Source organism: Phaethon aethereus (genome assembly GCF_964289735.1).
Source record: "Phaethon aethereus genome assembly, chromosome: 12".
NCBI lineage: Eukaryota > Metazoa > Chordata > Aves > Phaethontiformes > Phaethontidae > Phaethon > Phaethon aethereus.
Window position 1 is genome coordinate 21,785,947 of NC_138588.1, and position 121,896 is coordinate 21,907,842.

Here is a 121,896-nt window from a genome sequence, read left to right on the forward strand (position 1 = left end):
ACGGGAGTTTGAGACCCCCCTCACACAACTCTCCTTTCGCCCACCCGCTTACGGCTCTTTTGGTTGTGGGAACGCGCCGACCGGTGGGGCCAGGGGATGGAAACCAGCCGCTGTCTGGAAAGCGAGAAGCCATGTTAGTGATGGGGCAGGGCTAATAAAGCTTTGCCAGGATCTGGCCGCCAAGCTGCTGGGACCCCGGGAACCCGAGGATGAGGAGAAAGAGCTTTCCAAGAGAAGGGTTTTGCAAGACAGGTATCTGGGAAGGATTGCTGAAGGGGAAGTTGGGAGCGAAGGCAGAACTTAAGGACACTGTGAAGGAGAGGAAGCCAACCCAAAGACTTTGCAGATGCCTGCTGAACATGAGCTGCCCCAAGCAGAGAGCCTTCTCCTGGAAATAAAATCTGTGCCTTGGCCTTATACCTGCTGAAGTGGTGGGTCAGACCTCCAGATGATGGTTGTGGCGGTCAAATGAAAAACCAGGGAGAAAAACTGGAACTAGGGTAAGGGGTGGGGGGCAAAAAAAAAAGAAAATAAAAACAACTCGAGGCAAGGTTTGTCCCCATCTCTCTCCCATATCCTCCCACCCGGGACCAGGAGAGTTGCCCCACTAGCCCTGATGCTTCTAGAGAAAAGCCACCCGGAGAGCAGGGTTTACACTTGGAGAGCTGAAACGGTGTTAGACGATGCAGCAGACAAAAGGAGAGAGGTCTAGAGATAAAGAAATGCTCTGTCAGCGTTGACTTGTTGAGGGCCAGATCTCATCTCCTGTATTAACTACTTTGTCTTCACCGCTGCCTGTGCCCAGCAAGGATCTGTCCTGCTCGGTGTCTGGGGAAACCTAAACAAAGTTGCAAAAGGGCTAAGAAAGAGTGAAACGAGGAGGAAAAGAGAAAAGAGCGATCCCAGGAAGCTTTGGAGAGAGCTGATGGAGGAGGAGAACGCGGCTAATTACATCCTCAGAAACCTCACCACTTCCAAATGAATTTTTAATGAAAAAAATAACGCTCTTTTCCAGTTATTTAACATAGAAAGGAAAAGCTCTGGGGATTGCCACACCATCCCCCAACATCTACTGCCTCCAGGCACCTCAAGACTACATGGAGAGGTGAACTAGAGCCTTTTCCAGGCAGGTCCTTGGGAGGCAGGCCCAGAAATCAATCCAGACTGAGAAAACGCTCGTTAAAGTGGAGGCAGGGAGATGGGAACTCATAGGGATCAAGCGGTGATGGCACCTCCCCATTTGGAGGCCGAGGTGGAGTTTTCTATTTAACACAAGGATGTGCCTCAATTCCCAAGGGCTCCTGAAAGCCGTGAGAGATGATACCCTCAACACCTCCTGCACCGTCCGGGGGAACCCCCAGGTCGGACTTCACCTCCGAACACACGTCACCTCCTGGCACGGCATTTGGCATGACGGTACATGAATTCTACCTCCCTGCAACATGCCTTCGTGTTCTCACGTCCCTCCCTGACCTGCTCCGTCACCCAGAGGACAAGAGGGTACTGCAGCTGGGGTCTCAGCATTGCAATTCAGCTCCTTCCCAAGCCCACTGAGCAAGGTCTGCCTGGAGCCAGAGTAGGAGGTAATCCCTCATGAGCCATCTGCCATGAAAAACTCCACTCACCCCTAGAGACGAAGCAAAAATTGGGTGTAGATGTAGGGAGCAAAACCCACTGTGATTTGTTCACAACGATGGAGAGAAATTCTAAAACATCCAGCTTCAAGACGAGAGGGAATCGATCCACACGTCTCTCAACGGTCGGACCCATCACCACTGCGTCCTGCCTGGGCCGCTGCACCTCCGTGCGACGGGGCTGAATGATGGGTAGTACCAACAAGCCCTGTCTTTAGGACTTCTTTCATGTGATGTCTTCTGGTTCTCACCTTGCGAAGGAGAGTAACCGTTCTCTCCTCGCCCTTCCCCGCTGCTCAGGTTTTTATAGACCTCCGTTACCAGCCCCATCCATCATCCCTTCTCTGTGCTGATGAGGGCGCGTTATTTAAGCTTTCCTCATACACAAGCCGTTCCACCGCTCTGATTTCCCTCAACACCCCTCTTAAATCGTCACCCAGGGAGCTCCGATTCTCAGCCGTCGCAGCTCGGAGCCACAAAGACGCACGTGAGAAGGCTGCGGGCACCGTGCTACGTCCGGCTGAAACCTCTAAGAGTGAAAATTGAAAATGTGATTATTTCCACCTTTAAGCATCTCACATCCAGCCAAGACTGCTTTCAGGCAGCATTCAGACCCATGATCTGGAATCCTGGCGTCCTAAAGTTGTGTGTCTGCAATCACTGGGCAACTCTTGACGGCCGTGCCTGGCGAGTTCAGCTCAGCTGTTGTGCTCTCCTGTCTTCTGGTTCCCAGAAACCATGAAATAAAGGGGGAAAAAACCCCACATAAATATGAGTTTCTAAGGGATTTCCAAGGAGCTCTTGTCTCCTGCCTGAGTGGGTCAAAGTCGGACCCAACAGAAATGAGCAGAGAGAAGGAGGTGGGCTTTTGACACAGCTAAGATCTTGCTTAAAAGGAATTGAAGGCAGGGATACTTCGTGAGGCAGGAAAGGGTGGTGGGATGGAGCAGCCCCTTGGGCAGCAAACTCACCGTCGTCCAAATAGCTGTTTAGCTTCTCTGACAGCATCTTCCAGCGACCCATTCATCTTTTATGGATGGAGGGCTGCAAACGCTCCCTCCCTGTCCCCAGTTTTGTTCTTAAAAACTGTTCCATCAAAGAGATCTATGAAAGGCTCAGCTCCCAGCTGACAAGCTATCTATTTAAAGTTTGTAAGCCCAGGAACGTTCACAAAGACTTATTAATGGGAAAGTGCTGAAGGGAGCAAGCCCATATGCAGCCGCCACACAAACACGTCTCCGTTACCATTTAATGCTCCCCAGCTTGGTGAAACAACACATTCTTGCTCCTCAACCCATCCTCTCCCCCCTTCACTGTTCGGGACTCCCTTACTCCCCACCAGCAGGAGCAGGTAGGTCCAAGGATCTGGCAGAGAGGGACGAGGTGGTACATGGAGGTCCACCTCACCACGAGGGTGAAGCTGGATGCACAAGCCACCCCAGTGCCCTGGGTCTCAGGTTGCAATGACAAGAAGGAGCATCACCGAGGAGATGCCAGCGATGGCTGGCTCTCGTTGAGGAGCTGCGTCTCCAGCATGGACCACGGTGCTTCAGTCTGCACGGAAGGAGAGCAGCTCCCACCGCGATGAGGTGGACATGGGAATGGCGGATGTCCCTGCTCAAGGCAGGGGGGGTTGGACTAGATGACCTTAAAAGGTCCCTTCCACCCCAAAGATCCTATCATTCTATGTCGCTGCATTGCATGGCAAGAAGAAGAACTCATGACCTCCTCTCAGGGCTGCCTGCTGAGCTGAGCTAGTCACAAGGGACCACCCTCGCTCTGGCAGCTCCACAAGCCTAGAGAGGGTCCTTCCACCCTTCCCGAACACTCTCTGCCCAGGGAAAACCCCTCTCTCCAACACTGGCTTCATTCAAGCTGGAAAAATAAAGAAATTAAGGAAAAGCATCCTGCCCAACCCACATCAGCTAAGAAACGTAAGCAATTGCGTTCACGTATGCGTGCCCTGGGTGATGTTTTACTCTCGGCGCACCGAGAAGTAGAGCGTGACCTTGGATCCTTGAAATCAAAGATTTATCAGCGAACGCCCGCAAAACTCATCAAACCAGGCGAGGAGCGGAGCAGAGATGAATGGACAATGAGGGCATCGCTCTTCCCAACGCACGTGTAAACAAACGCAGCGTTTCCAGCCAGGCGATGACACACCAAATGCGGCCGATCCAAGGTAACGGCTTTTTCTGACTTAAGATTTCCAACCTTGGGGTTTGCCACGTGGAAGAAAAGCCCTGTTCTTCTGATAAATACCTCTGGCCGTGCAGCTCGTGTTTAATTTGACAAGAGGACAAACCAATAAAAGCCTTGAAACGAGAAACTGAAAGAAAGGGATGTTAAGCATGAGAAGACTTTCTTGGGATGAGGGATGGAAAAGCCTGGACTGCAAAGCCCGAGTGGCTGAGGCTGGTGGAGATAAGCCAAACAACGCGCGTTGGAGAGGGTCAGCAGGGAGCTGCCAGTCCCTCCATCCCTGACCGCGACCTTGCGCCGAGCTCCCTCCGCGGGCCAGCACCACCAATGAAAATTGCATCCTGACACCTCCATCACCCCCACTTCCCGCGGGCTCGAGGCTTCCGCATCACCCGTGCCCGTTCCCAAGGTGGCCCAAACGCCCCCGTGCCCACCTCCGAGCAGCTGGCCGATGGCGTGGAGGGATGAGGCAGCAGGGACCGGCATTTTCTGCTCTTAGTCCTCATTTGGCCTCGCACCGCTGAGCATCTCCGCCTCAGGGGATGGAGTCACACACCTCTCCCGGCAGCAGGAGCTGCTTCCACGGGCAGGCGAGAGCTCTGCTGAGGGCAGACGGTGCCCAAGGCGCTGCCTAAACCCGTTTCTAAGCCCGTAGAGGGGCTACGTACATGGACAGCGATGCCGAGCCCGGTTCTTCCCCCGCAGTCAGGTGGAAAAGGGGGTCAGGGCTAGAAAAAGGCCTTCCCCCAGCACCCACAAATCCGTCTGATGTCACGGCCTCACGTCGTGATTACCTGGTGTGGCCAAGTTAAGCAGCTGCTGGGAACTCCCACCGAGATTCGCGGAGGCCGCCTCGCGGCACGTGGGTTTTTGCGAGGACACCAAGGACGTCGTTTTTGGTGTCGTTCCATTTGTTCACGATGTTACTTCCATTTACAGGTTCAATAATTTTTTTTAAAAAGCGTTTTTATTGAGCCGTCTCCTAACGAGCAACCCCACCAAAGAGCTTCTTGAAAGAAGTCAAGGTAATATTGACACTTCAGGTCAACGGCAGTAAAAAGCAAAACGAAGTTGTTAAGTCCTCAAAGTTCTCAGGTCCTCGCCTGCGTGGAAATGCCTTGGGACGCGAAGAACAGACCCACCATAAATGCGGTGCCCCGAATCACTCAACACCGCACACCAGCACCTTCTACGGAGCTCAGGCTTGGATTTCGGTGGGAAATATAACAGCTCAGCTCAGTGTTTATTGCGAGGAGAGTTCCCCATCCATTGGGAAAGGTTTCCTTTGGCTCAGGCTCTACGGACAGGTCGGGGTGTCCCAGCCTGGAGGTCACCACAGGGAGATGGGACCAGTGCTGGGTCTCACCTCGAGGTAACCTGAAGAAGCGAGCAGCCTTGGAGGCAGAGGGCCGGGTCTCACGAGGACCGAAGGAAGCAGAATGGGGTCAGACATAGCACGCATGGATCAAAACCCAGCAGGAGAGAGCGGAAAAGGGGAGTCAGAGGTCCAGCCAGCCTTCCAAGTTCATTGCCTCACCTTGCAGCGTCGCCGACAGACAGCCCGTCTGGCTGCCCGCCCCCGGCAGCGGGGATGGGAGGAGATGCTCTGGTCCAGAAAAGCCGTCGGGAACTGAGAACGGACGAGGAGAAGTGCCCTCAGCTTGGCTCCCGGGCTCGAAAACGGCCACCCGCCGCAATTACATCATCGGCAGGTTACGCACCGACGCCGTCAGCCCAGCGTTGGGAGGCTTCGGTCCTTGGAAACCGGGTTTATTCGGGGTGAGCTGGAAAATTACGGGGGCCAAGGAGACAAATGGCGCTGAGATCACCTATCCCGTTGTTTGCTCGGCGTGGATTACACTGGTTTAAATTCAGACATGAGGTTATACCCGGGACATATTTCCTAGATAAATAAGCCACCAGCTTTTTCTCCTTGTAACCAGGCAACGTGCAGACACGTGGGTGTAGGACGCCAATGAATGTTTATATTGGGTATTATAACCTTTATTTACCGTTGGACCGGCGCTATTCGCTCATTCTGAGGAAGAAAGGAAGGTTTCTTGCCAAGCTGAGTCGATACGGACTGCTGCCTTAAAGCCAAACCCCACATGGGGGGGGGGACAGGAGGGGGGGGGGTGGGGAGAGGTATTAGACCTCCATCGTGCCCAAGCGTCAGATCGAGGGTCCCTGCCACAGCTCCTGGCGTGGGGAAGCAGCTCTTTAAACATTTAACACGCTAAAGTCAGCGGCGAGTGAGATGGAAAAATAACAATTAAACAAAAAAAAATTTCAAAATTAAAAAATAAAAATTAAAAAAATTTAAATAAAAAAGAAAAATTAAATTAATAAATAAAAAATAAAAAATAAAAAATAAAAAATAAAAAATAAAAAATAAATAAAAATAAAAAATAAAAAATAAATAAAAAATAAAAATAAAATAAAAAATAAAAAATAAAAATAAAATAAAAAATAAAAAATAAAAATAAAAAAATAAAAATAAAAAAAAAAATAAAAAATAAAAAAATAAAAATATATAAAAAAAATAAACAACCAACAATAACAAAAAAAATCCCACAAAAACCCACCACCCAGAGCAGCCTGATTCTCAGCCTTCAGGAACACAGAGCCATTAAACTTTCACGTCCACCCTTCGCCTCCTCGCTGCCCGGCTCTGATCCGATTTAGCAAACGCGCAGTCCCAAGGACCGGGACCTGCTGTAGGCGAGGTAGGGAAGATAAATAAGGCACCGTTGCCTGGGCACGGGATGCTGAAAAACAAGATTCTAAGAAAAAAAAGAGGTTTTGGGGGGTTAGTCTTTTCAGGATGACTTCCTTTCTGTCACGTATATATATAAATAAAAAAAATTATAAAAAAGACATACCGCTAAACCCATGTAAAATCTATAAATATATAAAAATAACATCTATATATTTCTATTTTAGTGACGTTCTCTCAAAAGGATCTCATGGGAACGATGAAAAAAAAACCGCCTCGGTTAGCTAGCCACTTCAACAACACAAAAGACACCAAGGAAACAACAAAAATACACCTCCAGAATGGCTGGAACGAAGGTCCTGTATTTTTTTCCCTCCCCCTCGCCTCTGCCCAGCATCCCCGTTTCGCCCGGGTTTCCAACGCGGGGCAGCGGATTTGGGTTTTCCCTCTGGGGGGGGTGAAACCGCGTGCGATGAGCCCAGAAGTTTTTTGGAGGTTTATCTCAACCAGCAACGTGACCAAGTTCATCCAGATCAAAAAATAACCCCCCAAAAGCCACGTTCTCCCTGCCCTGGTGCCACCTCTCGTACAGCAAAGCCAAGGTCATTTAAGCCCCTTAATGAGGTGGGGGGTCTCCTGCCCCCAGCACCCATGGGTGACCTGCCCCACAGCGGAGAGCCTGTGAGGTGCGGGATGGTGCCCGAGGGGCAACGCAACCTGGATGCAGACCTTCAACCTGCTGGTGTCCACCTGCGCGCTCCCCCACCGCCGATGCTGGACCCTTGTACTCCACCTGAGTTAAAAAAAGCCTCTTCTGGGATTTCTTTCTCCAATCCGGGAAGGAGCAAAAAAAAAAAAAAAAAAAAAAAAAAGCAAAACACGACCAACCCGTTCAGCAAAATGCGCTTCCAGACGCAGCGGTGGCTTTATGGGAAGCAGGGTGCCCCCAGCCCCTGGCACAGCTTCATCTCCAGGTCCCACCACCCAGAGGATGCTCCCCCGTCTCCCCCATCAGATCCCCGCCGCAGGGTTACCCCGGGGGTTACCCCCAAACTCCACGGTAGGTACCAGCACCCCCCCTTCTTGCACGGCACGGCTACAAAGCCCAGATCTTGGCCAAGCTGGGACCCATGAGGAGATACTCCTATGTTTGCCACGGTTGGAAAGCGGCACCTCCACCGCTCCTCCTGAGCCACCGAACAGGCATTAACCACCCGTCCCAAGCTGCTGACAGCCCACTATGGCATCCATACAGTAAATCCATAGGTACGGTCATATATTGAAGCGTTAGAGTGAGGTCCTTGGGCTGCCTCGCCCCAAAACGCGGGAATCCTTCCCCAGGCAGAAAACAGGCAGGAGATGGAGATGCTGGTGGCACCGGCCGTAAAGCCAGGGGAGGCTTCAGCGTCTCGCGGGCGGGGGGGGGTACGGCAGCACCTCCCCTCAAAATTCCGCTGCGATCCCTCACCTGCTGTTTAGCCGCTTGAAATAATTTTCCCTGCTCCTGCAGGGACCTTCCTGGGACACTTCCCAGCCTCCCGGCGCCGTCGGTCTGGCAAAACCAGGAGACCGAGGGAAGAGATGGACGCGTTTTGCTACAGCCCGGAAAACCCATCTTTAGCCCGCTTAAATGGGCACCCGCGCCTCCGCAGCATCCCAAGCCCAACTAATCTCGGGCTAAAAAACGGCCTCGTGTGCTTGTGTGGGAAAAAAAAAAAAAAGAGGGATTTGCTCTCGGCTCGGGATACAAAGCAGGGTGGTGATGCAGGGAGAGAACCTGCTTTTTGCTCTGACCAATTGTGGGGTTTTTTTTCCCTCTCCTCCCTGTTGTTTCTGACAGTCCAGAGATCAAACTTACTCCAATTCTTCCCAATTGCGTGAATTTTTTGGATGCCAAAAATGGGTTTGCTGGAAGAAGTTGATGTTTCCTTTCAAAGTGTTCAAGAAAGAAGGGGGAGGGAAAAAAAAAAAAAAGGTTTTTTTCTCCTTTTTTGGAAGGGGAAATACCAAAATAATGGACTTTGCTGAGCGTGAACCGCTCCGCTCCGGCTGTTTTTATCCAGGGATGCTGCTTCCCTGGTCCTGGAGTTAAACCTCTCGGGCTGGGCCGGCGGAGAGGAGCAGGAGATGTGAACCAGCAACACAAAGGGATCAATAGCACCGAAGGAGCACAAATAACGTCCTCCGGGCCACCAGCCGCAGGGGCCAGGGAGGGTCTCCCCCCTCAGCGTGTCCCTGGGGGACGCACAGCGTGAGCCAGGGAGGTGGAGCAGCTCCGTCCCCGGGGGTTAGTCAGGGGGAACTCACGGCATCGCCCCAGGACGAAGCAGCAGCTCACGGTGGAACCTCTCTTGGCCAAGAAAGCTCCCAGCAACCTGCCACCCCGGGGAGCGACCACTTCCCCCCCACCTCCATCTTATCACCTTCCCTCCTCTAGCATCCCCTCCTCTTGCCTAAACACCTCCATCTCTCCACCCCTTATTATCTACTTTATTAAAGTAATTAAGCTCAGCTTGAAGCAATTGCTTCTTTGGTGCTGGGAGGCACCCTGGGTGACAAGCCTCAGAGACAGGGAGCTTATAAAGTACGATGCGCAGAGCTAAATTGCCTTCTGTAGGGTTCAGAGTGAACGACTTGTCGGTGTCATCAAAAATATCTCTAGAAAAGGGGTACCGTATCCCAAAATCAGGCACGTGTCTCAGTTTCGTGCCGCTGGGAGGAATTTTATGTCCTGTAGGAAATTCAAAAATTTCATTTCAATAAGTAACACTGTTCCACTCGGATAACGTTTGAACAGTGTTAGCGTGACATATAATACAAAGCCTATACTTAAGCGAGACAGTAGAAAAGTCCAGATAAAATTAAAGTGAGGGTGGCTCAGTGAAACATTTTGGCTATCAAAATGAAATGAGATTGAAAAGATCCGTTGCAACACTTTTGCCATAAATTCTTTTTTTTTTGGGGGGGGGGGGTATTAATACGCTTCTAGGAATTTTTCCAGCTCAATAAAACTGCGTGTTCTGCAAGAAAACTGCTGTAGTGACATCATAACGTTCCCCTTTGGGAGATTCCCTGAATATCCCAGGGGGTTGGGGATTATTTTCTTTCCCGCGGGGAGTACTGGCACAGACGAGGGACCCACCGGCTCGTGGCCACCGTCCCCTTCCCAGCTCCAGGGCTCCTCGGCCGGGCTGGGCACGCTGGGCTTTACAGCACCGGAGAAATAAAAGTGAGAGGGGGAATTGGGGATTTTTGAGATGAGACGAGCAATTTTCCAGGAGGAAACACGGGCTGGGCTGTGCCCCTGGCTCCCTTTCTGCCCGTCTGTCTGTCCTCCCAGCCTCGTCAGGACCGTTGTACCGGTGGGGAAGCTCCCAAACGGAGCGGAAAGAAATACATCCACCCAAATGTTTCTGGCCGGTGGAGACATGGCACCAGCTCAGCAAGGTGCTCCCCAGCTGGGGATGCTCCTCCACCCACCCAGCCGTCCCCACCGCTCCAGCGTGCCTCAGTTTACCCAAACGTCAAGGGCACGGGAAGAAGGGGTTGGGGAGGGGGGAGCAGGGAAGAGTGAGAAATCCCTGCTGCATTTATTAAAGATCATTTTGGTCACAGCAGAAAATTGTTGGCGGCTCCAGCCCCATCATCTGAGCAGCTGCCATGTGGCCTCCAACCCTTCCCTGCTGGAAGCCAGCCTGGAAACGAGCTGGCCCCGGTACCACGGTCCTACCCGAAGGGTGGGAGGAGGTTTGTTCCTTGAAATCAAACCCGGTGAACACCCTGCCCCATTTTTTGTGGGGAAATGGGTGCACACAGGGTGTCCCCGGAGGGGAGCAGAGCCCTGCGGGGCCAGCCCGGGCTGGCACGGGCACCCCCAAGGGCATCAGGGTTTTTCCTCCCCAATTTCTCTTTTTTCCCCCCAATTTTTCTCTTTTTTTTTTTCCCAATTTCTCTTTCCCCCCCCCCCAATTTTTCTCTTCCCCCCCCCCCCAATTTTTTTCTTTTTTTTTTTTTTTTGAGCTTCTTCCCCTCCCGTCAACTCATTTCAGCTCCAACCTGCTGGACCGCGCCCGGCTAACGCTTGGAGAAGACAAGTCCCTGCCGGGTGCTGCGCGAATGATGGATCCCTTACGATTTGTCGTAGGAGCACGTGGGTTCAAGCTTCAGCCTCCACCCATTTGTGCAAGGAGACCGCGTCCCGAGGTCCGGCTGAGCCCCGGCGTCAAGCAGGGACATCGCCACACGCCCACCCCAAGAAGGTGCCCTGAAGCTGGAGATGAAGCGGAACGTCTCACCAGGGCCCTTCCTGCGATGTCGCAGGAGGAGCAGGTCAGATCCACCTTGCAGAGAGGATCCGACGAAGACACACGCTTGCGTGTCCCAAATCCAAAAGGAAATTTGGAGCAAGGTGCCCCTCGAGGGGGCAAGTTTGGGCTGAGGACAAGTGATTGCTTCTCAAACTGCCCTCATGCCTCCGAGCTCATCCACCAGGAAACATTTACTTGTATGTTTGTGGTCCTTTTTGAGTCCAAATCAGATGGAAACCGTGAAAAACCACCGGTCCACAATCTGACAAAACTGGTCCTCCTGCTTCTGCTGGCACAGAGGGTAACGGGTGTAGACACAGCCCGAGGAGAGGACCACCCCGAATAAACCCAGCATGGGCAGCTCGTGGCATTTCACTCAAACATTTCATCCCTTTCTGGCAGAGGGATGAAATAGTTGACAAAAGGAGAGGAAACCACCCAAAACTGGTGGGACAGGAACAAGCTTGGTTCTCCGGCTCCTCCCGGGATTACCTTCCGTGTCAGGACCAAACAGCTTGTCCCACCGTTGTCTTTCATCCCTCCAGACTGTATCAACCAACAGACAAGGTTAAACCCAGAGTATTAACTGAAAAGGGTAGGAATCAAAAAGCCAAATGAATCATATCGATTGATACGGTTTAAATAAAGCCTTTCAAATGGAGACATTATCCACGGGCAGCTCTTAATGAAGAGTTAGCAATGTTCTCAGAAGCAGAAGTATTCTCAGCACGAAGGCAGGAGATCCAGTAAAGCCGGTAAAATTAGCTGAATGGGGCTCAAAGCTGGTGATTTTTAATATACCAATCGGACATCGCAGATTTAAGCTAACGCCGTTTGGAATTAGTTCTGCTCCCGAGGTATTTCAAAGAGTAATTTAGCAGATAGGTGAGGGATTAGGAGGTGCTGAAGTTCCAGCAGATGGTATTTCAAGTTGGACTGTGGAACCTCAAGGAACATCACAAAAAGCAGAGGCGCCTTCTGCAGACAAGCGGGAGGAAGAAAGTCCGACCTGTGTATTTAAGAAGTCCAAATGCCACGGGTAGAACCGGCCTCAGGTGAACCACCTTAGCCGTGGTGTTCACCAGAATAAATGCCAACTGGTTGACGAAACAACCTCCGCAACTGTTTCGAGACTGAGACCAAGACGCTTTAAGTCAGCAGTCAGCAAGTTGGGCACCGAAGGCTTCCGGAAAGGTGCCCTTCATTTGCTGCCCAAGTAGGGTTTTGCTCTCAAGCTCTCAAACTCAAATCTCCAAGTGGAGACTCAGCTGCTGGAAACTCTCTGCCAAGGATGCTTCAGCCTGTCTTCCCTGAGATCTCCTCAATGCTGATGGACACACTGAGCCGTGATGTGATTTCTAAATCCAAATGTGTGCCTTAGAGGCATTAAGATTAAAAAATGAGTGAGAAATGAAAAGAGTCACTGGGAGCCACCTGCAATGAGACACGTGCCCGTGCTGGTGTCCCCACAGAGTGGCCTTCTAGCAGCCTCCTGAAAACACGAATGAGCTGAACGTCACCAGAGGGCTCTCAGCTGCTTTGAAAGGACTCCACGCCATCGTATGAGAGTTTCCCGTTACAAGAAGAGCTTTAAAAAGTCTAAACTTTAAAATCGCCAGGAACCATTCACCCTCCAGCGAGCCATGTCACCTACCCAAGGGCCCAGGGCTGGAAACAGCCATGGCCATCTCCAACCCATCTGGCCAGAGGGATGGAGAGGGCATCTCAGCAGGGAGGAGGGTGCGAGCCCCACAGGAAGACTGAAAAGTCCCCACTGAGCAGTGACACTAACAGCCACTGGTTTTGTTTTGCTGCTTACCAAAAAAAAAGAAGAAAAAAAAAAAAAAGTAGGGGGGAAAAAAGTATTCATCCTGTTTATAATATTGCTCTGGATCAACATATTGATTATTGATGCCACCAGAGACGAAAGCCGTCTCCAAACACCTCCCGTTGCATCAAACTCACGTGAGAGGTTTCCATCCACCTAATTCCCCGGGAGGGAACAGCCTAGGAAGAGCAAGTCCCCAGGTGGAGGAGGAAGCAAAGGGAGAGGGAAGACCACCCTGCCAGGAGAGAGGTCCCAGCATCCCCATCCACCCCAGGAGCAGCAGAGCAAGGAGTCGGTCCCCCGAGACTCACCGCTGGACGCGACTTGGGGCGAGGGGTGAAATGACCCCGCCGTGGGCGCATGCGAGTTAATTTGGGGAGGGGGCGGTGCGAAGGTGACGATATAAGTACAAGGTCCTGCCGGCTGCGGTAAGCCTGCTCTGCAGCGGACAAGCTGCCTCAGTTTCCCGTTATCGCCGGTGCTGGGGAGGTGGGTAGAGCACACAGCGGTCGGGTGCTGCCCTCCTTCCACCCGCTCCCAGGGGAGCTGGATCCCGTTATCCCACCTCTTGCAAGATCTTCACCCCGTCCTTGGTGCTTCCAGATCGAGGTAATGCAACCGCACGAGTCCAAAGCTTCCTTTGTCGGCCTGGAAACAAAACAACTAACATTTAGTAAACGCACAAAAAAATATTTGTAAAAATAGGTAGACAACTACGAGGCACCCAATCCATTTCGGTAGGCGGTTCCCAGGGTTTGAAAGAGGCATTTTTCACCGCTTGAGGTGGTGGCCAGGTTTTCTCCTTCGCCTCCATCTGCAGAACTTTGCACAAAACCTGTCCGAACTTTCCTGACGGAGGTTGGTGAAGTACTTCTAACCCTTGAGGTGACGAAGGGCCTTCTCGTGGTCATCCAAGAGGCTCCCGGAGGCTGGGGTAGGTGTGATCACCCCAGAGAGGGGTTGGCTCTGCAGCCGCACGGTGGAGGTGGTCACCGTGTGGTGGTCAACACGTGGCCAGGAGGTCTCCCTGCTTTCTCGGAGAGGAGGGGGCGTCTGCCGGTGGCTGTCAGACCGGTGGGTCCATCAGCTGTGAAGGGGTCTGCCACCACCAAACCACCAAGCGCCAGGGGAGGGAACCAGAAGCGGAGGAGGGGTTTTCAAAGGCAGCTAAGGGAAGAAAGGCACAAGGCGCCTTCCCCACAGCGGGAAGCTTTTCAGTTGAGATTTTCGTTAGAAAGGGCTCCTGCACCCCGAGGACCTCCGAGCAGAGGTCTCACGTGGGGAGGTTCTCCGTGAAATCCTCGTGCTTCCGCCCGCAAACCACTGTCCCATGCACAAGCAAAGACACACGCAGCGAGGAGCTGTGCGGCGGTGGGGGAAGCTCGCGGGGAAGGACACGTCACGAGGGGAGATGTCCTCCTGTGAGCAGCACGCCCTTGTGCATAGCAGGAGCAACCAGCTTGGCCGGCTCCTCCCAGGTTGTAGCCTTGATCATGAGGATGTCGGGACCCTCCTTTTCCTTCCAACCAACTCTGTGAAAGACGCAATGACCCCCACCCCCCCGAGAAACCCCTGAAAGACCCGAACTCACACAGACGCCCAGGTTCCCCCGAAGACCTCGGCCGGTGGCTATGGTCAAAGAGACACGGGCAGGTTTGGATAGACAGGCGCTCGGGTACAGACTATTTTTACCTACTGTTACTGAGGGTGGCTGCAGGGCATCTCCGGTGACAGAAGCAGCATTTAATCAGCCTCGTTCCACCAAAAAGCCCAGGTCCCATGTTAATTCACGGGGGACTCTCTACCTTCGGGGTTTGTACAAGCGCTGAATCTGTAATAGCTTGTCCTCACTCAACCCAACTCTTTTTTTTTTTTTTTTCTGAGTCTGGAAGCTTCCTCTCCTGCTCATCAGCAAATCAAATTTCTTAATGGCAAAGTGAAATAACCTGAGAAGTAATGGAAAAAAGGGAAGGATTAAGTTTTCCCAGGGACCTTGATCTCTTTTATCATCTCATTGTCTTCAGAGGGGTGGTTTTCTTTCAAACTAATTATCTAGTGGATATGTGTTGCCGGCTCTCTTACACATCCCAGCTTCCATCAAAACAAAAAAGAAGATAAATCCCCTGTTATTGTTTTTTGATGAGAAATTTATGCTAATAACTTACATTTGGGAAATAATTTCAGTGAGTTTACCTTGTTTTCCTGAGAGGTCTCCCACGGGAGCTCTGCAATGGAAGAAATGGCCACGAGGAAGAGACAGCTGTTGCTAAGAAGAAAGGGATAAGCATGCCCAAAATGCTTCCTGAAGGACTTGACCTTGGTGTTTAAAAACCGTAATCCAAGTGAGGCTTTCCATGGCTGGTGGCCACTTTCGGGGAGAACTTCCAGCAAGCAGAGTCCAGCCAAGCTCCTTCTGCACGTGGCCATGAAACGGAGAGGAGCCAACTGTAAAAAAGAGGGGAGGGTTGCTGAAGGCACGAGGGATGTGGTAGGAAAGAGTTGCCTGGGACCGTGGAGGAAGCAACAGTGCGAGACAAAGACCCTGTGGCAAGACACGAAGGGGGCAAGGCAGGAGGAGCTATCTGCCCTTGAGAGAGGAGGTGGAGACAGCAAGGCAGGAGATGAGCATGGGGAGAGACGGGGCAGGCCAAGAAGATGGTCCTACTGGAGAAGATGGACTCATGGTGGAAAGCAATGGGAAGGAGCTGCCACGGGGATCAGGACAGCAGGCAGCGCGTGGTGTCCTGCGCTGCCCGGGGATTTAGAGGCAGCAGCATCTGGTAGCGCCCGTAATTCCACGGCTGGGTTTCCCCCTCCAGAAACAGCTCAACACCCCTCTCTCCTCAAGCCTGGCCACATCAGGGTCACGCGTGTAAGCTAGGGATGTAGGCAGCTGTCTGTAGGAAACGAAAAGAACATTGAGTGTCTGTGTCCAAAGAAAGCATCTGGGGCTTGGAACGGGTTGTTTCACCCTCCTCAGGAGGACGGAGCACTGAGCTGGGCTAGCGGAGGAGACAACGTCCTGCTCTGGGCTGACCATGCTGGCATCAAGAAGGTTAAACGTCAGCAGGATGGTGGGGACAAGACCTCAGCACAAAATCGAGACGCGCTGAGAACGAAATTAATCAAGGACACCACGGGATACAGTGTGAAAAAATTATTTAATTGCCTGCCCACCAACCCCTCCAGCCTGGTAATGCACAAACAGCACTGAGCTGCTCAATTATGAACGAGCGTTTGACCCGGCCGGTGCTGCTGAGAGCTGGGGGGAAGCGGTACCTGCCAGGAATGCTGAGACGGCTCTGAGTCACACTGGCAGAAGCGAGAGGTGGAGGAGGGACGTGGCTTGAAAGCAACCCAACTTGATGTTTGCAACCCTAGTGAGAGCTTGGAGAGAAGGGCTTATTCCTTCCCCAAGACCGTGAAGACCCAGTGACTTCACCGGGTGAAGGAGCTGGGTGACCCTGGGTGACCCCAGGGCTTCACACGCCTCCTCGTCACCCATGTCACCTCGCAGTCCATCACAGGGATGTGCCCCAGCTCCACACCACGTCCCCAAAGGCATAACGCACATGATGGATCCAATCCCTCCCTAATGGCACATTTTCTTAAGATATTCTCTTCAAGAGGAATGGTGGTCGTGGCGAGGGGAAGTTGCAGCGTGCAACAGGTAGAGCGAGAAACAGTCCAAAAGCCAAAATTTATTCAAAGAAGATGGAGAGAAAGGGAGAGATTTTACGGTTAGATTGATGGCGATACATAAGTGCAAGAGAGATAATGCCGAAAGGAACGGGCATAGATTCATATTGAAAGACACTCGAGATAAACAGGAGACAGATGAATAGATAGAAACGGATTAGATTAGTAGGAAGGGAAAGGAAAAAGAAAAAACCAATTAATATAGAGAGCGAGCTTTATTTCCCGGATAAATCCTGATCTCCCGTTTCGGGCGTTAGTTTGCGGGCGTAAAACACGCCTCCTTCGACAGACGGGCGAGAGAAATGATAAAAAACTTCCCTACCTATTTTCTGTCCACAATTCCTGGGAAGAAGAAGGGATGGGGCTCAGCAGACCTGGGGCTGGCGTCTCTTTGCTCTCATATTCCTTCTGCCCCGTATCTTTTGCACAGGTCCCTTACAGACACAACTCCCTGAGCTTCGTTGTTGCCACACGTGCCAGCAGCGATGCCCACGATGCCGGACGTGCCAAGCGCACCCCGCACCCCAGGGCTCCGGGGGTACCCAAAACCACCTCGGCGTCTCATGACACCATTTCCATGCCTTGCCAAGGAGGGAAAATCTCACAGGAGATCCAGAAACTGCTCAAGTCCTGCGTGAAGCCGGGGGTAAGAGCTTGACGTGGGCAGGGTCGGACACAGCCCAGCATCCCTCTCGGTCCGGCAGAGCCCTGGGTGATGGGGAGAGCGGGGAAATGCTGCGGCTGCGCCGCAGGCCGGCTCAACGCATGGCTAAGGGGCAACATTATACGTCCCCAAAGGAGGAAACACCTTCTCGCTTAAGCAGATGGAGAGATCTAAAACCCGGGAAAAGGTGGACGGAGAGAGAGCGGGGGGCTGGGGACCGCGCGCCCGGTGGGAGCCATCACCCTTCCGCTAGGCGAGTTTGCAGCACGCGATCTCTTGGGATCAGCTCAAGCAAAACCACCTCGAGTCACGGTGCGTTTGCAAGAGCACACACGTGGATCTCAAGAGGCGGGGGGAAAAAAAGAGTTAAAAAATCCCTTTTTTCCTACCATGAGCCTTCGGGGAAAGAGAGCGAGGACGGGCGGCTTCACGCAGGGCACCACCAGCCCGAGGGGCTCGCCGCCGTGGGACGTCACCGGGGTCAAGGGGCCGGCAAAGAAAGGGTTGTCGGAGATACGTCCTGCGACAAACTCGATCGAGAGCGATGGAGAGACAGCCTGGGGAGGGTTCGGGCGCGCGCTGTGGGGCTTCCGAGCTGCGCATGAGATGCGAGGTTCGATGAAGGGGGAGAATCCCCGAAAGCAGAAGGACCTCGGGGGCTTCGTCGGGATGGGAGCACAGCTTCTGAAAGAGACCCCGAGGCTAAAACCATCGCAGCGAAAAATTAAACCCTCCCTCCCCCCCCCTCCCCCAAAAAAACCACCTGCGAGGGATTTAGTCTAAATGCATCTTCCCCCTCACAGCTGGGCTTTCGAGCGGTGCGTTAACGTGAGCGGTGGGACGCCGGCGGAGGCGGGCGGCGGGGGACAAAGGGGTCGGACCCCGGCGTCCCCGTGGGACCCCTCTCTGCGGGAGAGACGGGGTGGGGGGGGACCAGCGCGGGAGGCAGGAGGAGCGTGGGAGAGAGCAGGCGTGGGGTTTCGGGGCGTGGGGGGGGGTGTCGGTGCAGAGCTGGAGGTATATTTAGGTGCTCAGGGGTGGGAAAGAAGAGGGGTGTGCGGAGGGGGTGGCTGCGTGCGTGAGTCATGGCCCGAGCTGGGGTGGGGTGATGCTGGATGTCCCCAAAGAGGGACAATCCCTGGGCAGGCGGGTCAAGGGAGGTGAGGGGGGAGGCGGACGCACTGGGCGTCCCTCCAGGACAGGATTGCTCCCAGCGAGCCGGAGCCACCGCCACCCCCATGGTCATGTGCAGCCAGCGATCCCTATTTATTTCCTTGCATAGAGCATCACCAGACCATGTCTTAGGTGAGATGATGCACCCCAAAGCAGTCCCAGCTTGCCCAGCTGGCATCACACCCAGGACCTCCAGAGATAGAGTCGTAGCATCATGAAGGCTGGAAAGGACATCCTAAGATCACCAAGTCCAACCATCAACCCAACAACCCCACGCCCAATAAACCATGTCCTGAAGTGCCACGTCTACACGTTTTTTGAACACTTCCAGTGACGGTGACCCCACCACCTCCCTGGGCAGCCTGTTCCAATGCCTGACCACTCCCTCAGTAAAGAAATTTTTCCTAATATCCAATCTAAACCTCCCCCGGCACAACTTGAGGCCATTTCCTCTCATCCTATCGCTTGGGAGAAGAGGCCAACCCCCACCTCACCACAACCCCCTTTCAGGTAGTTGTAGAGAGCGATGAGGTCTCCCCTCAGCCTCCTCTTCTCCAGACTGAACACCCCCAGTTCCCTCAGCCGCTCCCCATCAGACTTGTGCTCCAGACCCCTCCCCAGCTCCGTTGCCCTTCTCTGGACACGCTCCAGCAACTCGATGTCCTTCTTGTAGTGAGGGGCCCAAGGTACAAGCTTGCCCCTGCAAAGCCTGGGGCCAATGCGGTGGCTGTCGCTGCTGTCGGGGTACCACAGCCAAGCTGCCCATCCCGAGTGCAAAATAACCTCATGCACCCTTCAAGGGCTCATGGAGATGCCCAGGGCCATCTTTGGTGCCCACCTGCCATCTACCCAGTAGAAGAAGCTGAGAGGGGCCCAGGTGTCCCCACCAGAGGGGAAGGCACTCAGCATCTGACCCCAGGGTCTGGCCAAAGAAAGGCAACCGCACACCACCCCAGCCATCCAGGAGAAAGAGCTACCTGAGCATTTTTCCGGCAGATTTGCTATTTCATATGAAATATTTTCCAGAGCAGCCCCAGAGACCTGGGCACCCCAGAGATTTGCACATGGGCAAGCGCCAGCCAGGCCTTCCTCCTAATGAGCACAAAATCTGGCGGTAAAGCCTGCCAAAACCCGGGGTGGAAAAAGACAGAAGGCAGCCAGGGGAATGTGCATCGATAAATAAGTTTTATGGAAATCCTCGGCTTTTATACCCTTGCTGAGTTTCGATGAATCGCGACAGCTACTGTGGGATGCTTGGGGCTGGGTGGGACCAACGCACCCCCCTGCATCCGTGCATCATGTTTCCGACGTGGCTGCAAAGAAACGAGGGGTTTGTGTTTTCTTTCCTTCCAAAGGACGGCAGGACACAACTGCTTCTTTGTCCAGCTTTGCTGGAGTCAAAAATCACCCTGGGTGAGATGTCAGTAGATGCACCTGCATTCGCATGGTGTTGGTGCTGCAGCATCTCATGGGGGTATCGCTCCCAGGTTCCGCTGCCGGGGGCTCACACAGCACCACTCCATCAGCTCTGATCCTGCATGGCCAGGAAGGTCAGCATCTCCTTTGCCCAAACCGATGGCCTCCTTGACTTCATCATGTGTTGACAGAGCAATACTGAGAGACCCATCAAGCCAAACCTTCACCGGGAGGATCTCCGTGCCACCACCACCGAGCACACAGCTCCTCCAGTCCAGCATCAAATTTATATCCAAAATGTGTTTTCTGAAGGATGCTCGAGCTCCGCTGCAAGGCAAACCCCTCTTGACACTTGACTCCTCCATTGCTACCTCTGACCGCGACAGACACGCAACCAAAGCTCCTACCAGGTTAATCCAGCATTGCTCCCACAGGGGAACCTGCAAAGAGCAACAGCTGGGGAGGGCTTTCCGCTCCCAAAAATAACAAGCGGTGGAGATAGCTCCATCTCTGTGGTCAATCCACCCTCCAAGTTCAACCCTCCCTTGGGGACTACCTGCCTGGAGCACCCAGAGGCTGCTTGCGACCACCGGCAGGAGGACACCCACTTCCAGCCTGCTCCTCCTTGCACCTGAGCCCTTTTCCAGGGTCCTGGGACACACCGGGAGAAATCCCTGGGATACATCAGACACCATCAGTGATGCTCAGAGCAGCTCAGAAACTTTCCCCGTACCCTGGGCTCCAACGCTGCTCGGCAAGCCTCATTTCCAGCTCTAACGCCAGCGGCTTCGAGCATCACGCAGGGTAATAACTCTCTCGGTATTCTTCAGAGGGCACCTTATAAATTTTTGAAGAGCTTCTGTTGGCGGCGATAGAGATCAAGGGCTGCGAGCAACGCCGATCCGCCGCAGACCAAACCGAGTTTGTCAGCGATTTGCAAACGTTGGTTTGATGTCGCTGCACTTGCAACGATGCCGAATGCTCCCCGGTCCCGTTGTTCCCCACGGTCCTGCCACCCTGCCTGCCTGCGGGAATCACCTGCGGGGATACGGCTGTAGCTGCATCCATAATCCATGCAGATTAAAAAGAGGATGTCCTAGGCTGCAGATGGGTATGCAGGAGGAATATGTCGGCTTGATCTAGCCCATTTTGACCCCAGCCATGCATACATCCTTCCACGAGGTGCCTATAGGTTGTGCACACGAGGGCTATTGCTTCCCCAGTTTTCTCCTGCAGGAGAATGAAAGCTCACGGAAAATTAGGGAAAGAAAAGCCTGATTTTTAGAAGCATTCTAGCATTGACAGGACTTCAACTTCCAACAGGACGGCTCCACCAAAACGTCCCCAACCTACCCCTGTCTACGTATAGCCCCGTCACCTACGCATCTTCAAAGGCATCGCAGGTGTTGGTGCGGTCCCACCACGTGCCTGGCAGCAACACCCCACGGCTCAGCCCGCCTGCGCTATAAATACTTATTTCTATCCCTCCTGGGGATAGAAATGGATTATAAAATTATATCTGGAAAGATATAATTTTATATAAAGTTCATCTAAATATATATCTCCTAGGATATGAGCATGTCCTGTGACGGGGTGTGCTCGGGAGCATGGACCGACGGCACCAGGCTCAGCACGTCCATCCCATGGGGATCACAAGCAGGACAAAGCTGGCATCTCCTTAGCGGCCCGTTTGGGGTTCAGTCCAGCGGGGTGCAAAATTCTGGGGCCACGTGCTCACAGGAGACATCGGCAGTGCTGGATGAGACCCAGGAGATGGATACCACCCTCCCTGCACCCCCTCCTTGAGCAAACGCCCCACGAGCTCAGCCACGGCACAAATCCGGAGCCCTCCTCCTCCGGCACAGCCAGCTTTGGGGTTTTCTGTTTTAACAAATTCACAGACACTTCTGGGATGACCAGAACAGCTTTCTCCCTGGAATTAGCCATTTCCCATTTCCATCTGGGAAACATCGGCTCAGAGCAATAAATGCATCTCCAGTTAAGGAAGGATGGAAAAAAAACCTGGAAACAACCCCAACACACTGGACTGAGTGGGAACTTGGCTTTTGGCTGCCCATGTGTGGTCCCGCCACGTTGGGCTTACATGAGTCAAGGAGGAGAGACCCTGGAGCCACCTCCCCATCGAATTTTAATTTAATTACTTTTCTCAATTTCTCTTCAAGGTCTAATTTTAACTCGACGTTGCTAAAGGAGGTCTTGCAGCATTTGAAACGCCCCTGCTTATTTAAAACCAGCTCTGCTCACCTACGTTGGACCATCCCTCGTCCTTACTGTGGGTTTCGGCACATCCCTACAAACCAGTGGCGATGCTGAGTGATCCCAAACAAGTCTCCCTTGGCAAAATAATGCACTAAACACATGAGACCATGGCTTGGGTAGGTGGGACTAGGTCTCGCACGCAGCTGCAGCAGCGGTGCCTTGCCACGGCATCGCATCCCCAGGTACGTTTTCCCTCTTGGCCCGTTAAATACTTCCGCTTAAAAAGAAAAATAAAGTGGAAACCGTCTTCAGTTCAATGCAAAGCTTGCAGGAGCAAGGAGAATGCCAAAGCAAGTCTGAGGCCACCATGCCCCAGCACCTGCAAGCAAATATATCACATAATCCGACCCCTAAATGGATTAAATTCCTTCTTAAAACCCGATGGCCCCTGGTTGTCCTCAAAATCCCTCCAGAAACTCTCCTGACAGCCCAAAACCTCCCGGTAATTTTTTAAGCGCCTACATCCTAGTTGGCTGCGCTACTCGTCGCTTGCGACTCTGCGTCTCGTTTCCTCGGCAGAAACAACAAATGCACGCAGTATTCGATTCCCTCCGACTTCAAAGCTGCTTTATAGCCCGTGGAGGAAGAGATTACCGCTTACATCGCACACACGCAACACAGAAGCCTCAAATTTTGTACTTTCGAACGCGCTCGCGTGCTATAAAACCCCCTTTTTTCCTCTGTTTCAAAATCGGTTAAAGTTTGCCTGTACGTATCGGCTACACTTTAGCATAATTCTAAAAATACAGAGTTTGGGATCGTACGTACTTCCACAGCAGCTTCGCTTGAGTCAACGAAGCGCGGCTGGAAACGCCGCGTGCCCAGCAAGAAATTCAGCTGCGGGTGGCAGGGGACCCATGGCTGGAAGGACGGCCGGTGGCAGCACGTCGATGCGCGTCCTCTTCCTTAACGGCACCTGCCTTTCTATTTCTACATCTGTCAGGGAAGAGCGCAATTATTAATAATTAAAATAATTAAGAGGGTAATCAGAGCAGGGCAACTGCTGGATCCTGAGCGCCTTCGTGGAAGACCCTGGGGCTGGAGCTACGTGCGTAGAGCGGGGCCCTTTCCTAAACCTCCGGTGCTTGCGCCCTATTCCCATGATAACTAAGGAGAAGCAAGCAAAAATCAAGCGGAGTTCGAGATTTGTGTGGTTTTGGGGGGTTTTATCCACACTAAAACATCTGGTCCGGGGCCACAGGGCATGGATGGGGACCCCAAACCCACCCCTGCCCATCGCTCCAACATGGGCTTCCCCTCCATCGCTTCAGGTCCTGCCAGGCCGGTCTGTACCGTGCACGATACAAAACATCCGTCAAAGGGTCTGGCGGCTGGCAGGCAGGTCAAGCAGCAGCATCCTCCTCAACACAAGCCCCCCTGGGACCATCAAGGACCTAGGACCCCTAGGACACCTCTGCTCCCCTTGGCCAGGCCATCTTCTTGACCCTGCCATTCCTCCACGATTTCTTTTTTCTTTCATTAAGTCAGTGTTTTCCAAACAGGGAAGGAAAAGCAACAAAGTGTTTCCTCCTGAGAAGTTTTTCACCATCCCACAAGCCTCTGGTAGCTCCAGTTTCTCTCCTCCAGCCCTCCAAGCCATTACCATCACTACTAAAACGCAGGACCTCCTCCATCAGCCCTCTTCGTCCTCCGCCGCGTTACCCCGTCACCCATCCGTCAAGCTGCACTTCACGTTTGCCTCAAAACCGAAGGAAAATCAGTTCATTTGATCCTCAAACTCTTGAGCTGCAATTTCCCAACAGCCGGAGACAAGGATTTATCCCTTGCCAAAAAAAAGGTACAACGCCTTGTAGCAGCACCGGCCAGCGGCAAGGGATTTTTCTGAATGGGAAGAAAATAAAAAGAAACTTGTTTCTGCAAAAAGAGGAGGGAAAAAAAAAACCTTTTCCTGCTGTTGGCATGCTGCTTTGATCTTTACTTTGTAGTTACCATAGTGACAAATAAAAAAAGGCATAGGTGGAATAAATTGCTGGAAGTTGACGATGTCCTATATATGTTCCGAACATCCCCCGGGTGCTGCGACGTACGCTCGGCTTCGGTGGACGGCTCGCAGGGCGTATTTACGCTCTGCCCCACAGCGAGCGATATTTAGGCACGTCTCAGACACCCAAAGCTCCGTCACCGGTGTTTCGTGGTCTGGAGGAAGGAGGTAGAGGGTTTGTCTTGTCTGCAAAATTAAGTGGTAATGTTGCAGCTTGGGGACAGATCATCATCATCCTCATCTGGGGATGGGGAAGGCGATAAAAGGGATATAAGTGAGTGGGGAGGCAGCCCGCAGCTGCTGGTCACTGCAAGAATATCGCCAGCATCTACTAAACCTTTTTTTCCAGCTGCTCTGAGGTCTGCACTAATACAGCACCAGGCTCAAAAAAAACCCAAAAAATGTACAAAGCCATTTTTACCGAAAAATTATGGCCCCGATTGCTTTGCTTTCCCCTGGATCACTCACCCCGAGGACTGAGTTTCAGGATGGGAAGTTACTGCCAGTTCCAAAAAAAGCCAGAAACTTCAAGGGTTTCCATTTCTCCTAGAAACCACCCAAAAAGCACTGCCCACGCCAGTTCCTACTGGTTAGACAAGATTTAAGAGCCCGGACAACCTTCATCCCCGCCACTTGCAGCTCTTAACTGGGGCGACCCAACCCGGAGGTCCCTGCTTTTCCCCCCAGCCAACATCCACCAACGCCCTAATACTTCTTTTTATACTAAGAAAGGAGCAAAACCCTGTTAGCATCAATTCCCCCGCTACGGAGAGGGTCATTGCAGGTTTGGATGGATCAAAGCATTCCCAGTAAGAAACCGGGATGTGCTCCTGGGCCGGGGCAGCCCCTCGGACTGGCCGGTCCCCGTCCCGTGGAGCAAGGGAACGGCTGGCTGCAAGAAGCAACGAGGTGCTGTCGCGGGCTCCGATCATCCTGATTTTCCCACGTACGGGGAATTGGAAATGGCTAATTCTTACGTTCCCGTTGACGGAGCAGCCCAAATACTTGCAGGGTCCTGAGCCCGAGCGGCCGCATAAAGGCGCAGGGCAGGTGGAGATGATGTCGGTCCCCGTCGCGCGCACACGCTGGAAAAAATATAATAACAAAACAGAGGAGCAGGGCCGGTATCAGCGCAGCGGAGGGGTTTTGAGGGCTGGAAAAGAGCTGGGGCAAAAGGATTTACCACCTGGAGGGCCGAGGTAAAAGCAGCACGGGTTATTGCACCCACCTGGCAGGCAGGGAGGTAGGGCCAACCCCAGAAAACCCTTTCCAAAGTCCCAGACAAAGACCATAGGAGACCCCAACCACCCCAACCACGAGCACCCATCGACTCCTTTAAACCCAAGAACCCACGAGGACGCAACGGTGCTTGAGAGATGCCACCAGCCCCGCGGCTTTGCCAACCCCTGCCTTGCTTCGGTGCTGTTGACACACAGCTCTCGAGTCAATCCGTGCACAACTAATACGCCACATCTGCTGTGTATTTTGCTCGGCATTTGTTTGCTTTAGTTCTGTTGAATCTCTTCCCGCGCTCCCTGGTAAGCTCTAATGATGTGCGGCGGCTGCTGTTGTTGCACCATTACGCCGCGATAATCTTTGGACAATTATTTGCTGGATTCACTCCGTTGCTGGATGAAACGGTGCTTTCGCCGGCTGTCAGTTATATATTTCTCCGAGCCGAAGCCAGACCACGGGGAACCATCCTGGCAGTAAATTAAGACTTGCCAATGCCAGGAACATCTTACAGAAGGACCTCCGGCTTCAGACGCTCGTTAGTGACGAAGCGTGGGTTGGGTGAGGTCGGGTCCTGGGGCCACAGGTGATGCCTACGGGCGATGGGAGAGCCTGCACCCAAGGCGGAGGTAGGGATGGGTCTGTTCCTAAAGACACCATTTCTTCTTCAAATACCGTTCCAAAGTTGATTTTCCCTTAACTCCCAGGAAAAGCGAGGCTTTTCTAAGCCAGACTCATACAAGAAGAGGCAGCAGGAGGTCACTTGTTGATTCCTCACTATAATGTCTCCTACAAAGGCCACACTTCCCTGGCCCCCCTCGTCCCTGCGCTGCCTCCCCACACTTGTGGGGCTCCCCACATAGAAGAGACAGCCCATAAATCCAAAGTAAAGAGTTGCAGCAGAGGGGAAAACCCCACGTACCCGGCGGGCAGGGGGGTCTGGGCTCCGGGTCGAGCTCAGGGGGGAAATTATCCAGCAAGCGCTCCACGCAGAGCCTTGCAGGAGAGGAAGGGATGCTCCTGTACCACGGAGGGCTGGGGAGACGGCTCAGGCCCCTGTGGTTAAAGCTTTTTAGTCTCAAAGATGGATCAAAAAAAGGCTTCTGTTTTGTTTTGTTTTGTTTTTTCCCACGGTTATTATTTTAAAACAAACCCTCAGAAGCTAATTTGACTTGGGGGATCCTCCTAGAACATCTCGGAGGGAACTCAGTTGCAGATCAAAACAGCCGGTGCTTCACATGGCGCTTTCATCTTCCCTCGCCGCCTTTGCCGTTCCTGTAATTAGAGACAAAGGTCCTTTGTCTCCAGCTAAACCTCCCCTTTCCCTTCCAGAAGATACCGACTCCATTTGATTTTTGATGACCGGCCTGGTGTTGGGTTTTTTTTTAACAAGCTTGCTCCTGCGTGCCCCGTTAGCCTGGTTTCGAGCCGTTACGGGTTTTTTCGCAGCATCTTCCTCCCCGCATCATTGATGTCGTTGCACATCAGGTCTTAAATACGCTCACCCAGCCCACCCGCTGGCGTGCTCAGGGCTTGCGGGGTTTCTAACCATCTGCTCCTGTTGAAGCGATGCCCACCCAGGCCGGCAGCGAGCCCAGGCAGCGTCACGACCTGAGCTTTTTTTTTTTTTCCTCCTCTTTTAAACGGGCTTTTACCTTTGGCTCCTCATTTGCAGGTCAGGAAGGAGAGAGGAGGCGATTCTCATGCAGCCTGGAGCTATTTTGCCCTAGGACACATATTAATGGGTTACAGAGATAACCAGCTGCTTATGCCTGTTCTCCCATTACCTTCCCATCAACGATGCGTGAACCCGTCTCCACAGGCTCAGTCCGTCCTCAAAACCCCAAATTAAGACGGGGATTAACAGCCCCACCTGGACGGGCCGTGCCCGGCCCATCAGCGAACACCAACGCCGATGCCCAAGGTGTTGGGCGAGCTGGTGACACAGGGGCAACGCCGTAAAGAAAACCTTTTTATTTCAGCTGTGCCTCTCGCAGAAGAAATTGTTCCATTGCAACTGGCAGAGCGAGAGGGGCCAGCCTGCGAAAGGAGATTTCCCCATGGCAAGAGGAGGCAGAAAGCCGCTCGCCCGCCCCGACGCCGCGTCCTCCTGTCACCGCTTCCCGTCGTCGCCTTTAATCCTTTCCATTATTACAACAGGATATGAAATTGCTGGAGGGGTGAGAGAAGAGATACCGCTGCCATTACACCGTTTTCTTTCATTACTCGTGGTTAAATACGTCATTCCAATAGCCATCTCCAAAGGGGATGGAGAGGCTGTACCGAGCACGGCTCACGATGTTCTCAAACCCTGGCAGCAAGGAGAGCCAGCAGAAAAGAAACCAAGGCGAGACGTCTTGCAGAAATATCCGTTGGGATAATAAAATGGGAGTCCTGAAGGAGAAACCCAAGTGGACAACAGCGGACACCGGTCTTCAGACGGCCCCGTAGTCTGGGGAGCTTGACCAGAGTCCCAGGACTCTGCGGTGACGGATGAGGGACATGCGTGGTACCCGAGCCCTGTCCTTGGTGTTTTCCTTGAATACCCACTTGTGGGGCTCATGGCATTTCCAGGGAGATGCTACCACCTCCATTTTGTGCCCCACGGCTGGCAGCGAACGCTCCTGCCGCCGATACCTCCCTTCCCATTAATGCTCGTTAGGTGGAGAAAGGAAATTAAATAACCCCAGGTCTGGATATCCTACGGCTGCCACCGGGACCTGGGTACCGAACCGGGTGCCCGCACACAGCAGTCGGAAAATAGGGTGCTGCCTCCAAGGGTGCCGCGGGGAGGGGAGCCCGGCACGAATCCAAAGCCCGGGGTGCCGGGGCCAGCGCAGATGGAGAGACCTAGATCCGGCCACACCGTGGATCAAAATCCCGAAGAACCCAAAAGCTCGGGAGCTGCCGGAGCGCCCTTTGCGTGCCCCGCAAGCACGAGCCGTACCCGCTCATTAGGAAAGGGCAACGGATGAATTAGCGGGGGGAAAAGCGACCGGGGAGCGGCAGAAAATATCTGATATTTTTAACAAAAAGCCAAGAAGCCTCATTGCTCTCAGAGGGGTCTGCACCCCCCCTCCTCTGGCAATACACCAAGACATCCCAAAATCTGCAGCGAGAGATTCCTGTGAACACGGGGAAGGGGAAATACATCCACCCTTGGTCCGGCGTGGCGTAGGGGCCATGCGCAAGCCGGCTGCTTTTTGGGCGTAAATATCATTGTTTCTGTACAACGGGTGTTTGCTCCTGCCCTGTCTCCAGCAGGATGAGTCAAAGCTGGTAAAAACCAGGTAGCGAAAGACCTTTTGCTGGTCGGCACGGCTGTCTCTCTAGGAAAGGAGAAAATGCAGCGGTGAGTTTCTGGAGCAGTGGGAGTTAAAATGTTTTCCTCATCTGTCAGCACCACCCAGTCTCCTGGGAAGTTCAGGCAGAAAAAGAAAGGGAAAAAAAAAAAAAGAAAAAGAAAAAAAGGAAAAAAAAAAGAAAAAAAAAGAAAAAAAGAAAAAAAGAAGAAAAAAAGAAGAAAAAAAGAAAAAAGAAAAAAGAAAAAAGAAAAAAAGAAAAAAAAAAAAAAAAAAGGCCTGACAACAGCAAATTAAAAGGGCAGCCCTCCTTTTCTCCCGTTGCTTTAAAACACGACGAGCTCACACAGCATCCGGCTTTCGGGGCGAAGCGACGCGGTGTTGTTCCCCTGCAAAAGAGAGGCTGGAGGGGCCGGCGCGGCGGGGACGTGGCCGCGGGGGTCCCCTTTGGCCAAGGCCCCTCGGCGCAACGTATCGGGCCAGCATCGCTCGTCGGCTGCCTCCGTCCGCGCTTAAATCAAGCCCAACGATGACAGGTGCAATTTTACGTCGCCGCTTGGCTTTTGTCGCCGTCGTAAACGGTCCAGCTGGCAGCAGGCTGGCGGTGGTTCGCAGCGAGAGATGAGCTGAGGCTAATAAAAGGAGGAGGGAGGTGGGTTTGGGGTTGGTTTTTTTTTTTATTTCGTGCTGTGCCTGAAATCCATCCCTGCGTGGCTCAGACCGAAAGGGAGAAGCCGAAGCCCGGCAGGGGAAGGTGCTCCCCGCTCGGTCTGAAGGTGTTTGACCTCCATCAGACGACGCCGAGGAGCTGGCGGCATCCCCCACGGCGGGGGCGGGAGAAGGGGGACGAAATAATCGGCCTAACGGGGGCTTTGCCCTTCATCCACCAAACCGAAGCGAGCGGGATGGAAAGCGGTCCCAGAGCTCGTCACCGGGAGGTGGCTTGTGCCACCCAACCCAAGCACGTAGCCAGGCGTAATGCAGAGGAATGAGCATCCTCAACGGCAACGTTTTGGGTAAATACTTCACCACCGAATCCAGAGGATAAATCCTGCCTGGGGCTGATGCTGTTTTAGCCTCTCCCGCTCCCCACCGCCTGATCTGCAGCCCCCAGGGTGACCTGACTCACCTTCTCGCTCATCACCCCAAGGTCTCGCTCATCACCCCAAGGTCTTGCTCATCGCCCCAAGGTCTCACCCATCACCCCAAAGTCTCGCTCATCACCCCAAAGTCTCACCCATCACCCCAAAGTCTCACCCATCACCCCAAGGTCTCACCCATCACCCCAAGGTCTCACCCGTCACCCCAAGGCGGAGGCAAGGGCCGGTGCCCGAGCTCCCCCACCCCCAAATTACCGTCGAGCCTTTCAAAGACATCAAATTAATTCTCATCGCGCCCGGCACGTCGCGGAGAACGACGGGGATCAGTCGAGAAGCGACCCCAAAAACCCACTTGTCCCACCAGCCTCGAGGAGGACACCTTCTCCCGGAGGAGAATCACCAGGGACGGGAACAGCAGAGTTTTAAGAGCAGATGACGAGGGCATCTGCGTTACGGGGGAGCTCGACTCCATGAGCCCCCCACAGCGGGGAGGGACCCGCACCACGGTTCAGGGATGAAAAAAAAAAATAAAAAGCAAATAAAATCGAAGGTAGCAGGAATCGCCCCGTTCACCCAAGCGATCGCACAGCTCCAAGGAAAGCCCCGGAGGAGGACGCGGTGTCTCGGCCGCCGCGGTAGAGCATCACCACGGCCGGCGTGTGGAAAGGAGGGAGAGATATACTATCCCTGGTGCTCGTGTTTCTCTTTCCCCACCCCCCCTTTTTTTGTGATAATAATCTTATTAAAAAAAAAAAGAAAATCTTCTGCACCTCCCCATGATGCTGCCGTATTTAAAGAAAAAAAAAAAAGAAAAAAAAAGTGACAATTAGTCATTTGAAGAGGCAACAAAGCAAGCCGGCGTCGGAGAGGCGCAATTTGAATTTCAATGTGCTGTGGGAGGGACGGGGAGCCCAGGCGCCGGAAGGAGAGCTGCCCATCTCCCCGCAAAACCCACGGCCACCCCTTCCCACCCCAGCTCTCTCCGCTCGGGGACCCAAACCCAGCTCACGGGCAAGCACCCTGCTCCATCTCCCCCAAAATTCACCCTGACTTGCTCCCCAGGCTCGGCTCCCAGCCGGGTTTTGGATCAGCTCCCCTGCAACGCTGCCTTGCTATTAGACGTCGCGTTGCAGAAGGGCTGGGGGGACCCCAAAATCTTACCCCAAGGTAGCTGGACCCCCAAAAAACTGGAGCCGGGGGTCCTGGGTCTGGTGTCCAGGGATGCGGGCTGGGGTGGGAAGGATGCAAGGCTCAGCCCGGGGCTCCCCTCCAATCCCTCCGGGGGGTTTTAAGGGCAAATTAAGTTGACGAGATTTAACATAAAAGCTGCGTCTCACGAAGGCGTCCACGGTCTCGCCCCGTTTCAGGCGTCCCCTGAGCCCTTGGCCCCGGTTTGCCAGGAGAAGCCCCCAAACATGACCCAAGGTCACCCTAAAGACTCAAGATGAAACCCATGAAAACAGAAGCCAAACAGAGCACAGCAAAATGAGCCCAAGGGGGTGTAAGGGGCTCGAAAGAGCCCCCCCTCAGCCAACACCCCCACCACGGGTAAGCCCCCAGACCCCATCTGCCCCACGCAGGAGGTTTGGGGGGGTCCCAGCTGCTGGCCCGTCCCTTACAGCACATTTCACGTTTCACCCGGGACACGGCTCTGAATTCAGAGGGGAAAACCGCCCGCCGGAGAGAATATAAACACAGCCCCGCAGCCCAACGAATGAACATCATCTTTATCAGCATCTGCCTTTTATTACAGGTTATAGGGATTTCTTTTTTTTTTTTTTTTCCTCCCCCCTTCATTGCTTTTCTCCTCCTTCTTCGATTCCTACGAACCGTGACATCTATGGGACCGGACGGGCAAGACGCCGTTGCCCAGCACCCCCCAGGGGACATACGAGGGCTGCCTATATGAGAATAAATACATCAGCCGCGCGCCCGTCCCGGCAGAGCCTCCCCGGCCCACCCCGACCCGCTGCCGAGACCCCCGAGGCGCGACGCGACTGGGTTTGCAAGGAGGAAGCGACCTCAGGTTTAACTCCCGTCCCTCCTCGCAGAGTCAAAAATGGATTTTTTTTATTTTTTTTTTTTTTTCAAGTTATTCTTTTTCTTCCCGTCCTGTCGGTGAGGCTTTGCATGTAAAGAGCAGATTGCGGCTTTTAATTAAAAGCTCTAAGCCTTTTCCTGCTTCGAGTGGCACTAGGAGCAATCCCTAAACAACGTTCAGCGGAGAGGAAACAGCACTGACTGATGCTCTGCTTAAAAAAAAAAAAAAAATAAAATAAATTAAAAAATAAAATAGCACAAGCCACAGAACAGGGAGTTCTTCCAGCAATCTGTTTTCTGTACCCTGGAAAATAATAGCAACCCATATGGAAAGCCCACACAGCTATTTTCCAGGTGCTTTGTGCGGCGTGAAATCCACGGAACAAATTACCTGTGTAACGGCGGCGGGGGGGAGGATGCTGGGGCTGTGTTTATTCGCTGCATCCCCTTCCCTTCGGATGCAAACACACGGCCCGCTGCAGGATTTTCCCCTCTGTGGGAAATACCACCCCAAATATCAGCGACGCGGGGCATCGCCGGGGCAGAGCCGCGTTCCCAGCCCAGCTGGGAGCGGTCGGGGGAAACGAAAACGCCTGAGAAATATGTTCCAGGAGTAGCTGATCACGGGGCGGTGAAATTCCACGGTTTTTCTCCGTGTTGCTTATTCGAGGCATTTATGGAGGTTTACGGTTTATAAGTGACATATTCCTGTTCTTGGAGACGCCAGCAAGATTTCGGCTGGGCCATGAACAAAAGCCTGAAGCCACTTGCAGGCGCACGGGTTTCTTTTTCGCACCCGCGAAAGCCACCCCTCACCCCCGGCATCCCCCCACACAGACCCCCGAGGGGACGCCAGGCACGGGGCCGCACTCCCGCAGAGGATGCTCGTCTCAGTTGGACATTTCCCAAACGCCCCGGAAAGCCGTTTTCACTCGGAAAGCACCGAAAGACACGTGCTAATTCTGTCCTCCTCCCGCCTCGGCTCTCAAACCTGGCGGGTTTATTTTGTTTTATTCTTTTTCCTGGTCCAAAAAAAAAAAACCCATCAGCTGGGGTATGTGCTCAGGCTGCCTGAACCTCCCCTCCGAGCCGGTGCGGGTCCCGGCACCAGGTCACCACCAGCTTGCGGCACCAAACGACCCCTCCGTGCCCTAAAAATTCCCTTTGAGCCCCTAAACCTGCTCCGAAAGGTTTAATCTCTTCTCCCTCCTGCTTTTAACCCAGAACGAGTAGAGCCCCGTGGCCGGAGCCTCCAAGAGAGGCTGGTTTCACCTCCTGGATGTCACCCGAGGATGGCGAGGACAGAGCCGGGCTCCCGGCATTCCCAAAATTTATTGGGGGTGCCGCTGCGGAGCCTGCTCAGGTGGGATGCGAGATGTTTAATCAAACTGGGAATTAAAGGCTTTTCAACCTGATGGGAAAGAAAACAAGCCTTGCTTTCCAGGGAGCCAGCATCTTCTCGGGTGAAGGTGGTTTGATTCTTCCCTCTCCTCGAAAGCAAAGACCAGGGCAAACGTAACGCACAGGCTCGAGCTCCCACTCCCCCTCCCCAAAACCCCACCGAGGCGTTTTTTCCCACCTCCCCACCCCTAAGCTTAGAGAGGCGTACGCAGGAACTGAAAATCCGATAAAAAAGCAAGACTCATCAGAGCCACGATCATCCCGCGCTGCCAAAACCATCGCGAGCTTTCCCGGCTGATAAATCCGAGCGGGATGGCGAGCGGGGGGGGGTCTGTCCACCTGGTCGAGCTCTTACAGCTATTTACCCAGCATCGCAGCCGGTTTAGATTAGGAGAGAGCAATTAGGAAGCTGGACCTTAAATTTTTTAATTGATGGGCTCTTTCCCTCCCTTCATGTCTGCTCCTACCTCGAAGGCATCGCCGGCTCTGCCTCTGATCCCATGTCCTCAAGCCCTGGCTTTTTTTATTTTAACCTCTCTGCCCTTTGATAATCCTCTCCTCGCCCCGTGCCGGCTCCCTTCTCACCCTCTGCTCCCTAAACCGCGGGCAGGGGCGTGGGGCAGGGGTTTCACCCCTCCCTCCCGGCCCCACGGGACGCCGCATCCCCCGCCGGGGCTGGAGGGGGGACGTGCCGCTCCAACATCTCCCTCGGGTCGTGGTTTTGGGGAGCCCTGTCTCGTTGCGAGGGCTACGGGGAATAAGCCAAGCCCCCCGAAAGCCGGCCAGCAAAGAGGAGTTCCTGCCTCAAAACGGAGGTGACGGTGGTACCCCCTTGTGGGGCTGACGGGGGGGGGGAGACCGTCCCCCAGGGGTGGGGGGGGCGTCCCCCAGGGGTCCACCCTGACCCTCCCAGCCCAGAGAGGGCGTCGCTTGGGCGGGGACCCCCACCCCACAGATCCAAATCTCGGGCTCCAGTCCCCACGCCCCAGCAAGGAGAGCCGCGCCCCGGGAGGACCGAGCAGCCTTGCAGCAGCCGCGTTTTGGGGATGCTCAGCCCCAGCCCGCTCCCGGTGGGGGGTGTTAACAGCATCAAAGGGCTCTCCAAAGCCTTCAGACACACACACACACACCCCCCCCCCCGCGAGTGAGAAAAGCAGATGATGTGGTTAACCCACAGCTGGGGGGCTGGAGGGGAGAGCAGGGTGTCCCCGTGCGTCAGGGTTTGCCCCCCCCCCCCCATTGACAAGGGACCGGTGGTGGCACGCGGGAGGGGGGTCCCCTGCCAGGACGCACACGCTCCTGGGGTCCCTATAGCTCCCCTAAAAATACAGCTGCCCCCCAGCCCACCCCAGCTGCCGTAGCAGCAGCAGCAATTAGAAAACCCCAATTAGCAGGTTCGTTTTCGGGACGCTAAAGGCACCCACACGGGTGCGGTGGCAGCGGGACACGCCCGGGGCTGCAGCCAGAGAGGCAAAGCCGAGGGATGCTGGAGCCCCTTGAACGACCCAGGGACGGGACCAGAGGATGGAGAAGCACAAATAAGTCTTTTCCTCTACTAAAAGGGACTTTTTCTGGCCCTGGCGAAGGGAAAAATGCGTGACTGCTGGGTTTTTAAACACCAGCAAGAGCCTGTAATTTTTGTTTCCCAGCCCTGAATCGATGCGGCCGGTGAGAAAAGCTCAGGCGCATCATTTTGGGCACCTCCTGACACCCCTGGTTTCCTCCTTTGGAGCCATCCTGCTCTGAAAAAGCAGCACCCAGACCCATTTCCCCCCCGAGATACCAACCTCTCTTCCCCGTTTGACTCAAATCTGGCAGTGGAATAACCTGGTGGATGGGACAGACAGATGTATGCGGAGCACCCTCCTTCTTCCAGAACTCCCCCAAAAAAGCCACCAAGCAGCCCCTGCTCCCATCACCTCCCCCGGGAGGGACTAGCACGTATCTCCAGCGTTAATATTAATCACGTTTTTGGGTGCTGGTTGCCCAAAATCGCATGGTTTGCGCCTGGGGGGACCCACCAAGCCCTCGCCCCAGAGTGGACCCCAGGGAAGATGGTCATCTCCAAGGTGCCTGTCGCGCTCAGCACCGAATATACAGAATAAAACCAGCCCAGGGTGTGAAGAATTTAATAATACAAGCTGTTGTATGACAAAGCCCCGAGAGCAATATCCATGTTACAGTTCTTATTAAATCAGGGCAGCCTCCTGTGTTTCGTCCTGCCTGCAATTTAACCGGATCCTCATCTCTATCCGGGGGCTTTCGCGGAGAAAAAAACCACGGGCTAGATCTGAGTAACCATTAAAAGTGTCTGTCGAGCGACATTGCTCTTTCTAAATCAAAAGCTAAATATGAAATATATATTTTTTTTAATATTTTCTAGGGTTTTTTTCCAAGTGCTGGTGAAGACTCTTTTGCTGGGCATCCTCAGTGCTGGGACATCTCACATGGGGAAGGGACATTTTCACCGAGACGTTTCAATCCTCACCTGAGGGAATTTCTTTCCTTCCTTTATTTTTTTTTTTCCTAATGGCTTATTCTCTCTCCCTCCTCGTTGCTCAGCCGTCGCTCCCCAGTCCAGAACTCGTTGGCTTGACGAACGCCGCAGAGCTCCTTCCTCATCAAAAACTCGAGTTTTAAAGTTTAGTAACTAAGGGGAAAAAAAAAAAAAAAAAGAAAGGAAAAAAACCCCCAACTTCACTGATTTCCCCAACTTCGAAGAACTTGTATATTCTGTATTTTCTTCTTTTGAAGAGCACCGGCAGAGTTACGGCTTCTCCCGTCAACCTGGGAAGGGGTCGGCGCGCGGAGCCGCAGGGTGATGGGGGCAGCTCCGCAAGCCCCCGCGGGAAGGGGTTTAGTCCCGCGACCGAGCCCAGGGCCCGCAGGGCCAGCATCGGCGAGGGGCTGGGTGGGTTTAGATGTACCTACTTCACCTTTTCTCACGCCGAGGACGCTGCTCCGCGCGGAGGACGCCGCGGCAAGGTGCCGGTCCAGCGCTTCGCCTTCCCCGGGGAGGGGAAAAAAAAACCCCAAAAAACACTCAAAAATTCAGTATTTCATGCAAAATAGGAAAGGAAGGCTGGAAAGAAAGGAAGACGCAGGAGGACTGCAGGGGAATGGGAAATTTTCCTTCTGGATGACTGGGGATACCTTGCTCGCCAGGCCTGACGAAGGGGTGACGGCCACCGAGCGCTAAATGCCTTAGGTGGGGAACGAAAGCCAGGCTCACCCCGGCTTCAGAACCGAAGGATGAACATCATTTGCTCCGGCGCGTGAGCTGACGTGCTGAATTAGCAAAGCCGGGCTCAGGGGCAGGGACCGCGACTGGGGCTTGGTGCAGGAGCCGGCGACAACGCCGCGGCTATTTTTAAAAAAGGCTGAACTCGGCTCTTCCACGGGCAATTTTGCAGCGGGGAAATAACTCCTCGACCTCGCCGCCAAGTTTTTGACGGGGAATATCGATCGGCGATGCAACAGCCGAGTCGGAAACAGGGGCCGGTGGCTCCGCGCCAGGGAACGCTGCCGCAGGAGGCCACAAGTGAAATGAGTTGTGTCAGGTCAACGTAATTCCTGGCGCCGGCTCGCTGGTTTCGTTTCCCTTCGGGGGAGCAGAACCCCGGGGCTGGATCGCTGTTCCCCCCCCCCGCGGCCCCGGGAGCTCTCATAGCCCACCAAATTTAAAAAAATTAAAAAAAAAAAAAAGAAAAAAAAAAAGAAAATGTTTCCTGGTAGGTGAAAATGAGTTTATGATCTTGCTTCTGGGAGGTAGGAATCACCTTTTCCTGGTAATTATAAACAAAGAGCATCAGTTACTAAATGCCTGCAAGGTGGTTAATTAGCAGAGAAGTGAGAGTCTAGCAATTAAAAGGCGTTTTTTCCACGAGTGGGAGGTGGCAGAGGAGACGGAATGCTCCGCTCCGGCGCCCGCCGCTGTGCAGCGACACAAAGGTCCAGCCTCAGGGGCAGCCCTGCCTCCACACTCCCCCAAAAAACCAAAAAGCAGAGATATTGCACGATTCTGCATCGGAGAAACCATCTCCCACCTGGCCCTTCGGCCGCGGGGCTGCCCCGTGCCTCAGTTTCCCCAGCCACAGCCCTAAGCCGGGGGCACAGGGTGGTGCCGGTCCCAACCGAAGACCGTCTGCTTTTAGATATCCCCTTCCCCGAGCCCCTCCGGCCGGGCCAACCCCTCCACCGAGGCTCTTCCCTGGGGACACAGATGCCACATCCCCTCCTTTTTTTGTCCCCCGGCTCCGCCTCGGCGTTACGACAGCAGATGGATTTCGGCAGAGCCCCAGCCCTCCGCCCCGTCGGGGCCGTCTCTATTTAACGGGTTATTTCCTTCTCCTCCCTCTATTAACGGCTTTCCTTCTCTCAGCCTCTGCGAAGACGTCCAGCCCTTTCTTGACATCATTTTTTTTTTCGGCTCGGTGACAAATTGAGGAAAGAGGAGAAGAGCAACACCGACGATCTCCTCCGTTAACCGGCTTTTAATCCATTTAACGCGGGCGGCGCAGGGCTGGCGCGGAGCTGGATTAAGTCAAACGCCGGGCGGGAGTCGAAGTGCATTAAGACAAGTTGACAAGTTGTCTTTATCAGCCGACCTTGCAATTTAATAGGAAAAAAAAAATTAAACACACACATAGTCTCGAGGGCGATTGGGGGGAGCGCGACCTCCCCGCCAGCCTCCCCACCCTCGCTGGAGCAAAACCGAGGCCGTTTCCTACCGAGGGTCCCGCGGCACCCGTCCCGAGCCGGCGGACGCCGATCTCCGGCGACGCACCAGCACCCCGAAAAAGCGACCGCCCCATATCTCCGCATCCCCCCCTCCGTCAGCCTCCGGCCACGGCTCCGCCAAGGACTATCCTCAGCTATCAACCATCCCCACTGCCAAGGCTCTCCTCCTCCGGGCTTCCCAAGCACCGAGAAAGGCAGAGCGAGGAGAAAGGGAGGGATGGGAGAAAGGGCAGGCTACAGAGGAGAAAGCAGGCTCGTCCCGTGGGATAAAGCTGGGAATGACGCCGGCTCGCGTGGGAGATTCAGGAGGGTAACGTTTCTGCTCTCTCCCCCGAGAAACCCGCCCTTCGTGGTGGTTTGAAAGCATTAAAAAGGTGAATAAATCCAGGACACGCCAGAGGAAAAGGAAGGGTAAATCCTGTCCTCCCGAAATCCCCTTCCTTGAGCTTCATCCCATAGACGCCCCGGCAGACAAGCGATGTCCCCAAAGCCCCAGGGCAGAGCAAGGAATAAATCCCTTCCTCACGTGGTGGTTTTTTTTTTTTGGCTGGTCTTGACTTTTTTTGGTTACTTTTTCATAAATTCCATGTGAGTTTTAAGCTCAGGCTGCCGGGAGCGGCGGGTGGAGGCAGGAATTAGGGGGGAAGGCACCAAAGCAGCGCTCCCTCGGATAGCACTCCCCATCCCATCGTGATAATTTGAAGCAGATAAAATTTGACGCCCGGAGGCTGATGGCAACCCTCTAAATGAGATTTCCCCCTCCCTCCCTTCTTAAATATTCCACTTTAAGGAAACGAGCGTGCGTAATGAAGTCAAAGCAGCTCAGACAGCCCGTTGATGCTGGGACGTAGCTGCGGGATTTGCTCTCATGGGCAGCTCCAGGGCTGGGCAGCACAACAGCAGACTTGCGCGTCTCGGTTTTGGGTGATCACGGCTGCTCCGGGCCGCCCTTTTCCACCTGTGAAATGGGACCAGCATCAATTTTCCACCCTGTTAGGAGGGAAAAAAGATGGCTAGACTGCTGCTTCTGACGTGCTGCACGGCTGGGTGCCTCCTCATGCTGAAGGACGCTTACTCCCTGTACCATGCAAGCAGCGCTTTGAAGACCATCAACATGCAGCCAACACCGACCTCTGGACCAGCTTTTGGTTCTTTCCTCCCTCACTGAGCAGGTTTGCCCGTTCCCAAGAGCCCACTATGACCCAGTAAGGGTCTCACGTTGGTCCCCAGTATCTGCAGAGCAACTCGATTGCTGGCAGCAAACAGGCCATTCCTTCAACCCCGGCAACCCTGGCCGAGATTCAGGATGGGTTTCCTCTTGCTTGGACCTTGCAAGAGCGTAGCATGGTGTTCTGCACCGACCTACCTCAGCAGAGCTTGAAAAAAAGCCTCCTAGGTGCTCCTACGGCTTGTGGTGGCTCTGCTGCAGATGGTGGATGGTTGGACGGAGCTTGAAGAGCAGGCGTTGAACACGCAGCATGGTGGGATGTGGAGGTCCATCCAAATCAGCCCTCCGGTCCCGACGCTTTTCAGTTGGGCTCTGCGCATGGAAGGAGAGAAGGTACCCGTGAAGGTCTACGTCTACCTCTACGTGGAGCAGGTAACAGCAGGAATAGTTAATTCAGGGAACAAACCAAAAACTTGGGGGGGAATATTTGGGTTGATCTGAAACAGAAACTTTTGCAGAAAGCTTCCACAAAATCAGAGAGAGAGGAAAAAGAAAACAGGCTGAGGACCAGAGATATTTTCTTCTTCTCAGCATGATACGTGTTTCATTGCCTCAACATGGCACATGCTATTTCATGGGCTTGTGTCCTCTCTTTAGATCCATTTATAAATTATGAAAAAGAGGAAGAAGTCAAACCGGTTGTTCTGCGCATCCTTTGTGCCAGGACGGCCGAAGCAAAACGTTTCGTTAAAAAGAAAACAGAAAGGCAAGACGGAAGATCTCAGAAGCTCTTCCTTCACTTCCCCCGAAGGCGAAGGTTGACCCAACGCTCCCCACACCCCTGAAACACCAACGCCCACATATTGTACTCACGGCAAAAAGCTGCATGGATGGCCACGGCCGGGGTTTTTTGAGCATCTGTCCCCAGGATGGGACCTGGCTGGCGGGACCACTGTGAAGATGGACACCCAAGCAGCTCCCAGATCCCACTCCTTGGTCCATACGGTCCCTCTAAATGGTGTCACCTCCATCCAGGCTCAGGTTTGCAGGGTCCTCGCAGTCAACAACGTCGAGGCCCTCTTGAAAAGGGACCCAGGACATCAAAACTGCTTGGTTTTGGGGTAAGGGTGGAGGAAGTCTCCTACCCTGAAACGGGGCACAGCTCCTCCACGCATTGGTCCTGGTAGCTGGGAGGGACTTTGTTCCTCCTGGGGACACCATCTGCATCTTGCCGTCTCCCATGTTTATCGGGGAGTTTACTCTGGGAAATCTAATCATCATTTTGGAGTTAATCCCTCTAACAAACTCTTGCAAATCCCTTCATCCAGAAGTTTATTAATATTAGCTCCTCTCAAGCAGAAGTGAATTAAGCGCCTTTACCTCCCGTTTGGTTTTTTGTTCCTCTTCTCCTCGCTGCCGTTAGCAGGAGCAATTCAATTAAGGAACAAATGACTTCCCAATAAAAAAAACCTTCCTCACCGCCTCCCTCCTCCTTTCACTCAAGGACTAATGATGTTTAATTGGGGAAATGGGGTCGGCTGGTGGTCCTGGTGGGGGCGAGGAGAAGCTCCAGTGGGTTCTGGGCATGGGGCAGAGGAGCTCAGCTCATCCCAGGGAAGGGGGATGCTTGGCTGGGGACCCCCAGAACCCCAAGATTTGCTGGGGGAAGGTCTCCCAGCCCTGAAGTAGCTGCCTCAGTGCCTGGCTGATGCCATCCTGCTTGGTTCATGGAGAGGAGAACCCTTGAAGGCGGCAGCAAAGATGGCAAGCAATCCTCTCCAGCTGCCCAGCCTCTTGCTGGTGCCCAAAAAAGCCCCCCAGATCTCTTCCATCTTGATGCAAAACCACATGAACCTCAGCGGCTGCTGCTGCAGGTCCACCGGGACACGGGTCTGAACCTGGCACCAGCTGAGCTGGCTGCGGTGGAGGTCTCAGGACCCACATCCAGCGCCACGCAACTAGGGGAAGGGGACAAAGACAGCAGCAAGGCTCGAAAACAGGAAAACAAGCACGCAGAAGTGCAACCCCCCCCAAGAGAGCTCTAAGGGGTCCCCCCACGGGGTCAAAGCCCCTCTCCACGGGGTCAAGGCTTGCCTCTGCTGACTCCGGCTCTGAGCGGCGTGCCGCCGCAGGCACGGTCCCCGCCGAACGGCACTGGAAGAGGAGGCTCAGCCCACCCGGGGAGCGGTGCCGCCCGTCAGCTCGGCTCCATCGCAAAGGCCGCGGCACTTCTCGGCTGTCAGACGGGATTTGCTCAGCGCTGCGCGCTCCCTCCTCCATCGCCTGCGGTGACAGAGCAGCTCTTCTCCTAAACCTGGCATTAGCCCGGGAAAGGAGGTTGCATCTCTCCGCCCAGTCCAGGCTCCCTCCATGCTTTTGGCTGGCACCCATCTGCATGGGTGACAGGAGAACGTGACGGACCAGCGATGCTTAACCACGAGCTGAGGTACCTCCTGCAAGGAGAAGACACATGTGAGCAGGGCCAGGGAGCAGATCCAGGACACACAAAAACACATCAGCCTGGGAGAGCCGGTTTAGGGGGACACATTAGGTACCAGCTTCCCTGATAGATGCCCATCGTCTCCTCAGACCTCCTGCTGAAGTTGGGGGGCAGCCAGACCCCATAACCTCCTCCCTTTGGGGTGCCTCTCTGAGCGGCGTCCCCCCGCGCCCATCGCCAGCCTCGCTGGTGGCCACGTTTCAGTGACAGGAGAAGCGACACAGGAATCCCTTCGGGAAGAAACGTGCTACTGCAATGTCAGTGGCCGTTATCGTTAACGGGAGAGACGGGTTTGTCGGGCAGAGGACAGTTCAGATCAGGAGATGCCTGTGGGTGTGTGACAAGGGCGTTTCAACCCAAGCAGAGCTCTGACCCCGGAGCTAGCAGCCCTTCACCCTTCCCGGGTGGACTTTGGGCTGGCAGAGGGACAGAGATCGTATTAACGGTGAGGAAAGGGCTGCGTGATGCTCCGGCAAAGGTCATGCTATCCAGACTGACCTAGCTTTAGGCGGGAGGGAAGTCGGAGCCGCACGGCTCCACCCCCCCTTGAGTCTATCGTGTTGACCAGGGACCTCCCCCAGAGCTGCTGGTAAGCCTGCAAGACAGAGCTGCTTCTAAAAGAAGATTTCCATGAAATGGAAGTGAAAAAGGTGTCATTTCTCCTCTCTGCTTCTTCTGATCACCCAGGAGACACAAGCACACTGGTCACATCACCACCAGGACCCTCACCTGGGTCTCCTCCAGAGCCACGTTCCTTCCAGACTGTTAAGCTTGGACCCTGGAGTTAACCACACACAGAGGGGTCCCATCTTCATCCCATCAGGGTGGTCACGTCCAGTCTGTGCTCCCGGTGAGTCAGGTCTCACTTGAGCATGGTCAAGGTGATGGAGCAGCAAGTGGGCTTGTCCAGGCACATCTGCACCGGGGTCATCACCTGAAGAGCAGCAAAAGCTCAAGACTAACGTCAACAAGCATCCGATGGCACCCTTGCGGGGGGACAGGACAGGGATTATCCTCCCCTCCTGAGGCTGAAGGCAGTAAAAAAAAGCTCCTGGGATGAAGCTCTCTGCATCAACGTTGTCTTCTCCCACGCAAGGGGAAGACCGCGGGCCGCTCCGCGGGGCATGTAATACAGCTAACGGCCCCTCTTTGCCCCTCCCTGGGCTTCGCTGAAGGGATGCTAATTAAGAGGAATGAACTTAATTTACAAGAGCAGAGGGAACAGCCTCTACCTGCTCCTCTTCGCGCCCGTGAGCTGCTTTGCAGGGGATTATTTGGCCACCAGACCAAGTTGAGGACCGTAAAAGCTGGACACAAGAATGTCCTACCTGGGATGAGGAAGCTCCTCTGGGACACACAGGCGCTGGTAGACCCGGATCACAGGAGTTTCAGCAGAAATCAGGCTTTTTTTTTTTTTTTTTTAATGACACAGTCACAGAAAAGCACAGTTGAAAGTCTTTCCAAACCTTGACGTGCCTGCCTTTGATTTCTTCAAAACACAATGAGGTTTCCACAAATAAATTAATTTCTTTTTAAGGAGGAGTTTCTTGTCAGGTCCTGTGACACCTGCTGACCCAAAACAGAAACTTTAAAAAAAAAATTTTTTTTCCTCCAAACAAAGATTCAGTTCACATTGACCCAAATTTGGAGCTTTTCTTATTATTAGTTTTGACTTCGGACAGTGACTGGAAGAAGCAGCTGCTCTCCCGTCACCAGGGGACACCCGAGCAAGTATTATGAGAACAGGAACATTATAAGACATCCAGGTGGGACCAGCAATTCCTGCCTCCAAAGGAGGCCAAGAGGAGAGGTGGAGGCTTGCAAGCAGCTGACCAAGAACATGGGGATGTTCTTCCCATCTTTAAAAAACTCATTTCTGGCTTTTTAGCATGTCCTGGCACAGGGATGCTGCAGGCTGGATCCAGAAGATGCTGCTTAAAAGCCCCTCAAAACCTCTTCTCCCTGTGCCGGTGGATCCCATTTTGTCCTCCAGAGCATCCTGCAGCAAGGAGTCCCACGAGTGAACATCCTATTGCAATGAAAAAAAAATTCAGGTGACTCAGGTTGTTTTATTGCTTTGAAAGACATTAAGCAAGTTATAGAGGACAAGCTTGGCCTTGGACCTGCCGGGGAGCTTGGCAAGACCTGGCTTGCAGATGCAAATGGAGGAGGAGGAGAGGGCTGAGCCACCAGCAGCTCCTTGAAGCTCTAGATTTCACCTTTAACGTATTTCAGCACATGATCCCAGCACGTTATCTGCGTGAAATGCTGCATTAGCATCAAAATGAGGGGAGTTCTGTTCGATATATTAAAGTGTCTCTGATGGGTCTGAAGGTAGCTTAGTGCGCGAGAGGCATTAAGGAAGTAAATGCCACATTTGTATTCCAAAGAGCTTTCTTTTTTTCATTTAAAGCCATTGATCTAAGAAGTGGTGCTTAAGACAGGCTTATAAAAGCGAGAGCGCATCTTTGCTACGAGGCCAAAAAAAAAAAAAAGAAAAGCTGTGTTTATGGTGAATGGTAAAGGAAAGCAAATAGCCCGATTGGAAAATATATTTCTTTGAGGGTTTTGGCACCTCAGCTGGAGGAGGGGAGAGCTGGCGGGGGCAGGACCTTCGGGTGGCATCGCCACCGAGAGCCATTTTCTTCCCCGCTATCTCCCGTGATGCCTTTTTTTGGTTCGAGCCTGGAATTAGAAATGGTTTTTCCAGGCTGGCCACCCCCACCATCCTTTTTCCTGGAAGAGAAAAAAAAAAAAAAAAAAATTATTGACCCAACTGCCTGGCAGACACCCAATCTCCCTTTTTCTGCTAAATTTCAAGCAAAACCATGGCCCGTTTAGGCTTTTTTTTTTTTTTTTTAAATTAGGACGGTTTTCTGCTTGAAAAAACAGCTACAAACTTAATTTGAACGTCAAAAGTTGAAGTCCTGTCAAAGCAAATGGCACTGACATGTCTGCTAGGACAATTCTGATGGTCTTGTTCACCAAGAATTTAAAAAAAAAAAAAATCAGAATATTCTTTATGCCATGTGAAAAAAAGAGGCTATTTTTTAGCCTGTTCTGAGAAAAGCAGTTTTTGCCCCCCCCCCCCAAAAATCAGACTTCACCCCACAGTCCTTTTTAGACCATGATAAATTTTTACCTGCTCTGTTGATGCCGGACAAGGAGCATTTTAGCTAAAAAAAACCAGGATTTCCGCTGAATTTGGGGGAATCAAAACCGGCTAGCTTCATTATCTGAAGAAAACAGAAACCACGCCGAAAGCTCAGGGCGAGCATTAACTGGCTTCATCCATCTGTGCCACCTCCGAGGGCAATTAATAATCCTTTGTCTTTCCAAATGGAGAGAGCGAGGGGTTAAATTAATTGCTTCTGACCACTTAATGAGTCAGGGAGAGACCCTAGGAAACCTGTCTTGCTGCTGCCTGCAAATCAGCTGGAGGGGAAAAAAAAAAAAAAAAAATAGATTTTTCTTGGCAGAGGTGCCTCGCTTGTGGGAATGTTTGTGCCTCGGAGCTGGCACGGGTGCTATCACCCCCAAAGGTGGGCTGTCAGAGGTCGTCACCCTGTGAAATTCAGCCACATGTGGCTTCCCCAGCCATTGGGGTTAATTAAATAAATCAGATTTTTGGGGGTTTTTTTCCCCAAGGGGAGCTGCGAGCGGCACGGTTGGGGAAAGCTGCTTTCGCACAGGCACTGAGAAATTTTGGGGTTGTGCAGCACGGAGCGCAACCGAGCCCGGATGACCCGTCAGGACCTCCGATGACCGCGCTACCGACCTGTCACCGATGTCATCCTTCCCTGGAGAGCCAGGCCAAGGGGAAAAGACACCGAGAAAAAGCTGGACATCTTGCAAACCTTAATAAATTAACAGCCCCTTCCTGCCAAATCACAGCCCAGGGGATGGTCATTTTTATCCCTCAGCCTTCCTCCCTCTCCGCGCTCTTCCTCCAGCACCCCACGGGGCAAAACTGGAGGGACATCTCGGTACTCCCTGCCTTCCCACCCAGCTCTCCCAATCCTCCCAGAGGACTCCCAGCCCCCGGAGCATCCCCAGCCCACCCGTGAGGATGGGGCTGTTGGCTAGGGGAGCATCTCCCAATTTTGGGAGGGCAGAGCCAGCTCCCACCAGGTATCTCCCTCCGCCAACTTCCTCGCCCATCACGGCTCGTTTTCTCCCTCCTCCCCGCAGCGGGTTGTCGTGTCGGAGACGGAGGGAAGGAAACAATGCGGAGGAAATTGATAAGCGCGGCTCGAAAGCCAGAGAAAGGGAACATTTGCCTGGGAGAAGCTGTGATTAGATCCCTCTGTGTGTGTGTGTGTGTCCTCTGCCAGCGCTCCTAAAAATAGAGCTTGGCTGCACAGCCTGTCACACGCATGCAGACATGCTCGTGCTAAAGCTATATTTACCAGTCTCGGAGACAGCCAGATTCCCGTACGAGCCGTACACCCCCCCCAGACGCTGGCACGTGGGGTTCACGCAGCCAGGAGGGGACCCCAGTGGCGGTGAGGGACCTCCCCAAAGCCTCCCTGGGAGCTTGGGGGGCAGAGAGAAATGGGGTGGGGAGCACAAGAGTGGGGAAATTAATTTCTGGAAGGTCCCCAAGGCCAGTTAGAATAGCAAAGATCTCGGTTTGGAGACGTGCACGTGGGACGGAGGCCACCCAGATGGCCAGCACGCTCCTGGTCCTACCCTAAGCAGCCCTACAAGAGGTACTTATCCCTCAACCCCTCCTCCCATCCCTCTCCAGAAGCAACACTCGCCGACCAGTCCTCCAAGCCTGCTATCTGGAGAGCACAAATACCCACAGCCATGGGCTGAAGAGGGTTCACAGGGAGCTCCAGAGCTTCTCCAGTTCACGAGACCTCGTCTCGGCGCCGTCGGGCGTGACGCTGCGTTCGCGGGTCTCGGCATGAGCAGGTTTGGAAGGAGGAAGGTCCCACAGCTGCTTGTCGGAGAAAGAAAAACTGGAGCACGACCTACATCGCCTGCTGGAAACCGGCTCCGCCACACTCCTCAGCCTCGTGATAAAGCGGGGAGCGCTTAAAGGGACAAAATTGAGGCGTTTTAGTCATATTCATGAGGTTTCTGAAGAGGATATTTGAAGACGGAGGTATTATTATCTACGTATGTCTTCCCAGAGGTTGCGTGCAATTAGCATTATTCAGAGACGTGCAATTAGCGTTACCCAGAGATAGGCATTTCGGGTGGGAAAATAATTGTTTTTCCTCCCAGAGAAGTTTCGTGCACAGTTGTCTCGGCTCCGAGCGTTTTGGTCCAGTTGGAGATTGGAAAATTGCCATTTGCCCCAGCTTGCCCCTGGAAACGGAGCAGCCAGCAGCAAAAGGATGGTTCTGCAACTGCGATTTTTGTTTAATCAGTGAGTTTTGGGCACCTAAGCAACCAAACTGGCCCCATGCCACCTGCAGCATCATTCCCTGGTGGCCAACGCCACGTCCCCCGGCAGCTCTGGTCCCCATCCTGCCCGGTGCAGAGCATCTGCCCAGATCCTGTTCCACCTCCAGATCAAGGACCTGGCTCACAGCTTTGGCTGCAAACGTTCCCCCTCCAATGCTTGAGGGTGATGCTTGGGTGGTCCCCGTGGGGGCAAGGGGGGGTCAGCAGCTCCAAGGGGGGTGGCACACGTGTCCCCTCGGTCCATTTTCATGCTCTCTTGGCCAAACGAAAGGATCTTCCCCCACCATGGGGAGCGGCAGACACCACCTGGGTGTTATTTTTCAACTCAAATATCCTCTGTTTAATCAGCTGGTCGCGATATCACCTTGCAAAATGTCATTAGCAGAGGGCGAGGGGTGAGCTCCAGCCCGTCATTGACACGCAGAACGCAGCGGCTTGCTCCAAGCGCGCGGGTTTGGGCGTCTGGGCACACAGAGAGCACTTGTGCTCAACAACCTCAGAGCGCAACGTTGAAAGCGGCAGCAGAAGAGACTCTCCAACGGGGAAAGATCGATTAGGTTCACTGTGCTAACAGCCACCGGTCTTGATAGCAAGCTGCAGCACCCTAAATCATGCCAATAAACGTTGAAGAAACAGCTTTGATTTAGCTTGGTGAAGATCTGAGCTGTATATGAAGAGGCATTTCGTAAATTAGGAATTTGAGGGTTACTTAGCGAGGCCGACTCTATAAATCCAGTCCCTTTTCTCCCCTCTCTAGTTTAAGTTTAAGAGCCTGGATAAGGGCAAGGTCCAGACCTACCCAGAGGCTCTCGGCACGACTTAACCACCTGCAGGAGTTATCCTCAGCATGAGGACCTCAGACAATCATTCACTCACACCCACGCTGCAGACACCCCTCGTCTCACTCCAGGTAGGTCCTTTCTCCATCGCTGGACAGTTTGGTCACCGCATCTGTAGGGTCCTTTGAACTGGATCCAGCTGGTCTCTCATTGGTGCTCTCAGGAGGGGACCCTAAGTGATGTTTCACTCAGCTCTTCAGGCAAGACGAAGGGTGTTGGGTGCCTTAAAGGTTACTTAAAACTGCTTGAAGGCACCAGATGCTTGGACACAGCCGTGTACCTTGACTTCTCAGGTGACTTCAGATGGGAACGTGGACCACAGCCCAGGAGCCCCCTCCTGTGGGAAACACTCATTCCTAAATCCTGCTCCCGTCCTCCTATGAGGCAGATTAACCCGACGACACAAGCAGAGAGAAACCACACCAGAAGAGTAGACGTGGACCGGTGGTTGAGCCAAGAGCAGACCCCAATATCCTGACTCCACTGTGGGCCCTAAGGGCAACAGGGCACCATCTAACCCAGCCTCCCAGCTCAGAGAGACCACCGGGGCCACCACACGGTCCTGCTGTTTCTCTCAGAAAGAGCCAAGCCCTGCAAAAACAACATCATTGCTGGTGGCAACCAGCAGCACTCGCTCCAGCGCGTCCCATGCCAGGTGATTCCACGCTGTGCCGGTCCCCAGCGTCACCCCCCGCTCTCCCTCGCTGCAGCCCAGGAGCTTCCCAAAAATAATATTCCCCTCCAATCTGAACTAGCTGGCCTCCTCGATGCCGCCGGGGAGGGCAGCAGATGAGAAAGGGTTGAGGAGAGGCATGGAAAACACCTGCCCATTGCCCAGAAATGCTGCCTGGATGCTCTAAAAATATCTGAAATTGGGAAATCTGACGCCGCCTCCATCAGCGCTGCAGCCAGCGCCGGCTTCCAAAACGCCGTGGCAAACGGGCGCAACCCTGAAGGAGGTTCCAAGGAACCCCAAAGACTTGCGGGAAGGGCACGAAGGCTTTCCTGGGATGAGGGACGGGCTGCAGTCGCAGCCCAGAGCCAAACACCAGGACGAGCTCGCCTCTGCTGCGAGAGGGACCGTTCGCTTGCGGTCGCCGAGACCCGAGGGTGCAAACCACGCTGGATAAGGAGCCAAGGGTGCGGAAGCCATGCTGTAAAAATAACCACATAGGGTGCAGGTCCTTGTTCCTCTACCAAAAGCCTCCAAGATGGGCTCCAGGGCAGCATCCCCAGGGCACAGTGACCACGGTTTCCTCTTCAGCATCGTCCCATTGGGGGCTTCCTAAATCTGAGGGTAAGGGTCTGATGATGCAGGTCATCCTTAAGGCTCTGTAGTCATAGACGGAGCTTCTGCAAGCCAGCACCAAGCCCAGACTCAGAGTCCAAGAGGGGAAACCTGCTGCTGAGCCCTTTGTGCTGAACCCAGGCACGACAAAGCAGGACTGGCTCAATAAGTCGTTTATAAATGAGCAATAGGAAAAGGATTATTCATGCAAATGTGTAGGGGAATAGTTTCCAAGAGCGGAGTACGCTGCTAGTAACACTCAGCATCCGCTTTTCACAACAAGTTGCAAAAAAAACCTTCTCGAAACAAGCTGTTCCACCCAGGAGCCTGGGACCAGGAGGTACAGGCAGAGACGTCTCCGCTGCTTTACTTTTCACGCCGCCTCGCTGCTGACCACCGCCACGGCCCTTCTACGTACGCATCCTCGTCTGGAGCGTCATCACCCCAGCAGAGCCAGCGTGCACCCCAGGTTGGCACCCACCGAGGTGGCTTTGGAGGCTGGGGCTAACCGAGGGGCTTCAGGGACCTGCCACCCGTGCCCGTAACGCTCCTCACCGGCCGGTTACACGCTGCAATTTCCCATCCCGGGCCAAAAAAACTCCCCCAAAACTTCCCAAAAGCTACTACTGCTCAGGAGAGGCTCACGGTGCAGCTACCCCCCAAGCAAGGTTGAAACATCACCCGCCTGACCCACAATTCGAGAAGATGAGGCTGGTTCTCGTTTGGGGGCATTTTCAGCCCAGAAGCGGACGCACCAGTGTACAAAGCGTCAGGACAATCATTAGCTGGGAGAAACGGGCGCAAGCCCCGGAAGAAAAGCAGGTCTGGAGCTGGCTGCCAGCCAGCCTCAACCATCTGCCCACCCGGGGTCGAGGAGAAGATACAGGAGCCCCAAAACCAGCCCCAGAAGCCTCATATTCCCTTTATTTTATGCCCACGTGCCATGCTCAGCTCTGCAGGCGGGAGCCAGGGCTATGAGAGGCCAAAAGCAGCTCCTCGCTCCGATTGCTGCCCCTTCCAACGAAGCGACGTTTAAGGGGAGGATCAAAGAGCATCATCAGCGTTAAGCAGAAAGCCCCCCGCTCCTCTCCACCCTGCTCTCGGCACCCCTTGCCGTGCAACCCCCCTGCTTTGGAGATTGCTCCGCAATCACAGCCGAGAGCCAGGGAGGTGCTGGGAGGACGCCGAAGGCGGCTGCAGCAGCTCTCCCGCTCCCAATGCCTCCCCGGTAGGAAGGAGCCTCAAGCCCTTCCGCTGATCCCATAACACGTGGGATCCCTCCAACCCATCCTTGCAGCATCCAGAGACTGTGCTGGGATCCTCACCCCTGGATCCAAAAAAGCCTGGAAAACACGACATGGCTGGACTCCTAGGATGCAGGACACAAGCAACCCAACATTTCAGCAAAGTCTCCCAAGACTCAAGAGGTGGGAGGAAAGCAGCTCAGCTGGGGCTTGGCAGAGCAGAGCTGCCCAGCTGCAAGAACAACCAAAGACCCCTCCAAAGGCAAACCCATCCTCTGCTCAGCCCTTTGCCCCAGGGGTTAAGGCAAGGCCAGTAGGAGAACCCAGAAAAATCCTGCAGGACTTGACTCATGGGGAAACACCTGGTGAAGAAAGCCACCAGGGAGCCCAGGCCCATATCAACCAGGTCCTGCAAAAAGTATCAGGGAACCGGCTTGCCTACCTCTGATAAAAGCCCAGGGCAGAAAAACACCCAAAGTTTTCATGGAAGAGGGAAAATTCAAAGCTGCTTTAATTTTGTGGCGGATCCTCCAACCCAACTCGTGCTTCCAAACTCATTAGCCACCATCCAATCCTTCCCCGACAGCAGGATCGCTAATTTTGTGCGTCCCAAAATAATATTTGCCAAGCAGCACTCCTCACTGTGATTAAAACAATATCGGGCACTAAAACTATACAGCTCCTGGGGGAATCCTGCCTGCTGGAGACAACGAACTAAGACGCATCAGGGAGGAGCTTCTTTCCAATTCTTCTTCCCAAGTGCGATGGGAGCTCAGGAGGGATGAAGGCAACAAGGGGAAAACAGAGGATGAGGGAGGGACAGCAAGGGATGGAAAAGGTTGTTTCAAGCGTGCGATACTTGTGATGGGAGGGCCAGGGCTGGAGGAGCAGACATCTACCGGCAGTGAAGCCCAGCACCTGGAGATGGCCCCAAATACCATCTCGGTACCCTCCTGTGCGGCTCCTGCCTGCAGGAGCACCCATTGCTGGTCAAATCCTCTTCCCCAATAGGTTACGCTAGTAGCTCCTGCCGGCTAACGGCAAAATAGCTGTGTGCAAGCGGTTTGTTATTCAACCGGCCCCCCTGGCCAGATACAATTCGTCTAGGCAAATATTTGCCTCTCTATTCCATCAACTGGCAAGTGAATTGTCAGGCAATACCCACACCCAGACCTCAGCAGCAGAAGCATCCCCACGAGCGTCTCTCCGTCGCCGTGGCTTTACGCGTTTGCCAATCCGTCCGCCCTCTGTATATTTTCTCCCCGTTTCCAACATAAATACGTCCCCCGTTTGTTCTTGTGCCAATATCGCCTTTTAGCTTAACCTCTCCCCGGTCCCTCGGTCCTCTTCCACCCCATGGCATTGCCCAACGCCTGTGGGCTGCACCACCTCCTTGGAGACAACGTTGTTTCTGGGCCAGTGCAACCCAAGAGCTGCAAAGCCCTGTGCCCTTCCCCAGCTAAATAATTAATAATCAGTTCCCTGAGCCTGTGATTAGCATGGCCAGCAGCCAAGGTCACATCACGGAGCGCTTCCTGGTGGAGATCAGCCTCTGATGGATGCCCCATCACCGTTGACAGTCTAGACGAGGGCAAGGACCTTCTCAGTAGATCCTGAGGCAGGTCTCTGCAAGAGCAGCCCCCACAGTGAGCTCTGGTTTTGAACTCAGCCTGCTCACCACTCCCTTTGATCTCCCCTTCATTAGTCTTTCTCCTTTGCTTTCAAACATAATTAATACTTCCCTGATCAAAAGCCTGAGTGCAAGAAGAGCTTTAACAACTCCTGTTTCACCACGCGTTCCCATTAACGGGGGGAGCAGGTGGAGGGGAGGAATAAGACCTCATTTGGAGCCTCAAAACTGCAGCTGTTCCCCCTCCGTCTGCCCCATCTCCAGGGCCTCGCTGCAAAGACCATGACCCAGAGCATGCCACGACCCACTTCTCCTCAGCACCCAGTAACCCAAGTGTAGGTTCTCCAGGGGACTCAGGACCTACGTAAGGGCTGCTTGGGGTCTGGCCAGGCACCCATCAGCAGCACCCAGAAGACCCGAGAAACCATATGGGCATCTTTCCCCTCAGCACCCAGGTGCTGTCACCTCACTCCCAAGCTGGTGGAGGACCATGTCCTGCATAACCTTCACTGGATTTCTGCATCCAGCCCTGACCTTCCCCAGTTCTTATCACTCGGCATCAAACTCAAGCCCAAGCTTTAGGCAATCCTGATCCCCTCCCAGAACCGTTCTAACTTAATCAACAGCTTTGCTGCTGGGCCACTTGACCCACAACCAGATGATCCAAGAGCTACACAATCCAAAACCCCCGGTTCAACCTCCTCCCTTGCCGCACCCCCCCAGCAGATATCCCATAAGGTCCTAACTGCCTTGGGGGGCTGTGGGAAGCAGCCACGATCGCCGAGACCTGGGGGAACAGCACAGGGCAGGTGGTGGTTTCTGGGATGATGGAGAGCATCGGGCACCCCCAAAGCCCAGCTTGGTCCCTCCATCCCAGCGCAGACCCTCTGCGGACCCTCCCCCAGCCTTCACCGTGCACCGAGGGTCTCCAGAGCCCCAGCTCCTCCCCGCGCGGGGCGAAACACCCTTCACCCCGGCAGGTTGGGGAAAGAGATGCTGATCTTACATTTTCACCCACCAGCGGTGGGAAAGAAAACAAAACCACCATCCAAAGCACGTTCAGCCCCGGCCAGGTACACCTTCCCCCGGGACATCTGGGTTTTGATAAAAGCACGTTGCCCGCACACAGCATCTCCTGCCGCAGCACCTCCCGCTTCCCCGGCAACTCAAAGGCAAAAGGAGACACGTTTTTTTTTGGACTAGCCAGAGCATTGCTGGCCACCGGCTTGCGCATCGGCCAGGAGAGCAGCATGTCCCACGCGGGCACCCACCGACGCCGGAGCCAAGGTCATTACACCCAGGTGACATCCCCCAGCAGGCGCTGGCTTGGCTCCCTGGCACCGTCAGCCCAGCCAGACCTTGCAAAGTCGCATAAGGCGACATTTATTCCAAAGAATTTAACTCGCCCTGATAAAAAAAAAATCCTCCTGCCTGTACATATCCCTGCCGGGAAATGCTGTTCCGGGGGGAACAGGCTGTTTTTACTGGCATGGGGTAGGGGGAAGGAAAGGGAACAAGCTCCTTCTGAGGTAGGAAGCACACGAGAAGATTATTTTTCCTTTCAAAAGGCACTTGGTTGGGCTCTTTTTTATTATTTCGCGCTGCAGCGGGCACGGTGATACACATCTGTTCAAAGGCAAAAGGGGAACACAACGCTCTGATCCGCTCGGACAGCCCCAACCGCTCCCCGCCGCTTCGGTTTTCCTCTCGCCCAAAACGTTGGCTTTTATTCCACTTGCAAAGGACAAGGAAACCGAGCAGCCGAACGCCCCGCGACACCGAGCCCCGGCAGTCCTCAGGCATTTTGGGAATGAGCCTCTTCTTCAACCCCCTCCCCCCAAAAAAAAAAGAATTTTTATTTTTTTCCCCCCCTCCTCCTTTTCATCCTTGTAGGAAGCAGGAGGAAGATGCACGTTTCAGGGTGAAGAGCGGGGAAAAGCTTGAAGCTTCTTGGGTCAGGGAAGCTACCAAAAAAAAAAAAAAATCTTATTTCAAGATGTTTTCACCACCTCCCCCTTGCCCTAGACACAAATCACAGCCTCTCACTCGGGCAGGCCAGCGACTGGAAAAGGCAGCTTAGGAGCAAAGATTTTAATTGCCTTGCCTTCGTTTTGTGCTGATAGCGTAAGCAGCATGGGAACGGGGGGGGTTCTTCCACCTTGGGGGTGTCTCCTGGGGACCTGCTTGCCCAGCCCTGGGAGCTCCTGTGGCTGGAGAAAGGGGCTCAGTGGGGCTGGTCTTTATACGGGGCACAAGGAAGGAGTAACTGAAGAGCTAAAAGGTGCAGCGTTCATGCTGAGCACGTACGGGGAAACTCACAAACGCAAAAAAAAAGAACCCCTCAAAGCGTGGAAAACAAATAGAACAGCAGAGCGGGGGGGACACTGGGTACGTGCTGCAGCCCAGGGCACCCCGGTCCCGCGCCCGCCGCTGCCCCTCCAAGCTTCATCCTCCGGCAACACAAGGGTCCGTGCCCGGGGACCACGAACCCAACCGAGCAGCCAGAACCTGCGCTCAGCCCTTTAGCGAAGCGCAGGATTAGGGCAACGGGGTTTGGGGTTGGTTTTTTTTTTTGGGGGGGGGGGGGGGTGTCTAGTTGTCTGTTCTTGCATCCTTTAAGATGCTACGCCACAGTTCAGATCCCAGCCCATACCATGCTCCAGCTGCTCCCCTCCCGCCTAAGCTCAAGCTGCCAGCAGTAAATGTCTTCTACTACTTAAAAGCCATTCTAATACCACTTAAGAATAACTCAGGGTTACCCTCAACTTCTCTACCAGTGAGGAAATGTGCCCTCTGGAAGCCCAGGATAGCCGTTCCCCACGCAGGGCAGCCTGTTCAGCATCTGTCCTGGGCAAATCAGCGCCTGCAGCAGGCTGGAAAAAATCTATCCAGCTCTGAACACCATCAGGAAGCATTAAAAAAAAGACAGATTTAATGTCTCTGGACAAGGAAAGACCCGTAAAAGTTTATATTTTATGTACCCAGCAGCAGAAGCTGGGAAATATTAAAACAAGCAGACTGAGCACAGGACATTAGGAAATGTTTTTACAGGCTCATTTTATTTAAATTCCTCCTCTTACCTCCCAGTACACTTATTTCTTGCGGTCCCACGGTGCCTTCCCAAAACAGGGAATGCGTAACCTTGGGATAAATCTCCTCTAAGGGATGTGCAGAGACAGGGATACAGGCTCAGGGAGTTACCAGAGGAGTCAGGGTTGGAGGCTCCAAGTTACAGAGGTTGTGGAGTTTGGAATTTTTTTTCCCCCCCTCTTCTCTGTTTTCTAGTGGTACGACATAACCTTCTCTAAGCTATTTTTAAGCCCTCGTGACTTGTTTCATCTCAGGACAGATGCTGATCCGGGGAGCCAGGGGTAATTCCCACACAGTAGCACTATTCCGGGAGAGATGGCACGGCCGCGGCTGGTCACCTTTTATATATGCTGAAAGAGTTTCTAAAAATACCTGGGGTTTTTTGTAACAGAAAAAAGGCAGCTGGAGAGGAGAGGTGGGGGGGAAAAAAATGTTTGGTTTTCCTGATGCATTTCCTTACCCCGAGCTCATCGGAGGACACTGCTGGGGACAGCCAGCCCCATTTCTCCTTCCCAGAGCCCATCCCAGACACTCTCATTTTGGGATACGTCACCAGCGCTGAGGGTTTTGACCATTTTTGGGTGATAGTGAAAACCAGGAGTGCCCCTTTCTTGGAGGGCCTCTTCCCAGGACACCTCTTGGAAGGGGCGGGAGCATCCCACGTCCAGAGCTACCACAGGGGGCAAGAGATGGGCAAGGACAAGGTCCAGGAGACATCTCACAGGCTTTGGTCTCCAGGGCTGCCGCACCGGCAGGAAGGGCAGCATGGCCTCTGAGGTCCTCCTCTGCCTCTGAGCTCCCATCTCTCCCAAAGAAGTAGGAGACTTCTTTGTATGAAAGAAGTTTGGGAGGTCTCAGCCTCAAAACTCACACAGTGAGGGCTGGGGAGGTTTTGTGGGACATCTCCAAGCGGCTGGATTTGCAAAGTAACTGTACGCTCATAGTCTGGGTGCACCAGGGAGCATGCAGAAGTTGCTGGATCAGCCCTGGTCCCAGCATCGGGGTCTCACGAGAGGCTGTGGTGCTCCTGCAACCTCAGCATCCCTGGAGTTTCCCACTGGGCGGATGGGATATGCCTCCAAAATAAAACCAGCCCCCCTGCCCAGTCCAAGCACCTCCTCTCCCTTCCTCCAGCTGGGCTGGGAGGGCTCAAGGCAGGGATTTCAGGTGGGAGAGCAAGGGAAGAGAACCCTGGTGAGATGGCAACCTGCAGCCAAAGCCAACCGCAAGCACCCTCAGCCTCCGGGCAGCACCCAAATCCCACGGGAGGACGGCCGTCCCCCTTCGCATCCGGGCTGCCCCTCTCCAGGAGCCGCAACGTGACGCTGTTGGGAGGGGATAGCGCACCAAGACGCGGCGCCCAGCCGTAGCCCCGGGGGTTTTACGGGGAAAACGCAACGGGAAGGTGCCCAACCACAGCTTCAAAGCCCCAGGACATCCTTGGGCCGGGGGGAAACCCTACAGCCCACCAGCAGCTCATCGTTCCCCTCAGCCAAAACTCAACCCCAGCCAAAACTCGAGGCCATCCGAGCACACGCCGCCCCCCACGAGAGCGAGCTCCAGCGACATGTCCCCACCTCACCCAAAGGCACAGCACCCTCCCACGCACCCGCAAAGCTGTTCAAACAAACCATCCTGTTTTCCACCCCCCTCCATGAGCTTTAAGGGAAGCCATATATATATATATATATATATATATTGCCGTTGCTTCTATACTTAAGCGCTCGGCTCTTACCAAGGGAGCTCACGACGGGTAACCCAAGCCTTGTAGCAAACATCTTTGAGTCGGAAAGGTTGAACCCTTGTGACTCAAGTGACGCCTCCTGAAGGTTCAGGCATGGCACACACATCTCGCCATCGTCTCTAAAGCAAAGGAGCTTCCGGGAAAATCTGGCTAATCCTTTCCAACTTACAAAGTTTAAACCTTTCGCATTTTCGTCGAGCGTATTCCGGCTCACGAGGAAGAGCAGATCCTCTCCAAGCACACCGAGGAGAGCAGAGTCAAGCACGCCCAGGGTTAGGAGCACTTTTTCATTGCGTCCTACCCACAGCCCAGCCCTTACAGGACCTTTCAACAACAACAAAAAAAATAAATCACAGAACTATTTATGTCTATTTTCCCCAAAGCTCAGAAGCAGCCAGCTGTATTTTGTTCAGCCTGTCCCAAAAGGCTGCTAAACAAAGAGGAGACCAAAGCTGGAACATGTGCCAGATGATTTGGAAAGCTGTGGATGACTGTGCCAAGGAAGCAGCTGGGAAGTCCCCAGGCAAACGCAGCCCGCTGGGATGCCCCATGCCCTGCATGGTTCCCATTTCTTCTTGGAAGGGCTCAAGATGGGAGAAGGAGAGGGAGAAGAGGCCGCACGTGGTTCTGGTGAGCTCTCAGCACCATCTCTAGATCTGCTCACCCAGGTCCTTGCCCCAGCCTCTCCTCCACAGGCAGCACTGGAGTAAGAACGGCTTGGAGACGTGATACAACCCTCACAGGGGCTGTTGAGCCCTCCCAGGTCCAGCAGAGGAATTGAATTCCTCCTTCACACCGTTCAGGCATCCTCAAGCGGTTCACCTGGCCCCGGGAACACCAGCCTTTGCTTTTAAACCAACAAACAAGGGGTAGAAATTCAGAGTAACCGCAAGGCACGCGAGGACCAAGACTCAACAGCAGACGGTAGGAAGGACCTGCTAGTGGAAGAGCCGTGAACCCAGGACAAGGAGCAGAGCGAGGGACAAGGGATGGACATCTAAAGCCCATTCTTCTCATTTCTCAGTAGAGCTGGGCGACGGGGACAGCACCTCGCTCGTCTTCGTTTCCGAAGCTCTTGAGCTAAGCCCACAAAAAATCCGCAAGTCCCAAACTTCTTTAGGCTACGAAGCCCTTTCCGCCAGGCTGATGGATGGATGGTTCCTTGCCGAGCCAAACCCAACACAACCCTACCGGCAGCTTCCCATATGTATTTCTTCCGATGGGCCCAGATCACAGAATCACTAGGTTGGAAAGGACCTTCAAGATCATCAAGTCCAACCATTAATCCAGCACCACCGTGTCCCCTAAACCATGTTCTGAAGCACCACATCCACATGTTTTTTGAACACTCCCAGTTTGTGGTGACTCCACCACCTCCCTGGGCAGCCTGTTCCAATGCTTGACCACCCTCTCGGTGAAGAAATTTTTCCTCATATTGAATCTGAACCTCCCCTGGAGCAACTTGAGGCCATTTCCTCTCATCCTAATGTTGTTCTTTGCCCCAGACCTTGCCTACGAGCATCCCACCAGGACACCAAAATGAACACTTTTTAACAGAAGGAGGAAAACCAAACATCAACCAGAGGAAGAATTGCAAAAAAGCAGCAAGATTAAAAAAAAAAAAAAAAATAGAAACCCTTCAAAGTCAGCTCCTCAAAGTTTGAAAGAACATGGCCTTAATTTCATCAACTGTGAAAATCCATTAGCATCTTGAGGTCCATTTAAAAATATTCGTCTGGAGGATGTTTTATGCCAAACTGCCGCTGTGTCTGAAGAGCTGCTGCAAAACATTAACAGCCAGACTGAAAGTCCCCTCCCGGCGGGTTTAGTGAAGGCGGCAGCGGGGACACCACCACGGGGCGACCCAAGGGAAGAGACAAGCAACGCAAGGAGCCAGCTTTGAAGGAATAAAGTCCAGAGCAAAGCCTGGCCTCGTTGATGCTGGTTTTTCCAGCCCGGTTGCATCCGTGGGGTCTGGATGCAGCCGGTCATCCATCATTCCCACGGGAAGGGGCTTTCCCAGCATCACAGCCCAAAGCCAAGAGGGGTGTCTAAGCCCCTTTCTCCTCCCCACCGGCTCATGGGAGCTTTTCTGGGGGCACTTCTTGGCTTCCCCCCGGCGGTTGTTTATTTACCAAGGCCGAGCTCCGCCGCGGCAGGGAATTAGAAGGCGAGCAGCTCTCCGCTGTGGCCTCCGATTAACAAAATATATTATTAGCATCCCAAAACGAGCTTTGCCAGCGCCTATAAATACGAGCCAGCGGTGACTCAGCAGAGCTGTAGCTATTCCCACCGCGCCCCCCACACCCCCACCCCCCCATTTCCCAGGTAGTCGCATCTTGGGGTGTGCACGCGTCGCGCGGTCCTGGCTCCCGGGATGCTGCGCGGGTCGCCATGGAAACCCAACGCTGCTGAAACCATCCCTACTCCGGAGGATCCTGCACTAAAATGTCCCCCTCCCAGCCTGGCCGGGGATGCCCCAAGCGGACGTAGGGCCAGGCTGTGGCGTAAATCGGCAGCACGAGAAAGAGGAAAACGGGGGTTTGAGCTGTTTTTAAGTTATCCCGGGCCTTTAAAGCCACCCACGCGGCAGGGAAGACTCTCTGTTGTCTTGTATGAGGCTGTGCTGGGCACCCAGCCCGCACGCTAAGCCACAGCCTTGTGCCTTGCTATATATTCTTTAACCGGTGAGGTTATCCCTGCAAGAGCAGCCAAGGGATGTGACATGAAAAAGCACATTATAACGAGGGTTTCCCACCGCCTTGGGTGACTCCGTCCACCACTAATCGATCCTGCCACGGAAGCAAGCAGCTTTAATACATCTGCCCCCCAAAATATCAATACCAGCAACATTTAGGGTTTCTAACAGCCTTTCCTACATCACATTAGCAGACTCACCCAGCCCCAAGGCACAAAACCCTTTGCTTGTTACTGAGCTTAAAGGATTTTCATTTGCAAATTCACCGTGCTAAGCAGGGCCCTGGAGCAGGGACAGGCACAGTTTTCCAGGAAAAAAAAAAACATAAAAATATTTCGGCCCATGAAAACCCACAGAACACTTGGCAAGCCCCAAATTTCCGTGCTTTTGTCCAAGTTTCAAAGAGCTGTTTGTGCCTGGAGGATGCCAACGCTGTTCCGCCGCGGTGTTTAAACCAAGCCGCTGCCACGGAAAAGGGAGATTTGCATTGGGAAACTCCCCGACGATTTTGCTTTTCCATTCCTATCGCAAAAAAAAGATGTCGTGGGAAAGTAATTTTGATAGGAATGTCTCTTTTGGCTAATCACAACCAGAGCACCACAGCATGGCTCAGACCCTCCTGGGCCAGACACCACAGGAACGGGCACTGCAGGGAGACACAGGAGCGGTAATTAATATTAATTACTCCATTAATAGTAATATTTCCAGGTAGGTACCAGCAGCTTCCGACTGGTGAAATAAGAGGGAGGCAGCGGCCAGAATGAGCAGAGTTCGGCCCCCATCCTAAGTCCTGCCCAGGAACACCCACATCCCTGCGCCCACAGCAGCCCACGCTCCACACCACCACCCTCCAGGGCCAGAGGTGTCCCCCTCAGTTAATTATTTATCATTGCACGCCATAAACCATGAAGAATTTAAAAGGGACACAAGCAAGGTCACCTTTTCCCTGCCAGGGCTCAGCTCTCCCGTTCCCGGGTTCAGCACCAGGATACCAGTCCTGCGGGAGAAGATGCTGTAATTCCATCCAGCCCTGGTGATGGTCACATACAGCAGCCAGAGATTCTGTGCTCCCCATCCCAGCGCTGCTGTGATCCAAAAAAGCAAGGAAGCGAATGAGGTCTGGGGTGAATTTATCAGGGAACAGGAAGAAATCCTTAAATCCAAGTCATCTCAGCGAGCGACGCTGTGGCCGGGCTCTGCCAGGACGGCCGGTCCCAAGGGATGCTCCACTGGCTCCTGCAGGCTTGGCCCTGCAAACCTGACTTGGCTTTTGGAGACCAACCAATCCCTGAAATTTGGGGTCTCCGGAGGCAGCGCATCCCTAAACCTGCTGATTTTATTCTTCCTTTATAGGCATCTCACCAGCCCGGCCACACCAGAGCATCGGAGCCCTCGCCAGCGCAGCTCAGTCCCCACACAGCTACAGAGGAAGGAGGGGAGCCAGAAACCCAGATAAGGTCATGGACAAGGCTTTTAAAAATGTAAAAGAAGCCCAAGGAATTGGCCTAATCCTGCAGTCAGGCGCTCTGCGACACACGAAAATGAGATTAGCACAAGGTCCCCTTGGCACAGGTCGGGTCCACCTGCTTGGTATTCTCCTTGCAGAGGGTCTCCCCGAGGACAGGGCTGAGCCCAGAGCTCTCAAGGACATCTCCTGCTCCAGCACCATCCTGCTTGGGTGTAATCCCCCTGGCAGGTGTCAAATGAGGGGGAAAAAAAAAAAGAGATGAAATTTTGGGCCAAATCGGCATTTCATTCGCAGAACATCACTGCTGATGCTGCACCCTTCGAAGGGAAAGGAAAGTGCAAGGGAAGCTGGAAAACCTGCTTCCAAAGCTTTGGGGAAAGGCTTATTTTTCCTTTCGGCATTTATTTGGGTAGGGTTTGGTGGTGTTTTTTTGTTTTGTGGTTTTTGGGTTTGGTTTTTTTTTTTTTTTTTTTGAAAAGCAGCTGGAAAAATCCGATTTACTGTCAAGCTCCAGCGCTGGCCCACAGCCCTTGCCCGCTGCTGGGGCTCCTCTAAGCCCAGCCTTACTCCATCCCTGGTACCTCCCCAGTCCTCCCAGCTGGGCAGCCCCAGAGGAGGACGGAGCCTGCCGAGCCACGCTTCAAATCAGTGCCTTCATGAAAGCTTTCCACTTAAAATGGCGCGAGCCAAACTCCAAACAAGACAGCCACGTACAAGCTGAGGAAGCCAGAAAACCCTGGTGCCGTTTACCTGCTTGCCCACCGGCCTCCCGATACCTTCCCCGCTCTCCTGGGCCACTTCCAGCTCAACCACAGCAACCAAAGGGAAACTGAGGCACGGAGCATCCATGCTCAGCGGGAAGCATCACCCAGGGTTTCCAGCCCCACGCTCCCCACCGGACCCCTCACCACACACCCCTACCTCTCCAGCGAAGCCAAAAACGTATATTTTTAAGGCTGCCCGCTGCGGGCACCCCCAGACCCCGCGCTGGCTCCCGGCTCAAGCGCCGGCACGGATGCTCGGAGGTCTCCCCTGCGCTCACTCCCAGCCCTGTTCGCACAGATAAGCCGCCCCTGAGCAGACTCGGCTCCCCTCGCCGGGGTGATTAATAGCGGTTTTGCTAGTAAAACAAAAGGCCATTAAGAGCGCTAATATTTGCTCTGCCTGCTCCCTGCCTACTTCATTTCGTACCTCGACGCGAGCCCCGCGCGCTTTCCCCGATGAGGGATTAATAAGGGCACGAAGCCCCCGGTGATTTCCCTCGCTACGGGGCATCGGACACAGCTCCCCGCACCCGGAGACACCCAGACCCACAGGCTGGGGCAGCAAGGATGCTCCCAGCTCCATCCACCCAGCTAAGGGGCAAATCCCAAACCCGGGGGGAAGCGCTGAGGATACCCCGTCTCCAGCCGGGAGCCAGTTTTTAAATATTAAGAAGAAAAAGCGGTTTTTCAGTGATGGAGGGAATCACGCACCACCCCACCCCAGCCCCACAGCAGGGGCCCTGTTAACAGAAACGTAGCAAAACTTCCTTAAAAGCAGCCCGGACCCCGCAGCCTAAAAAAAAAAAAAAAAAAAAAAAAAAAAAGCTTAGAAATCTGAAAATTAACCCCAAAGGATGAAACCCCAGGGAGAAGAGCCCCGCTTCGGGGGTCCTCGCCGCTCACCGGTGCCGGCTCCTCCACAGCTTGTTGCGGGGACAACCTCCCCTTGCCAAAAAAAAAAAACCAACTCCAAGCTGGAAGAAACTCTGTCCCGCTGAGATTTTAGGGAGGGGCTGAGGCCCCTTGAATCCTTTTATACCGATGGTCCCACCCTCCCCAGGTGGGATGTGTCTGGGCTAAAAGCCCTGGGGAGGGAGGTTGAGTGCCCTGGGGGGGTGATTTGCTCCGGTGCTTTATCCAAGAACCCGCTATAACACAGGCCTACGGGATATTTTCCACCTTTTCCACCCGGATAGACAAATTTGTTAAAATATCACATTTTTGTCAGCGTAGGAGCAGTTTCCCCTTTCGAAAGCAGACGTGAATTTTCCCGTGTCCCGTTCCCCGCAAAGCGGGTGGTTTTACAGGTCACACCCACGCGGGCGCTCCGTTTGAAGAGGCTTTTTTTTTTTTAATTTCTACCTGCTTCAAAGCAACCAGCCGACCTGAAGCCGCCCGGCCGAGCCCGCCATGGACCATCTCGCCCAAAAAAATCCCCAAATTATCACCGAGCGTGAGGATTTTGGTTACGCCCCAGCCCTTGCCCCCAGGGAGCCAAGGCTGGGGGAGCCCCTTTCTCCCCCAAACCATGTGCCGAGTGTCAGGGACCACATTTTGGGGCACCTCAGAGGTGAGTTTCCATGTCCCATGTGTCAAACGGCCCGAGGATCAAGTCGATCTGGCAGAAGACTGTTTCACCACGAGCATCCTGTGGGATTTTTCCCGGGAGAAGGCACCGTCCGCCGCCGCGGGCACGCGGCAGGATGGCACCCGTGGGTCTGTGGGCCAGGGATGGGGAAAAAAACCAGATTTTGAAGCGTTGCTCTAAACAGGCTTCTTCAGGGATTATTTTCTTTTTCCTTCTCAGTTTGGTGCCGTATTTTCTGCAGGTTTTCCCCGGGCGGCTGGGACCCGAGGCGCTCCCGGGCCCGGCGCTGCTAACGCCTATTTCTGTATTCTCACGTCTCTCCTAGCTAATCTTTAGGGACAGAGGAATTGACAAACCGGTGAAAAACTGACTGACGCTCCAATCAAAATACAAAAGAAACAGAAATAAATGGCTCTGAAAAAGAATCGCTATTTAATTAGAAATTACATCTGTGCCAGTGAGTCACGGCGGGGAAGCGATCCATCAGCGGGCTCGGCAGCCAGCAGCGTGGCAACGGGGACCAGCTCCATCCCGGGGCCGTGACGGGAGATTTCGGGGGGGACGGAGGGGATGTCCTGTCATGGGGGTCCCCTGTTAAGCCTTGCCGAGCTGAGCCATCCTGCGGGAACCAGCCTGGCACGACCCCGGCAAATAAAATGCCTGCGAGCTCGAAAGCTTTGCGGAGAAATCCCCTCCCAGCAGTTTTCCTGCCGGAATGGGAAAATCCTCGGTAAATCAGATATAGTGAAAGGCATAAATAAAGACTGCAGAATGAGGGAGGGAGGGAGACTGGGGAGGTGGGAATAAAACCACTCCTCTCCCTTGTGCTCTGGCAGTGTCCCCGCCGCGGGACAACCCTGACCCTCCATCGGTGGGGTACCCCAAAGCCGGGCAGTGTCTGGGCATCCCCCCAACTCTTCTGGGACCCCCCCGAGGAGGGTGGGGTGGGGTAGGAGAGGAGCTGGTAAGGGAGGTGGGGGGCACAGGTCAGTCAGAAGGGGCGTGGGATGCCGAGAGCGGGGTGGTCCATGGCCCCCCCAAATCTGGGCTGTGATTCACAGGTGGGAAGCAGCATCCGTGGGGAAGCTCCCGCCGAAAGCTGCGTCCTTCGCTGAGGACAGCTGCCGCTTTGCCCCTGAGGTGCTCGGGGTGCTCGGGGCCAGGGGTGCCCCTCGGCGTGGGACGAGCCAAGGGTGTCCATCCTGGGCTTCGGAGCAAAGGGAAGCGGGAGCGAAGGGTGGGCCATGCTGCAGGCTTGGCTTCTTGGGTGTCTCGTAAAGGCTGAGCACATGCCACGGCCTTTCTGTCGCAGCCCTAGGAGAAGAAGTCGCTGGCTCCCCCTCATCTCACACCCTCAAGACATCATCCAGGGGGTTTCAGAAGGTGGTAGGAAACACGGCTCCGACCTCCGACCTCTGGCTGGAGGCTTCGGACATCCCTGGAGGGACATTGCTGCTGCCTAAGGTTCTCCAAGACTTTCCAAGGTGGGTTTTTGGGCAGCACCGACACTCAGGGTCCCGCCCTCCAGCGCTGGCAATGGGTATTTTCAAGCATCTTTTATTGACCTGGCTTGGACCGAAAGTCCTCAGGCTGCTGGTACCCATCACGGAGGCGACGATCAGACGCCTACGGGAGAGGGGAAGAGCAAGACATGGATGGAGGCGCGTTTCCTCCCCAGCCCACGTCTCAGCCGCTTGTTTTATTCCCCGCCGTAGTTTATTCAGACCCTCCTCTGAATTAAATCATTCGATATCTTTTATCGCCTTCCCTGGATCCGCTGTGCGCGTTCGGAGGTGAGACCTCACCCGGTCCCGCATCACCGGTTCCGAGGCGGATTTCCTGGGAGCAGCACCTCCACCTCAGTTTTACCACCCTCTGCTCTTTCCCCAGATTATTGTCCTAATATCCCCGCTGATTTTGGGCTCTGCCTGGTTAACAGCAGAGGCAGAGCGTGAGCCGGCGTTAACCGTTAGACAAAAGCAAAGCCCGGGGGAGGAGGAGAGAGGGTCGTGGTTTGTCGGGGACGCGTCAACCCCGGCTGAGTTTTAGCTGCAAATTATTGCACGGAGGAGGTTCTTGCTGAAAACTTCCCACCGGCCACGCAGTTACGCTGGAAAACACCATCGCCACAAGGCCGTGCACTGAAGGGTTGCTCACCGACATCCGCCACGCACCCCATCGCTCCTGCCATCCCGGGGGAGCCCCGCTCGACTGTCCCGCGGGAATCGGAAGAGCCCCCCAAGAGCCCCGTCCCGCGACAAGTTGCTCGCCGAGGGGTGAGTGGGTTCGAGTCCACGCCAAAAAGCGCGTTCAGCGCTTTTGAAGATACCCGGTAGGAGGCAATAACTGACACGTACGCGCGCACGCCGCCTCGCCGCTTGCAGACCTGGGATTGCCACCTATCGTCACGGTTCACAGCTCTAGGACTGGGATCTCTCCTCCCTCCCATCGCTGCTAAACCCGATGGATTTTCCCAGGCTGGGTCCCTGCTTCGAGCTGGTTCTCTCCCCTTGTTGGTGTGTCCCTCCCCCCGCAGACCAGACCCACACACCCCCACACACAGGCCCGCGGTTGTTATTTCCCTCCAGCCCAGGCTGATGCTCCTGCATCCCGGGTGCACTGGTGGTTTTTACAAATCCTACAGAAACTGGTCCCAAATATGACCCGCAGGGCGGGTATTTCTATTCAGAAGGGACCTTATTACTCAGAGTGGGGGGAACCAGGTGGGGAAACTGAGGCACGGCGCCCTCCCCCAAGAAAGTGACACCTCCCCCCCCCGGCGCTGCCTCAGTTTCCCTCGGCGCTGCCCCCTCTCCGCACCCTGCAAAGGGGCTCCCGGTCCCTTTAAGCCCCCCCCGCCCGGCGGAGGCTCGGCCCCTTTCTCTGACACAGCAGCCGCCGGGGCGAGCCGAACCGGGAGCCGCGGGGAGGCTGCGGCGGGGGCCGGGGGCCGGGCGCCCCACCGCCGCTCCGCCCGCCCCATGGCTCTGCCCGGGGCACCGGGCACCGCCCGCCCCGTTCCACCCCCCCGGCGCCGAGGGGGCGGCCGGTCGTGAGCCGGTATCGCTGCCGCCGGTGGGTCCCGGGGGCACCGGGGGAGGGTGCGGGGGTGCGGGCAGCGGGGGCAGCGCGGAGGGAGGGGGGATGCGGGGATGGGGGGTGCGGGTACCAGAGGTGGAAGATGCGGGTGCTGGCATCCTCCATCCCCGGTGCCCTGCAGGATGCGGGTACCGGGGATGGAGGATGCGGGTACCGGGGATGCGGGTACTGGGGATGGAGGATGCGGGTACCGGGGACGGAAGATGCGAGCAGCGGGGACGGAGGATGCGGGTACCGGGAATGGAGAGCATGCCGGGACCCCCCCGCCCTCCCTGTGCGCACCCCCGAGCTGGGGGAGGACTGCGCCCCTCCACCCCACTCCCCCCCCACACACCCCGCCGTTGGGGAGGGGGGCATTTGGGGGCAAGGTGGATTTTCCCCCCTCCTCGGCCGAGGCGGGGATGGGGCTCGAACCCGGGAGAAGGTTGCTGGTGGGGTGGCCCCCGCGGAGGGAGGAAACTACCTGACACCCCCTCCCCTCGCCCCCAAGAGGAGGGGTCCCCCGGGACGTGTCCCCCCCGCCCCACGGCCGGCTGTCACCTCTGGTAACGTCTCACCCCTTCCAACAGCGACCGAGGGAAAGTGGCCCCCGGACTCCTCTTGTGCCACGCAAAAGCCCTGAGGGAGGAGGAAGAGGAGGAAGAGGAGGGGGAGGAAGTAAGAAAAGGAGAAGGAAAAAAACCCCACAAAACAAAACGAAAAAAAAAAGGACAAGGAAGAGCTTGGACTGGAGCCAAGGGGGGCCTGGATCGCGAGGGTGAGTCCCCGAGCCGCACGGCTGTCTGTCTGTCTGTCTGTCCGTCTGGCTCAGCAAGACCCCGCAGTGCCCAGTCTCGGGGTCTCAAACTCGGGGCGGGGCAGGGGGGGCAAAAAGGTGTGGGGGAGGCAGGGACAGTGCCAGGCTCCATCCTCCCCCCAGTTAGGGGGAGCCGCTGGGGGGGTGCCCGGGGGGGCTTGTCCTCATGCCGGGGCTGAGATCAAGGCAAGGCAGGAGTGGGCAGAGCCCCCCGGCAGCTTCCCAGGTCCAGAAGGGATGGCTCCCTCACGTTGTCTGTCTGTCTGTCCTTGCAGGAGGGGACCCTGGGCTCCCCAGGACGCCTGCGCCCAGCTGGGAGACCCCCACCACCACCACCCAGCGTTGGAGCTGGCGAACCCAGAGCGAGGGCCCGGCGCGGGGAGCAGCATCGCTCCCCGGGGACACCCAGCCCCACGTCCCCCTCCCTGGCATCGGGGAGCAGGCGAGGCGGGAGCCGCTGGATTTTAGCTTCCTGGGACATCCGAGGGACTCTTCCTCTTCCTCCTCCTCTTCCTCCTCCTCCGCCGCAGCAGGCAGGTGAAACCCAGCCCAGCCAGGCAGCTCTCGCCTCCTCCGCTCACCCCATGGCCACCCCACATTTCCCCACGGCCACCGGCTGAGCCCCTTCTCTGCAAGCGTTCCCGACTCCGCATGGTGCATCCCGACTCCGCTCCCCGCTCCGAACCGGAGCCCCCCGACCTCGCAGGGAGGCGAGCGTGCGGTTGGGACTTTTCTGGAGGCAGGGGAACGTTAAGATGTTGAAAGGTCCCCGGCCGAGAGGGGCTGCGCGGACGCCAGGCCACCCGGCTAGCGGGGAGCAGGATGGACAGAGCCGCTGGGGCCGGGAATCGAGGCCGGTAGGGAAGGATGGACTCCCGGACCTGCCAGGACAGGCAGCCCAGTGACCACCCCAGCAGCAGCAGCAGCAATTGTAGCAGCAGCAAGAGTAATTGCGAAAGGGAAAGGATCCGGAGTCGGATGAAAATGGTGATCGGGCAACTGGAAGGCATCTTACAGGAGCTTAAGGAGGTGGCCAAGGAGCTCCGGGAGGTAGGAAAAGCCCCGGGGTGCCATCGCATCCCTCCGCGGGTCGCGGTAGCTGCTGGCCCCAAATGTGGGTGGCCTGTCCCCGTCCCCCTGCCTGTCCCCTGCCTGCGGGGCCGGGCTGGGGGGAGCAGAGCCGGCTCAGCACCCGCAACCCCTCGGCCCCGGGGGGGACCTGGGGTGGCACAGCCCGGCTGATTCGCCATAGGATCGTCAAAAAGAGGGAGGGGGGAGAAAAACATAGACACGGTTTGCAAAATTGCTCTTGACCTTGACACGGGGGTTTTCTCGGGGCCGGGGGGCCTGGCCGAGGCACCGGCCCTGCGGGTGCTGGCGATGGGAGAAGCACCGTGGGGGAGACGCGCTGGGGCTGCAGGAGCCGGCGCGGTCGGTGCCGTGCCGCGGGCACGGAGCCGGCTCCGCTCTGCCCTGGGGGTGTTTCTCAGGCCCCTTTTGAACCAGGGATTTGGATGGAGATGGGGCAGGGGGTCCCTCTGGCACTGCAGAGAGCACCGAAAACGTGGCATCAGCCCTGGGTGCCATGAAGGGGGGGGGTCCATGGGGCAGGCAACGGGGCCAAAGCGACCGGCTGTCCCGCAGCCTGGCTGTCAGGCTCCATTGCCCCTGAAAAAAAAAAAAACAACCCAAAAAAAAACCAAACCTGTATGTACACATACAGAGTGTGGTTGGAGTTTCCTCCCCGGGCAGAGGCACGGCAGGGGCGGTTTGGTGGGGAATTTAAAATTTCTGCGGCTCAGGTGTTTGGGTCACACACCTCCGAGGTGGAGAGGAAGGGGACCTGGACGGGGCTGGTAGCTGGGGACATCTCCGCGGACGGCAAGCGCGTGGCAGCCTTCAGCACGGCGCGGCGGCTTGCTTTTGCGATGGGGCAGGCGAGCGACTACATCCTCTCCGTGGCCCGCGCCGAACACGGAGTGATATCCAGCGCCGTGCAAAACCTCGTCTCCTCCCCTCTGGTGGAGGTTTTGCCACGGGGGCCACCACGGAGCAACCCCGCGCGGGTCGGCGCCGTTTGGGTGCCACCGAGAGAGCGCTGAGGCAAGCGGACCAACGTCCTCGTCCTCGGCGCAGATGCGGCCGTGGTCAGGGAGGTGACATCTTCCAGCCTGAAGCATCCCCTGGGATGCAGCGTCCTCCTTTGGGATGGCTCCGTTAGGTCCCGGGGATTCTAGGGAGGCCGTCCTGCCGGGAAAGCCAGCGCCGGGGGGATGCCACGTCCCACCACGCCGTCTCGACGGGTCCCTGCAAGGGCTCGACCCAGCCACGGCATCCCTAGAGGTTTTCCTTCCCCCTCCTGCGGCTTTGCCGGTCCTTCCTGCAGCAGCAAGCAAACCCGGCCACCCGAAGCTAAAAGCCCCCTCTGATTCCCACAACGCCAACGAGGGAGCCCGAAACGCCTTCGATGAATCTCTGGCGGATTGAAAATTGTCAAAATCGTAAGAATCGGGAGGCAGAGCAATTTTCCATTTAGCTTCGTGCTCATCTGGGACCTCAAAGAGGCCTTTAAAGTGAGGATGACGGCAGTTCGGCCCCTTTCACTGAGCCCACGGATTTAAGGCTGGGTGGGACCACCACCCTCTGACAAGCATCCCTCCCGCCGAGGATGCGGAGGGATAAGGAGGACTGGGATGGGACAAATCCCCGGCCGTTTCACAGCTGAGGCTGGGTTGTGCTTCCCACCAAGCCTTGGATGGCTCCGTGGGCTGCCCGTCCAGCTCTTGGGGCCAGAAGGACCTTGAGCATCCCTGCAGCACCCTTGGTAGGCTGTACCGGCACGTCTGGGAGTGGAGAAGAGGAGAAGGTGGCCTGAGGACACAGGGGAGGGGTAAAGGGCTCTCGGCGTTCCCCTGGGACACCTTTTGGGAAACAGGCTCAAAGGAGGAGGAATAACGTTGGAGGGTGGAAGAGCTGAGCTGGGCACAGCAGGTGCCTGTGCTTTGAGGAGCAGAGGGTGGCCAGAGGACACCCATCCCCTGCCCCTCGCCCCGGAGAGCCCTTGTGCTAGGGAGAGGGGCCCATGCCCCATGAGATGGCTTCTCCAGAGGGTGCTGGGAAGCGCTGTGGCCTGGAGATGATTCTTCCATGGAGCTGGTACGTCCCTAGACACCGGTGACCTCCCAGGCTGCGTCCCATGGCTGCCCTGGAAGAACCCTTCACATGGTGGAGCAATGTGGCCAGGTCAACGCAGAGCTAGCCACGAGGTCCCCACCACGAGAGGTGTCCTAGACTTCAACCCTTCTCAACGACTCTACCTTGCACACCGTGATGCTCTTCCTCAGCTGGAGGTGAGGGCCAGGACATGGGGACAAGGCTGGGGACGGACAGCCCTGCAGCCCCAGGCGGGGACTGACAGCCTCAAGCTTAAGTGGGTTTATGGGTGGGGGTCCCACGAGGGGCTTGCTCAGGGTCATTAAAGCTCCTCAGTGCACTCGGGGCCCTGGCACTTGTGATTTCGGTGTGTTCTCCGACGGAGCCGCCACGGGGGCTTCGGAAATGTCCATCCCCGCAGCCATCTCCTCTGCTCGGGGCTTTGTCGGTGGGTTGGGGCGCGGGGCTGGATGTGCTCGGTGACGGCAGCGGTGGACCCGATCCTACCGCTTCAGATGCACCCATGGAGCTGGAAAGCCTTCACTGGGTGAAGCTGGAGGGCACTGGGTGATGCCGGACCTGCTCCTTCCAGGTTCTTCTTGCAAGAGGAGCTGGGTACCAGGACTTTGCAGGTCTGGAAGAAGCAGCCAGGTCATAACCACCTTGACAAAAACAAATGCCCAAAGCCATCAAAACCCCTGTGTGGGCACGAGGGCTTCCTGCCAGGGTCGATTCCTGCCCCGGCTCTGGCTCCCATAAGGTTTTCCTCCCGGGTTCTCCCCGCTTCAGCAGGGATTTTGAGTCCCAGACTCAGGCGGGATTGCGGGATGCTCCAGAGGGGGGCTTGTGTGGGAGCCCGCAGGGCAGCCCTGCTCCGCTGGGCCCCCCCCCGGGGATGCGACGCGGGACCAGACCCCGGCTCGGGCACCGTCCCCGGCTCCTGGGAGCGGATCCCAGCTGACGGCTGTCATCCCAGCTGCCCATTCGATTCGGGATGCCGTTTTACCAGCCCCTCCTCTCCCGCTCTCCCTTTTGTGTATATAATTATTCCCCAGCGCGCCAAGACAGGGCTGTATTACGTGCGGGAAAAATGATTATTAAAGTCTTTGATTGAAATGGCACACTGGAAGCAGAAATCAGGCAGGGAGGCAGGCAGGGAAGGTGCTTCCGCCGAGCGCTTAACCACGCTGCCTACCCTCCCACGCGCCTCCTGCCAGCCCCGGCCCTTTCCCAAGGGAATAAAGGTGATGCCGTGGGGAAGAAGATACGCCAGGAGGTCCCGGCCATCTCCACTGCAAGGCTGAGCTCCTTCCCAACCCTGGGGGATTATTGTCGGGGGTCGCAAACCCTCCACGGAGTAGATTCGGAGGTGGGAAACAAAAACAAGCATCCGCGCCGGCCTCCCTCTGTGCAAACCCCGCAAAATCCCGTGGGAAAGGTCCTATCGCCCCTGCACCCCCTGACACGGGAGCAGTGGGGTCCCACCACCGAGGGAAGCAGCACCGAGGGGTTCCCTCCAAGCCTTTGGCAAGCGGAAAATCCTGCCCGCAAGCCCCTCGTGGTAATAAATCCCTTAATAACGTTGCAATCCATAGGTGATTAGCTGGGCACGCTTGGGGAAGTTCACGGCGAGAAGGTGCCTTGTTATTCGGATAATAACGTGTTTGAGAGAGCTGCGTGATGATTTTGGACTATTTAGGGGCCGGCGACCGGGCAAACGATCCCGAGATCCGCGGCACGCTCCTTCGCAGGCGTCAGCGCGGCGAGGAGGGGCCCCCGTAACCCAGCTTCTCTCGGCGAGCTCCAATTAATGATTTATTCCTCATTAAATATTTAGTCACCTTGCCTGTGCCGGGAAGCGGTTCGGGAGATGCGGGAAGGTCCGAGCTCCGGGAGGATTTGGCTGGGGGGTCGCGGGGGCTCTGTCGGAGGCTTTGGGGTGGCTCTTTTGGAGGGGGGGAGTTGGCGTTCGAGGCGATGGCGTTAGACCGCGCCGCTTTGATCCCAGCGTCTCCCAGCCCCTTCCCCGGCCCCGGGAATACTGGCATTACCAATTACTGGCCACGAAGCCTTTGAAGTTCCCCTCTCATCCTCCCGCCTCATCCCTCGTCTCTCCAGCATCTTCTCAAGCTTCCCCGAGGTTTAGCTCCTGGGTGGGAAACAGCGTGGCCAAAATGTGGAAGCTGGAGCCACCGAGCCAGGAACCTCCCTGCTTGATTTGCAGCCGACAACCAAAAACCCCGCCGAGAGCCAACCGTGCTCCAGATGTTCAACATCTGCCCCGGGCTGGGGCGGCGAACGCCCCATTTGGGGCACCCAGGCTTTTTTCTGGGGTGCCGGGACTGGACGCGGGGTGAGGGGTGGGAGATGGATTTTGGGGGGGGGGGGGGTGAACTGGTTGGCACCCCCGGTTGGGGTACCACGGGGACGTGGGGCCATCCCTCTGCCTCGCTGCACTTCATCCTCCGGCTGCTCAGAGCACGTCGCTTCGGGTGCGAGCTGAGCAGCACCCAGCACCCGCTTCCAGACCCCTCGGGCGCGACAGGATGGGGCCCCTTGGTCAAGAATTATTTTCGCTCCTTATTTTCCTGCTACCGGCTACCTCAGCTAAAAATCTTTGACAACCTGCCTCAGGAAAAAAGGGGAGAAAAGACCAAATCCTACTTTACATTTAAATCCTCAGCGGGTACCAGGCGTCACATAGGTATTTAACCCCCCCCCGCCCGCCACCCATTTTAAAATAGAAAGCGCTCCTAAAAATAGCCCCCGAGTGAGCCACTGCCGCTGCGACACTAATCCCCGTGTGCCGGGGATGGGGACGAGGACCGGGATGGGGATGAGGACCGGGATGGGATGCAGCCACCCAGGTCGCCTTGATGAGGATGAGGAAGGACGGGGACCCAACTCGAAGCCCAGGGAGACGCTTGCCCTGGACCCAGTGTTGCAGCCGCCGAGCCTTCGTGAAAGCGGAGGTGATCTCGTGTTAGCTGAGGGTTTCAGCGGGATCATTTGCTGCCTTATTAAAAAATAATAATAGCCGGGTGTTTCCCAGGAACAGCTCTTTTCCTGCCCTTTTTCCTAATTCTTTCTTGTCACCGAGAAAGAAGGGGTCGCGTCGTCTTTTTTCTTGCTCTTTTTCTCAAGTTTCACCCTTTCTCCCCCAAAGAAAAGAGAAAGAAAAAGGGGGAGGAAAAAAAAAGCCCAAAGAAATCCGGTGGTGCATTGGGAACAGAAGCAAATTGCCTTTTCTAACCTCAGGACTTCCTTGTGGGTGCTCTTTGCTCGCCCTCAGCACCCTTCTGAGCCGAAGCTTGAAGGACGGATGGGTCCCTGCCCGCCCTCCCTGGAGATCTTGCGTGGGCGAGGAGGCAGGAAAATTAAGTCGGAGATCATGGGTGAGGAGCTTAGGTAAAGCCTGTTGCCTTCTGCTGCCCGGGATGAGAAGCGCTCAGCTCGCTGTCCCCAGCTCTACCCGGCTTTGGGCACCCAAAGTCCCTCCAGGAGACGGGGACGTGACGCAGGTCCGTCCCCAAGGCAGGACCAGGGATGGGCTTCAACGTACCTTCACGAGGTCCATCCAGGAGAGGAACCACCCACGGGGCTGGGGATGGGTCCCAGCACGGCGCAGCTCAGGAGGGGACTTATAGCCCTGGACTAAGCTTAGATGGGCTCCTGGGCCATGGGCAGGGTGAGGTGGGGGTCCCAGGTGGGGCTGGTCGGGGCCTAAGGTGTATTAGAGCCCATCACCATGTGCTCAGGTCTGATGGCGGGTGCGCTCCTCTCATTTCCGACCCAAACTCTTCCCGACCCAATGGCTCTCCCATTGCTCTGCTCCGTGTTTGCAGCGGGCGGCAGACGCACACGCCCAGCCCCGTCACCCTCACCCTCACCCCCCTGGGGTCGTGCTCCCGTGGAGGTGACACTATTTTGTCCTCCAGAGATGCTCCGTCGAGGTTGTCCCCAGGTTGTCACGCAGGATTTGGTGGCCCGAGAAACGGTCCTGGCCGCAGCCAGGGCTTGGAGATGTCCCACAGGGACCAGCAGCTGATATAAAAGAGGGGGTGCTGCGTGCCCACCCCCCAACAAGCTGGGGGGGCTGGGGTCCTCCATCCTTGGTGCCACCTCCCCAGGAGCTTGGCAGAGCATGGGCAGGGTTATCGAACAAGTGAAGTTCGGAGCTCAAAGATGGGAATTTTATTAAATAAATTAAATGACGTAATATTATTACGTCAGCGGAGCGTAACGGAGCCGCTTGGGCTGCCGGCAGCGTAATCGCCTCCCTGGGCTCCCGGTTTCCGATGCCCAGACGTATTAAATTACCCTTAACTCTGCCCACGCCTCCTCGTCCACCGCGAGGGCTTTGCGAGGAGCCTGCCCCGCTGAGCCACGTTTTATGGTGCGTTTCTCGTGATTTCTGGTGTCGGCCCAAAGCTCTGCGTGCCGGCATCTCGCGAAGGGGTGCAAGGGCCCGAGGGCAACTTGGCACTGTGACAGCACCTTTGGGGTGCCCACCCTCGGCCGCCCAACACGAGGATGGGATGGGGTGTCTGAGGCCAAGGACTGCGTTTCCCCCCACAACAGTGCTCGAAAAAGTGAGTTACGGGATAACAGCAGCAGAAAAAGGACGGAGAGATGTGCCGTGATTAATTATTCTTGGTGGGTGAGAAGGTCCGACCCCCATCGATGAACTGTGGGACCGGTGGAAATACGGCCAGGCTTTCCGGTGGCACGAGAAGAAGGAACCAAAACACGTCTGGCAAAATATTGCCCATTGATTTGTCTTCTCTCCCTTATTTTGGGAAATTTGTAGCAGATTTCCCCCAGGAAAGGACGTGCAGAAGGGCAGCGGGAGGAAAAAGTTGAGGGGAGAAAGGCAAGAATGAAAAATAACCAGGGGGAAAAAAAAAGAAAAAGGACATTTATGCATGGAGAAACCACCTGGAAAAAGCTAAGCACGGGGTTTTGGGGGTTTTTGCTCCCAAATGTTCTCCGGGTGTGGGGTGTGGGCTCAGGGAGCAGCAGGGACACAGCCCCGGGGCACTGCGGGGCACGGACGCCCGCGCTGGGGAGGGGGGGAGCACAAAATGCATCAAGTGGGGGCACAAACAGATACGAGGGGTATCGAGGGGTTCCCCCTCGCCCCCCCCCGCCGCTTGTCTGCCGCTGCCCACCTCCTGCTTGGCAGCACTGGGACCCGCCAGGCCCTCTGCCAGCTCCCCCGGGGAGGGGGGGGGAGGCGAGCCGGCACCCCTGCCCAAAAATACGCGCTTCAAACCGCTGCTGAAGTTGAGTTTTCGCGGCGCGCTCCGCCTCCCACGCAAAATAAAGCCGCAGAAAACGCCAGCCAAGAAACGCCCCGACGCTCCCGGGGAGAGGGCGAGGGCTCCGGCGGGGGCTTGGGGTGGGACTGGGGAGCTGCGGGCGGGATGAGCGCTGCGCTCGGCGCCGGGCAGCCCTTGAGCTGGGGAGGATTAAAGACCTGAGGGTGGGTGATGAGCTTCTTGCGTCCGAAACCTCGGCAAGGTGGTAAGGTGGAGACGACGGTCCACGGGAGCCCGAGGAGGAAGGAGGTCCTTCCTCCCTCCCTTCCCCTTCCAGCCCTGCCCGTGGCTGGAACCTCAGCTACGACATCATATCTATTATTTTTAACATTTTAAGGGCTGGTTTTAGTCATGTCCCGTGTGAGGTCCATCCCCTGCGGCATGGCGGGGGCCACGACCCCGTCCCCAAGCCGCCGCGGGTCTCGATATACTCGACCCTTCGCGGGAGACGGAGGGTTGGGGACCGAAGCCCTCAGCATCCCAGCCTGGGCGGGGGGTGACAGCGCCGTCCCCGCGCAGCCTCGGGACGTTTTCCACCCCCTGCCTCAGCTTCCCCACCCGTGGAGCTGCCTTTCCCGGGGGGAGGAGGCGGCGGTCGATGGTGGCTCCCCATGGAGAGGGGTGCAAGGGACCAAGGGACACCGGCTGTGCCGGGGTTTGGGGTAGCGTTCAGGGTGCCGGGGGACAAGGCAGACCCCAGGGCCGCCCTGGGAAGGGTCCATCCTGTCACACGGAGCACCCAGGGGCACCCAAGGCTTCACCGTCTGCTCAGGGCCCACGGGTGACGTGCCACCGGGTGGGCTTTGGTCCCTGCCGAGAGGCTCCACTTGGGCTGAGACCTCCCAGCTCATCACACCGGTGACGCCAGGAGAAATGGCAGAGATTTAGGGGCGTGGTGTTATTAGAGAGCAGAAACGGGAGGGTCCCATCCGGCAGCTCCTCTCTGCCCATCTGTCCGTCCATCTGTCCGCAGGTGGTGAGCCAGATCGACCGACTGACGTCCGACTTCGAGTTCGAGCTGGAGCCGGACGACTGGACGACGGCGACGGCCAGCAGCACCTCCAGCAGCGAGAAGGGGGGAGGCGCCTTCGAGCTGGGACCCCTCGATTTCGCCGCCTCCGACATCCTCTCCGACAGCTGGGAATTCTGCTCCTTCCTGGATGCTTCCACCCCCTCCGACCCGGGCGACGGTCCCGAGCCCCCCCGGCCGCAGCCGCAGCCCCCGCCGGCTCGCCAGCCCGATTACCGGCTGATGAACGGGGGGATCCCCATCATCAACGGCCCCCGGGGAGGCGGGACCCCGGACTCATCCAGCGAGGAAGCCTTCGGCACGACGGCCGGCCAGAAAATCCCGCATCACCGGCCGGCCGGCACGCGGGAACGGGTCCGATTCAGCGACAAGGTGCTTTACCACGCTCTGTGCTGCGACGACGACCGGGACGGTGACGGCGCGGCGTCCCCGGGGGACGACGGCCCCGAGGAACCCGGCCGTAAGGTGCTGGCGGGGCCACCCTCGAAGCATCCTTCCCCCGGCGGCGGCGGCGGACCCCCGGCGCGGCGGCTGACGAGGAACAGCAGCACGCAGACCGTGGCCGATAAAAGCACCCAGACGGTGCTGCCTTATATCCCGGCCAAGCAGAAAATTAAAAATAAAAACTGACGCCGGCTCCGCCGCACGGGTTTGGGGAGGGTGGGGGGGGGATTCCTGGGGAGGGGCAGAAAAAAAAAAAATTAAATATATATATATATAAATATATATTTAAATAAATCAATACTAATAATAAAATCGACATGAAAAGGTGACAAAGAAGACAAATGTCCCAACTACCTACCCGTCATTTTTGAGGCTCAGGGAATTTTAAACTGGTTTATTTTTGTGGACAGAAGCTTCAAGATCAATAAACCGTCCATCATGGAGAAATAATAACACTAACATATATATATTATATGTATATATGTGCCAAGAGAGGGAAGCCTAATACGGAGGGGAGAGCCAGCACATCTGAGGTCGTGGGCAGGGGACGGATGGGGAGGGGGGATACTGGGGGGGGGGAGGAATGGGGGATGTCCCTCCCTGCGACCTTTTACCCCTGTTCGGCTTAAGACAGAGCCCGTGTGATCTGTTTTGTCACGTCTGAGCGCCGAGCGGAGCGGGGATGTCGCCGGCGATGTCACCCCTCCCCGGCCGCACGCGGCCCGGGAGGGATGGAGAGGGGCTCGCAGAGAGCAAAACCGCACCGGTGCCAAGGGGTCGGGGCGGGGGACCGGTCCCCTCCCAGTTTCCATCCTCCGCAAGCGGGTCCAGGGGAAATATTAGTGGCCTGGAAGTCTTGCCCGAAGTCTGACTCCAAGCTGCCGGCTCTTCCTCCCGCAGGGCTGCGTTTGCACCGCCAGCCCTCGAGCCTCCCTGGCACGACGGTAGGTTTTTTTTCCAAGCCTGGCAGCAAAAAAAACCCACCGCCTTTGACTCATTATTTTTAATCGGGGTCAGAGACGCTCCGTTTCAAGCCTTTTCCCAGTGCCCTTCGGAATGTCGCCCCGGAGCCGGGACCCTCGCTGCCACCCAGCATCGCTGCCACGGGCGAGGGACGCTCGTGCGAAACGCTCGTCCAAGAGGAAGCGGTGGTGATCAAACCGCTCTGAATTCACCCCAAAGCATAGCAGGAGAAAAGCCTTTCACCCCAATTGCGTTGAATTATTGGGGGGTTCGGAGTTGGTTTTGTTTTTTTTTTTTAAGTTTTTAGGACCCAAGGACCTGGGGATCCGTGTACGCTCCCACCATGTGCGGAGCCCCGAGGGGTTCGGTGCCTCCGATCCAAAGAGCATCCGTCCGCGTCCCCACCGGGACATCCCACCCCCCGGACGAAGCCAGGAGAGGGAAGAGCCCGGCGGAGAAGACCATGGCGGGGAAGATGACGCTGACGATACTGATGCATCATCGTCGTGGTGGGATGCATCCGAGGGGACCCTCGGGGCCCCGAGGGGAGCTTTAACCCCTTGTTTTTCACAAATAGGGCCATCGAGGGACGGGATGAGGAGAGGGGACAGCCGGGCTCACCCAGCACCGGCACGGGGAAACCTGGGGTGGGACGACACTTCTCCGCTCCCTCCGCTACTCCACGCGTCAACAGCTGGTTACTTATTTATTTTTATGAACTTTTTACAGCCTGGCCCCGTTGTAAAAGCATGATTAATAGGTGTAGCTTTGTTCTTTAATAACTCCTCCCGGAAGGCTGCCAGGAAGAGGACGAGGCAAAAATTCCGAGCAGCCGGAGCTGCGCCGTGAGATGTTTTTCGGCTGGTCAGGATTTGGGGGCACCCACATCGCCTGCAGCCCCTGAGCCGGCTGCAGAAGCAGCCAGAGGGGAAACTGAGGCACGGCTCAGGGCAAAGCCACTCGCCTCGAGGCCAAGGATTTAAAGCTCAGCGGCTGCAGCCGGAGCTGCACGGACAAGGGTAATAGCTTCGTCCCCCACGTTTCTATTAAGAATGAATTTACAGCCGCGCAAGCTTTACTTCGCGCTCTCCAATAAATCCAAGCGACGGCGGCGATAAGCGCGGTATTAACCTTTCGAGTCCACGGATGGAAAACCATAAAACAGGGGTAAACAGTGGTGGGGGCAATTCCTCCGCTCCCGTTTGCTCGGAGTCAGGGGTAATAAAAGCCGCGGCTGATATACGGAGAACCACAGGTCACGTCCTTGCCGCTCCTCTGCGTACCCAGAGGGGTTTTGCTATTATTATTTAGCAGAAAAACCTGCTGGTTTGGGGTTTTTTTAGGGTAAAATTCAGGAGGATGGGATGATTATTAACACAAATATGCCGAAAGCGTTCAAACTAGCAAAAAAGGGCTTGTCGCACCAGTAACAAAGTTATTAATGACATTATTAATTGAATTAATGGAGTTTGCTCTCGCGGGGATGAGATCCAGCTCGCTCATGGCCGCGGGGAGCGCGATGGGGGACAGAGCCAGAGCTGGACTGGGAAAACACCTTCTCTATCTCTTGGCACTATATTTTAACATATTAACGAGCCTTCCCCCCCCCAGCATCCCAGCAATGTCCCTGTCCTCCAGCGCCCAGCCCCTCCCCGGGGACCCCAGCACTTATTTGGGAACACCCGAAAAAGCAACCAGAGAGTCACTGGAGCCAGCAGAGGAAGGGGCAAAGGGCTCGTGTTTCCTCCCAGAAGCAATGAAGAAACCATCGACAAACAAAACGAGGCCACGGGCTGGCCGGTGACCCAGAACGGCGCATACCTCTGCCGTGCATCCTGCTGATTTTTGGCCGGGAAGGATGCTCGGCGGCTGCTCCAGCCGGAGCCAGGGCTTGAGGGAGCTTAAAGCGGAATTTCAGCTTCACGTTCGAATCCTCCAGCTCCGACCCTCCCCGCAGCTCCCGTTTGAGTTGACCTGAATTACGAGAGGCTCTGCTGGGCTTTGTGTTTTGAAGAAACCCCTCTGAGCTCACCCAATCCCTCCGGGCGCGTGAAATCCAGCTGGAAAGTTTCCCCCCAGAATGAGCCATCTCGCTTCGGCAAGGGCTCAAAATAGACCCCGACCGCCTGGAGACTTCACTTCCGAGCTCGCTGACACGAAAGGCAGCCATCAAAGGGGATAACAGGATATTTGCCAGGCTAAGGAAGAGGTCTAGCTCGGGCTTTGGGAAGGGACGGGAGCCCAGGCTTCACCCGTGGGTCGCTGCGCTCACCCTGGAAGCCAAAACCCAAGTTGTCCCCATACGTAGCTGCATCTTTTTTTGCTCAAATCTACTCCGAGCCGCTCTCAGGGGACCGTGGCAACCTCTGCCCCGGCAGAGATGGGCTTTATTTCGCATAAGCCTGGCTCAGACCGGGCCACGACCAGCTGGTAAAAGCATTCCCTGGATTTTTAACTGCCCCCCCCGCGCCGCTCGGGGCCGGCTGCTCGCCGCGGCGAGCTCTGTTTTGGAAGGGAGAGGCTATGCCTCCTGCCTCTGCTAACGTACAGCTATTTGTTCCTCGCCGTTCCGCTGCCGAATTACTGCCAGCGGCGTAGCCGGCGCTGGGCGCGCCGATGCTGCAAGAGGAGCGCGCCTTCAGCCTCCCCCCTCCAGCTTTCGGGAGTGAAATCCGCCTGCGAGGGGCCACCGAGGCTCTTCCCTCCTCATCCTCAACCCCTCCGGCCAGGGTGCTCCGCGGGGAGAAAAGGAGCATCCCCCTCCTCCAAAAGCTACGGTCGCCACGGGCCAGCGCAGCTCAGCTGCACCCTCCCGGCTTGTTTTCGCTCCGGCAGTCGCATCTTCGCTGCCTCCGCTTATCTCCAGCCCCGGAGCCTGGTAACTCGGCGCCGGCGGCCTCTCTCCTCGCACGAACAGGCTGCACCAGGCAGAGCCGCATCCCCGAAACCGCGCCCGGCCCCGGCGCCAACCCAGCCCCCTCGGCCCGGGGGGCCGGCGCGGCACCCCGCATCCCTTCGCCTCCTCGCCCCCGGCCCAGGGCAGCCCCGCCGAAGGAGAAAGGGGGGGGGTTCAGGGACACCCCCAAAGGTGGATCGAGGCACTCGGTGTCTCAGTGGGGTGTGGATTCACCCCGAGGCAGTTCGGCGCTAAAAAGCCGACCAGAGCAGCTCAGGCTCCTCTCCGGGCTCTGCCAGCTGAGCCTGGGATGGAGATGTACAAGCCCAGCCCGGCCAGGCATGGGCCCAAAACGGGTGCTCGTGGCCATGGCGCGCTAATTAATCCTCGTTTGTGCCTGGCACTTGCCAGCCTGCAATTTCCCAGCTTGCTGGAGGCCTCCGTCCCCCAGGACGGGTGCCAGTTGCCCCGTGGCCGCGGCAGTTGCCCCGTGCTCACGGATGGGGCCGTGGGCTCCAACCTTCTCCAGGGCTGATAACCCAAGGACGGAGCGGTGTTGGCTGGACAACGGAAGAAAAGCTCCTGCTCTGGCAGGAGAGGGATGGGCAGCTGGGATGGATACCCAGTGGTGGGGCAGGAGCCATCATCCCACCCCAGCAAGGGCGGTTTGAGGGGGCTGCTGGTGTTCAACGGGGAGCTCAGAGCATCAGGCAAGGTGGTGAGGATGAGGCAGGTCCAAAGCAAGGTGGGAATACGTTGGGAGCTAATGGGCACGGCTGGAGAGCAGCATCCCTGCGGCACGGCGGGGACCGATAACCCCCGGCTGAGCTTAAACCGGCTCTTGGGGCTACGGGCAGGGAGTGGGTGGGGGTCCCAGATGAGGCTGCCCAGCGCTATTTGATGTCCCCAGGGTGGTGGGAGGCCAGACCGGAGGTGAGGGTCTCTGCCTGACACGCTGAGCTCAGCTGACAACCACCTCCAGCCCAGCAAACGCCGCTTCTCCCGTGGCCGCCGCTCCCGGAGCTCCGGCACCGGGATACGGCCCTTGCCGAATGGCAAACATATATTTATTTATTACCTTGCTTTGCCTCAGAAAATGCATTTTGCTGGGCGATGACGAGCTGGGTGCTCTCCCGCCGCTGGGTGGCACTGGGCACCCACGCACACGCGTGCCCCGCGCAGGGGCCGCCGCCGTCCTCGCCGCCCCTCGCATCCCCCCCCCCCCCGAAACAGAGGCAGAAGGGGGCAAATTTAAAGCCAAAACTGCTTCCTAGCTCCATCGCCTTGGAGGCGGCAGCAGTCTAGGTCTTGCCTTGACCCTGGGACAAGGGATGCTGGGCCGGACCACCCCCCTTTTGCAGTGCAGCACCCCCCAGAAGAGCCCCAGACCCCCCGGAGCTGGGGGGTCCAGCTGAGCCTGCCAAAACACAGCAGTGCCGGAGGAGCCCTGGAGGTACTTGTAAGACAAGGGATGACATGCTTGATGGGACTTCTTAATTAGATCTTGCTAAACCAAAATGTACCAGGGCTCCCCTGGCAGAACAACGTCAGACAAAACATTAATCACGCTCCAAATAAATAATTAAAACTTAGAAGGGGGGGAAAAAAAATAACCAGGAAAAAAACCCCAAAACAGGAAAAATCAAAGGCATCAGCACCAGCCCATAATAAGGAGCACAGCCGCTGGGTCTGGAGGTGCCTGGAGCAGAGCTCTGTCCCCAAGGCCACCTCAGCCAGGTGGGACCCAAGGTGTCCATCAAAATCTGTGCCCAAGGCCCAGGAGGTGTCAGGGTCACTCCTCATAGCTGGAGTGGTGGGATTACATCCCCAGCTCAGCTTTGCATTAAAATGTGCCTTTTCACAACCCCCTGGCTTCCAAGGATCGATTAAAAAAAAAAAAATTTCTTTCCCCACCGGTAGATTCATGGGACATCATCCATGGATCACCTCTGGGATGCTGGACAATGCCCAGACCTCGGGCTCCAGCAGGTGCTTGACGTAGTGTGGCAAAAACCTCTCCCCCCAGCACTTAGGAAACACTTTTGGGAGAAAACACCACCAAAAAAAAGGCTTGAAAAAAGGAAGCTCTCCCTCCCTATCCCTTCTCAGCCGGAGCAGAGATGATTTTTTGGTGTAAGCAACACGGAGCTTAAATTATGCATGGAGCCATTTGCATCAAAGAACACGATAGAGGCAGAGCCGGTCCGGTCCCTCGCGGCTCCCCGGCCACGCAGGCGGGATGGGGGAAGGCTCCTTGGGACAACACATCCCAGCATCAGCCTTTGCCAAAGCCTCCAAAGAGGAGGAAAAAAAAAAAGAAGTCTGAGGGGCTGCAGGGTGATGCTTCCCCTTGCGCGGCCATCGAAGCCACTTCGGGTACCAGTCTTCACCGGCAAAACAGCACTTGCGCTCTGCTTGCTTCTTCTTTAAGTGTATTTCTTAAAAAGCCAGCTATATTTCTTAAAAAGCCAGCTATATTTCTTAAAAAGCAAGCCAGGGCTGCGGTGGGATGGGGCTGCAAGGCAAGTTGATGATGGATTTAAGGCAACGACCGTATTTCCAGCTTCTGGTTTTCCTCGCCGTAGGGCTGTGATGCTGGGGGGAAACAGGGTTTTTTCTTCTAAGGATGGGACAAGCCCACGGCCCTTGGACGTGGCCCGCCAAGAGATGCTGCTGCTCAGCCAGAAGCTGATGGGCACCATCCCTGACCTTCCTCTTCCTCCTCCCAGCCCTTCCCCAGCACAGCACCTGGGTACAAAGCTTGCCGGGAATAAAGGACTCCACCAAAACCCGCTTTATTCCATTAATATTTGCTGGTAATGAAGCCAACTAGCACTTTGAGTTCCAATCAACTTAGGAAAGCTATAATGAACAAGAGCGGTGCATTAATTCATTAGCAGGGAATTACGCTAAATTATCTCGGCAAATACGGCAAAACGTTAATTTACCGGCGGTGTTTTCAAATGGCTTTTGCTCCTTCGCTTCCATTTACGCTGCGGCGCATTTTTCCTGGCAGCAAAAACACGAGAAGTGAATTAACTCCAGCTCCTTGGGGAAATGCTTTTGCTCTCGGAGGGGAATGAATACCCGTAAGAGACGGCAGAAATTTTCCTTTTCAGCTTCTTCTCCACGTCTGCGCAGGGAAAAAAAAAAGGGTATTATTTACAAGCAACTTAAGCGCTCGGGAAACACCTTTGCAAAGGGCACCGCTGGTAAAAGCTCCACCAGCAGCATTCCAAGAATAATGTTCTGCTTTGCTGATTGTCACAGAAAAGGAAAAAAAGAGGGGGGGGGGAAAAAAAGCGTGGGGCAGGGCATCAAAATGTGATGTCCTCCTTAACGTTCAGAGCCATGCGGATGCAGAGGGCTGAGAATGGACGCAACTCATGCCACGTCCTCAGCCTGACGTGATTCAAGGAAATAAATCCCGGGACCCTTCGTATCCAAGTCACATCTTGGGGGGGGGGGGGGGTTCCCCTTGCAAGAGCCAGCCCCACGTATGGAAAAGCCCCTCGCCCAGGCCCCCTCTCCCCACACCTCTTAGCTTTAAAAAGTAGAAGATAACTTTAAAAAAAAATAAAAAGGGGGTATTTTTCTTTTTTTTCCCTCCAGGAAGAGTAATATTTCCTTATTTTTAATGAGTTTCCCATGTGCTCACATGATTTCAGGAGCTGCTGATGCAGGGACACATGTGCAGTGGGAGAGCATGGGGGGGGATAAAGCCCCCAGAGCTGGGGCGGGGGGAATCGAAGTGCAGCCAAAAGAGCAGGACAAGGTCCAGAAGACGTTTGGGGCAGAAATAGGATCCTTGGGACGTCGGAGAGCTTATTCCCAGGGATAAAATGAGGGTGGAAAGGAGCCCCTTGCACCAGAGCGTGGGTGCCTGCAGCCTCCTATTTAAACGACCGGGTCTGCAGTGATACACATTCAGAACTTAAGGCAAAAGGATTCTTGGTAAATTAAAAAAAAAAAAATTAAATAAGGTCAGGGAGTCCTTGGGCTGCACGGACATCCCTCCCTGGGGCTGCAGGGTTCCACAAACCAGGTTTTTTTTGTGTTTAATTGCAAGGGAGGCAGCTCAGGGGTAAGAGGGGAGGCTCCTTCCTTCCAAAACTGGAAAAATAAAGCCCTGAAATGACACCCCGGCCACAGCGACGTGGAGGTTTCCACCAAATTTGGAAATTGTGGTCATTATTTTTTTTTTTTTTTTAAAGGTATCTACCTTACGGAGCAGGAATCCCGTGCTGAAAGGGCCCTTCTGCGGGAGGAGGGATGGCAGTGCCGCGAAGGGGATAGTCCCATGGGGTGAACTGAGGCACCTCAAGTCTTGTCATGTCAAATATCCTGCTTAAAAAAAACCAAACCCACAACCCCTTGAGTCAGAGGATAAGGGTGAACCATGGCCAGAAGGACCTCTGGCTACACCAACTCTTTGGGTACCACAACAAGACATTAAGGAATGGCTAAAATGAGTATTTTTCCCTTGCCCTGGTTGCTGCTGCATCTCCAAGGAGGTCACCTCCAGTTGGTCCTCAGAGGCCGTAGCGGTGCAAAAGGCTTGTTCACCCTTCGCCGGTTGGTCGAAGTGCCTGCATCCAGGTTCGTCCAGGGCTGCTGCCATCCCGCCAAGACCAACCCCACGGGGACGCGGCCAAGGCGCAGGCCACAGGACCTCCAAATCCACCCAGGCTCCCCGCAGGCTTGCAAAAGTGAGTCGCTACAAGCCCCAACTCCCATGTTGGGGAAAGTCTTCCCTTAATTATTTTACCCTGGTCTTTAATTGTTGTTGCTGTCCAAGACCAGGCGGGCCGTGCCCAGAGAGGGATGGGACGGAGCAGCTCCTGTGCAGAAGGGAGATGGACATTGACACTCACACCACGTCCACAGGACGGTGCAAGTTCACGAATGAAGGGACCAAGCAGCTCACTTTTACCCTGAAGCTCCTGTAAGCACCACTTGATTGCTCTCCTATGTGGTAAATTATTTTTCTTGTAATTAGCTGCCTTGAAGGCCACTTACAGCCTATCACCAGCATCTCCATACAACAGGGCACTTACAGCAAGCTGGAGACACACGTGAATAACGGCGATGCATCCTCGTTCACAATATTAATTCCCACAAATTGATTGTTCTGCCAGCATCTTACAGCTTTCTAATTAAGTCTTTGCTCAGATGCTCATGTGTGCGAAGGAAACAAATGCTAATAAATTCCAGAAGCAGCAGTTATGGGACTGGGGTTGATGGAGCTCACAGGTGGGGGAAGAGCAGGTCAGTTGGGCACCACCACCGTGCCACGCACTTTCTCTCTCCATCCATCAGGCAATTGCACAGGGTTGGCTTAAACCAGGCAGGAAAAATGGACCAGAAACGTCACCTTCTACAGCTCCAGCAGGAAGTCTCGCTGCCTTTGGGGACAGGAGAGCGGAACCCGGCGCTACCCAACTCTGAAGAGCATCCAGCAACAAATTCCTGTCTGGTCCCTTCATCAGATAAACCCTCCGTCATCCTCCATGAGACACCTTTGTCTCCCCAGCTCCTTAACCCACCTACAGCCATCCCAGGCTCGGGAACCTTCGCTCGGGGCCGGCTTTCTAGGAGCTGTTTCTCCACCAAGCCCTTCCTCTCAGCCCTGCTATCGAGTATTTTCCCTGGTAAATAGAGGGGAAAAAAATAAAAGATTGGCTTGGAATTAATTTATTAAACAATTAATAGTGTGTTAAATTATAATACTAAAATCCACAGACCTGCTGGCTACCACGGGGGAAGCCAACAGTGCTGTAGGCAGCAGTAGCTGATGTGCTGGGAAGGGGCTTTGGCAGGAGGAGAGGACAGCCCAGAGCACAACAGCTCCCAGCACAAGTCTTTCCTGCTGAAGATGGGCCTCAAAAGAGCATCTGAGCACAGGCGGGGGGATTAGTGCCAATAAGATTGGATCCAACAGGGCTTGGAGCCCGAAACCCAGCCAGATTTCCTCACCTGGATGCTGAAGCCCTTAGAGGGGAGAGGAGAAGTCCTGTGCTGCTGGTTACCTCCTTAGAGCCTGCACCAGAGGAGGTCACAAGCCCACAGCTTGAATTAAGAAGAACAAATAAACAAGCCAAGCTTTGTGGTTAAGCTCCTCAGGGGTCTGGAAAGGGTGCCGGTGTTGAAGGTATTCATGGGACTGGGCTTTCACAGCTGGAGGAGCTTGCAGGGGAGATGCGACACCCCGAGGAGCGCAGCAGATGAGTGAGGAGCCTCAGGACAGATGGTTGAGGGGACCACGCACGTGGGTCAGCCTGTAAAGATGACCTCCAGCTCCCACCCAGGGGACAGGGCTGGATCTCTGCGCCCTCGGGAGAGGCACCAACAGCCTTTTGGAAGCTTAGCATCAAAGCCTGGCCACACACTTGGCTCAGCCTCATAGTGCTTGTCACCCTGTCAAGGTAAAAATTAAGAAAAAAGGGGTTTTAGTCTGCTGCAGCTCCTTCAGGAAGCAGCTTGTGCATTAAACATGAAGGCTGACAGCCTGATCTGGGAAGATTTCAGCCCCAAAACCACCAACCTTACATGGCTGCTTCATTTTCCCACCTGATTATTTCAGCTCAGCTGCTTAATTCTTTGGAAACAGAAGCAGGAGGCATTTGCCCTGAGCACATCATCCCTGGGCTTTCAACCCGAGCTTGCCCAGGGAGGGGGTTCTTGCTCCACACCCCGCAGAGTCCACAGGGAACAAGTGCCAGGCTCATTTCTCAGCCTTCGGGAAAGCTCGCTTGCGCTCGGGCTGTACTGGAGCATGTCGTAAGGAGAATCAGCATCACTAGATCGCAGCCCAAGAGCATCAGGGCTGAAGTGCTGCTTCCAGCCTCCGAGCTGCCAGATTTAGGTAATGCCTTCAACAGCAGCAGCCTCTCCAGGCGCTAGCAAAGGACCAAACATCCGAGAACCGGGGCTGCTGGCATTGCCCCGAGTCAGCCTTGCTGCTCTGCCCCTTTTTACTCCCTATCCAGGGCCAAGAGCAGTTTCCTCAGCTCAAAAAAAGGCTGTCGGAAGGTCCTTGACTGTTTGCATCAAGTCTTTGCCTTCTTCCAGGGTACAGAAAGCAAGAACATGAGGCACAAGGTCATTAAGACCAGAAGGATGGCGGGGAAGAGTTCAACAGGCTTGGGGGATTCTCCCTGAAAAGCACACAAGGGTCACCAGCACCAACCAAGGTGCAGTCACGCTTCAAGGAACCTGGCCCCATTGCTGTGCTCACCCAGGAGCACAGGGTCCTGTGCTATAGGAAATAATTTGTTCACCTGATGCAACGTAGATGATCTTTATACCAGGTAGCATCTCAAAGCATGTGGCCCTCCAGCCATGGGATATGAAAATCCTGCAGCCTCCAGGTGACCACTGCTCCCAGGATGTCCTCTGGGGCACAGAGCCCAGGGTAAGCAAACCACTTTTGAGAAATATTTGCATTACTCCAACTCCTGAGAAGTACAACTGGTGTTAAACTCGCCACATCAGGAGTCGAGACACCGAGAGCTCATAGCCAGCTTGAATTCTACCACACAGAAGACCTCTCAAGCCTTCAGCAGCCTAAGCCCAGAGGTCAGGACAAGCCAGGGAGCAAGGGGAGCTATTAAAAACATAGCTTTAAGGTCTGTCTAGTGCCTATTGACACCACTTAAGTGTGATGAGGACTCCTGTGCCCTATAGCACAGCTCCTCCAGCACACCAAGGCTGCTGCAAGGGGAAATGATGACAATCTAGGTCTTATCTCCAGACCTACTGATTAAAGGTTCCCCCTACCCTATATATTTCAAAAAAGATCTGTTTAGAGGGGTTGGGCCAGTAGCTTTCCCCAAAGTCACCAGCTTCACCTCCCCATCCAGCCATTGCTCCCTGCTCTCCATACAGCCGAGGCCGTAGCACCTAGAACCAACACCCACCATTCATCCCTTGGCCACATCCAACACCAAAGTTTTCCCCAGTTCTCCCAGCAGCAGAAGCCACACTCAGCCCCAGCACCCACAAAAATCCCAGAGTTTGAGCTGCTGTTGTGTCCTTCAAGAGGACTCCTCACCCAAGCTGCATCAACCCCCACCAACAAGCCCAAGACAGAGCTGCTGTTACCACATCCTCCAGTATCATCCCTGCCAAGGGGGAGCAAACAGGACTTCTGGAGTCAGGAATCCATTCCATTCGGCATCTGTCAGAAGCCTCAATTCTTCCCTCATTTGCCTATGAAAATAGAGCCATACCTCATCTGCAAACAGTGTTTAGGAGTCCTTGCCCTCAGGCACAGCCCTGCGTACCAAGTATACAAGGGAGCCTCAGCAGCAGCGCTGGGCATTTGGAAAGTCCTCCTGCAGAGAAAGACACTTTCCATCTCCAGCTGCTGTGGTTTGGGAGATGCTTTCAGCTGGCAACGGCTCTCCATGCTTTTGATCCTACCACTGGTTCACTGGTGGTTTCCCAAGAGCTTGTGGCCACCCTAAGGTGGTACGGCAGGACAGTACATGAACACAGCCCTGACCCCCATCCCATGGGAGCAGACCAGGGCAAAAGCTGACTGCCATCCCTCCTCCCCACCGAGGACACAAGGAGAGGACAGAAGCATTTCTCTTTATTAAGGTTGCGGATTTACAGTGACACCCCAGGAGGGCAGCTACATTTTCTGCACACAAGAAACAGTCCCAGAGCAGTTAAGCTCAGCACAGTGGCTGCTGTGAGCATGGCAACTTGGACCGGCATAGGAAGTCCTCCAGCAGCACCTGGAAGAGACAAGATCCAGTTACGACACATGTAATGGCTTTCCACCATCCATCAGCAGATGAACTTGCAGGCAGCTTTGGGAAGAAGTCCCCCAGACTGTCTTTTGGTGATTACACCACAAAAATCTCCATCCAGGTGTAAAATCATGGGGGATTCATGATCAGATCAACCTGGAATCACCTTCAGTCAAGACCTGAAGGCAAAGTCATAGAAAGCACACATACCATGTAGTGTCTTCCCCACTGGTGCGAGACCTCCCGAGGAACTCCATAATCCCTGAGCTGGATCAAGGATTAATAGTGGTCCAACTGACACTTCAGCCTCTGCTGCCTTTGAAGACCCACCTAAGAGATGGACGGGAATGAGTTCAGAGGGGAGGCAATTCCTGCTTATTCTGGATTTCAGGGCTTACTGAGAAGTGGACCCTGCAAGAGCAGACACAGTTACTTGCACAAGGACCTTGGCAAAGAGCTAGGTTTGGCCTTAAGATGAGCTGCATTTGCTAAAGACTTCCAGCATCTTGGCCATCCCAACCTGGAGGGTCACCCTGCCTTGGGGGTACATTTGGGACACAGCCCTACCTTGCTTGGAAGAGATGTCTCTCTTCAAGCGCCTCCTTGGCCATCTGGCCGGAGAGTTAATTCTCCGGGAGTATCCTCCATATGATGGACAGTTGCCGGTCTCACAGCAGCTGCAGATGTCTCCAGTACCCTCCACCGGAGCCCAACTGAAACAGAATTACCTGTAAGCCTTCTTCTCCAGGCTGGTCCCCTCCCTACACACACCCTCTACTCACAGGCTGCTGGCTTTGTTGAAGGAACAAGCCTTGTTCAATGGATTTGGGGCTTCGTCAGCAGGGGAGACCTTCAGGTGGCAGGTGATGTAGATCTGGAAGGGACATTAAACCAACATCTAAGGTTAATTAAATTTGTTCATGCAGAACACCACAGCTTCTGAACACGCTGGGGGAAGAGGGGTAGGCACCACATCTCACCATGTTTCTGTCATCTCCTGCAAACTTGAATGCATCAACCATGAACTGCAGCGTTTCCTGCCTCGGCCTCGGAGAGATGAAGGCTGAAGTGGTGTCATCTGATCTCCCATCCACCAAGCACCTGGACAAGGGCCAGAAGTCAGGGACATCCCAGCCAGCTACAGCAGTACCACCAAGACAGCACCACACCCCTTACCCACTGAGGTCAATCAAGGAGTATCGGGGAGAGGAGTTCCTGTCTGGACTCAGGGTAGCAACACAGTCATCCACAAAAAGCCTTAGAGGTACATGGTCTCCTGAAGCAACGTCAGCCTGGAGGTGCAGGCTTTCCCCCAGCTGGAAGCCATTGGAGAGTCTCTCAGCACTCCAGTCATCTGGAAGGTAGATCCAAGGCTACAGGTCACTTTGGAGACAAGCACACTGTGCTTCCTTGCACATGGGACCTCTTAACTGGGCAGCAACCCCATGTGTCACTTCTGCAAGGTTTGATTTTAGCCCAAATTACAGCTCTGTTTGGGCTCTCAGCGTGCAGCCAAGAGCTGGCAGGAGCAGGGACCCAATGGAAATGGAGCTGCCAGGTCTGCACCCACCATTCATGAGGCGTAGGGAGAACATCAGCTTCTCCTCCGCCGACAGGGTGGAGTGGAAGGGAGCCCACGTGGGCCGGACAGCATTGCTGCTCACGTTGCTCTTCCTAAATGGAAGAGATGTGCGTTAACAAAGATGCCACCATCATCTCAGGTCCACAGGAGCAGAGACACAGCCCCCATTTGCTCACCTGGGATAGTGACACTCAATAGGAACCACCGCCGGGTTGGTCCTTACGATGACCATGTTACCAGAAGGAGCAGGTTTGTAGAACAAACTTGTTTTGTAGACGAAAGAGTCTGGGGTCATCTGGAAGGAAGATTTAGGAGAGCTGATAAGTCAGTAAAACACGCTAGTCAACCAGGAACTCAGCACCTTCAGCTACCCAGCACTGACACACAGCCGATGACACACAGGTCCATCAGGCTGCCGCCCACATTCCCGATCCAGTGCCTACAGGATGCCATGAAGCTTGGTATTGGCATCCCAACAAGGTGCCAGCCCCGTAGGAGGTCGGTCTCAAGGACTTCAGCATTCCAGCAAGGACCCACATCAGGTGGGCCGGGGCTGTAGGACAGCAGGTCTGCAAACCTCCTCCCCCAGGTGAAGTGGGGCACACCAGCTCCAGGCTGCCCTCCTCCTCTCCTGCCGAGGAGGTCAGCACCTTCCCAGCAAGCCCCTTTCCCCCTTCCCCAGCCACTGCGGTTTCACGCTACGCCCAGTTCTCCCATATACTCCTGCATCCAGTCGCATCTCTCCGAGTCACAAAACCACCCCAAGCCTCGCGTGCTGCTGCGTGTGCACCTCACCCGGGGCTGCAGGACGGTACCCGTGCTCCAAAAACTATCTCCGCTCTGGCCACACCACCCCTCACTGGTGAGCTGCTGCAACCAGATGAGCCCCTCCTCACCCCAAACCATCACCTCTACCAGGTCATTTCAGAGACAGAGACCTTTGCCAGGATGAGTTGGGCAGCATGACAGCACATTCCTCCTCAGCAGTTAAGCTGTCCACAGTAATTCCCATTTACCCACCCAGTGCTGGTCAAAGCCCAGCGAAGGTCCATTCCCCACGCAGCACTACCAAGGATGGAGCAGCCCCTCACCCCAGCAGCCCACCTCACCTGCAGGGTGCTGCCGCACTCGTGCAGCCCAGCCACGAAGATCACCGCGGTCTCCGCTGCGCTCCGGGCTGCGGGCAAGCAGGCGGCCGAGCCCAGGGTCAGGTCCGCAGCCTTGACCAGGCGGCCGGTGCCGAAGAGGTCCCTGCGCACCGTGACCACCACCTGCGCTTCCCGGCACTGCACGGCCACGGGGTGCAGCGGGGCCGCAGCCTGGAGCTGGGAGACATCCACCCAGGCCCACGGAGAGGGCTGGGAGAAGGAAGGCATGCGGGGCCGGCTCCAAGAGGAGTCCCCCCGGACCCTCAAGACCCCCACGTCCCTTTGAGGGAAACCCCAGGGGCTGTAAGACACTGCTTCAGCCAGCACCCAGCAGACCAGCACAGCACCCAGGCTGCCCCCAGACCACATCCTGACCCCAGCAAGAGCAGCTCATGGAGAAGATGCTGCTCGGGAGCCTTTTGTACCAGCACTCCCAGCAGCCCAGCCCAGACGGGGCACACCTGGGGGCTGCAGGCAGGCCCCCACCCAGCGAGGAGCAGCTCAGGACAACGGGACCCAGCTGGGACCATCCCTCCCTCTCGGGGCATGGAGGGTGATTTCCCTGGTCCTGCACCTGGGAATTGCCCTGGAGCGGTTTGTCCCATGTCCCTCTGTCTTGCCTGTTTGGGGTGGCATCAGCCGCTGCCACCTCGGTGGCCAACTGGCCACAAGCCCTCTGCTTTTGTCCCTGGTACCCCTGCCCGTGTCCTTCTTGCTATATGGGATGGAGGCAATTTTGGCCACTGACACGGCAAGGGCTCCGTCAGGCTCCCACAAGCATTTCTCCCCGGGTCTCCCCCACGCCATCAGCCGTTCCCCAAAACCCAGGTCCTGGAGCACCACTCGAGGCGGCACGTTCCGAAACGGAGAGGACTTTAACTGCAAAATCCACCTGGGCTCTGGCTCGCGGCTGTTGGCAATCTGTCCGTGCTCGATTTCATGGGGATCTGCGCTGGGTAATTGTATATCGAGTAATGAAGGCATCATAACCGGCTTATTTGCATAGAAAGCAGAGGTACAAAAGCTGATCTTCCCATAATAGCAGCTGATAAGTGAATGACAGGCATAATCAAGAGATTAATTGGCCCTCGTGTGTTAATTATGCTAATTGGCACAGCTGCTCGTGTGTACAGTAGGGCGACTAATGGCCCTACGTTGCCGAGCTGGATGCAGAGGTTGGGGGTCACCCAAAGCTGCTTGCGGTGGTGGCAGAGCCCCATGAGTGGGGTCTCCTTGGCATGGGGGTGATGCCCCGTGCACACCCGCTCTTGGGCGGCCTGGCTGAACGAGCTGGGAGGGCTTTTCAGCCTGAGTGGTTGTACCGGTGGCGCGTTTCTAGTGGTGCTTTAGGTGGGCGCTCAGGGAAACGGGGTTTACTGGCTTTAGCATCTTCCTCCCGGTCCGCTAGGATCTGCGGGATGGGTTTGGGGTGGGGGGACCCGCACTCTTTGCTTGTAGGGGAGACCACAGTGATGAACTGGATGAGCAAAGCTCCCACCGAGACCAAGAGGGTGCACCCAAATTCCTGGTGGGATCCCCTTCCTTTGCTGGCCCACACAAAGCCCAGGGCTCGGTTCTGGGGCTGGTATTGTTCAATATCTTTATTGATGATCTGGATGAGGGGATCGAGTGCTCCCTCAGTAAGTTTGCAGATGACACCAAGCTGGGTGGGAGTGTTGATCTGCTGGAGGGTAGGAGGGCTCTGCAGCGGGATCTGGACAGGCTGGATCGATGGGCAGAGGTCAACTGTATGAGGTTTAAAAAGGCCAAGTGCCGGGTCCTGCACTTCGGCCACAACAACCCCACGCAACGCTACAGGCTTGGGGAGGAGCAGCTGGAGAGCTGCCCGGCGGAAAGGGACCTGGGGGTGTTGCACTTCAAGACATGGTTTAGGGGACATGGTGGCGCTGGATTAATGGTTGGACTTGATGATCTTGAAGGTCCTTTCCAACCTTAGTGATTCTGTGATTCTGTGATTCTGTGATTAGGCATTGGCTGTTGTCCCCCCCAAAGCATGAGTAAAGCCACACACACGCCATTCCTTTCTGGCATGTTCTCCGTGTCCCCGCCTTGCCCCTGATATTTTTATGAGCGATGAATAAATGATACAACAAGAAAAACCTCTCCGGCATCTCAAACCCTCTTTATTAATTCAGCAAGCAGTGGGTCATCTCCAAACCCAGCTCGTCCCTCTGCTAGGTGGGTGTCTTTTACCCCAAGCAAGATTTGCTCAGGGGGGGTCCTGCAGCCGAAGGCATGCAGGAGGATGGGAGGTGATGCTCGTGCTGCCCACAGGCCCGTCACCCAGTCTGGCAGCAGGACATGACACTCAAGATCCAGGGGTTGATTCACCCAACCTCCTGCAAACCATCTCTATGGGGAACTAGGTCTACATGGATGGGTGCCTGCACCCCACGCACCTTTGCTCCTGCTCCAAAGGGGGAGATGCAAGAAACCCAAGGAGCCACGTACAGCCCGAGCCCCGTGTCTCACGCTGACACAGCCCGAAGTTTCTCTGCTCATGGGTGGCTTTCTCACACCTTGCAATAGCTCCAGCCAAAGGTTGACAGGTCGAAGCACCGGGAGCAGGGTGGTGGGAAAGAAATTCAGGCATCTGGGATGAAACGGGGATGGAAGATTCACTGGCTTTAAAAGCCTGAACCTGTTGATTGAGGAATTTTATTCTCGTTTGGGTGCAAAAGAGATCAATAGGCAGCAAAAAAACCTCCATCCACCAACGGTGGGTTCTCACGCCGCAGCGAGTGCCGCATCCATCACTGTAATCTGTATTTAATAGCTCTGAAGGAATTGTCGTTTCTGTCTGCAGAGTCCTCCGACTACAGATTTCCTCCGGGAATGAAGGAGGTTGGGGGCCATCTCCTTTTTGCCACAGTGGTCTGTCCTTCCCTGGGCTAACAGGAGCTCGGGGTCTTCACTGAGCCCCTGTTAGAAGGGGAAGGCCAACAGTTGCCTACACCCCATCCATGCTCCTTGGAAAGCTTTCGGTTGAGCAGGACAAGTCCCACGCTGGAAATTTTTGATCCGCGTTGTAGGAAGCGATATCACATCTTCCCTCTGGGACGGGTCTCTTCCTGAATTTTTCATTTTTATGCACAACTTCACCCCCTGAGATGAGCAAAACCATTTCTCTGTCGGGTATGGCAAAGAACCGCACTGTCAGCACTTTTTCTCTGGATGGCTCATCTGCAGGCATCCGTGTATTTGCCAGGGTGGGTTGTTTTTCACAGGAGTGTTAAGTACTGTATCAATAGGGGAACTGAATACTTCTCTGGCAATATTTAAGCAACATCTTCTTACCTGAGACACCACATGCTCCTCTTAAGGCTCATTAAGCAACATCAACCTCCCTTCGCCGGTCACGGAGAAAACGATGCTACCACCGAGCCTGCAGCGCAGCGGCTCAATCCCGCTTGCAAAAGCATTGCCGGGGGCACTGAGGGGGGTGTTTGTCTCACCCACGGCGAGTAACGATGGTAAAACGACATTGAAACACCACCCGATCGTAAAACGACGTTGAAAAGCCACCCCAATTCCCTCACACACCCCCCCCCCCAATGCCACGTTTCGGCTGCGCATCCCGAAGAGAAACGAGTCCCGCTCGGCTAACGTGGGAAAAGAGGGGAATTGGAGTTTGAAAATGATATTGCTCATTAATTTTCTTGGCTGGAGACGACTTCTTCATGCCAGGTAGGGATTTTTTAAGCAATATCACTGTTTTCTTTCAAATCTCTCTTAAACGACTTCTGAGTCACCGTGATAAATACTCCCTGTGCTTCCTCGCTGCTTCAGATCCCTTAAAGCAGCTGACGGATAAATCGCTCGAGTTACCCGGGATAAATCAGGCAGGATGGCCAAACCTGTAATTAAAATGTCTCTCAACCCCTCAGTTAACTCTGACTTAGTGAGACCAGATGCAGGGAATAACCTGCTTGGGATTGGGCTCCAAAAAATGGGTCCTGGGTGGAAGAAACTGGCTCTGAACGCGCCGACTCCAGGAGGTTCCCTTGGGAATACTGTGTTGCTCTCCACCCTCCAGCAAAAGGATTCGGGTACCGGGATCGACAGCACAAATTGAGAGTTTTTCAAGGCCTTTTTTTACCAAAAAGGAGCTTTTGAGCGTGCCAGCGCTTTGCATCGGCTCCAACTTGCCCATGGAAAGCAAATTCCCCGAGCAGAGCTGGCACGGAGCTGGGCGGTTTCTCCATCCCAGTTGTTGCACAGGGAGGAAACAAAAGGGCAGTAAAATAAAAACCAGTCATACACAACAAATCCCGGATTTTTAGACCAATTTAAATCTTTTTGGGATGTTACTTCGCAGGAAAAGCTATGAGCAGAGGTAGAAAGTGATTTTTTAAATGCCCTCTCCATAAGACGAGCTCCCCCTCGGGCTCACAGCCCTGGCCTCGGGGCTTTGCTCCTCACCTCCCTCAGCGGAGCGGCAGGAAGATCCAGCCCCGGGGCTGTTTCTGGGCTCTGCTTTCCCCAGGAAAATCAGATATTAAGTTTGCAGCAGAAAGCAGCTCAGCCAGGTTGCTCTGAGCTTTCCAGCTGATTTTGGGTCTGGCCTGGCAATTTTGAGGCCAAGAAACGGGTGCTTGGGGGCAGCGTGGGAGCTGGATCCTGCTCATCCTGACGCAAGGCACATCGCCCCACAGACACAAGCCCATGTAGAAAATGGGGCTTCTTGCAAATCCTTCCTCTCTGGAAAAGAACACTGACCCACAGCGCAGGGCAGGGCCACACATGGGTGCTGGGCACCTTGAGTCCACTCCATCTCGCGGGGTTTCCAGAGCATCCCTGCTGCCTGCCGGGACACGGCCCCATCCGCAAGCAGGACAAGGGCACAACAGGGACAGGCAGCAATGCTGCTCCAGCACCGCAGAGGCATCATCCCATCCCATCGCAAGCCGTTCCATCCCATCGCATCGCATCGCATCGCATCCCATCCCATCGCATCGCATCGCATCGCATCGCATTGCATCGCATCGCAACGCATCACATCCCATCCCATCACATCGCATTGCATCACATCCCATCCCATCGCATCCCATCCCATCCCATTCCAACCCAACGCCCACCATCCAACTCATGCGGTCCTTGGGGGGAGGCAGCAACAAGGCTCAGCATCTCTATCCTCCCCTCCCTCCAGAATTAGGTCAACAGGAGAAGAAGGAGCCCTTTATTTATTATTGATGGGGAGAATCGAGCTGCCATCGATCGGCGCTGGGGTGAGACTCGCCCCGGCGCTTTCTGAAATAACCTGCCAAATGAGATTTTTTTTGGTTTTTACCCATCGAGGGTGTTTGGATGCACTCGCAGCCTCGCCTGCTCCAGCAGCCGAGCCACTGCCAGCTCTCGGCGCCGGGTCCTTCGCGCTCCGCATCCCCATTAAATCCCACTTTCCTGGCTGCCAGGTTTGCCGTTATCCGGGAGCGGATGGACAAGGCTGTTGGGGCTTTTGGGGGATGGAAAAACCCCGCAGAGTGAGCGCAGCATCACATACGCTCCCCGCCCCCCCGGGGTGTGTACCCAAAAACCATGTGTTGCATTGGTCCCAGGAGGTCCCAGGCGACTGGAGGCTTGCCAATGTGACGTCTGTCTGCAAGAAAGGCTGGAAGGAGGATCCTGGGAACTACAGGCCTGTCAGCCTGACCTCCGTACCAGAAAAGATTATGGAGAGGTTCATCCTGAGGGCGTTCACAGGGCATGTGCAGGACAACCAAGGGATCGGGACCGGCCAGCATGGAGTCAAGAAAGGCACATCCAGCTTGACCAACCTGATCTCCTTCTATGACCAGGTGACCCGCCTAGTGGATGAGGGAAAGGCTGTGGATGTTGTCTACCTGGACTTTAGTAAAACCTTTGACAGCATCTCCCACAGCATTCTCCTGGAGAAACTGGTGGCTCGTGGCTTAGACAGGCACACTCATCACTGGGTAAAGAACTGGCTGGATGGCCAAGCCCAAGAGTTGTGGTGAACGGAGTTAAAGCCAGTTGGCAGCAGGACACAAGTGGTGTTCCCCAGGGCTCAGTTTTGGGGCTGGTCTTGTTCAATATCTTTATTGATACTCTGGATGAGGGAATTGAGTGCTCCCTCACTAAGTTTGCAGATGACACCAAGTTGGGTGGGAGTGTTGATCTGCTGGAGGGTAGGAGGGCTCTGCAGAGGGATCTGGACAGGATGGATCAGTGAGCTGAGGTCAACTGTATGAGGTTTAATAAGGCCAAGTGCCAGGTCCTGCACTTTGGTCACAACAACCCCACGCAATGCTGCAGGCTTGGGGAGGAGTGGCTGGAGAGCTGCCTGGCAGAAAAGGACCTGGGGGTGCTGGTTGACAGCCGGCTGAACATGAGCCGGCAGTGTGCCCAGGTGGCCAACAGCATCCTGGCCTGTATCAGCACTAGTGTGGCCAGCAGAAGTAGGGAAGTGATTGTGCCCCTGTACTCGGCACTGGTGAGGCCGCACCTCGAATCCTATGTTCAGTTTTGGGCCCCTCCCTACAAGAAGGATGTTGAGGTGCTGGAGCGTGTCCAGAGAAGGGCAACGGAGCTGGTGAGGGGTCTGGGCAATAGTCCTATGAGAAGCATCTGAGGGAACTGGTGGTGTTCAGACTGGAGAAGAGGAGGCTGAGGGGAGCCCTCATCGCTCTCTACAACTACCTGAAAGGGGGTTGTGGTGAGGTGGGGGTTGGTCTCTTCTCCCAAGTAACCAGCAATAGTATGAGAGGAGATGGCCTCAAGTTGCACCAGGGGAGGGTTAGATTGGGTATTAGGAAAAGTTTCTTTACTGAGAGAGTGGTCAAGCATTGGCACAGGCTGCCCAGGGAGGTGGTGGAGTCACCATCACTGGGAGGCGTTCAAAGAACGTGTAGACGTGGCACTTCCAGACATGGTTTAGTGGGCATGGGGGTGTTGGGTCAATGGTTAGACTTGATGGTCTTACAGGTCTTTTCCAACCTTAATGATTCTGTGATGCTGTGAAGAGGATGGATGGTTTCCTACCCCAAAAGCAGGATGGCACCTGGGGACAAGGGGAACAACCAAGCTCCTCCTGGGGTGTTTTATCCCACGTCAAAGGACAGCGCACCCTTCCCAGGGACAGCAATGCTTGGCCCCCGAGCAGCAGCTTGTGGTTCACAACAGCTCATCAGCCTGAACCACCTAAGCAATATTTTCCGCCGCTGGCACAGCTTAATCCTGATTTTATCCCTCGCCACCATCAAGATCTCCCTTCCCTGCATGGCCTGGGCTGCATTTTGCCAAAAAAATCCTCAAATATGCCTAAAGAAATATCCCAGAAAGCTCCCAGCTGGAAGAGATATCCCCAGGGATGCTGGTACCATCTCAGGACCTTTAAAGATGTCCGGGACCTGAGGCCAACTCATCCCACCACCCACTTGGGGGTGGTTAATGGCTTCATTCCTCACGCCCAGCATCTGGGTGCTAAATAATATTAATGGTACCTTCTGGCACCTCGTTAAAAATTGCACTGGCATTTAATTCAGGTCGTAGATCAAACTCCTTAAATGAAATCACCATCCACCCCCCTCCCTAATCTGAGTTTGATTCCAGCACGCTTTCCCTTGTCTCGCTTTTAGAAGTATTTTTCTGTTGAAATGCAGAGCCTGGCTTCACGCCCAGGGCAGGGCAGCTAAAAATAATCCTCCACGGCTGATTTAGGAAGGTCCCTTCCCCACCAGCCCCCATCAGACCCCACTCGCACCCCATAGCTGGGACTAACCAGGGATGCTGCTGTCCCTCTGGGATTTTGCTCTTCGTTCCACTGCTCGAGGTATTAAGATAAAGAGGAGGGATGAGGACAAGCATCTCTCCGTCACCGGCGTGGTTTTCTCCCCACGCTGGGTGATGGATGAGGACAGCACGGCGCGAGGTGTCACGGCGGCAGCAGGGGACCGAGGGGACAGGCAAGGTTGGGCTGAAAGAGTTTCACTCTGGGAATTTCAATATTTAAACTAATTACGGCCAAAGCTGCATCCCAGAGACGACGCCAAGCCCGGAAAGCATTGTCCAAAACAAGCCCCAAATTTATTCGTCAAGGCACAAAAATCCCCTTCAGATTCTGGATTTTAAATAACGACGAAAACCAGCAGAAGAGCCGTCGAAGGGCACGGCGGGGACTTCTCCACCCACCGGAGTGGGACCAGGGACAGGCCACCCTGCTCACCCTTGGGTGCCCCCATGCACCCTGCAGGTACCCAGCAGCGGAGGGAGGACCCCCAGGGTACCCAGGGTGGGCAAAGGCCTCCAAACCCATGGGAAACAGGGGGGCTCGACCCCACGCATGGGCCAGGTTTGTCCCCACCAGTGCTTCAAACCCCAAAGCATCGGCTTTGTCACCACGGGGAGGACAGGGAGGGGTTCACCTGGCCGGCAGGTGCCCCCCAAACCCTGCCTTTTGACACCCCCCCCCCCCAAAAATGCCCTAAGTTAATTTGAGGCAGGGGATAACACCCCGATGGGATTTTGCATTTAAGGCAAAAATAAAAGTCCAGTGGGAACCACAGTGGTGCAATGTGAAAAAATAATCGTCCCCAGACGTCCCTGGCACGGGGCATCCATCGGGACCGAGAGCACCAGCTCTGTCCCCCCACGCCTGGGGGTCCCGTGAGTCCCATCCATCTTCCCGGAGCCTCCGGGGCTCCCACCGGTCGCTCCCAGGGACCTCACTGAGCCCATCACCCCTCTCGAGGCCTCTGGGCTTAGAAAGGGCACCGAAATTTGCCCTGGAAGGCACCCGGCTCAGCTGCGGCCACCCAGGAGCAGGCACAGAGGGTGCCGGGGGGAAACGGTCGACCCCAGTTGCTCTCGGCCCCGTGTGGGGACAGACAGAGGGACAAGGAGGAGCCTCCATTCTGCCGTACACGGTCCCCGGGAAGGATGCACCCGTCTTTGGGGCTCGCCGGGGATAAAGAGACGCAGCCTCTCTCCAGCCCCGGGGTGCCCCGAAGACGTGGCCGGGCAAAGAGGAGGGTGACGGGGCCCGGGACGAGGGGTGGCAGCAGGTCTGTGCCCTCCCCAGGGGACCCGGAGCTCATCCCCACTGGGGACATCTCGGCTGGTCCAGGGCACAGGGTGCTGCTTGGGGGTGTTCCAGCTCCCATCAATCAATCTCTTGCTCGTTATCTGGGGAGGGAAGGGGGAGGAAAAAAAAAAAAAAAAGAAAAAAAAAGACTAAATAAAAATTGGCAAAGACGTTAAAAGAAGAAGAAGAATTCACAGGTCCAAATTAATGAGTTAATTTGGTCGCAGCAGCTCTGGGCTCTCCTTGCCCTGGAAAACCGGGATCCACACTCCCAAGGCTGATGCCAGCCTCAGGGAAATAGGACCAGGCACACGTGGGCGTGTTTTTATCCCTTTATCCTTCCTCCTGGCTAGAAACCCCCCTGCAGGAACAAACCCTAGGAGATGTTATTATTCAAGCTTTGTTTCTGCCGAAAAAGTGGTCGAAGAGCAAGCGGGGGATGTCTCGCCCAGGGGGGTTAAGCAAACAGGCCGCATCGAGCACGGTCCGCGGCAGCTTGCGAGGGGGGAAATAAGGGCGAGGAAGAGGGGGGAAAATAAAAAAAGAGGAAAAGCAGAGCTGGTGGATGCTTTGCTCAAGGTGTGAAGGGAGAAAAAGCTTTTGAAAACCTATCGGGATGGGAGGAAAAATGGCATTAGAGAAAAAACAGGGCTGTTAATAAGGGGAAAGGAGGGTTAAGTTGGCAGCAATTTGCTGGCAGTAGAGGCCAAGCCTCTGCCTTTAATAAGAAAGGAAATAAATTAAAAGATTGAGATCTTGGGAGGAGGACAAGTTGGGGAGGAGCCCATCACCAGGCTGGGATGGGTGATGGGCTGTTGGCAGCATCGAGTCAGGAGGTTGGGAGAAGATACAGGCAGAAACAGGAGCTGACACTCTAATTCCCACGAATTTCCACCAGAAATTTGGTACTGGGCTGCTGGTGGGGAATTCTGCCCGGGGAGGGACGAAGCTCATGCCTCCTGATCCGCAAGGCAAGGACAGACCCTAGCAATTCCCCTCCTCTTGGCAAACGCTCAAAAGAAGACCCAAATTCCTGGCAATGACCCGGGTTGGTGGCACGAGGTTTTTCACAGCCCCGAGCTGCCCAGGAAAAGGAAGAAATGCCACGTCGGGGCCGTCGGTCCCGTTGCTCCATCACTGCTGGGACATACAAGCGGCAGCCAGAGCAAGAGCAGCCCAAATTGGAGCGGAAAAGGGTGCTGGGAAATAATTGATCTGGGAAAACTTGATTGAAAATCGGGGGCGGCGGGGAGGGGAATAAAAAAAAAAAAAGTTAAAAACCCTCAAAACCCAACGATGGATGACGGAATAGATGCTTTACACTGAGACCTGAGCATCGTCTCCAGCGCGCTCGGGAAGAAACCCTCGCGAGCCAGCTCACGGTCCTACGCCGCTGCCCGGCAAACGCACTCACCGTCGTTGCTCCCCGCGCTCTTCAGCGGCTGCAGAGCTGCGAAAAGCCAAACAGCACACGGTCAGCCCCCGCCGCGCGAGGGGTGCAAAGCACGCCGGGGGCTTCGCCGGCGTAGGGGAGAGCGGCACGAGCACGTGCTCGAACGCGCTCGCGTGTGTAAATACGCGAGCGTCGCGCACCCACCTGTCTTGGGTTCTTCCCCCTCCTCGTCCTGCTCCTCCGCCCCTGCAAAAGAGCAAGCCGGAGCGTGAGAGGCATCCGCCGGGCTCCAGCCCGGCGCCCACCCTGAAGCTCACCTCCCTACTTATAGCACAGCCGCCGTCTGGAGCGGCGTTCGGCTTAAGAGGGAGACCACAGATCCCCCGAGGCCTCCGAGACACCCCATCAGCACGGAGGGACGCGCATCCCCTTCTCCCTCCCGCAGCACCCGCCAAGCTGCCAGCCTGTCTGGGAGCCCGGGGGCTTTGCAATCCACGGGTTAGGACCTGCCACGATGCTGTTCCCAGCCAGAAAGACTGGCAAAAAAAAAAAAAAAAAAAAATCACTGCTCCTGGCTCCCGTGGCTGCCAGGCTCACGGGCAGCGTCCCTGTCTGGTTTCTGGCGGATCAAGAGCCACAGCAAAAGGTTATTGCTAAGGGCGTGCAGCCGTCGGTGCAAAACATCGCGGGCCGGGAGCCGCGTCCTGATGATAAAGGGCTGAGGTCAGCTGGCCCGGGGCCACGGCTGAGCGTCACGGCACTGAAAATCCCCTGGCCGAGGAGAAAACACTCTGTTACAGAGGGGAGGAAAAGAGGAAAAAAAAAAAAAAAGACATTTATTTTAAGTATTTTTTTTTATATATATCTATCTATATATATATCTATCTCCTGCAGACTATTCCCTGGGATCTACCGGGACAGCCGACAGCCAGGCATCACGGTGGCATCGGTGCTGCCATCCGCCCCGGCAGAGAGAGGAGGAGCGAAGCGGGAGCCCCGGGGAGGAAGGCTGCAGGTCCCGGCCCCGCAGCACGATGCTGGCAGGGAAAGGGTTTGGCAGAGCGAAGGCCTCAGGAGGCAGCGAGAGAAAACAAACGGGGAACGCCAGCAAAGCTGCTTCTGCAGCCATTTTCAGAGCACGGCAGCTTTTTTAAAGGAACAAAGTCCCCCTTTTTGTGCGAACACCTCTCCGTAATAAAGAAAACAAAGCAGTAGAAGGATGCAGGAACAAGAGCATGGAGCATCTCTCCTGCGCCATGCACGCAGCCGGCACGGATCCGCCGGTGCCCGCCAACGCCGGCAGCTCCAAGCATCCTTTCATCCTTTAAAAGATGCCACCATCAAGGCAAACCCGTGCCGGTTAAAATCTGCTCCAGCTCCTCCCACCCATCGCTCCCTGCAAACCCCATCCCTTTTCGGGAAGGGTACCCGCCACATTACCTGCGTTTTCCTCCTCTTCCTCGCAGCTCTGGCGGATTTTCTTCTGGCACACGTACGCCAGGACGGCGAGCAGCCCCACGACGCAGACGGCGAGTCCCACCGTCACCCAGAGAGCCGCGGCGGGGAAGGCGAGGTGTTGGCCTTGAAGGGGGAGGAAAGAGAAATACCACCACGGTGAGCATCGCTGCCCAACCAGGGGGGACGCGTGCCCGGCACCCAGGACCCCCACGGTGGCAGGGACACGTCCCCGGGGAGGGAGTCGGTGGCACGTGGTCTCCCCAAGGAGGTCTGGAGCCGGCTGGGGAAGCAGCAGGTTGAGTCACTCCACAAAATACTTCATTAACCTTTAAATAATGGCACTAATAAATTCAAACGGCAGGCTGACCTGTCACTTGCTAAGCAGCTCAAGGGAAGCATTAAACGATGCGGCACCCGCTCCCTTTCCCCTCTCATCTCACACCACGGGGCCGGGAAGGATGAGGTCCAGGACAGCCCGGCAGGGACCGCCGGTGTTTGGGACGATATCTCCTGGAGCACTGGAAATCTGATTTTTTTTCCCTTTGTAATATTGCTCCTTCTTCAGATAAAGTTTTATCCCAAACCCTGCCCCTCCACAGGTGTCACCCCAGGGCTGCCCATTTGCTCACACGCCTGGGAGCCCACGAAAAGCCACCCCTCTGCCCCCAACCAGCAGCATCCACCCAAGTTTTCCTGCAAGAGTTTGGTGTATCCAGCCAAAAAGTTTACGCTCCACCAGGGACCCACCACGCCAACCCAGTAAGTGCTGTACCAAGGGTAATTAAACGCTAAGTAATGCTACCAGGGAGTGCACAAGGCTATAAAGAGCTCCAGGAGGGCAGCGGCGAGGCTGAACGCGCTTGATGAACCCCTCCAGCCTGTATTTCTGAAGTAGGATTGTCGCAGCTGGGATGGACAACCCCAAATCAAGAGCATCCCATGGCTCCTTAGCAAGGAGAAGACAACTACCATACCCTGTGCCGGCTTTCTGGGGTGGTTTAGACTTGGATGGGGCAACTAGCAAAGCTAGAGACTAAGAACTAGGGATGCTAGTTCTAGCTGGGATGCTGGTGTGGTGTGATGGGGAGGACTGCACAGCCTCAAGTCACCCTTGTAGGTCCACAGCAAGAGAGGTAGAGCGGGAATATGGGGTAGCATCCCCCAGGGTGGCTCTGGGCCACTGTAGGGATCCCAGTGCCACCACGGTCACCTTCTTCAGACAGAGCCCACCTCTTCCTTCCCCCGAGTTTGGCCCTCGCTGGCTCACCCGTGATGGTGACAGAGGCTTGGGTCTCCTGCTGCAGCACGGGGTTTCGCACCAGGCAGGAGTAGGTGCTGCTGGGCTCCACCAGCACCTGGAGGACGCTGTGCACATCGAAGAGACCTTCCTCGTTGGCTACCTGGGATGTGGTGACGTTTTCCGTGATGTTGCTGCCCTGGCTGTCCTGCCAGAGGACGCTGGCCTCAGGGTAGCCACGGGAAGCGTGGCAAGTCACGGCCGCCAGATCTCCTGGCTTCAAGTCCTTGTTGGGCTCCAGGTTCATATTAGGCTTGGAATAAGGAGCTGCAAGAGAGAAGAGCCAGCATGAGGAGATGGAGAAGACCAAAGGATCAGGATCTGGAGCAACCCAAAGAGGCTGGGCAAACCCCAGGACAGACTCTTCCAGCTGGTAAGACCAACCAGCTGAAGCCTCACCAGGTTTGGTTCATTTATGGCCACGCTTCCAGGTGGCCTCTCAACTGAGAGCCTCCCCATCATAGCAGGGAAGGGACTGCACCCTCCACCAGCAATATTTTGGGGAGGTGCTGCTGGTTGGTCTCTAACAGAGACCTGACTTCATGGGGAGACCACGGCAAGGGTGGAGAAAGAGGCTCCACAGAGGAGCAAAGTACGATGGAGAACCCTTCTCTTCAGGGGAGACACATAGGAACACCCCAATATTTCTCACCTGCCACCTGCAATGTCACGGCCGCGCTGCTGTAGTCCCGGACCCGGACGAAGCAGGTGAAGCTGCCTTCATCAGAGATCTCCACGCGCCGGAGGAGCAGCGAGACGTTGCCCTGAGCCAGCTCGTCGTAGAAGAGGGCTGTACGGTTGGTATAGCCCCCGCCCTGGTCTGCTAGCTGGTCCCGGCCACCGGAGAAGCTATGGACCAAGCGCTTGGTGTCCGTCAGCTGCCAGATGAGGCTCAGGTCGTCGAGGCTGAAGTTGGCTTCGGGGGAGAAGGAGCAGCGCAAGGTGGCATCTCGGCCAAAAAGAGCCACCACGGGCTCATCCGGGACCTGGATCTCCATGGCACCTGTGGGACGCCGGCGAGGGCAAAAGCACGTGGTGGTGAGACCCTGCTGAAGCACCTCCTTAATTTTCTACCCAGGTAACATCTAAGCAAACCGAGGGATGCCCATGGGAGGGACCCGTGGCCAGGTGGCATCTCGGGACCGTCCCCATCACCGACCCGCAGCCAAGCCCACTCTGCCAGCAGGGAGACAGCCCCACAACCAGCACCAGACCTGGGGTGCCACTGCCAGCTGCGGCCACGGGCACCCAAATCTGCACCCCCCCGGGACACACAGCCCGGTTTTGCCCCACGGGGAGAGGAGGTCGGTGGGTGACGGCAGCGGGGACACAGCCGTGGCCGGGCTGGCAGGCGCTAGATGGCATCAGTGCTCCAGCCCGATGCCAACTGGCGCGCCACGGTAAGATGCCGACGCGTCCCAGTGCCACGGCAAGGTGCCAACCGCATCCCCGAGCCACGGCACGATGCCAACCCTGCCCCTGCGTCAGGGAACGATGCCAAGCATGCCAGGGCTGCCGGATCCGGTCCTGGGGTGCCTGTCGGCAGCGAGCAGCGACATCCCTCGCAGCAGACCCAGGGCATCATCAATGCTTCGTCCACCAATTTCCCCCCAACCCCAAAATGGGGAGCAAAAGGGGAAAAAAACCTCACCTCGGACCGAGGGAGGTAGATTTGCTTTACTTTCCGACCTCAACACCATTGCAGGGCGCAGCAAAGCCACTACCTGCAGCAAATCCCTCCCTGGGGACAAGGGCAGCGGCGAGACATTAAATTTTAAGCGAGAGCCCGAGCGGGGAGGATGAGGAGCTGCGGGAAGGAGCCGGGCTGAAGGAGACCTGCCAGGGGCCGCAGACAGGCAGGAGAAGAGCGCTCGGGCTGCCGGCCTGGCTCTGGGCAGACTCGAGATCGTCACGTCTCCCTCCGGCTAATAATAAATTCCAGCGGGTTTTAGGAACGTTACCCAGCCTGAGCGTAACCGCCGCTGGCCACTGAGCACCCCAAAAGGATTTAGTCCCAACGCCTCTCCCAGGTGCTACAACCTGGGCAGCAGCGTGAGGAGACAGACCCAGGTAAGTAAGAAACCTTCAGGACTTGGTCCTCCCGGGGCTTCGCCATTCAGCTGTAGCAGGCTGGTGTCCCCTGCCGCGAGGGTGGCCCACATGCCCCAGAAGCCATCACACCCCCGGGGTGATGCTCTGGGCCACTGGAAGAAGATGAAACCAAGAGAAACGCCTTGTGGGAACTGCCTCCAGGAACCACAGGTCAAAGGCGGCTTTCTCGGGATGAACGTGGCGTTCAGGACACCTCCTTCGGGGTGGTGACAGGCAGACCGCGCCAGCCCCAGACCCTCTCCATCCCTGCTCACCTGCCAGGCTGAGCACCAGCGCTCCCAGGGCAAGCAGCGGGCAGAGCATCCTTGGCGTGAGCAAAGCCTGGGTAAGGAAGCAGAAGCGAGCAGGGCCCCGGGAGTCCTTCTCACGGGGAGTCTTCTCTCTGGCGACAAGCACCCTGAGCTGGGGGGGTGGAAAATAGAAGAAAACACTGAGACGGTGCTGGGGACCAAGAGCAAGAGAGGGCAGGAGACCGGCGTCAGGCAGGGGAACCCACGCCAGCCGTCCCCTCCGCCCGCCACACGGCAAGCGGAGCACCCACCCCGTCGTAAAACACAAGAGGGGGTTTGCCTCCCGCCTGGCACCAGCCAAGGGACCGGTGCATCCCCTGCATCGGGGACGTGACGGACCCGGAGGCAGCTCTTGTGCCAGAGGCGTTGGCTGGTGCCCGGGGAAGCCACGTGAGCCTCTTCCCCTCCTCGCTGCTTCTCCTCCCCTTTTGTTTCTCTCCTTCCCAGCTTTTCCCTGCAGCGTTGGGCTGTTACATATCCCCGTCCCCCAAGAGGAGGCAACTCGCTCCCGGTGTCCAAAATGGCTAAAACCCAAATACAAGCGGTTTGCGGATTCCCGGCTCCGCTGGCAGCTCGAAGCCTATGAGGTTCATCCCTGCTCACGGCAGGAAAAGTCTCCAGCATGAAGTTACCTCAAAAAATGGAGAATAAAACCAGAGCATCTCGGAGCTGGATGTGGAGAGAGGCGAGGGCAAGCTGCCCGTCACCGCTGGCTACCGTAGCTCGCTTCCCGAGCCGTGCCAAGAGCTCACCGGGCTCCTCGTGACCCGCATTCCTCCCTGGGAGCATAAATGAGCCCCAGATATCGCAGCCAGCGTCACCACTGCCATGTCCCATCCCTGTCCCAGCACATCCCGGAGCCCCGCCACTCCGCCTGGAGCCTTTAGCGCCGACGGTTTTGGGCACAATAGCCGTATTCGCAATAAATGGGGGTCGCGGCACCAGTTCCCTTTGGCCGTCAGCGCCTGCATCCTAAAATCCCCTTTAACCGGGGAAATGGCAGCCCCAAGCTCTGCTCAGCTCCCACAGGGGAAACTGAGGCACGGCTCTGCCCCAAGCGTGCTGGGGGAGCATCTCCTCTCCTTCCATCCTGAGCACGAGGCTCCTTTGGGGAAAACAAATTATCCGGCTTTTTTTCTTAAACCATATCCCTGACTCTCGCCTTTTCCCAAGTGGACGAGCCGGGAGCCAGCCCCATGCCAAACCCCAGGCAGCTGGGAAGGGAGGGAGCCGCGGCGGGCGAGGGTGACCGTGACTCATCTCCCTCACGCTGGCCCTTGGAGCTCTTTCCTTTTCCTGGTGATGCTAAAATAAATTATATTTTATAGGTTTCGTGACCTACGAGTCTGGACGGATTGTCTCGGAGGTGTCACAGGAAGGAGACACCCGTGTCCCCAACCTTCCTTCTGCAGTCGGGATTCTGTCAGCGGGTCTCTCGCCTTTCCATGACTCAGTTTCCCCATCCCTGCGGTCTGAGCCTGGCCGAAGGATGGGCTCTGCCCCGCACCTGAGCTTTTTGTCGCAAGCCAGGCTATAACCAACCCCACCAACACGTCCCCTGGAAGAGGGACACCCTCGCGCATGGCAAGCCAGGAGGGCTGAGCCCTCCAGAAACCCAAAGAATAATTAAATCCCATTATAAAGCACCCAAAAACCATTAACAACCCGGGCAAGCAGCACCCGCTGCCAGCTGCTGCAGTGGGACCCCGGGGACTATACGTCGCCCCTTCCCTATTTCATATTTACCATCACACAGCCTAAAACGCTGCTTTTTTTTTTAATAATACCCAAATTCTCAGCTACCAAATTATCACTCTGAGATGGGCAGAGATGTAAAAGAAAATATCTGCTGGTCCAGGGAGAAGTCTTCACCCACTGGTTCGGCTCAGTCCCAGCTTTTGTGGGTGCCTGGGCTGAGCTTTGCTCCTCTCCCACCCGGGGTTTGTGCCAGCGAAGAGCCCAGCTCTGCTCCAGACTATTTTTAGTCCCCGCTTAACCTCTCCGAGAGCAGCCGGGGTGGGATATTTGGGGGTAGAAAGGAAGGGATGGGTTATCCTCGGTAACCCTCGTTATTAATGAGGGTTAATCCTCGTTATTAACGCTCATCCTGGGGAGGAGGGGAGCACTCACCTCCTCACGGAACTTGGGGAGGGGGTGTTTTTGTCTCACGCGTGGGGTGGGGTTTAGCTCTATCCATTAAAGACGGCATTTTAAGCGGAGCGGATGCAAGGCACGGGAAACCGTGGGGACACGTCTGCCCCCCAGGACGCCTCCCCCCCCCAGCACCAAGGGGAGGGGACCTCTGACACCCACAGCCCCCCCAACACCCGCCGGGGCTCCCCGACACCCCCCCCCCCGGCTGCTCCGTGCTGGGGGGCTCATTCATTTCGCCCTCCCGGAACAACGCCCGAGTTTGCGAGCCCCGTCCCACGGGAGGGGAAACGGGAGCCGCGGCTTCTCCCCCGGGACCCCGCTCCCCGGCCGGAACCCGCCCCCCCCCCCGTCCCCCGCCACGTCCCCAGCGCCGCCGGGCGCGGGAACTTACCGGGAAGGCGGCGCGGGACGGGCGGGAGCGCGCGCTCCGCCGCGGGCGGGGCGGGCCGGGCCCGGGGCGGCGGCCCCGGCGCTGATTGGCTGCGGCCGCTTCCTGCCGGGGCCCCGGCGGAGGAGGAGGAGGAGGAGGAAGCAGCGGGGCCGCCCCGGGGCGGGGAATGGGGTGCGCGAAGTCAGGGGGTGGGGAGCGCCGAGCCGGGGTTTGGGGTGCGCGGAGCCAGGGGCACGGGGGGGGGGAGGGGGGGAGGCAAGGGGCTGGGAATTTGGGGTGCACATAGCTGGGGGAGTGGGGTGCGAGGGGTGGGAAGTCGGGGTGCACAGAGCCTGGGGATTGGGGTGCAAGGGGCTGGGAAGTTGGGGAGCACAAAGACATGGGATTGGGGTGCCCAGGGCTGGGGGGGGCTTAGGGAACACCAAGCCAGGGGTATTGGGGTGCACAGAGCTGGGGCGTTGGAGCCCTGCAAAGTTGGGGGGCTGAGGGGCAGGGAGCCAGGCTACAGCAACGCAGAGCCATCAAAGGGAGAACAAAGGGCAGCTGGAGTCTCCCTTGCGGAGACCCAGGCCACTTCCCGGGATAAATCCTGGCTAATGATGTACCCGTGCCAGCTGCCCAGAGGCACCAGCAGCCCCACACCGTGCTCAGTGGAAGACACTGCTGGGAGCTAGAGAGGGGGGTCCCCAAATAATTGGGAGCTGCAGTGCTGGAAGGGGACACCCATGAGGGTCTCCCACCCAGAAGAGCGAGACCTCAGACGCATGAGGCGTCGGGGCAGCCTCCCTCCTGCGTCAGCCCCCCAAAGGGACCACAGTTTCCTCGGAAAACCCATCTCGCCGCCCTTTTGGCGTTTGCTTTTCTGGGGGTGCAGCCTGGCCGGGGGACGCCGCCATCGCTCCCACAACCCAGCAGCTTGCTTTTGGCTGGGGCACGCAGAGCTTCCTCCCACACACAATGTCTCCTTTTATACAGCTGCTCTTGGACACGCACAGGGACCGAGACCAGGGAAGGGAGCACGGCAGGAAAGGAGGAAGAGGAGGAGGAAAAACGGCACGGGTTCTTTGCAAGAGCGATTTTTCAGCAGCACATGCAAGGACAACAGATGTTTCCCCCCCAAGGAAGCAGCTTCTTGTCTTTAACCTGTTTTTCAGAGGGAGCCCCTCGATGCCGGCAGCTCTTGCCGTGTCCCTATGTCTCTGGCAGCGGCGGCTGCGGTCCGTGCCCCGGAGCTAGGTGCCTGCGTGGGAGGTTTGGGTCTTTCATTGCTCCAGAGCAAAGGAAGCTACTCACCCTTCTGATTACAGAGGAAAGCTGGAACAACCAAACCTGGAGAAAGCTTAAAACTAAAAGGCAAATAAAAATAACCTGGAACATGCTATATTTAAAACCATTTGATTCCCCCCCACCCCACCCCTTGCAGGCAAGGAAGGATTTTGCAGCGATGGAGCTGGTAATAAGGCTGCACGCCTTGACCCAGGCACCGTGGGTGACAGCAGCAAGAACGAGAACGGAAGAAGCCAATATACTTGAAAAGCCTGTGACTACACCGGGAGCCCTGTGCTCAATTCGCAAATGTGCCCTGCAAATCAGGAGGATTTCTCTTTCTGTGCCCAGCCCGGCATGGGTAGTGCTGGATGTGCAGAGCGGCTGCGTGATCCCAGCCAGCGTTTCCTCCGGCTGAGGAGCTCCTGCAGACCAGACATGAGCCATGTCAACCCTGTTGGCACATTGTCCCCATTTTTTGGGGACTGATGGAGAAGACCCAACCATCAGCCCCTGATGCAGGGGCAGCAGGGAGGCAGGAGGTGCAGGTACCTTCTGCATGAGCCGATTCCCTCTCCCAAACCACATCAGCAATGGGTCCATGGGCATCTCCAGCATCAAAGCTCAGCAACCCCCCAAAAAATGCAGGTGGAACCCAACAGTTTTGCAAAAACTCCCCCCAAAAAAGACACAAACTTCCAGCACTGCCCAGGGCAGGGCTTCACACCACCACAGCTTCATCACTTTGTCCCTTCTCCCAACAGTTCACATAAAAGCAGCATCACAGCTTTGATATCTTAACCACAAGTGTTAGTCTTTGAAGATACAAAGTGAGCATCTGAGTGCCAGGAGCTTAATGTTAAATACAAACACACACACAAAAAGGAAAAACTAAGGAGCTTGGAAACAAAGGCAGATGTTTTTCCAACATCAAAACTAGCTAAAAATCTTGCAAAGCCTACTCATGATTAACAATGAAAGGGCTTCCGGGGAGGAATTTAAATAGTAGATGTTCTCCATCCTCAATGATTATTTTTGGCTAATTTTCCTTCCTCAAACCCCGCAGTACCCAAGGTATGTGCATAATAATGAAGGTGACAAAAAAAATACAGAAAAGGAAAAGGGCTGCAATTTGCAAGTTTAATTTCATGCTCAGCCAGAATTTGATCAAGGAGAGGAAGGACAGCCAGAGAGGATGGACGGAGGCGGCGGGGCAAATCCAGAGCCTTCCGACAAGGCGTCCGCAGCATGCGGGTCAGCTCTGTGCATCCCAGGGAGGCTTGCATAGCTGCTTCTCCTTCCCATCAACAGCACAGAAATACTGCACAGCACCAGCAGTTTCCAGCTGCTAACAACGTAGAAATCAAATATGCAATGCCCAGGAGGATCTCCTGTATTTCCTTCTGTCGTGGAGCATCTGGCACACATTGTCTTCATAATCTATTCGGTACAAGGCAGGGGAGTGGAGCGTAGATCTCACCTTGGCTACGTGCAGATTTCCATCCCCAAAAGCTGCTCAGATCATCCATTTCGGAGCACTTTGGAACCGGACATCAGCCGGATCCACGCGGTGGTCACTGCATTAGCTCTACGGGTGACCAGCTGCAGCTACTCCACCACAGGATCCTTGGACATATGTAAAATGGCTCTGGCTCCTCTTGCTGCAGCCTCAAACGAGCGCAAGGGATGTCGCAGTGGTACAAAGCAAAGGATGCAGAGGAGCAGGAATGAGGTTTTGAGGCCGCTTTGAACCAAGAGGCAGAGTGGCAAGCCAGTGCCAAGAGCAGACACACACCACGACGCTAACCTGGGGCTCCTGAGCTTTTTTTGATGAGGCTGCATCTGAATAACCTCAACCCTGCTCACTCAGGAGGAGTAGAGCTGAACTGCTTTGGATGTGGCTGTCCCGAGATGCAGGGTCGGGGCTGGGGACGCCGAGTCACTTGCCAGCTGCTGAGCCCGGATGTTTTAGGTCTGCGCGTGTGGCAGGAGGCTGTTTTGGAGAGAACTCTGTGTTTTTACAGCACACAAGGGTCATTCATAAGCAGAGAGCCCAGTGATGGACTCCAGATGCAGAACCGCCCTGGCAGGATGCTAGTGAAACTGGGGTGAGCTCCCAGATGTGGGTGCACATCTGGCCAAGCCCTGATCCTGCACTTGAGTGGCACCCAGGTTGTGCCAGCCCTTTCCCCTCTCCTTCCCAAGCACAGACCCAGCAGGTCCCCAGCACCAGGAGATGAGCAAAATGGGGGCTTTGAGTCTTGGTTTGTCCTTCAGTTCAGACCAGCTACCGCAAATGGTTACCCCTAAATTCAGGGGGGCTCTCTCTGTCCTAAACTCCAGATGGGACCCAGGATGGCAATAGCTGAAGGTGCTGAATATGCCATTTTTATTTGAAAAAATTAGCAATTTAGTGGTACTAGCACCCCAAATTCACACCAGGGATGCCCAGTGCAAGGGAAGGTGTGGGAGCATGCACTGGGGAGCGAGGAAGAGGCCAGCATTGCAACAACCTTTACTTAGTTTTGCCCAAACTGCTGTAAAATTCCCCTGAGGGGTCTGCAAGGGGTAATGTGGGAGGGTGAGCACAGGCTTACCCCACAACATGCGGGTCTGAACTCCCTGGAAAATGCTTACGAAAGCCCCTGTCAGGAGAGCCCTGCCAACACGTCAGCCAAGCCCATGCAGCCTTCCCAGTCACAGACCCAAAAGATATTTATTTTTTAGGAAACGGTATTAAATTTGCAACAGCGGTAGAAGTAAGCCTTGCACTGGATCCCTCCACTAGACCGTACCTCTGCTCTGCCGAGCACAACTCAGGCAAGATCCTTGGTGGCACCAGCCATTCCCCAGAGCAGAGCTGGAGCATGTAAAGGGGTTTTTGCCTGGATGCAGACTCCAGGGATGTCTATTTGCCATCAACACCCCGAAACCACATCAGTCCCTGCATCCTCCCTTCACCCAGGGGCTCTCCGGAGCAGGAGGATGAAGCTGCCCCGTCCGCAGAGGTTTCTCTGCAGCCTGCCTTGGAGCACACACTGCAGGGTGAAAAGGCTCCTCTTTGTTTCAGCTGCCTTTGAGGCACACAGGGATGAAAAGCAAGCTGTTGGGCTGGGCTATGCACCAGGCCCTTGGAGAGGAATTCCCTTCCCCCAGAGATGGAAAATGAGGCTTTTCTCTTCCTCCCTTTCCTCCTCCTTTGTTTCCACATCCGTCCCAAGCATCCCCCAGCCCCTCCACCCAGCCTTGCTGCCATCAGCATCTACAGCATGAAGCATCTCTCCTGCAGCCACCACCTCTGCTCTCCAGCAACCCCATGGGACTAAGGAAGGCTGGGACTCATCATCACCAAACAGCCAGCAAGGACAGCACAAAGAAGGAAAAAAGGGTTGGTTGGTTCTCCCCCCGCCCCCCCAAATCTCAGGAATATGAGAACTGCTTCCCCAAATACATCATCCCTTCGTGTTCAGCTCCAGGCATCACCTTCATCTGTCCCTGCAGCATCCTCTGCTGTCCCAGAGCCACCCTCATAGCAGGACAGCCAGGGCCTGTCCCCTCTCATCATCCTCCAGTCAGGCTGTGGGTGCCAGTCTGGAAGCGAACAGGCAGGAGTGTTGCACCTGCAAAACACAAGGTCAGAGAAATGCCCCAAGTCCAGCACCGACAGCTTCACAAAAGGCATCTCCCCTGTCCTGCAAGTGACTGGGACCACTGGACACCCCCATCCCTGGTCCTGCCGTGTGTCCTCTTTAATATAGACTAAGACAGAGGCAGGGGCAGAAATGGGAGGCTGCAGCATCTGCCCTAACATGGGGTGAAGGTCCCATAGCGCTGGCAGCTCCCACGCAAATTGCACATCGCAGAAGCAGGAGGAATTTCACAGCAGGGATTGTCGCAAAGGTCACATCCACGCATTTCCCCCTCTTACCTGATGGATACTCCCACTAAACCACACAGCTTTCATTGCTTTCCGATGACAGCAACCAGATGCGGCTTTCCAAACACTGCCACTTTTTTTTGATCTCACAGGAAATTAATTCAGATCAGAGCAGGCTAGCTATCTGTAAATATTAGTAAGGTATTTTCTTATCAGAGAAAAGTCACAAGGCTTTTCTTTTCCCCAGTAACACCTCTGCAAGATTACGTTCACTATGGCTTTCATCAATTCATGATTAAAAAAAAAAGTTTTATCTCTAAAGCCCTTCCTTAAAGTGTTTTCTTCAATAACCTCCAAAAAAACACATTGCAACAATAAGCAAACTCCATGTAGGCAGCATAGCAGCACCAGCACAGCCAACCTCAAGTGCACACGCAAGGGAAATCAAGTGGAATAAATACCTGGGCAGTGCCCAAGTGGAGCTGTAGCACTGCAGGACGGGATCACCGTGTCCCCAGGAAAGTGGTGACACCACAGTCCAGCCATGCAGAACTTCAAAACACCTTGCACCGGTGAGGAACAAACCATGCCTGGGCCATTAGGTACTCAACGCGCTTAGGCGCAATATACGCTGCAAAGGATACGTGCTGCTCACAATCTGTTTGCGCACAAACACCAGGTTTACCTAAAAGCTGCACAGACTCTTAATGCGAACTCTTAAAATCATTGATACAACACTTCTATTTACAGTTTTATAAGGTATGTGAAGGTGGCCAAACCTTACAGCAGGGCGCAACTGAGCTAACGCAAAGTTTTACACTATTCCCACACAAAATATAAGCTTAAGCAGCCATGGGGCTGACTTGATCTAACCAGTGGGGAGCCTGAGGCTGCATTACATCCTAAATACTCTTTGGACCTTGGATCCTGTCTGGGAGATGCCCACCAGAGACCATGCAAGACCCAGCAGAGCCGCTTGGCAGCCTCCACCACCCGGCCGTCACTCACCATGGGCAGCGTGTGCTCCTAAGGCAGAGCCTGCTGTCAGCTTGCAGACGGACACGCAGCCCGGACCTCTCCTGCGCAGCGTCCCCACCGCTCCAGCGCAAACCTCCACAGCACAGCAGCATCCCCGAAGTAAAGGGACGTGATGCGCTTCTAGACACACCCCATGTCCCTTTTAAGCACAGTTTCCAAGGGAAAATAAGTGCCAGTCATATTGCTGGTCCCTCTTCTCCCCAGGAATGCACTAGCAAGCTTTCCCCAGGTCTGAAAGGAGGTCGAAGCCTAAGGGGTGGTTTGGTTCCTACCAGCTTGGGTAGAAGTTCAGCAGAAGAGGGAGTCGGAGCAATGCGTGCGGCCCGGGGTGGCAGCCAGCTGGCATTGCAGCACGTCCTGACTGTCCATCAGGCACTCCATCCTAGCCATAATCTGTGCCATAGTGGTCCCCAGAGGTCACAGGGGAGAGGGAGTTATTACAGTGGTGGGAAAGGGATGACCCAAAGGAAAATGAAGCCTTGAGAGGGAATAACCTCCACGCTGCTGCTCCCAGAGCAGCCGATTGCAGGAAGCCGAGCGCTAGCGTACCACATTTCCAGACTCACCCACACATTTTTGGAACCCACCCTTGTGCTGCACAGAACAGCTTTTTCCAAGAAAAGCCCTTCCCAAAGCAGCTCCTCCATCTCAGCACCATCCTCCTCCTCCTCCTCATTCTCCTCTTCCTCCGAGGCAGCTGCCAGCGAGGAAGGGAATACGGCAACTGCAGAAGCCACCATGAAGCTTGTCTGCGGCTGATGCTTTAGGCTTATAAATTGCAGCTGTCCCATGGCAACGTGTCAAATGTATCATGCACAAGATGCCACGTTCGCACCATTATCCCCATCGCAGTCCTCCCCACTGCCATCTGTTTGGACCTGGGCCCCCTCGACAGGTGGCTGGTGGAACGGCAAAGAAGAACCGTCAGCTTTTTAGGGAATCTTGCAGCACGGGATACACCAACTTTCTCCCAAATATCCTGCCTGCTTAGGAACAGTCCCACAAGGAGATTCCCACTCACGAAGCCAGGCAAAGACGCTGTCACGACAAACCGAAGATCAGCCGTTCGTTCCCTCAGGCTTTTGCAGCGGCTTGAGAGGCCGGGGAGTCTTGGGGGAGGTTTGCGGCGCAGATCGCCTTGTCCCACAGCAGAAGCCACCGGGGGATGCAGCCACAGGTCCTACCTGGCCCAAGCAAAGCCCCATCAGCAATACAGGTAGCTTCAGGACAGTTATTTGAGCTGATGCGAACACACTCCTCTAGCAGTTTGGGGGTTTTTTTTGTTGTTTTTTAACCTTTAGCCTGCAGTTTGTTTGCTCTGTGCTCAAATCGAGCCCGAAGAAGGGCAGATGTCAGCAGAAACCTGAAATAACCACATACCTCATCTGCTTCTTCTGGAGACCACATGGCCTCAAGACTGAGGTTTATCTGAAGTTTGGAAACCATTCCCAAAGCCTGCCAGCATCACAGGGTACAACGCTGCGTGCTGGAGCCTGGAGACCCTGGGGAGGGGATGGAGGGTGAAGAGATGCTCCTGGTCGCAGCTGCACAAGCACCCACCTCCGCTCCTGGCACCCCAGCCTTGCCGGAGCACAGCCATCCTCCACCACCCACCCAACCACAGGCTTCGAGAGGCAAACCAGCCAGGACTGCTGGCAAGGACCTCCGGAGATGAGATTTCCAGCCTTCCTGCCACTCTTCAGTCTTTCCCAGACTTGCCTCTTGCTCCTGGCAAGCTCAGAGCCAGTTCACTTCCCTTGCATACATCCCCCAGGCTCAGCATCTCTCTATAAGGGCCCTTTTAACACATCCTTTGCTCTTTAAGAGTTGCCCTGCCCAGTTTATCATCTTTTTTTCCAAAACTAGTTCTGCTTTCTAAAAGCACATGAGAAGGAGGTTGCAGGCTTTCCACTGAAGCTGGCTTTTTCCTCCACCCCTGCTTCCCTAAAACTGTAATTCAAACAACTTTAATTGTACATTATTTTCTTCCTGAATTGCCCCTATGGATAATTTATCTTCTTTTAGTGTAGCTGTAAGGAGTACAATCTTATCTTTCAGCTCCAGCAATGCTGACAATTTCCTATCTTCTGATGCCTTCTGCTCTTTACTACATTGGGGCTCTGTTATATAGTTGATTAAAGCAAAATTGCTTTTGGCTGCAATTTTACTGCAATCTAATCCAGAAATGCCCAAAGAATCATAGTCATCTTTCACAATGCTCATCTGTTCACTGCTATAAAAGTCCTCCCTGCTCAGTCTGGAGCATCTCTAATTCTGTACCAGCCACGTTTGCCATCAGTTAAACCTCCTCTGAGCTTTTGTGGGTGAGATCCTGAAGATATTTGGCTGAGCCCATGGTCAGTCACTGCTATTCCCTGTTGTTCATTTTTTTCCTATTGTTCATTTTTTTCCCTATTGATAAAAAAAATACTTCTGCTCAGAAATTACTTTTCTTTTTGCATTTACATCCAGAAGCTTTTCCCATCCCTCTCCACCACAGCTTCCTCAATAGCTTTTGTCTCTCAAAGGTGCAAAATGTCTGAAGCCCAAACATTATCCCCAACAAACACAGACTAAAACCTCCATGAGAAACATCCGATTCTCCCCTTTTATCTCATTTCCAGCCCTTAGCAGGGCACGGCACCAGCCAACACAGCCCCAGCCCTGAATCCAGTTCCTGAGGATTATAAACCGATACTTTACTCCGGCTCTCTCAGAGACTTTGGCTATCCCCAGTCACCTGAGAGGAGGTTTCCGGATCGGGATTGTGCATCACACACGAGTTTCTGGAAGGTTTTCAGCTGCTCCTACACCATCCCTGCTTTTCCAGCTCCCAGGGAGGAACAGCCAAACGTGTTGTGAAACCGCTTCTTTTCATTGCCGCAACAATGCCTTGGAGTCTCACCAGCTGAGCCCATGCTTGCTGGGATGGGGACCCCAAGCTCCCACCTCTGGGCAAAGGGGCACAACAGGTCCCTTGCAGCACACAGGGGGTCCAGGGGCAGTTATATCAGAGGGCACAGCTGGCAGACCAAGAGACAGACCTGGGATGTCCCCTCTGCTTGCTAGGAGGGGACATGCAAACCCCCATTTCAGCCACCAGCACGTGCTCAGCCAAAAAGTCAAGTTTAAGGAACAGCTGTCTCAGACACAAGGGTTGAGGCTACCGACAGCCCCCCAGACCTCACACCAAGGGGTGTCCATGCAGAAGAAAAGCTGGCCTTTGAATGACAACAGGCCCACTGCCTTCCCTAAGCACTAGTGAGCAACAGCGGCAGGATTGAACCAAGAGACAAAGGCAACCATAGCACAGGCAGGGACCTCACCACCTGGGGGCATCCCACAAGACCAACCCCAGGGAAGATGCCTGGGTTGGGGATGCATCCAGGAACAGCAAGACAGAAGAGGACCACCTACAAGAGATATCCCAAGCCCATCCCAGAAAGGCCAGTCTGGCAATCCAAGCCAGGACAAACTCATCCATACTCCAGCTCAGACCAAGAGCAACTCCCTGGCTCTGAGCTTATATGGGGCTCCTGGAGCAATGGGTAGAGGGTGTGTGGGTGAGGGTCCCATGTGAGGCTGCTCAAGGCCATCAAAACCTATTAGTGCCCTCATGGCTGGCCTCAATTCTTTCTCATGACTGGCATTTATTTTAGGTGTCATCCTCTCAAGGGAGACGGGAGCTTCAGGTTTCACTGAATCACTTTCATTAAACCATTGCATCACTGGCTAAAATAAATGCGCCCCAGGCCAGCACAGACAGCCCCATCTCAGAAAGCCTGACCAGAGGAAGCCAAGAGAGCCATTAAGGCTAGAAAAAAGAACATGTCTAATCTGATGTGCATCACACAGGATTAGGAAAATAAGTTGAGCTGAGCTAATTGTACCGTTTACCATAGTGTACAGGCCAGCTAATACCTTGAATTTTGATGAAGCTGGTAAAGACTGACCTGTAGGGGGTACTGAAAATAAGTGTCACATACGATGCGATAACCAGCACACGCGACACATGTGGTGCCCCATCACGAGCGATCTGTGCTGCCACAGGCTGTTGTTTGTCAGCTCAGTAATGAACTCCTGGCCAGGCTGTTTCCTCTGTTGTCCCCGCAATGATCCAAGCCTGATCATCTTCATTTCATTTTAATCATCGGCGTTTAGTCAAACGTATCGGCGTTTCTGCCTGGTTGGCTGCACGCGGCTGGGACCCAGGGGGAGGACTGCGGTCGATGCAAAGCCATGATAGCGTAGCTGTCATCGACGTTTGGGTCACTGGGCTGCCTCCAGCCCCTCGAAACCAAGCTTGAGTGCGGCTTTATGAAGAGACCTGTGTTGTGGCGGAACTGGCACCAGGAACCACAAGCCCAGGAGGGAAAAGCAGAGATCCAAGGTGGCACAGCCCTGACAAGGCGGTCACTAAGGTGTCCCTTGATGCAAAAAACCCAATATGCAGCATTTTGGGGGTAGCACAAGCTCTTCTATCTCTTGGGCAACCTATGCCTGCAAGCTGGATGTCAAGTCCTGGGGCACTAACAGCCCTGAGCAGCCCAACCTGGGACTCCCATCCACACCTGCCCATGGGCTTGGGAGCTCATTTAAGCTCAGCTCAGAGCCCTCAGTTCTTGTTTCAGCTGTGCTCCTGGGGTGCCGGTTCAGCCCCTAGCTATGCTTGCATCTAGCTATGAGCTCTGTTGATCTGTAATCCTGATCCACTGTGATTTCCCACCTTGAACTCAGGTCTGTTTTGTCACCTTGGATCTGCCTGGAGGTCACCTGGCTGCGTCTGACCCTGGTTGCCCTCACCAGGACTGATCCTGACTTGTGGGTTGATTTCTCAGCTTGATCTTAAGCCTACCTTATTGCTGTGAACATGCCTGATGATTTGGACTCTTGGCTGACTGGCTGCCTCCTGCTTTCCTTGCTCAGGTACCTTGAGGTTGGTCCTTCCCTGCTAGCCCTGGTGTCCCCCTCACTTTCCCCATCCCTTGGGGAGCAGTGCCCTTGCCGCTCCCTGGTATAACACCCCTGCTTGCTATGGGCACCCCTTGACCGAAGCCAAGCCTGACAACCCGGCTAACACAATGTGATGGGAATAGCCTGAGTGATAAAGTGCCCCAGGCCACCCCACGTAAGACACAGATGTCTGTGCATGCAACCAAAAGATCCCATTTCCTTGCTCTTCTACCTCT

General features: G+C 55.3%; 3 protein-coding genes across 3 annotated transcripts; 1 reads left to right on the plus strand and 2 right to left on the minus strand.

Moving 5' to 3' along the window:
- The first annotated feature begins 66,669 nt into the window (after positions 1 to 66,669).
- Positions 66,670 to 77,433, plus strand: INSYN1 (inhibitory synaptic factor 1). Its single transcript, XM_082005111.1, has 2 exons — positions 66,670 to 68,121; positions 76,519 to 77,433. The coding sequence occupies exons 1-2, from the start codon at positions 67,939 to 67,941 to the stop codon at positions 77,203 to 77,205; spliced, it is 870 nt and encodes a 289-aa protein (XP_081861237.1). The 5' UTR covers positions 66,670 to 67,938; the 3' UTR covers positions 77,206 to 77,433.
- Positions 77,434 to 90,031: 12,598 nt separating this feature from the next.
- Positions 90,032 to 92,595, minus strand: LOC309409202 (zona pellucida sperm-binding protein 3-like; the record flags this gene model as incomplete). Its single annotated transcript, XM_082005318.1, has 8 exons — positions 90,032 to 90,048; positions 90,205 to 90,350; positions 90,420 to 90,511; positions 90,618 to 90,738; positions 90,814 to 90,991; positions 91,208 to 91,311; positions 91,396 to 91,514; positions 92,329 to 92,595. The coding sequence occupies 8 exons, from the start codon at positions 92,593 to 92,595 to the stop codon at positions 90,032 to 90,034; spliced, it is 1,044 nt and encodes a 347-aa protein (XP_081861444.1).
- Positions 92,596 to 102,816: 10,221 nt separating this feature from the next.
- On the minus strand, positions 102,817 to 118,114 carry CD276 (CD276 molecule; the record flags this gene model as incomplete). Its single annotated transcript, XM_082005319.1, has 9 exons — positions 102,817 to 102,881; positions 103,029 to 103,070; positions 104,265 to 104,405; positions 105,550 to 105,846; positions 106,232 to 106,582; positions 107,946 to 108,093; positions 117,274 to 117,404; positions 117,543 to 117,606; positions 118,088 to 118,114. The coding sequence occupies 9 exons, from the start codon at positions 118,112 to 118,114 to the stop codon at positions 102,817 to 102,819; spliced, it is 1,266 nt and encodes a 421-aa protein (XP_081861445.1).
- Between the last annotated feature and the right edge of the window lie 3,782 nt (positions 118,115 to 121,896).

What these genes read in the sequence shown, in the direction of transcription:
- INSYN1 (XM_082005111.1), top strand. Translation starts at nt 67,939, where the DNA reads ATGGACTCCCGGACCTGCCAGGACAGGCAGCCCAGTGACCACCCCAGC. An exon ending in TGGCCAAGGAGCTCCGGGAG is followed by an intron (nt 68,122 to 76,518) that starts GTAGGAAAAGCC and finishes ATCTGTCCGCAG; the next exon opens with GTGGTGAGCCAGATCGACCG.